Source organism: Megascapheus bottae, chromosome X (genome assembly GCF_031878675.1).
Source record: "Megascapheus bottae isolate mThoBot1 chromosome X, mThoBot2.hap1, whole genome shotgun sequence".
Lineage (NCBI taxonomy): Eukaryota > Metazoa > Chordata > Mammalia > Rodentia > Geomyidae > Megascapheus > Megascapheus bottae.
The window spans coordinates 70,839,910-70,942,433 of NC_143547.1; the positions used below are offsets into that span (position 1 = coordinate 70,839,910).

General features: G+C 40.2%; 2 protein-coding genes across 4 annotated transcripts; one reads left to right on the forward strand and one right to left on the reverse strand.

Annotated features, from left to right (window-relative positions):
* The first annotated feature begins 18,406 nt into the window (after positions 1-18,406).
* On the forward strand, positions 18,407-28,475 carry Cldn2 (claudin 2). Its single transcript, XM_090326324.1, has 2 exons — positions 18,407-18,617; positions 25,738-28,475. Exon 2 carries the CDS (start codon positions 25,920-25,922, stop codon positions 26,610-26,612), a length of 693 nt encoding a protein of 230 aa, XP_090182450.1. The 5' UTR covers positions 18,407-18,617; positions 25,738-25,919; the 3' UTR covers positions 26,613-28,475.
* Positions 28,476-39,140: 10,665 nt separating this feature from the next.
* On the reverse strand, positions 39,141-91,917 carry Morc4 (MORC family CW-type zinc finger 4). 3 transcript variants are annotated; one of them, XM_090327122.1, is made up of 17 exons: positions 91,718-91,917; positions 91,507-91,579; positions 83,693-83,825; positions 77,862-78,080; positions 77,121-77,267; positions 74,664-74,796; positions 74,259-74,387; positions 71,468-71,587; positions 69,165-69,265; positions 61,165-61,263; positions 58,110-58,238; positions 56,436-56,504; positions 55,955-56,006; positions 54,424-54,599; positions 41,174-41,858; positions 40,419-40,664; positions 39,141-40,069 (listed from the first exon to the last, which is right to left on the reverse strand). In XM_090327122.1, the coding sequence occupies exons 1-17, from the start codon at positions 91,817-91,819 to the stop codon at positions 39,989-39,991; spliced, it is 2,694 nt and encodes an 897-aa protein (XP_090183248.1). In that variant the 5' UTR covers positions 91,820-91,917; the 3' UTR covers positions 39,141-39,988. The 3 variants fall into 3 exon arrangements, with proteins under 3 accessions (XP_090183248.1, XP_090183247.1, XP_090183249.1); XM_090327121.1 differs by having other exon boundaries at positions 40,381-40,664; XM_090327123.1 differs by lacking the exon at positions 91,507-91,579 and having other exon boundaries at positions 40,381-40,664; positions 91,718-91,798.
* Between the last annotated feature and the right edge of the window lie 10,607 nt (positions 91,918-102,524).

Sequence of the window (102,524 nt, forward strand, 5' to 3'; positions counted from 1 at the left end):
ATCCCCAATTAACCACCAGAAAACCGGAAGTGGTGCTGTGGTAGAGCACTAGTCTTGAGCTGAAGAGCTCAGGGACAGCTCCCAGGCCCAGAGTTCAAGCCTCACAACTGACAAAAAAATTAATTAATTAATAAAAAATAAATTTCTAGGGGCCTGGTATTTGGCCTAGTGGTAGAGTGCTTGCCTAGCATGAAGGAAAACCCAAGTTCGATTCCTTGGTACCACATACATAGAAAAAAGCTGGAAGTGGTGCTGAGGCTCAAGTGGTAGAGCTCTAGCCTTGAGAAAGTCCAAGGACAGTGCTCAGGCTCTGAGCTCAAGTTCGGGACTAGAAAAAAAATAATAAATTTCTAAAATACTGCTTACAGGGCAATCCCATTTTGGTAAGAAAAAGTGTGGACTATGGAATACCCAGATAAATAAGAATTAGAAGAAAGGATGTCACAATTGTTGATTCTGAGGGTAAGATAATTCTTAACTTCCTTCTTTATGGTTTTTCTGAAATTTCAAAAAAATTGCACTAGGTTGGGGAAGAGAAAGCAATATAGAGGGTTTTTTTGAATAAGATACAATAACTGCACATCTGAAATACCATAATGAAACTCCTTGGTGCAATTAATGCACACTAATACATAAAAGAATGTCAGGAAAGTAAAACAAGCTCAAATAGGAGAGACTGGTCACCAGCACGAGTGGGGACAGCTAATGAAGAGGGTAAATGAGCATGAATACTGTCAATCTACTTATTTGCATATTTGAAACAGAACAATGAAACTTGAGGAATTTTTTAAGTAGGGGGAGAGAGCAGGAGAGAGATAGGTGCTGAGGTTGATTTGTATACATGGTTTACTTGTATGGAAATGTTGCCATGAAACCTGTTCAGAGAACAAATGCTATCCTAATTTGAAAAGGGGGAAAAAGAATGAATAGAAATAACTGCAGATTAAAAAGAAGAAGAAATACAGGGGAACATGAATATCCCTCAAGGAGAGAAAACTCTTAGGAAAATGGCACCCATTTTGAAATATCCAGGATTAGACCATGAGGTGAATACACTTGTTCTGTGTCACTTCAAAGAGCAGGGCTCAGGCCCAAGGAGAGAAGCTCCAGAGAGACACATTTTGGCTCAATCACAGGAAAACTTTCTAACAGCTCAGCCACCACCTAACCCAAGGCCCTGGCACTGTACCTCCCCTCAATAAACAGAAGTTTATTATATGAGATGAAATGAGTGCAGCAGAATGTGCTGCTTTGGGTCAGGGAGAGCAGTGTGTTCCTGAGATATTTTTTAAGTGCAAGCTGGATCCTGAAACTTATGAAGGGGAATCCTGGGGAGGTGAGGAATGCTGGGGAGTCCCAGCTTCTATGAGACTCTAAGAATTCATTGGGGGGGGATGCTATGAGCGGTGAGGCTGAGAAGAAGGGAAGCCTTAGAGAAGATTGAGATAAAACATAACAGCATGTGAGGGAGCGAGAAAATGCTCGGGATAGACTATCACATGATGGAGTCTTTTTGACCACTGCATAGCTTCTGATAATAGGCAGGAGGAGAGGAGGATAATGGTTCCTGCTCAAGCAGAGTCTCACCAGCCATCTTGCCAGCTCCCACCTTGAACTTGTGTTCCATCAGCCACTCTCTTCACTCTCCTCAATCGACAGTAATGTCTCAGGGGTCCCCTTGCATGCCACTCCCAGTCTGCTCTCTCAGAGCCCAGGAAACCTTAGGTCCTATCTTGACAGCTGCTTGTTTTTCCTATACAACTGCTTCTATGTGCGCTTAGGCTCTTTCATCTTGTAGGAGATGAAGGTCTTGGGCTCTCTTGTTGGCCTGTTCCCAGCCTGCAGGATTAAAGGCCTGTTGCTGGGTAAAAACGAGATCCTGGCCATTCTTTTGCTTTTAGCAAGGTAGCCAGCAAGGTAGCAGGAAAAGTGTTGATCAACCAAAATGAAGAATGGAACAATGAATATCTTGCTTCTGTTTTCTCTAACAATCCTTTTGTGCTTCTAGGTATTGTCAGTGATTGCTTTGCCAGACTTTCTGAGAGAACTATGTGTCCCATCTGGGTCACACACTGATGCACATTGTCTAGAGAGGGAATGGACTGGAAAGAAGGAGCTGTGGACCTTGTCTCAGAGTGTTCCCAACCTACAGGGGAAGACAAAACCTGCTAGAAGACAGCCTCAATTAAACTCTGCCAAGCAGATCCCCTCAGTCAACCTCTAACATGTTAGTTAGTCTGTCAAGTCCTCAGGGCCTCTATATTTCCCTGGGATTCGTTCCAAATTTCCTTCAGCTTGCTACCATGTTCCTGCCCCACCCCTCTCTCTGCTTGGAACAACCTCTTCTCCTACTTCCCTGAGAAAACACAGGCCTTCAAGCGTGAATTACCTCAGTGCCCTATTCTCCTACCTCCTCCACCCACAATTGGCCTACCTCTCCAACTTCCTTCCCTGGACAAGGTACCCCTTCCGTTAAAGTCTAATCCCTTCACCTAGACTGGGTCTTGGCCACATCCACCCTTCTTGTCTGAGCCCTTCCTCTAAGATTTCATGCTTCTTCTCCTCAGTAAAGTTTAGCTTTCCCATAACAGTTCTGTGTAGAACGTGTCGGTCTCTGTGCTGCCCAAGCAAGCACAACCCCCATGTTCCTTTGCTCCCTTATCTTGTTCTCTTTTTCTCCTTCCCTCCCTCCATGAGTCTCTCCTTGCTTCTCTTTCTTTTCTTTTCCATTGGTATGAATTTCCTTAAATTCTCCTGCCTCTTTAAAAATGTATCATTAATATAAAGGTGATGTACAGAGGGGTTAGAGTTACATAAGTCAGATAATGAGTACATTTCTTTTTGGGCAATGTCACTCCTTCCCTAGCTCTCTCCCAGAAGCTCCCTCACATCTCTACCCACATATTTTACAGTTCATTTTCAACATAGTGTCCAGTGAGTACAATTGCTTCATTTGTTCTCTCTTTTCTTCCCATCATCCTCAGGTTCATTGAGAGTACAGTCTAAGCTGTACACTGACACTTTCCCCAGCTTCCCATCGACACCTCAGCCAACTGCAAATTGGCTCCAGTTCCATCATTCCCATGAAAAGGGCAATGACAAAGGTCACCAATGCTCTTCTATTTGCCAAATTTCATGACCTCTTTGAACTCTGGGTGACAAAGACATTGTGGGCCAAGTGCTCATTTCTTCTATTGTGTTCCGTGATCCCTCTCTCCTTGTTTTCCTCCATTGTCTCAACCATTTCTGTCTTTTTCCTTCCTCCTACCACTCTCAGGCTGTCTCTGTGGAACTGAATCTCATAGTATCTCTTTTTGTTGTTGTGCTGTAGTATTTATTGCTAGAGATAGGATTATGTTTTGTAGCCCAGGCTGGTTTTTTTTTTAATTCATTACCCTCCGGCCTAACTCTCCCGAGTGCTGAGATCACAGGCAGAAACTATGGTGCCTGGGGCTCACTGTTTCTTTCACTGACTTTTCTTCTGTCCATATCCCCAATCAGTGGTCACCAAGGGCCAGTCTTTTGGTGAGGCTCATACATGTTTTCAATAGTTGCAATAAAAGGAGAAACATGGGGATGGGAGGGAGAAATTGGGAGAGAGTGAGGGAAGGGGGTAACATTATCCAAAAAGAAATGTACTCTTTACCTGACTTATGAAACTGTAACTCCTCTGCACATCACCTTTATAATAATAATAAAAAATAAAAAGGAGAAATACTGCGAAGATAATTTTTTAACAATCAAAATGTACTTCATTATAAACAATTGTTCTTCATTCTGAGAATATGTCCTTTTTTTGATGGTAAAACAATCTTTCCTTTTCAGAATGTAGATGAGAGCGAATGCTAGTTTATTTTCTTAATATTATTCTCATCTCAAAAAATAAAATGTTAGTTTCTCTGTCAGTCTCATACATATTCATCAAATAAATGAAAAAAAGGAGTTGTAACTCTTCTTGTATTTTCAGCCTGAAATTTTCTCAATAGATATCTCAAACTCATTCCAAAGTTGAATAGTTTTTCTTCCTAATAAATCTCTTCTGCACATATTCACTAACCAGTATCAAATCAACCCAGTTACCCTCAGCCTTTGAGCCTTCCTGACTCCTTTTCTGAGACAGGTTGTCTCACTATTCAGCCCAGGCTAGCCAGAGACTCCTAATCCATCTGCCTCTGCCTTCCAAATGCAATACAGAGGTATTGTAGAGCTTCCCTGTTGATTTTTTCATTTTTACTGTTTGAGTTTTTCGAATCTATACTCCTCATTCTCCTAGCTGTTTCATTGATAGCTTTCTCTGCATTGTCCCTATCTCTTCTGGGTGTCTGAAACAGCTTCCTGGTTGCCCTTGACTTAGTTTTGCCAGTCTCTTCTCCTCCTCACACATAGTTGGTGATCTAAAATACAGATGGTCTTCATCTGATTAAAAACTTTCAATGAGTCCTAACTGTCGAACAGAAAAATCCACACTCCTTCTATCTGTGAATATAATGTAACCCTTCTATTAATTACAATAAAAATATATGAAAAAAAGTCACACTCAATGTATGGGAGCCCTCTGCTATCTGAGGCCAGCCAGCCTTTCCAGCCTCTGCCTCCTCAGTCCTCCACACACTGTGAGTAGGCCATTCATCTGTAATCTTTTCAGGGGTTAGGGCCTCTGAACATCTTAATCTTATCCTGAATAAATTTTACCACAGAGGAAGGGAGATGCAAGGTCAAAACCCATGACAGAGCTTAAAACTAATTTACTTGGTTACTACCAGCACTCAGAAAAAATGATAGCAAATAGAAGAGGGGATCATAAGTAGCAAAACAGATATTACTCTGTGAATTCTTTGATTTACTCATGTGACTGTATCTATATAGAAATATACACAAATGTGTCCACTGGGTCATGCTGAGAAATATGGTTTTGTTTTATTTTCTTTTCACCCAGTCTCATTATTAGTCAAAGCTGGCCTTGAACACATTATGTAGTTGAGATAATTCTCTGACTTTAGCCTCCTATGTGCTAGGATTAATGTGCCACTTTGCTCAGCATCATGAAAAAATATTTCTTTGTTTTTATTTTCATTTCTGTTTTCTGGTACTAGGGATCAAATTGAGGACCTTGCACATATTAGACAAGTGTTTTACCAACTCAAGCCAGGCTCTTAGCGCCATAGATTGTCACAGTCAAACTATCTGACAACAGTAAAGGAGTGAGTGCAGATATTATTCTGTGACTCATCGAGTCAGTTCTGGTCACATCATAGCCCTTTGCTGTCACAATGGTTCTGGTTTCACTGGGGAGTAACAGAGATTGAGAGAATGGATAATGCCAGGAAGACTTCATGAGGGAGGGAAAGATCGACCTGACCTGGGTTTAAGGAGGCAGAAAAAAAGGGGGGAAATGTAATCTTGGCATGGAGAACTGGCACAGAGGCTGATATAAGAGTAGAGAACATTTGTTAAACATTTATGTGCCAGGCATTGTTCTAAATCCTTTGCATGGATTGATTTAAGCCTCATAAGCAACCTCATGAGAAAGATACTACCAAAAGCTTTATTTTTGTAGATGAGACTAGAGAATTTTCCCAAGGTCACAGAAATCCAAGTGATAAATGTAAGACTTCAGAGAGTCTCTGTGCTCTGATCACTGCCCACACTTCTGCCACTGGGGGAACAGGGAAAGGAGAAAAAGGAACACATCAAGCCCAGATCAGCAAGAGCTGATTGATGAAGCATGACCCTGAAAGCTGGGCTGCAAGCCCCAGCCACAGGCTTTCTTCTCCTATCCAGAAAGGAGATCTTCCTCATTTCCTCCAGCTTCTGCTCCTTGAGCCAAGGGTCTGGGTGGAGAACAGAAAGCCAATACTGGCCTAGTGAGGATGCCAGGTGGGGGAGGGTCTGTTCAGAGAGAGGAAGAAAGGAGAAGATCCTCTCCCCTGCCTAAGCCTGTCCCCAAAGCAAAACTAGCAAATGGTGCCTGGGACCTCTGTCCTCAAGTCCAAATGTCCCAAATGTGCCATGTCTTGGACCCAGCCCTTCGGGCTCCTGGGACAAGGAGTCCCCTCTGGAGAACAGTTTGTTGCTAGATCAGCTCTCCTCCTGCACCCTGTGCCTCTTGGCCCGCCATTTGAGTCAGGCCCGCGGCCCATGTGGTGCAGGCTTTCTTGGCAGAGCGTCTAGCAGCTCTCCATTTGCTCCTCATTTGCACTGCAGAGGCCTAGAAAAACAACTTTGAGGAGGAGGGCAGGAAGGAGAGGGCTTGGAAAGGTCAATCCCAGCTGGATTCCGTTTCTCCTGAATTCAGCAGTTCAGGTTTGAGACTGGCTTCTCTGACCAGACTCTCCAGGTCCTCTTCTGTGATGCCACCTCCTTTCCTTGCCTAGCATTGGACATTGGGAAGATGAAATGATGCTAAATTCAAAGCAATACAGTCTTATTAGTCTTATTGTCCTGGTGATCCAGGCTAAATCAGCAGCAGATCCTGGTAACCAGTGAATGATACCTTCTTCTGAGATATATCCTGACAAACTAACAATAAAAATGTCAACACAAATCTGGGACCAATGACAAAAGCTTGTCATCTTAGCTGTTTGGGAGGTGGAGATCAGGGGATCAGAGTTTGAGGAGAGCCCAGACATAAAAGTTCAGTAGACTCCATTTCAACCAATGTCTGGGGTAGGAGTACTTGACTGTCATCCTAGAGACAAAGGTAAGGACAAATACAAGGACTGCAGTCCAGGCTGGCTTGGGAACAGAGTAAAACTGTCTTGAAAATAATGCACCTTCTATATGGCAAATATCATGTAACCCTTTTATTAATTACAAAAAATAAATAAAATGTATGTGAAATATCAAAAAAAAAGAAAATAATCAACATGAAAAAGGGCTAGTGGAGTGGCTCAAGTGATAAAGCACCTACTTAACAAGCATAAGGCCCCTAAGTTCAAACTCCAGTACCACCAAGAATGATGACAGTGACAATTCAAATTGCTAATAGTTTTTTGAGTGCTTTCTACGTGTTAGGTACTTTATTGGTTCATTTATTTACCTCAATGTATATACATACATATATTTTATATATAAACATATATAAAACCTCCTATGAGGTTTTATGGCTCCTACTTAAAGATGAGCAGAAAATTGAGGTACAGAATTTGATTTACCATAGATCAGGTAGGTATAGGGTGGCTTGGCTTCCATTCTGCCATTCTGCTTCAAGATCCTTTGTTTTACAAAAACCTGGGCTCTAGAGTTCAACTTGAATAAGTGAACTCATAATTATCTTTACCTCACAGGCTGTCATGAAGATTGCATAATGCATAGATTTATTTTCATTATTATAATTATTCCTTCCCCCCTCATCACTGAATAGATTATGGCTATAGAGAGCACAGACTGGAAAAAGGCCTAGGTTGGAATCTTTCTTCAGTAATTGATCATCCAGATCTCCAATACTCAAATTCCTGGAAATGTACATAACAGAACCCATCTTACAAGGCTAGAGTGAGGATGAAATCAACTACTGTGGGTAAACCGCCATTGGTTCTTTTTTTCTCCTACACTTCCAGGTGTTGTCTACATATTGGGCAGCTTCAGCTCCCTCAGTATAGCGTCTATCCTACTGACTACATGCAGGGGCATATCAAGACTTATGGTAAGAGTTTGGCCTAGTGGTTAAAGTGCTTGCCTAGCATTCACGAAGACCCGGGTTCGATTCCTCGGTACCACATATAGAAAAAAGCCAGAAGTGGTGCTGAGGCTCAAGTGGTAGAGCTCTAGTCTTGAGAAAGTCCAAGGACAGTGCTCAGGCCCTGAGCTCAAGCCCAGGACTGGCAAAATAAATAAATAAATAAATAAAAATAAAAGAGTCTCATGGAAAAAAAAAAAGAAATCAGACACTCACAAATGTCCCCGATACTACTGGCGTCACCTCCAACTCCACACAGCTTTCCTCCTGGCTCTCACTAGGCTGGTTATTACCCAGTCCATGAACATGTCTACAATGCCTTCTCTTTCCCCGAACAGAAATTCTACCTCTCCATGTCTTCTTGAATCTTCTTCCTCCTGGGAGGCTCAAAGCATACTAACATTTGCCTCCTACCACAAGCTTCTCATCAGAGCTCCTCTCCCATGAAGGGGTGCTAGTCTTCTCTTTAATTACCTCCGCAGGTGTGAAGCAAGCCTCTATTGAAGTGATCCGGGAAGGGCTGTAGCTAAGTCATACTTCCTCCATCTCACTAGAAACTGGCACAGGCTAGGTACACAGCAGGTGCTCATTCCCATGAATGGTATTGTGGCTGACATAGGTATTTGGTCTGAGAAGACAAATAGATTTAGTTTAGCAGAGCAATGGAGCTAGAGTGTGGAATGGCAAACAGCCATGACAGGTGTCTGGGTCACTACAGGACTTATAAGACAGAACATCCAAAATCTCAAAATGGATGATTTTAGAGGGTGGCTGCTGATATGGCTATGATAGATAAGGAATAAAACAGATTAGAAATAGGAAGAGAGACAGCACAGGTGAGAAGGAAATGAAATTCTCTTCATCCCTTGCCACCTCCTCTACTGACAGGACATTTCTAAGCAGAACAAAAATCTCACCCAGTTTCAGCTCCACCTTCCCCAACTATCTTCCTACCTCTTGCAGTGTTGGCCTAGATTGAAAAAAACCCTACAAGTGTGGACTAAAGAATTTACAGGCCTCTATGATTCAGGGGGCAGGCTTCAGTCTAGTTTCATGAGAATACTAAAACATCATTGCCTTTTTCTCTAGGTCCTGATTTGAACTAAAAGGGGGCAAAGCAATTGGGGGTGGGGCCCTCACATGGATGAAGGCAGTATTCTTTTTTTTTTTTTTTTTGCCAGTCCTGGGCTTGAGCTCAGGGCCTGAGCACTGTCCTTGGACTTTCTCAAGGCTAGAGCTCTACCACTTGAGCCTCAGCACCACTTCTGGCTTTCTTCTATGTATGTGGTACCGAGGAATCGAACCCGGGTCTTCATGCATGCTAGGCAAGCACTCTACCACTAGGCCAAACTCCCAGCCCTGAAGGCAGTATTCTGTTACCCATTTTATTCTTCATCACCAATGTACCTCCTGCTGAAAGACAAAGCGTCAGTTTTACTTTAAAAATCACTCAATGAAACAATACAAATTATTAATTTTTTCTCATATCAAACTGTTGAATGTGTTTTAATAACGTGCAATAAAATAGAAGAATCACTTCTCCATACTGAAGTATAGATGGTTGTTAGGAAGAAAATCAGTTGTGTTACTGAGTCAGAAGCCAACCCAACTAAGTTGTGTGTGTGTGTGTGTGTGTGTGTGTGTGTGTGTGTGTGTGTGTATGTGTGTGTACACCAGTCCTGGTGCTTGAACTCAGCCCATGGGCCCTGTTCCTGAGCTTTTGTTTTGCTCAAGGCTAGCACTGTACTGCTTGAGATTCCAGTTCTAGCAGTTTGGTGATTAATTGGACTTTCCTCAGTCCCCTAAGTAGCTAAAATTACAGGATGAGCCACCAGCACCCAGCTTTAGCTAACTTTTTATGAAACAGTCTACCTAAAATGGACAAATTATGGTTATTTAAACTTGGGTATTTGGCCAGTATCGGTTGAAAATGAAGAAATGTTTCTGTCACCTCAAAGAAAACAGCCGAGTCTACTAGTTATCGATCATAAATTTTAAGCCTTCCAATAAAAAGCACTATCTTGGAAAAGTTAAGTGACAGTACACCCAACATCCTTAAAGACCTTTTTGATAAGATTAGTGGTGATATTAATGAACATGATTTTATATAGTATAATCATGAAGTGAGTCATCAATCAGAAGATCTGTATAACTGAATGGACTGATTTTTTCCAGATGACTAATATATGATGTTACAAAATCATGCACGGATAATGGATCCATTCAAAGTGCAAGATAATCCAATGGATTTCAGTGTAAGAGTACAAAAGGTTCATTGATATGATTGTGGTTTCAACACCCCAATAAACATTAAGAAATTATTACTTGCGAAGTTTAGATATAGTTATCAGGAAGAAGCCCACACAATTTATTATTTTTCTATTGCTGCCATAATAAATCACTGCACACTTAACAACTTAATGTAAGACTCATTAGCTCACAGTTATCTAGGTTCATCTGTAGTCTTTTCTTTAGGGTCTCACAAGGCTGAATTCAAGTTGTCAGCTAGGCTGGGCTCTTATCTGGAGATGCTAAAGAAAACAAAATCCCCTTCCAAGTTAGCTAGTGGAACTTAGTTCCTTCTGAGTATGTGTCTGAGGCCCTCCACTGCCTTGCTAGCTGTCATCCCCATGGCGCTTCGCTGCTCCAAGCTTCCTTCCTCAGGTGGCCACTACATTCTCAAGCCATCAATGACCCAGCAGGTATTTCTCACATTTGATTCCCACTTTCTTTCCTGCCAGAAGAACATCATCTCTCTTAAAAGGGCTCCTGTGATTATATTAGGTCTACCTTTATACTTTGTTTTCTACATAACATAACCATGAGAATATCTCATTATAAAATATTCTCAAAGAGGATGGAATTTTTATCCAGATGAGTTAGTGGGGTGGGGATGGGGGTTGTTCTTAGAATTCTTTGGAATAGTTATTGAATGCCTGCCTTTCTCCAGGTACTTTTATGAGACATGATTTTCTGTATCTCTCTGTCTCTGTCCCTGTCTCTGTCGCTGCTGTCTCTGTATCTCTGTCTCTCTGTCTCTCTCCCCCCCTCTCTCTTTCTCATTCCGGTACTAGGGCTTGAACTCAGTGCCTGGGTGCTGTCTCTTAGCTTTTTTATTCAAGGCTGGAACTCTGCCGCTTGAGTCATATCTCTACCTCCACCCCCAGCTTATTACTGGTAAATTTGAAATATGAATCTCTTGGAATTGTCTGCATGGGCTGGCTTCAAACCATGATTCTCAAATCTCAGTCTCCTGAGTAGCTAGGATTGCAGGTATAAAGACAATTTTAAATTTTGAGATAAGGTTTTGCTCTATAGCTCAAACTTGCCTTGAATTCTGATTTTCCACCTTGTGTCCAGAGTGCTGAAACAATAGACATATAGCCCCACACTTGGATATCCAAATAATTTTTAAGAGTAGGATTTTTCCTGAGACAAAACTTTTAAGACCCACTGATATAGAATGTTCCCCTCGCAGCACTCTCCTCTCTTTGGCATTCCACAGACCAGTGCAATTTCAAGCATCCTAAAAACGAGAGATGTGAGGTTGCCAAATTTTAATTTCTGTCATTAGAGGCATTAAGTATTACTGTTTGTTATTTTACAAAACAAAACTTGAAATTCAAAGTAGTCAAAGGATAAGCATGGAATTCTGGATATTTCATTAAGTTGAATAAACTTATATAGTGTAAGGATTGACCTTGTTTCATCCCCTGGTGATTGATTTCTTTACCACACTTTCCTTCCTTCTTAAAAGTCCATGCATGAAGCCAGGCACCAGTGGCTACTCAGGAGGCTTGCCGATCATGATTCAAAGCCATTCTAAGCAGGAAAGTCTGTGAGATTCTTATCTTCAGTTAACCACCAAAAAAGCCAAAATTGGAGCTGTGGCTCAAGTGATAGAGTGCTAGCCTCAAGTGAAAAAGCTAAAGGACAATTCTCAGGCCGTATGTTCAAACCCCAATAGTGATATACCAAAAATAAATAAGTCCATGCACTGGGGCTTGGAGACCACTTTCTCCACACCTCCCGTAGATCTTCATATCCTCATCATATCTTCCCATTCTCTATCTTCATGGGCTTCTTGTTCTCCCTGCAGAAAAAATTTTCTTCTGTACCTCCAGCTACCTTTACATTACAGAATTTTTTGCCTCTCCCTCTTTTTTTCCCAGATCTCTCCCTTCCCTGATCCATTCACTATTTTTCTTTTCACCACATTCACATTGTCTTTTCGGTTCAATTCTAAACAACACTTATTATACGCTACTTACTTTATTTGGCTAGAATAAAATGATGAAAATGACAAAAGGAAGTCAAGCCCTTCAAACAGTCACAATCCAGTATGGAACAGAAACAGCAATTAAAACCCAGGAATGGGTCCGGGAATTTGGCCTAGTGGTGGAGTGCTTACCTAGCATGCATAGAAAAAAGCTGGAAGTGGTGCTAAGGCTCAAGTGGTTGAGCTCTAGCTTTGAGAAAGTCCAGGGACAATGCTCAGGCCCTGAACTCAAGCCCAGGACTGGAAAAAAAAAAACAGGCGGGCTTGGTATGGTGGTAAGCACCTGTAATCCCAGCATTCAGAGAATGAGGCATGAGGATCATGAGTTTGAAGCTAGCTTGGTTCTATAAGCAAGACCCTGAATAAAAACAACAACAAAGATATGGGCTGAAAGGCACTGATCCATGCTAGAGGATCTGCCTAGCAAGCATGAGGCCCTGAGTTCAAATCCAAGTACTAAAAAAGAAAATCCTCAGAGGGACAGTGGTCTTCCTGAACAAACATAAGAAGCTTTCGGGGGGGGGGGGGTCGGGAGTTTGGCCTAGTGGTAGAGTGCTTGCCTAGCATGCACAAAGACCCGGGTTCAATTCCTCGGTACCCCACATACATAGCAAAAAGCCGGAAGTGGTGCTGAGGCTCAAGTGGTAGAGCTCTAGCCTTGAGAAAGCCCAAGGACAGTGCACAAGCCCTGAGCCCAAGCCCAGGACTGGCAAAAAAAAGCTTTCGGGGGAAGCACAGAGGAGGGATTTCTATTCAGAGGTAGCAGGAATCAGGGGAACGATGCCTAAGCTGAAACCTGAATGCTAAGGAATTTTCTGAAGATGAGGTTAAGACCCAGAAACTTCCAGGCAAGAGAAAGGAGTCAGAGACACAAAGATATGGAACTGAAGACATGTTTGAGAAGCCCAAAGAAGGCCAGCAGGGAACATATTGAGTGAGGAGGGAAGTAGCACCAAATCAGTTTGTAGAACTCAGTGGAAGCCTGCTCATGCATACGTACTGTGTGAAGACTGGAATGTAAAAAGGAAAGAACAGAATCAGAAAACCAGGAGGCTATGGCAGTGTCCTAGAAAGAGATACTGGAAAGGGGTAGAAACAAGTTGAGAGGCAGAAAAGCTTTGCTTTGGAGTAAAATCACAAGGATTTACTGGTTAGATGAAATGGTATATGAAGAGTCAGAGAAAGAAAAGAGTGAACTTTATGATATGTCAGACTTCTTGTTTCAGCAACTGGCTTGCTCAGAGAAGACTAAAAGAAGATTTCTTTTAGTTCTAATGAGAATAGAAGACACAATTTTGGGCCAGGTATGGCAGCACAGGTCTGTAATCCCCATATGTGACATCATACATAGGAGGATTGCAACATCTAGGTCACCCGGGGGCACACAACGAGACTCTGTCTTAAAAAAGGGATATAATTTTGGATGTGTTGTCTGAACACTTTTTTTGCCAGTCCCGGGGCTTAAACTCAAGGCGTGAGCACTGCCCTTGGACTTTCTCAAGTCTAGGGCTCTACCACTTGAGCCACAGCACCATTTCCAGCTTTTTTCTATGTATGTGGTATAGAGGAATCGAACCCAGGTCTCTGTGCATGCTAGGCAAGCACCCTACCACTAGGCCAAACTCCCGGCCCCTGTCCCAACATTTTTGAATGACTTAAAATAAAAATGCCAGTACATAGATCTGAAACCCAGAGATCAAAGGTGAAAATAGCAGATTATAAATGGTCATTGAAAGCAGAAGGACAAGTGATACTTCTTGGAGTGGGGTACATAATGAACTGGATACAGTTCTGGAAATCTATACATAAAAATTTTGGTTTATGAATTCTTGGGGATATAACTTGGCTTTGCCTATGTTAGGCCAGTATTCTACCACTGAACTATATCTCCAGTCTCTTAAAATATTTAAAAAACTTGTAACTGAAAAATAATTGCACATATTTATGGGGTACTGTGAGATATTTCAAGGCACCTATACAATAAGCAAGGGTCAGGTAAAGGAAATTGCTGTGCCCAACACCTGAACCATTTATTACTTTTTGAATGGGGAACATTCAAAATCCTCTCTTCTACTTACTTTGCAATATTTTGTTAACTGTTAATAATGAGAAATGATTCTGCCTATCCTGCTGAATTCTTGTTCTTGTTAGCCATCTTCATTGCAGTACCCTATCCCACATCCTCCCTAGGCTCTCACAAATACTATTCTACATTATTCTTCCAAGACACACATAGAAGCCAGGAACTGATGGCTCACACCTGTAATTCTGGCTACTCAGGAGGCTGAGAACTGAGGATTGTGGTTCAAGGCTAGCATGAGCAAGAAAGTCCGTGAGACTCTTATCTCCAATTAAACACCAGAAAACTGGAAGTGGTGCTGTGGCTCAAGGGTTAGGTAGGTAGCCTTGAGCTGAAGAGCTCAGGGACAGCACCCAGGCCCAGAGTTCAAGCCACACAACTGACTCTGTTAGAAAAGAAACACACAGAGTAAGGATCTGACAGATGAGGAGCCACTGAAACAGTAGCTAGTAGGAAAACCAGGTGAATGCTGTATCACACAAGCCAGGAGTAGAAAGCATTTCAAGGAAGGGAATTATTGGGGGGATTGAAAACTGCATAGAAGTAAGGGAAATGAGGCCTGAAAAGCTGTCATTGAATTTAGTGCTGAGGACTCATTGGTGACGAGAACTTGTTTGTTTGGTGGTATGGTTAGGATGAAATCTAAGCCTCTTTCTGCCTTAGAACCTAACTCATTCTCCTAGAGTCGTGCATCCTTGCTAACATTTTTCCTCCAATGGATCTTATTTGTCCTTTTAGACTCTTCATAGTACAATATTCACTCTTTCCAAGACATTGCTTTGTATAGACTGCTTAGAGTTCCTTCCTCAATCACCCCGCTCCCACCTTGTTCCCTTAGCCATCACTTTCTGAACCCATTTTTCTTCCTTTGTTCTTATACTACTTTTCCTCTACTAGCTAATGCTTTTCTCGGGTTGTCGTTCTGTCTTCTCTTCTTTCAGACTCCACTCCATCCCCTGCCTAGTTAGGTTCCATGGATCTCAGCAAGGGGTCTTAGCAGAATAATTGAGGTACCACTCAAGCTCAACCCTGAGGAGTTATGCACTTTGGCATGATTCCACCAGGATCTGATAGGACCAACCTGTATGAAACATTGTTAAAACCTTGTCCTTGAGTGCTTGCCAATTTGGTAACCACATCCTGCCAGCACAGTGCCCTCATCCGCCCTGGCACCTGCTCCTAAGATTCTGCCTTTTCCTATCCTCAATTGCTCAGAACCACTGAACTGATAAGGTGTCCCTCCATTTCTACATCTAATATCATTCATTCAACCCACATTTTCTTTTATTCTTCCCTTCCTTCATTTCTTTTATCTGCCTGTTTCCTTCCTTCTTAAATTCTTTTCTTTCTTTCTCCCTCTCCTTCCTCCTCTTTATTTTTCACAGGCCTGTGGATTAAACTCAGGGCTTCACCACTTGAGCCATGTCCTTAGTTTCCAATCAGTATTTTCTGTGTGCCAACATATTTTCATTAGAAACGGATTCATTATGGGGGCTGGGAATGTGTCCTAGTGGTAGAATGCTTGCGTAGCATGCACAAAGATAGCATGCACAAAGCCCTGGGTTCGATTCCTTGGTATCACATACACAGAAAAAGCTGGAAGTGGTGCTTTGGCTCAAGTGTTAGAGCACTAGTCTTGAGGAAGCCCAAGACCAGTGAGTGCTCAGGCCCTGGGTTCAAGGCTCAGGACTGGCCAAAAAAAGAGAAATGGGTTCATTACAAAAACAGCTATTTTGAGAAAGAATATTGCTATCTTCTGAAATGCCATGGTGGAACCCTATGCTGGAATTAACATACAGTAAATCAATGATAAGAAAGTAAAACAGGTTCTATTGATGGACTATACTGTGATGGGGGGAGGGCTGACACAGAGAGTGAATCAGCGTGAATGCAATCATGTAGTTTATTTGCATATATGAAAATAGAACAATGAAACCTGCTGAAATTTAGAAAGGGGAGTGGGATTTGAAACAGTGATAGAGGAAGTAACATTAATGAGGATACATTGCTCATGTGTGTGTAAATGTCACAATGAACCTCCCACCCTTGTACAACTAATGTATCCTAATTACAAAGAAAGAAATGGGGCCAGGAGTTTAGCCTAGTGGTAGAGTGCTTGCCTAGCATGCATATAGACCCAGGTTCGATTCCTCCGTACCACATACATAGAAAAAGCTGGAAGTGGTGAAGTGGCTCAAGTGGCAGAGTGCTAACCTTAAGAAAAGCCCAAGGGCAATGCTCAGGCCCTGAGTTCAAGCCCCATGAAGAAATGGACTCATTAGCCTTGGGAAGTCAGGTGGGTGAAAGTTGGAGAAGGAAGATGAAAAGACTTGCCCAAGGATAATCTTGTATCTATCCTGCTTTTGATAACCTTCATGCTCCTAGACTCCCTGAGTTTAAGCATGGCTGCGCTTTAACAGGTAAAGAGGGACATCTTGGATACAGAGTCATGCTCTAAAGGACTGCTAGGGGAGCAACTGACCATTCATGTCTGCAAGACAGGAATGTGCTACCTTTGGAAGGAGAGTGATTTCTGATCTGCATCACTAAATAAACCCTAGGCAACAAGTATGTTTGCCTTGATATTATTTGAAAAAGGAATCAAGCCTAATGATTCAAAGTCAAACTCCAGATTTTGCTAGGTTTAGTACGCTGGTTAGCCCTGCCCTGAACTAGCTCAGTAAGATAATACATATGAAAAATCTTCAGCACAGTGCCTGGTACAGACAGTTCAATCACGGTCATGAGTTTTATCATATTTATGGGGGATTCCTTGGGAAGGATGGAGTCAGGGTGGTACACTGGAAATTTTTACTAAACTAGACTTCTAGATGCCAAATCTAGATGTGAACCATGAGATGTGTGTAATTCATTCTTGAATCCCAGTGGGCCCAAGTTTTTCTCATAGGTGAACAGTAATAGCTTCTGTACTTGCATAATAGATTGTATTTTCATTTCAAACATATACATTGTTTGATCTAGCAACTGTATGCCAGGAATTTGCCAGGACTGTGTTTGAAGATTTTAATAGTGAAAAACAGGAAATAACTGAAATTTCTGTTGATGGTTAAAGAAATGCAATGCAATAGAGCAATAAGAACAGAATATAGGGTTGGGAGCATGGCCTAGTGGTAGAGTGCTTGCCTAGCATGCATGAAGACCCAGGTTCGATTCTTCAGTACCAAATACATAGAAAAAGCCAGAAGTGGTGCTGTGGCTCAAGTGGTAGAGTGCTAACCTTGAGGAAAAAACCCAAGGACAGTGCTCAGGTCTAGAGTCTAAGCTCCACGACTGGCAAAAAAGAAAGGAAGGAAGGAAGGAAGGAAGGAAGGAAGGAAGGAAGGAAGGAAGGAAGGAAGGAAGAAAGAAAGAAGGAAGAAAAAGAAAGAAAGAAGGAAAGAAAGAAAGAAGCTCTAATTTTTCATTGACACAGGACCAGATCTATGATATATTTTTTTAAGAAAGGAAAGGATTATAGAATTGTAGGGATAGCATGACTCAAATTTATAAAATATATATTAGCAATGAACTCTGTGGCTACTACTCATTATGGTAGACCTTTATTTTCTTCTTTGTACTTTATTCTCTGAATTCTTTTCTATAGCATTTAGAGTTTTTCCCCTTTTTACTTTTTTTTTGCCGTGCCTGGGCTTGAGCTCAGGGCTGAGCACTGTCCTTGGACTTTCTCAAGGCTAGAGCTCTACCCCTTTTGCCTCAGCACCACTTCCAGCTTTTTTTTTTTCTATGTATGTGGTATCAAAGAATCGAACCTGGTTCTTCATGCGTGCTAGGCAAGCACTCAACCACTAGGCCAAACTCCTGGCTCCCCTTTTCACTTTTAAAGTAATATTTTTATAGTTTTTCCCACCTCAAAGAGAAAACCTAATCACTGCAGTACACAATCATTTTGAGAAGCTCAAATGATATTGTAGATGGTACTGCAATGTGTCATTCGAAAGAGGTTGGCTTGCCATTATGGTAGCCATGTTAATACCACCTTGGAGGACTCTATACTTATTTGCCTTTGAGTATCAAAGTTGGCCTTAGGGGTAGGGTAGTGCTGGAGACTAGGGGTGTCTGGAAAGCCAGACTGAGTGGGAGAGTGCCTGGAGCAGACTCTGTTTATGAGACTTACTTCCTGCTGGGCTTCAAGGCCCATAGCCAGGGACATCTAATGGACATTTTTTAAAAAGCCCTCCTCTTTAACCCTCCCCCAAAGTTGGAATGTTCTGAATTTTTCCTTAGGCCAATCTCTCCACCCACCCAAGGCTTCTCCTGTGCTCACAGAGGTCACCACACAAAAGCCCAGCTGGACTTTTGACAGGAAAAACATAAAACCCACCAAACCTTTTTTAAAGTACCTCAAACTTTCTTAGCCCTCAGGGGTTTAATTCTCATCTATAATAAGGCTCAGATTTTCAGATGGATTTTTACAAAGCTGTAGTAACCAATTAGAAATCCTTTATCACCTTAGCCTGTGGCCCCTTGGGCCTGGCTCTCCTATGTCAGGAACCTTTCCACCCTCTCCGGGGACATCTATCTCCTCTTGCAGAGGTGCTGCAAAAGAACTAAACTGCTCTGTAAGTATCTCAGTTTGGATTTGATTGCTGTGCTTTAACTTCACCTAGGCTGGTATTTCTCCTAGCTGCTACCAATTGAGCCCACAGTGGAGGGACGCTGGACTACTTTGGGTTCCTGAGTGGATGGTATGGGGAAAGGGTTCCTATGGCATTTGATGGTATTTGTTTCCCAGAAGCTGTCACAGGGCCAGAGAAACCATTCTTCAAATCTTAACATTTCTGGCTGCAGCTTTTGGGACAAAAGAAACAGGCTAAACCTAGATGGAAAGAGCTCCAAATAACTGTGGGGGGCTAGAGAAGGCTCCATAGCCTTCCCTGGCATGAGGCTTAGGGAGGTGAAGGCATGAAGGGTTCCCTTCAAATCCTTCAATGATTTCTCCCCACCAGCCTGCAAGATGTCATCAGAAATTTGTTGTTTGGACTAGGACATTTATTCTTAAGCCTTCTTGAAACCGGACTTGAAGTCAAAAAATTCACAGCATTTATAGGTGGGGATATTGTTGCTAACTTTTGTTCTCCAAATTCAACCCTTCAGTTTTGTAAGTATTCTAAACGAAGCATGATTTACTTGAATGATCAAGACCAAAACAAGTCAGCTTCTTTCTTTTCTTTTCTGTTTTTTTTTGGCCAGTCCTGGGGCTTGAACTCAGGGCCTGAGCATTGTCCTTGGGCTTTCTCAAAGCTAGCGTTCTACCACTTGAGCCATAGCACCACTTTCAGCTTCTTTTTTTTCTATGTGTGTGGTACTGAGGAATCAAACCTGGGTCTTCGTACATGCTAAGGCAAGCAGTCTACCACTAGGACAAACTTGTGGCCCCCAGTCAGCTTCTCTTTAAAACAATTAGAAAATCTCTCAATCCAATTGCAACTCCCAATCAGATGCAGAAAGAAAGGTGAACTGTTCTAAGAAGTTTCTTCTTAGAAAGTAGAGTCTCAAAGGAATAGCTTTGCCACCCATGAGAGCTGTTATAAGTTCAAGGAGGGTTGTAGAGTGGAGAGCAAGTGTCTCATATTCTTCTAAGGGGATATAACATCTAGGGAGAAATGAGAGGACTGTGATCATTTTCATCAGTTCCAGAAGGACCTTCCTTCAGCCACAGAATCAAAATTGTCTTATCTCACTCTGTCATTGGAAAGTGCTTACAAAGTGCTTGTGCTATGCACAAGCTATGGAGAGAGTATTGGGAAGGTACTCAGGTGAGAAGGAGTTAAGTCACGCACTGCTGTCAGTCTTAACCATTCTAATCCTCTCCTGGGGTTCTAATGCCTTCTCTAAAGAAGATTAGGTACAGATCCTAAGGGAAACTTTTTTTGCCCAGCCTTTGGGCCATGGAGTATGTTGGCCTCATTCCCAGAAGACAAATTCAGCTGGCAAGGCCTACAGCTCTCTGTACCCTAAGCAGCCAAAATTTGGCTTCTAAAATCCCTCAGGAAAAGGGGTTTTTTCCATTATGGGGCTTGAACTCAGGACCTGGGTACTATCCCTGAGCTCTTTTGCTCAAGGCAAGCACTGTTCTACTTTGATCCACAGCACCACATCTGTGTTTCAGGTGATTAATTGGAAATATGTTTCTGGACTTTCCTGCACAGGCTAGCTTTGAACCGTGATCCTCAGATCTCAGCCTTCTGAGTAGCTAGGATTATGGAGGTGAACCATTGGAGATGAACAACTGGCACCCTTTTAAAGAGAGCTGCTTCTAACAACTTTTCAGTCTTCCCTATTTGTGGAAATGACTTTCTGTCACCATTACCTTTTTAGAGATTCAAAACTCTAGAGTTGAGCATAGTAGGTTTTCATGTCTACTTCTCATCAAATACAAGCAAAGTATAGCCTGTCCCACCACCTAATCACTTGCTATTTTGTCTATCTTGCCTTCCTCACCCTTTCTGGAAGATAATCCCCATGGAGTCATTTTGAATGAGCTCTGACAACATCTCAGCTATGCCAAATTATTCTAAAGGTTCCAAGGCTCTGGGAGGACATTTTGTTGTCTCTGTCTTCTCCATGTCTCAACATACTCTCCTACTTATTGGGTCAGGACAGCTTCTTTTAAGTTCTCCTCTTAGGGTATACTATTGTTTCCTATGGGAAACTTGGGATTGGCTTTTCTGTCACCGTTCCAGAAAAAAAAATGGAAGCAAAAAGTGCTGGGAGCTAGGAGGTATTCCCCATAAAAAAAAAAGCTCAAGCAAGGTAAGTGCTGGAGGTTTGGCACAAATGGTAAAGCATTTGTCTAGCAAGTGTGAGCCTCTGGGTTTAATTCTCAGTGTTGCAAATAACAACAGAAATGAGTAAAAGAAAATCCTAAACACTTCAACATAGCTTGTCAAACTTTCACTGAAAGCCCAAATAGCTAGAAAATTCAAATGAAAAAGTATTTAACCCATCCTGAGTAGTAAGTGGAGGGCCCAAAGCCACTTTCAAGTAGATAAATGCTAAAAGATAACAAGCAAGTAGCCAAGGAAGTGTTGGGCGGCAGGGACTTTGAGATAGACATAAAAGCAGATTCAGTGCTCAAGTATGGCTGCATCATGTGTGTGTGCAGGAACAAAAGGCATGGCACTGATGGTTAATGGTGAGAGACAAGGCAGGGAAGAAGACCATAGGTCAAATACGTGACTTTCCTAGTAGATATAATTTTGTCCTGAAAGGAATTAAATGTCTCTGAGATTTATAAGCATAGCAAAGAGTACGTTGATTTCCACTTCAGAAAGACCATTGATAGATGAATTGATTCTAAGAACTGGACTGTAATGAAATTGGAAAGCGTTGGGCAGTGGGGATGGATAAAAGTGAGTGGATTCATAATTCTTTCTGAAGGCAGATCTAATAGGACTTCAACAATCATTATAGATCAACAAAAGGTGAAGAACCATGGGTGACTGGGTTATTGGGTAGTAAATACAGCTGATTATACAAAGAGTGAATTCAAGGGAGGTCTGAACCAGGCATGGCGGTGCACATCTACAACCCACTTACTCAGGAGACTTAGTAAGAGGGGTGTGCGTTCAAGGGCAACATAAGCTTATATAGGAAGGTCTTGTTTCTCAAATAAACAAAACCCCCCAAAAATCTCTAGCAGAGGTGTGGATTTAGCAGTCATTGGCATAGAGTCATTGGCATAGAGTAAATGAGAGAGTAAACTGGGGATGATGTGATGGAAAAGAATATTGGAGGAAGGAAGACATGTTGAAATAACCAAAATATGTGCATTGGATGTTGGGAATAATTAATAACATTGATGAGAACATTCTCAGTGGAGGGGGTGAGTGGAAGCAGCCAGACTACAGAGCACTACGGAGTGCATGGTAGGATAGAGAGGTAGGGAGATCGATATCAAGTGGCTTCTTTAAGGAACTTGGTTACAAAAGTAAATAATCAGGATAAACAGCAATACCTGCCTAGGGAAGAGGCAGGTGAGGGAGTTGAAGAAAAGAGTGGGAAATATTTTGAAGTCACTACTATAAGGGTATGGACCAGGGAGGAGCTGCTTAGACACGCATCACTGAAGGCCTCACTGAGATGTGCAGTGCTGATCAGGAGAGACATAGTGGTGCCCAGGTGAAAAGAAGAAAACCAATAGCAGGAAAGGACATGTTCAGGGTCACAACTGATAAGTGAAAGAGCTCTTCAGATATTTACTGGCTTCTGATCTGGACATCACCATCACCTCTGACACTAATGAATACTGTTGACTATGAGCCATGTTTCCAGTGGTACAGCAACACAGCTGAAGCTTAATGTAGGGTGAGTTTCACCATCCAATGGTTTCTAATTTAACTGAAAAGACAAATTTATTCAATAGATGAATATGTGTCACTTCTCCATATTTTCTACCTTTTCCTCTGATCTTCATCACAATCTTCTTTCCTGTTAGGAACCCTTCTACTACATTTAGAAAGTCTCTATTTTATAATCATCTGAGAGCCCTCCAACCTCTTAACCAGTTTTATTAATTTATTAGTATATATTTGTCTAGGCTCTAGTGGCTCACCTCTATAATCCTAACTATTCAAGAGGCTGAGATCTGAGGATCGAAGTTCAAAGCCAGTCTGAGCAGACAAATCCAAGAGACTCTTATCTTCAATTAACCAGTGAAAATGCCGGAAATGGAGGTGTCACTCAAGTGGTAGAACATCAACCTTGAATGAAAAAGTCAAGGGAGAGCAAAATGCCCTGAGCTCGAGCCCTATTATATATTTGAACAAGTGCTCTGGGTAAAGCACTTGGGTAAGCACATGAGCAACAAAGACAGGTAAGTTCCAAGTTCCTTCCCTTTAGTAACTCACAGACTATCAGAGAAGATTAAAAAGTTACATAGAAAATTGCAGTATAGTGCAAAAAAGTATACCTCTGCCTTCAGTTCCTTATCGATTCTACAACAAAAACAGTATCACAAAAAGTTGTAAGTAAAGGAGTTAACACATGTAAAGAACTTAAGAGAAACAATAAGGGAGACAATGTAGGTAAGAAGTGTAGCTCAAGTACTAGAGTGCCTGCTTAGCAAGTGTGAGGCCCCTGAGTTCAAACTCCAGTACCACTAGGAAAAAACCCACAAAATAGCTGGGTGTGGTGGTATAAGCTTGTAATCCCAGCAGTCAGGAATCTAAGACACAAGGACCAGCCTGGGCTACATAGCAATGCTCTGCTTCAAACAAACAATACCACTGTATACCTGTTGCTATTGTTATTGCAGTACTAGTGGCGATGCTGCTGCTGCTGCTGCTGAAAACAATGATAGAAGTAAATAAATATAAGATACTGTTAGAACAAAGAGGAGCAGCACTTAACCCAGCCTAGAATGAGAGATATCTGAACTGAGCCCCAAAGGATGAGAAAACATTACATGGAAGCAAAAAAAAAAAAAGAATGCAGGTTATTCCTCCTAGAACAGCTTGTGCTCATATTTAGAGGCAAAACACCACATGACATGATTGAAGAGCTGTGTTTAGTTCAGCAAGAGTTTAGGGTATGAGAAGGAGAATGGCAAGAGGTGAAGCTTGAAAGGTCATGGAGCACAAACAAGCCTGGACTTTATTCTTTAGCCAATGGGGAACCATTGGAATGTCTTATTTAGAATAGTGACTTGATGAGATTAATATGTTGAAAGATCATCTTGACCACAGTGTGAAGGATTGGAGGAGGCAAGATTGGAAGTAAGACTGATTAGGAAGCTGTTGCTTCCAGGTGAGAGAATAATTAAACCCTGTATTAGGAAGCAGCAGTGGAGATGGAAAAAACAAGGGGGATGGGGAATCATGGACTTGAGGGATATATATATATATATATATATGATATATATGAGAGAACTGGTGGGGTGTCGTAATTGTAGGATTCAGGGAATAAACAGAAGAAAGGTGGCAGGGGACCTTCCTAGAATTTGGTCTAGTGAAAGGAGCAGATAGATGTATTATCATTTGGTGACTACAGGGATTCTAGGGAAGAACTGTTTGGGGAGCAGTGCATGGGGGAGGGGATATGTTTTCTTTCAGACATGGCAAATCCAAGGTGCCTGTGAGATTTCTAGGTGGATTTTTTTGAATCCATACTGGAATTTCAACTCAGGACCTCTTGCCCTGAGAAGAGACGGGCACTCTACCACTTGAGCCATGCTCTCGGCTCTCTTTCTACATTGGTTATTTTTCAAGGTATAGTTTTGCTTTATGCTCAGATAGGCCTACTTATGCTTTCCTCTGTCACTGGGGATGACAAGCATGAACCCCTGTACCCATACCCAGCAACTGAGGAAGATAGTGTCTTGACAACTTTTTTTGGGGGGGTGGGGAGGGCTGGGCTGACCTCAAATCAAGATACTCCATTCTCTACCTCCTGAGGAGCTAAGACTATAGTTTGCACCATTGTACCTCACTCTAGGTAGAATTTTTGTTGTTGTTCGGTAGCACTGGGGTTTGAACTCAGAGGCTAGTGCTTGCTTGGCTGGTTATTTATGAAAAAAAAGTCTTGTTTTTGCCTGGGAAATTTTAACTAGAAGTTCCTCAGCCAGTCTTGAAGGTCAGGAAATTAAGATGTGGGAGTGTCAGTGGATGGGTAATAGATTAAGCCACGGAGGTGGATGTGTTTGCTCAAGGACAGAGTGTTAATTGACGAAAGAAAAGAATGGACTTCTGAGCAATGCTCGTTTTAAGATGGGAGTAGGGAGAAATTTTGGAGGTGCAAATAGAATCAACAGAGTGTACTGTGTTGAAAAATCAGTAGGATGGGGGGGGGGAATCTTGATTTTTAGTATCCTGTATCTTGGAAAGTGAAGACTCCATAAGCATTTCAAACTCCTGTACATCTTAGGAATTTCAAAGGATTGCCTTGGGTACTTGTCTATTAAAAGCTGTCTATTGAAAAAATAGCTTCCATTGTTCCTTCTATCTACATTACTGACCTAACAGCCCAGGGAACTTCAGGATCCTTTGTGGAGTAAGAAATATATTCGTTAGAGCTCTCCACATCATCTTGAAGGTTGATGATGGAAGCATCTGTTGGGAGATTAAACAAGAAATATCTTGTATTGTAATTTCGAGGGGCTTCACTTGCTAACTTGTAGATAAAGATTTAGGAAAGCTAGGAAGATCCAAGTTATCAGAGTGTGGGTAGAAAGCCTTGTCATGTGTTCCAATCTACTGGGGCACAGATTTTTACCATAGGCAGGATGGTGCAGGGTTAGGCTTGTAATCTCTAGTCCCATATAGATTGAAGAAGTCTCTGACAAGTCCACGGCTACATTCTAGGATCTGTTCCTGCTGATCCAGTCCCCTGGAATTTGGTCTCAGTCCGCAATTGAGGGGCCCTGTGGCTCTGTTGCTTGGCAATATGCTAAACACCAGGCTTTGGTAACTTAACAGTGGTGTTAACATAACCACCACAACCGCCACTGCCATCACAACCTTCTCGGAAAGCAGCCACCTGTCTCGCCCCTGCCTTTGTCTGACTGCCAACCTGAGGCATGTGCCTACGTAGAAGTGATGACATTCTGGCTCTCCTTTGAAAGTTTTTTTTCTTTCTCATGTGTTATTTCTAAAGATAACAAAGGTCAAAAGGCATCCAGCATTTTCTGGTCTCTCATAAGCTTCTGGTCAATATTTAATCTGGTTTATGGATTTTTTTAAGGTTTTCTAGATGCCTTCTTGAGCCTGCTTGTGGCCACCCACAGACACTTGTAAGGAGGAAAGAAGTCAGCCTGGCAGAGACAATCTCAAATGAGGGATTAGAGGCCAGAATCTAAGGCGCAACTGCTGCAGCCAGAAGACAAGGTAACAGCCCCTGAAGATACTTCTACTCAGAGGTCTGCCATGGCCTCTCTTGGCGTACAACTTGTGGGCTACATTCTAGGCCTTCTGGGGCTTTTGGGCACATTGGTTGCCATGCTGCTCCCCAGTTGGCGAATAAGTTCTTACGTTGGTGCTAGCATCGTGACAGCAGTTGGCTTCTCCAAGGGCCTCTGGATGGAATGTGCCACTCACAGCACAGGCATCACCCAGTGTGACATCTACAGTACCCTTCTAGGCCTGCCCGCTGACATCCAGGCTGCCCAGGCCATGATGGTGACTTCCAGTGCATTCTCTTCACTTGCCTGCATGATCTCTGTGGTGGGAATGAGGTGCACAGTGTTCTGCAAGGAATCTAGAGCCAAAGACAGGGTGGCCGTGGTGGGTGGAGTTTTCTTCATCCTTGGAGGCCTCCTAGGCTTCATCCCTGTTGCCTGGAATCTTCATGGAATCCTGCGAGACTTCTACTCACCACTGGTGCCGGACAGCATGAAATACGAGATTGGAGAGGCTCTTTATTTGGGCATTATTTCTTCCCTGTTCTCTCTGGTAGCTGGAATCATCCTCTGCTTTTCCTGCTCAACCAAGGGAAATCGCACCAACTACTATGATGGCTATCAGGCACAGCCTCTTGCCACCAGGAGTTCTCCAAGGCCTGGTCAACAACCCAAAGCCAAGAGTGAGTTCAACTCGTACAGCCTGACAGGGTATGTGTGAAGAACCAGGGGCCAGTACTGGGGGAGGGAGAGGGCTGGGTCTGGGAAAACCAGTGGACAGCACCACCAGGGACACAGGTGAGGGACATTGCCTACTGGATCATGTCAGAAGGTGTTGCTGAGAATAGACTGACTTTGGCCATTGGATCCAGTGAAGGTATGACAGTTTCCAGGTTGAATTGTCAAGGATATTGGCTGAACCAGCCTTTCTGTTTCTCTCACTTTGCCTCCATGCCCTGAGTCTTTAACCTTAACCCCAAGATCTTACCTTCCACCTTTGACCAGGCCACCGAGGTTCCCTCGACTCCTTTTGTGTACCTCAAAACGCACTCACAAACCTACTAGTTGCATCTCATTGACTGAATCTTTCTATGATCAAAGACTTTCCCTCTGGGTGCAGTTGGCTATTAGCTCACTGCTGGAGGACAGGGAGAAGGAAAAGCGGTGGCCTTTATGATCGTGCTTCTAAGCTCTTTGTTGAGCCTCCCTCCAAAGGAATGGATCAGCCACTAATAGGCCCAGGAATCTTCATTTCACTCCTGTTTTGACTACAGTGTGTCCGGTCTGAATTGTTCATGAACTGAAAGAAAACCATCGTATGGTATCCAGGGAACAAAAAACAACTAGGTACAAGAAAGGAGAGAAAGGGTCAGGGATTGAGCCTACAGCTAGAGGAAGGCAAAGGCAAGAAGATATTATGGAAAGCTCAAAGCAGCAGCAGACTTGGACTCCACTGAGGAACTGCCTGAGAAGGTATAGTTCCAACTCACACCAAAGCCTGGAGCTCCTGACTTGGTCTCCTATCTAAACCACAAGGCCAAGGACCCTAGATAATGGTTTTCCTTAGGAATAATCACCCTGTTTTCTAGAACTAACTCTTGGCTGGGGGATGATAACATGGGAACTGTAGAGGACCATATACCCCTTTGACCCTGACCAAAACAATTTGAATTTTGTTAATTTTGTTACCTAAGAAGCTGGTTGGACATGTGTGGTAGCTCCAGTGGGTTTTTCTACTCTTCCAGAGTTCCTTCCCCCTTCCCTTCCCCGCCCCCCGCCCAAGGAGTCTTCAGATCTAATGACAAATCAGCCTGAAAGGCTGGGATCAGACCCTCCCAACAGAGCACTGCAGAGCCTGTGAAAACCTGAAGTACCAGATGGGTCCCTTGTCAATTTTCATATTCCTCTCATCATCCATCAGAAGATATCAGATGGGACTTAAGGGCTCTGATGTGGAACCTCCATGCCCCAGGCATGATCTGAATGATAGTTGGAACTGAAGCCTGGGATTTCAATTGAAGTGGCAAAGTAGAGAACAGCTCCCTGGCAACAGTTGCATCTCAAAGGTCTGTGAATGCTCCATTTCCCCTGGAGTAGGAGTGAGGCCATAAACCAGGAACATTTTTCCTCACCAGCAAAATATGAGCAGCTTCTGAAGATATCCGAATATCCCCCAAAACTCAGCACCAGCAAAAGGGACCCAATTCTGTGGGGCCCCTCTGACATGACTTGCATACTTCTGCCCTTTCATTTTTGTTCAAGCTGTTCTGTAGAAGTTCATTTCCCGTAGTCAAGTCTCCCCCATGCTTGGAGATCTTGTTCAGCATCACCATTTCCTTCTTTGAGCCTTCTCTGACCACTCCATCTCCCTCATCCCTCTCCCTCCAATCTTCAATGTATAAATTACTTCATGTTTATCATTCATAAATTTTGATCATTAGTTCTGTGTATATGTGTGCACCAGATCTCAAATGCCCATTATTAAAACTTGGAGAGTATGTGCTTCATCTTAGAACTATCTGTATACCGCAGAATATCTGTCAGAGTGCTGGGCACACAATAGGTGATCAATAAACACTTGATTGAGTAACTGTTTCTTTAATTGAAAGGGACCCAGACAGCATGTGTCTGAAAAGAAATTGCACTGAATGGAGGGTACCACTTGGCCTTTCTTCCTACAGAGTGACTAAAAATTCCATATTTTACTGGAGACATTTAGAAGCAGAGTTATAAAACTAGGTCAGAAAAGTTATTCATCCTGCCCAGTACTCCTCCTTTTTGGAACAGTTATTTCACTGAGATTATTTACTAAACAGCTATGTGTTTATGAGAAACATAAAGTGTATCTGATTATATTCTTTTGGCAGGTGAGAAAAGTAGATTTTCCCAGGTCCCCATGGTATTTAACCACCTCTTGACTCACCAATTAATATACTGATGATCTAACAATATTCACAATCAATAGGAAGACCATACATGTGGACTCCACACAGCCAAAAGAAAGTAATTTATGGCCATCAAAGTAACAGGGTAGCCTGCAGGTTGCCCATAAGGTGATGGAGAAAAACAATTCAACTTTATGACATGGAGTTGCCTAGCTGTTCTATCAGAGGAATACCAGGTTTACATTCAAATAAGATATAGCATCTCAGTTCTAATTCCCTAACTCTGGACATGTGAGCCTGTGAGGCCAATGATTTTTGCCTCATTAGGAATTAACAAACACTAATTTGTAAAAGTATCTATCAAAATAACAGCAATAATGACAAAGCCCTATGAGATTCACCCTAACCAGCCCCTAAACCTAGCACACAGAAGCCAAGTTATTTCAGACACTATCCTTATACTTCTGGTGCAGGGGCTAGGGCCCAGCAATCAAGCCCATTCAATGGGGAATGGCGGGGGGAATGGGAGGGCTCTCTGGACAGAAGCATAACAAAATAAGTCTTGTCTCTGGTCTGGCACCAAGAACCTCAGAATGATTGTGTGCTGGAGAGGGAGTCAAGTCAGCATTACCTTGTGGATTCTGTTGTGCTGAGTGGGCAGATGTCTGGTATGGGCTCTGAGGATCAATCACCTGGCCTCCAAAGCACCTTAAGATCTCCTGACTTGATTATATCCTCCAAATCCCTCAGAGAAGTAGGTCTTTCCAAGGAGACAAATGCAGGACTAGAATGATTAAGTAAAAGCTCTCAAGTTGGAGTGAGTCTGGACATGAGCTTGGAGACACCATGGCAATGTGGGTTTGAGATTCTCTTCTCAAAAGTATGAGGGCCCATTGCTCTTTAAATGTCCCTTTCCCTGTCTGCCACTGCAATAGTTGAGCTTGTTAGGATGTTAGGGGACAGAGCTTTCCATTTGTCTTAGAATAAAGCTGGTCTGGTGATTTCTTTGTTAATCTGGAAAGTCTCAATGGAAGAAATTAGAAATTCATTCTTGGCTAGGGCAGAAAAAGAATCACTGATCCTTACTCTAGTTTCCTAGAAACCTCCTGAGTCTCAGTCCAAGTTGAACCATTTTCATTTACCTTCATTGCCTTCCATCATAAAGTAATTTAGATTAACTATAGACCTGGGGGATAGTGAAGGCCGTTGTGTTTATGTCCCCACTTCATGGCTCTGACCCTTGCACAAGGAAAGATGTTTCTGCCTTCCTTCATTCCTCTGATAATAGCATGACTCATGTTTTCCCCATTTGGGGCCCTTAGTGTCCACTGCTAAGTGATCATTAATGGAGGTAGGGAGACTGAAACTTGCTTCTCAGTGGCAAGGCAAGCTCCACCACTCTGAGAGATCTTCATCCAGCCATGCAGACACTCATCCAGCCATCTAACTGGCCAGTCAGCCAGATCACACCAATGGAACAGTTACTCTGTGTCAGGTAATGTAAGGTAAGAGCAAATAAGGGTTGTAAGGGTGAACTTGGAAAATCTGTGCACTGGATAAGTTGACAGCTAATCTAGGGGAGACAAGTCACACACCCCAACTGTAGTGCAACATGCAATACAGGCTACCTGTGAAAGATGGAGAAGAAGTAACGTAAGAGGTTTCAGATGCTGACAAAATTATTTACGTAAATTTCCTTAAATCTCAATAAATATGAAATAAGAGCCTAGAACCCCTAGAGATTGGGGAGGGAAGATCAAAGGAAAGTGCTCCTGGCAGCTGAAGGATTATGGCAAATAGATCAACAGAATGAAGAACAGTGCCATGGAGGAAATGGAGATACATGCCACAGCCAAGCCCTTTTAAGTTTGTCTTACAGGATCCCCCCAAGTGGCTTGAAGAGAGGGAGTGACCCTGGGACTCCTTCTCTTGGGCAGTTCTTCAGAAATTACTGGGACAGCTAAAGCTAAAAAGGAAGGTAAATGAGGCCTTGCCGGATCAACTGGTCCTTCCCACTCATTCTGGGTCCATGAACTTTTATTAGAGCTGCCCACTCTAGGACACAAAGGCCCTCAGACCGGGAAGTATATGTGCTCCTCCACATGTGATTGCAGCCCAGTCTTCACCCACCTGCTCACACAGTTTCTGGCTTTGATAGAAATTGTGTTATCTACAGGGGAAAGAACCTTAAACAGGAAGTCCAACAAGTTATTACTTTCCTACCACTGAAGTGGCAGTTCACTATATGCTGTGATGTGATCATTAATGAAAGATTAACAGTCTGTTATCGGACACAATGATACTGAGGCTATATAACCTGACCATTCCTGCCTGTCTGAAGTCCATCATTTCCCTGGGAATTGCACTGAGGAAGCCCTAGTTAACTCTCACCAACAATTCTAGTACTCACCTCATCGGATGATGACCGGAAGTATCTCTGGGCTTGACAAAGCAGGAAGCTACCATACAAAAATGCCCCATTTAGGGGACAGTCACTGATTTCCTGTGAACCCTGAAGTCCTATACTTCCACAATGGCACCCTTGCCACTTTACATGTTACCTCCTAGGAGGGCTTTGAAGAACTTTCTGTCAGCAAACATTCATAAACTTGTAAACATAACACTGCAGTATCTTTAAAATAACAAAAGTAGTGGGGAGCATTTGAGTTGCAGCTCCAGCAGGTCAACAATATTTTCAACCTGGGGATATTTTAAATTCTGTTACAAGGCCAGTCAAAGGTCAAAAGGAAGATGCACACTGAAGTTTCTATGTCTCCATTTGTTACTGGTACTTCCCAGTGGGATACAAGAGGGTGGATCAGGATTGTCTGAAGTTGTAAAGAGATTACACCCCTTTATTTAAAGTAGAGGTAGAGAATGCCCAATCATCCTCAAAATCACTAGGCTATATGACAGGATAGATATGTATGTTTCTTATCTGCTGCCTGCAGCCCATCTGCCTGTATCAATTACTTTATATGGCCCACAATGATATTATAAACATATTATAAACATTTATACAGCTCTTGGCAGAAAAAAGGTTCATCAATCCTGGACTTTAAAGTCACCGAAGGCCTTCATTAAAAAATCAAATTTGCAGTTTTTTTTCTTAGATTAGTTCTAAAGGAGCCAGAAAAGATACATTCAATGGATTTAAAAACTAAAATGGCTGGGCACTGGTTTCTCATACTTGAAATCCTAATTACTCAAGAAGCTGGGGATCTTTGGTTCAAAGCCAGTTTGGGCAGGGAAGTCCGTGAGACTCTGTCTCCAAATAACCAGCAAAAATGCCAGAAATGGAGCTGGGGCTCAAGTGGTAGAACACTGACATCAAGCAAAAAATGTCAGGGATAGTGTGTTGCCTAGGCCCTGAGTTCAAGTTCTAGAAATGGCACATAAGCACAAACACGTGCACGTGTGCGTGGGCATGTGCATGTGCATGCGCATGTACACACACACACACACACACACACACACACAGCTAGAATAGCAATGGAACTTATCTAGGTAACGTATGCACCCTTCAAGCAGATGATTCAAAAGCTTCAATGATGGAAACAAGATAGAAATCAAGAAAAAGGTACATAGGATGAGAAATGGTGTACCACCCTCCCATTGGCAATTCCAGAGGCATTTTGTGTGGTTAATTTTACTCCTGAGTGTGTAATAATAAACCAGTTATGTTCTCAAATGTCACTTTCTCACTCCCCAAGAGACTTGCCCAACTCAGCACTGTCTGGGGAGGAGGATCAAAGGAGCCAGTGAGAACAACCCAGGGCAGAGGACAACAAGTCCAGGACCTCCTGGAGTGTAAGAATAGGATCCCAGTGACTGTTTTCATATCAGGAAAGCTGCCAAGCAACAGCCAGAATGAAAAACCCAGTCAAGAGGAAATGAATTTCCACATTGTTTGGAGGGATATTCATTACATAAGTGAACGATTTCCTGATCATGAGAGCAGTTAAACATTGTGTGGGACTGTAGAAGGATTTTCCTTGGAAATTCCTATTAGTATGGTATTGTGTTAGCATTCTCCTATCAAGAGAAAGAAGGCTAGATTCTGTAAAATGTAGATGGCAAAGAGCTTGGGCTTCTGAGTCAGGAAAACCAGGGTTTGGATTTTGCCTTAGTACTTTGGGAACGCCATTTCTATTCTCTTACATAAAATGGGATACTACCTGCTACTCAGTAATTATCATGTAAATTCTAACAAATACATAACCATTATTATCTAATACACTAGTAACCTAAAGGGCAATGTTATTCACACCATCTTTGGAGCATAGGGGCAGATAAAAAGATGCATTTTCTACCATGGATTGGAATCTAAATTTTGTAAAGGAATTTACTTTCTCTGGATAATGCTTCTCAAGATTTTCTCCTAAAGTCAAAATTCCAAGGTCTGACGACCTTGGAAAGATTTTTACTCAGATTCTATTAGCAAAAAGCTAGGGAGAAAGTAGACCTGAAAAGGTGGAAGAAAAGAGGCTGGCTTTTACCTTCACCTAGATCTTTAAGAATCTGGAATAGGACAAAATAATCATTCACCAGGTCCCAAGAACTATGAGAAAAGTTCAGTCCAAGGGAATTACAGTGGGGTGACTTTCTAAACTTTGGAGCAATGGAAGAAATTTCTACAGCCCCTAGGCTAACTGGCAACCTCCAATAGCTCAACTGTTAAGCAGATTAAGCATAACCTGCCTCTTGCTAGCACTGCTCACTGGTTTATTCTGTACTTTGTGCTCCAGGTAAAAAGCATGGACAGTTCACTCTTTCTCAAGCACTCAAGGGTGTTTTGTATTTACACCTACTCTCTTGGGCTTGTGAGCTTGTTCACACGATTCTCAGTAACTGGAAAAACTCTCTCTTCACACCCCTTCTTGTCCAATTCTTATGTTTCCAGGTATTTCTGGAAGACCAAGTCCTTGGGGAGAGCACGTTCCCCAGCTCTTGCCTGACGTTACCTTGCCTGCCTTTGAGAACCTAATGGAAAGATGCATGTGTGTTTGGCATGTAGGAAAAATCCAAAACATTTTTACCCTTTTATATAAAATTGAATTAGGGACTTCTAATGATTCACGTCTAATCTTAGGGTAACAGGACAAGTTGCTTCTACAGATGTGCTTGTTCATTTGTCTTTGCGAGGGTAAGAGGAGACAAGGAAATGGAGGGACAAAGAGTGAACAGATGCAGCAGTGATAAACAGTAGACACTATGCTGAAAATGAACTATCCAACTTGTGGGTGGGGATGGGAGGGACAAACTGGGAGAGAGTGAGGAAAGGGGTGATACTGTCCAAAAACTTATTTTTTATTCTTTACATAACTTATGTAACTATAACTCCTCTACATCACCTTTGTAATAACAATAAAATTTAGGCTAAAGGTATAGCTTAATGATAGCATGTGAGTTTAGAGGGCACAAAGCCCCGGGTTCAGTCCCCGATACTAAAAAATAGAGAAATGCTTTACATACCTTAATGACTAAAACTTGCAAATGATGAAGACTGAGTCAGTTCTTTTAGTTATGTAGTTTATCATTCAAACATGAGTCTTGACTTTTGGTTCACAAAGTATGATTCCTGATATGAGTTAGGTAAGTCCTTGTCATAAAGTACGTCATCTTTGGGCAAGAAATCACACTTGGCTTTGCCTGAGCTTACACTCAGTAATCCAGAACAGACCTTTATGTGTCACTCCTAATGCAGTTCTACAGAAAGGTTTTATTCACAGAAAGGATTCTGAAAGACAGTTTTATCTGGAAACTGCATTTGGGAATTCAAAATCTGACAATCAGGCCTCTGATTTTTAAACAGAGCAAATAATTTGAAATTACTGACCATGGGAATGGAAACCTACCTGCCCCCTGGTGCCACAAGTACTCTGGGTCTAGTCCTCTTCAGGTGCTACTTGTTTATCTGACAAGGATGTACTGACCTCCATATTTGTGCCAGGAACTTGGTTCTTTGAGCTTTGTTCTGTCCATCCCTTGAAGATCTCTCTTCTTTCCTCAATTGAAACAAAGCAGCATCACTTATGGAAAAGTATCTTTTCCCTCTAGCTTTAGTTGTTATTCTCAAGATCTTGTATCTATACACTTCTCCAGGTTATATTTTGTAGTACTCAGCATTTAAAATTTACATGCTATGGAGGCCTTTTTTTTAAATGTGGAATGACTATGTGAACAACATTCATATTCCTTTGTGTGTTTGACAACTAAATCTTATGTGAAAAATTAGCAAAAGAGAAACCTTGCCACTCACTGACAGTGTCCCACCACTCCCACAACCTGAAGCATTTATGCAGAATTTCATTTTCAGAGTTTAAGGCCCAGGATTGTAAGATACCTCCCTTGTACTGTATTTATCCAACTCTTAACTGATTACTGAGATGGAGAAATGAAACATAATTCCCATCACTAAATCAATCATTAACATATTTTATTGAGCACTTAACTCTATTTCAGGGACAACAAGCAACTATGGTACAATGCAGGGGGAAAAAAGAGGCATGGACCATTCCCTTATGAAACTTACTACATAAGGAGGGCTATGTGAGTTATGGTCCTCACTGAGTATCACACTGCACAGAGTAGGTACCCAATAAATATTTCAGACAGTGAAAGCAAGCAACTTGGTATGTCATAAATTGTGAGAAGTGTCATCAATTGGCAAGGAACAGAAAACAGTGAGAGGTTAATAGGTTTGAGGAAAAAGGGAAGCTCTGTATGAGAAAAGATGGGGACAAGCTAGACACTAAGACTGGAGACCCAGAATTCAAGGAGAATAAGCAGTATGGGTAAGAATATTCTAGAAGACACAGTAAGGCTCCAACATAAGTGAAAGGCTAACATGTTTCTGTAGGAATCCAGGTGATCCAAGAGATAGATGGTAAATAATGAAAAGTTGCTATACAGGAAGTAGGCTGGGGCTTTTGGAAATTAGAAGGGGTTTAGAGCTTACTCTGTATGCAAGAATTCATTTATTGGCTGTAAGCTGGAGAGTCAATTTGGCATGTATTTTTTGAAGGAATCAAATCATTGGTGATAAGACAATCATGGAGAGAACAACAGGGCAGTATTATCTTGAGAGATGATGGATGGCAGCCTAGCTGCAACTAGTAGTGGTAAAAGTAGTCAAGATACTTTAGAAAAAGGAGTGACAAGCCTATTGACAGAATTCATGTGGGGGATAACAGAAGAGAACCATTAAGGATGAGTCTCCATGTTTCTAGCTTAAGCAACTAAGTAGGATGAGGTTCCATTTTCAAAGATAAGAACAACTGTGGAGGAAGAACAGTCCTGGCATATTTTACTGTTTATTTTTTCAACACGATTTACTTGTAAGGCCAGAGAGATGTATTGATGCCAAGTAGACAGTTAAATACCTGTATCTAGAGCATTCTGATAGGGAAGACTGGATCAAGAAGTTTTAATAAAAAGCCTTTTAGATGACATAAAATTCAATTGTTCAAAGAAAACTATTATCCTTAACCTGGGGGAACCAAAGGAATTTGTGGGGAGAGAAGTTGAATTTGAACCAACATTAACATGATGAAGCAATAGGGAATGGGATAGAAAATGTACACTGAGAAACTGAGAGTTCCATTTTATATGAAAATGTTGGAAATGTTGGAAAAATCAATCTATACTGGCTGGTTGAAACAAGATTACAAGTGTTGAGTACCATGCTAAGGAAGTTGTAGTCCATATTTTATTTAGTGAGCAACTGTGAGCACTATGAAGGATGTTTTTTTCATGGGAAGCAGGTCTGGGGTAACTCTGGGCCTCTTGCTGGCTTAGCTGGTACTCCAGCTTTTGAAACATGCCTCCAGCCTTTGGTTTCAGTTGGTCATTTTGAAGATGGACACTAGCAAATTTTTCTGTGAAAGCTGGCCTTGAACCATGATCCTCCAAATTTCAATTCCTGCATAGCTGGGATCTGAGCCACCAGAGGTATCCAGTTACTAACAAAACTTTGGGTTATGATAGGGCCTGTTCAAGTTAAGTCATTTAGTGATATTGAGTATGGTGGACTCAGGTATAGGAATAGTATGTAAAGGAGGCCAGTTAAGAATCTATTTCAGGTAGGCTAGGAATTTGGCCTAGTAGTAGAGTGCTTGCTTAGCATGCACTAAGACCCAGGGTTTGATTCCTCGGTACCACATACATAGAATAAAAACCAGGAGTGGTGCTGAGGCTCAAGTGGTAGAGCTCTCTCCTTGAGAAAGTCCAAGGACAGTGCTCAGGCCCTGAGCTCTAGCCCAGGACTGGCAAAAAAAAAAAAGAATCTATTTTAGGGGCCAAGAGTTTGGCCTTGCCTAGCATGCATGAAGACTTGGGTTCAATTCTTCTGTACCACATCACATACCCAGGAAAAAGCCAGAAAAACTGTGGCTCAAGTGGTAGAGCTCTAACTTTGAAAAAGCCCAATGACTACGCTCAGGCCCTGAGTTCAAGCCTGGGACTGGCAAAAAATCTATTCAGGCTAGATGCTAGAGGGTCACACCTATAATCCTCACAACCCAAGAGGTTGAGATCTGAGGATTGTGTTTCAAAACCAGACTGGGAAGGAAAGTCGGTGAGACTCTTATCTTCAACTGATCACCAGAAAATGGGCAGTGGCACTGTGGCTCAAGGTGGTAGAGTACTACCCTTGTACATAAAAGCTCAGAACAATGTCCAGGACCTGAGTTCATGTCCCAGGACCAATGAGGAAAATAAAGAACCTATTTCAGAGCCAGGTGTACTGATGCACATCTGTAATCCCAACTACTTGCGAGTTAAAGACTGGGGTTAAGGCAACCCTAGGCCAAAACTTAGCAAGACACCACACATCTAAATTACACAAGTCAGGCATGGTAGGTTCATGCCTATAATTCCAGCAATTCAAGAAATATAGGTAGGAGGATTGTGGTCATGGCAAGTGGTAGAGCATTTGATTAGCTAGCAAATAGCTTTGAATTTAAGCCCTAGTGCTACAAAAAAGAACAAGAAAATAATCTATTTTAGCTATAAGGCATGAAGCATAAAAGGATCTAAATATTGTTTAGCATTTATAAGCATTATGATAACATTAAGTGAAAATCCTAGAGGAGGTACCTAAGTTTTCTTCTCAATGTCTTTGCCTCCATACTAAGTTATCTGGAAAGGCTGGGAAACACCTTAGTTTTCCCACGGTGGTATTTAACACATTAAAAAGAACCTCATGGTAGAATGGTTCCACAGTAAATCGGTAACAAAGTGACAGGTCTGGTATTGAGACTCACATAGATCAATGTTGCTGGAAAAAGTAGTGTGGGGTCAAAACCATGGACCATCAGGACAGTGACAGTAGTTTAAATCTGGGTAAAATTTTCCATCCTTTTCCTTGTAAAGTCACACTGCCTGACCCTTCACTCACCGAACACTCACTCACACAAGCTGAACTCTCCGTGTTCTGAACTCTTCCCCTCACCAGACTCCCATTCACAGTATTCACGTGTGTGCAGTTCTCACCCCTCCTAGTTTTCCCCTGGTGAACAAGCATCACCAAACATGGTCCCCTTCCTCCAGTAATAGTTTCATGTAGACAAACAAGGAGCCTGCTCTAAACGGCTAACATGAGGCAATGATGCTTACTTAGGTATCTAGAATGTGAAGGCTGCCTAGCAGCTTCTCCTTAGCTTCTCTGCAGCCACTCTGGAACACCCATGCTAGGCTTCCTTTGAAAGGAGGTAAAAAATCTGTTTGGAAAAATCTGGTGAAGTAAATTGTCAGAGGAAACCAGAATGACTAGGCAAAGTGTTTTCTGTGGACTAGCACTGGTGGTCACCCTCCATTTATTTGGATACTCTCACTTCCTAGTAGTCATGACTGATATGTTTTTTGTGTGTGTACTATTCAATATCCCTGGAGGACTGCCTTATCTCTTCGAAGAACAGGTGCTATATAAACATAATAAAATCATAAACTAAAACATCTTTTACAAGAGTAAGTTTTACTATTTGGAATCCTCAGGAGAGCCTGAAAAGTAAGTATATTCCAAGGGTCGGAAGATAGATCTCCCTGCTCTAAAATACTTTTACCAATATCTGAAATTTCACAATGTAGTGGCATGTCTTTAAAATTTTTAAGTCTTAAATATTGGTTTTTAAGACTTCTCGTTAAATACAGATCCTACAGTGGGTTGGTAGGTAGATCATGAATTAACCTTACTTCTGTTTACATTATTAACCACTCCTCCTTTATAAAACACATTGATCACATTCTGGATTTCTCTGCACTTTTGCTTATGTTATTCTTCTAGAGACAATGCTAAGCTTCACATAAATTATGACATTACTTTATAATTTCACACAGTCTCAATTCAAAGCCAATCCTCCTAGTTCTTTTTAAAAACTTTTATTTTTGCCAACATAAGAAGAATAACAAGTGTGTTATAGAAAATTTGAAAAAGGCAAGAAGACAGGAACAAGAAAAAAACCATCAACCATACTCCTAGCACCTAAAAAACATCCATCATTAACAGCGCGGTATGCTTATTCTTTAAACTTTAGTTTCGGTCCCAAGTCTGGTGTGATGCTTTCCTTGAACTTCCACTTCCTCCTCCAGATCTTCTCTGCCATGTTTCTACAACCCACTTGGGCATCCCATGCAACTCTGTGGATAGTTAACTTGATGCGTCTTGTGTTTCCAACTAGACTTTCAGAACTTTGGCGGGCTGAAACCATGAGTTATACTTCTTAGCTTATTCCAAAAGATCAGGTACATTGAATGCTGTATTGGCTGACTGATTTCACCTAAATGAGCATAAACCATTTTGGAAAGGATATGAAATAGGCCAAGTATCCAGGCCATGAAAATTAAAGCTTTCTGGTCACCTAATTTGGTGACGATTGCCTTTCTATTTCTGGACTCCTGAGAAACTATTTAACTGTCATCTTCCTCCACACAAAAATAAGACTGAAAAGCAGATGAATTAAGAGCCAAGACTTATTCAGAGACTCTCTATATAAGGCGTAAAAGTGAGAGGGAGGACACTAGTGGAAAGAAGGAAAGGAGAGAGGAGGTGGAGAATGGAAGAGTAGGGAGAACAGAATAGTTATAGTAGTATACAGGCTGAAAAGACAAGGCTAGAGGAGGGTGTATATAGTGTGGTGCTCAGTCCAGTATGTGATTTGCCTCCAGCACCGTGTACAGGATCCCATCCACTTGCTCTGAGTCATACCCGATCTCACGAAGCTCCAAGTGAGGGAGGACAGAAGTAAGGAGACAGCTGACGTGGACACGCAGCCGCGTAAGCTTTGCCAAAGCCCTGTATAATGGAGTGAGGAGCAGAAGAGATGACATGAAGTCATTAGTCAACAGAATAAAATGAAGTCCCTTCAAAATGGGCCTAACATTTCTCAACAGTTAAAATGTTTGCACTAGCTAGAAAGAAAGAAGAAAAGTACATTGCTGCCGAGCACAGGGAGAATGACTGGCAGCTTCCCGAGCAGTTATTATTCAATCCTTGGTGGTCTTTGAATTAGGGCTTCTTCCTTTACCTACAACCAGTAACTGGGGGTCCAATGGGAAGCTACCCATGAGCACTTACGAGCTTATAACTAAACCTTAGTAATTAACCTTTCTAGGTCATCTCCCTCTGGGGTCCGGTAGGAGACCTGAGCCTTCTGTAGTACTTCCAAGTGTGTCTCTGTCTCCTTCAGTTTCTCCTTTAATTCTTGCTTTTCCTCTTTGGTTCTTTCCAGCTCAGCTTTCAGAATCTGGAGTTCTGCTTGGCGATAGCCCATGTGTTTCTTGCTCCAATACAAGCCTTCCGTCTCCTGGGTATTATAGTTTACCAGTTCACTTTGAACTTTCTTGTATTCAGAATGCCAGTGATTCTTTTCCTGTTCCAGTGCCTCCACCTTTGGTCCAAGAAACAGAAATTCAATCAGCCTATATATTACTGCAAGTTTGAGACTTCCCCAAAATGTCTCTACTCTATCTACACTGTGGTTCCATCAACCTGAAAATGAGAGGGAAGCCCATTAAAGTTCACTCAGTCTGAGATATACCACAGAATGGTTCAGTATTTTTTTTGTGATAGTTATGGGGCTTGAACTCAGGGCCTAGGCATTATCCTTGAGCTTTTGTGCTCAACGATAACACTCTACCACTAGAGCTACACCCCCACTTCCAGCTTTTTGGTTGGTTAATTAGAGATAAGAATCTAGTGGGGTTTCCTGCCTGGACTGGCTTTGACTTGTAATCCTCAAATCTCAGCCTCTGGAGTGGCTAGGTTTAGCCACTAGTGCCCAGATCAGTGGCATATTTTTGCTTTAAAATTTCAGAGCATAAAATCCTCAGTGCACCAACACCCCAGCCTCTTGGTTACAATGATCTCTTATTTGTAGTATTAAAATGTTGATCATACCTTTTGCTGGAACAAATCCCTTTCAGCCAAAACACGTTCCAGTTTTTCTGTGGTTCTCTTCAATTCTTCAAGCTCTCTCTGGTTCTTTATCTTTGGTACATTTCGCCCTCCACTCTCCTCATAGCTTCTTCCTTTCTCCCTGACAGCTGTGGCAGGGACAGCAGCAGCAGCACAGGGTGCTATATTCCAGGATTCTGCTACTTTTCTTTTCTCAGGCAACTCCCCTCTATTAAAAGGGACAAGCTGAATGGGAGCTCCTGAATCTTGAAGTCCTTTTGCAACACCAACAACAGCTACAAAAGGTCCCTTCTTCACGTCTTCTTTGTTTATGTTCACGCTGCTTCTGTTTGATTCTTCTGCTACCAATCTTGGCATTTGAACCTCTAACTCTTCAGGGATCCCGGACCCTGGCTGTTGGTATTGGGACCCTGGATACCCAACTGAAGCTTCCCTGCTCTGACTGGTATTCTTGTTTACTTCAGGGTATTCTGGGAAAAGGTATGGTGGTGTACTTCTTTCGGAGCTGCATTTCTCATGGCTGTTTTCCCCTTCTGGGTAGCCAGCAGCTGCCTCTGCTCTCCTGTAAGAACCATGCAAAGAATAATCGAGAGGCCATAATGCCATCTCATTTTGGAGCCTTCTTCGTTTCTCCACAGGTTCTTCACCTGGGTTCCATTTGTACTTACTGTAAAAGGAAGAAATGTAATTGTTAGTTGTCATAATACAAGGTGAGTATGTTCTTATGCTATGCAGCTGATTCTCACAATGCTTCACTTTTCAGTACTGACTCTAAATGTTACAGATTAGTTCAGGTTAGGGATGTCATTGCTACGGTTTAGCTGGGGTTGGTCCCCTAAGGGTTCGTGTTTGGAACCTTAACCCTAGTATGGCAATGTTAGTAGTATGGAACCTCTTAGAGATTAACCCTAGTGAGAGGTTGTTAGATCACTGATGGTGCTGTCCTCAAAAGGGATTAAAGCAGTTCTCATGGGATGCTGAGTTCCTGCAAGAACAATATGACATAAAAGGGATGCTGATTCTCATGCTGCACCCTATGCTTCTCACATGGCAATGTGATTTCCTCCCCTCAAACACGTCATTCCTGACTATTATATGTATATTCACCATAAGGCTTTCCTTAGATCAAAACTAATAGTGGTGCTCTACCCTTGAACATCCAGAACCGAGTTAAATAAATCTCATTATAAAATTACCCAGCATCTTGTGTTTTGTTGGAGTAACAAATAGATTAACCTAATAACTTCACCCACTAAGTCTCAACCCTTTTTATTCATACAACTGGCTGAATATGCAATTAGTGTTAGGACAGAGGTAAATTTGAAAGGTCTGAACAGTCAGAAACATCTGAATAAAACAGGAATTGGATGATTTTGGTAAAAAGTCTAGAAATGAACATGGAACCATCCTGACTTAAAAGTTTCCTAAATGCAATAAAAGAAGACAAAGAAAAAAATAGACAAACAAAACCTACAGCAAAGTCATAAAAAGCCTACTAGTGTGTGCAGAGAAGAAAGCCAGCTTGTTAATTTTAAAGTGTGACAAAACCATGTAGTATCAAAGACTTATGTACCTTTTTATATTGCAGTAGAACACCATACAATTCCTTTGCCAGCTAACTGGATTATGGCTATTGCCTATTATTGACTTGTAAAAGTTAATTAAAACACAAGGTCGTAGTCAGAAACAAAGTGAATAGGCCAATTTATTTCCCCATTGGGACAAAGAATTCCCCTAGGTGAGGCACAAAGCTGCACCTACTCTTTTTTTCAGAAGCCCAGGATGAAGACCTCAGTTACCTTCCATTTCTGACTGCTCTATACACTAAGCTTAAAGAAGATACCAGTGAAATCCACAGGCTATTTTATAACATATAGTAATATGGAAATCCAAGTGTTGTCTTTTTAACTATTCTGCCATCTCTCTGGATAAACCAACCAAAACATCTCAAGATCAATACTAACTTTCACACTTTCAATGAGAAATAAATCATACTATTTAGTATCTACTTTATAGTACCTCAAGGTTGCCCATATCTCTTGGCAATTTCTTAAAACACGTATAAGACCACTCAAATCTCAGCTGTTCATGTTCTTCAGATATAAAACTGGCCTGCTACCTCAACAGATTTTGTTGTGTCAGTCTTAGAGGAAAAGCAAACGGATTTATGGATCATATAAGAACAAATGACTGGACACCAGTGGTTCATGGTTGTAATCCTAGCTACTAAGGAGGCTGAGATCTGAGGATCATATCTTCACTCTAACCCAGGCAGGAAAGTTCGGGATACTCTTCCCTCCGATTAATCATCACAGCGCTGGAAGGGGAGCTCAAAATGATAGAGCTAGCCTTGAGTAAAAATGCTCAGGGATTGTGCGCAGGTCCTGAGTTCAAGTCATAGGACCAGTGCACACACACTCACACACCACCAACAAATCTTTAAAATCGTGCAAAGGGCTCTACAGATGGACCATTAATCTGTGCTACTAAGGAAGACAGTTAATCAGTTGGCAGGAATGAAGGAAAGTTGTGTGTGTGTGCGCGCACATGCATGGGCACATAATATAGTAACAACAAAGTTTTATGAAAGGCAATTAAAGTAATTTGGCCTGCCTTATCTTCATTTTCCCAACTCTCAAGGGTTCTGTCCTTAACTGCCTCTTTTCTGGACTATATTTCTTCTTTTTGGTAACCCCAAACAACTTCTTGGCTATTGTCTCTGGCAAAAACATTCTCCTAAGCCCTGACCTCTAGTATTATATTTTCAATGTGCCTATCACACATTTCTGCCTGGACGTCCCAATGTGATCTCAAAACTTAGTATGTATAAAAGTGACTTTTTGTTTGTACCTTCAGTCCTGTTTCTTCTCCTGTGTTTTTAGTCATGTTACCACCAGCACACTGTAATTTTTATAGTTTTATACAGTGATCTATAGACTGTCAACACTAATTCTATCCCTCTGATCTCTACTATCCTCTCTGGATCATCTATGGAAAAATTAATCTTACTAAAGCACAATTGGAGATTACACTATTTCTTATTCGAAACCTTTGTTGTTCACAACATAAAACCTCAGATATATGATTAGTGCTTATTCTCCCAATAACTATTGGTGATCAGAAAGATGGCTAGTAGGCAGCAGAGCTGGGAGGTAATCTGGCCTTAACTTTATCTTCTATTACTCATTTCAGAAATGCCAGCCAAACTGAACTCCCCATGCCTATTTGTGCTGCTCCTCTTAATTAAAATGAATTTCTCTTAACACAGCATGAACTGAACTCCTATATCACATGTAAGAACATTCTTGGGGTGGGGGAAATGGGGACCAAGCCATGAGAAAGGGTATCAATGTTTGTGAAGTAATGCACCTTCTATCTGGTGAATATAATGTAACCCTTCCATTAATTACAATAAAAATATATGAAAAAAATAATAAAAGAAACCACTTACTTGCAAAAAAAGAACATTCTTAGACTACATATCTTTGTCAATCTGTTATGTATATGTTCTCTTCTAATGGGGCTGGGGATAGAACTCAGTGCCTTATATGTGCTAGGCAAGTGTTCTACCACTAAGCCAATTCCTCAGTACCGTGTGTATATTTAGGTATGTGAATCCTAGGTTATCTTACTAAAATATGAAAGTATATGCTCCTTGAGGAGCTTAATTAAGGCAACAAAACTCATTAGTGTCAATCTAAAACCTTTATGTATATGAGAAATAAGTGAATTTTACTCATTGGACCCGTCTCTCTCTCTCTCTCTCTCTCTTTTCCTCTACATACACAGGCGCGCGCGCACATACACACATACACACACACACACATACAAACACACACACACACATACACACATATCTGGCTAGTCTGGTCTTTCCCTCTAGGAGTATACTCTCATATCATACCTGTATTCTTTGATTTAGTAAAGATTAATTTGTTAGGGACTTTTTGTGTGTGTTTATGTGTATGTATGACGGTCTGGGGTTTGAACTCAGGGCCTGGGTGCTGTTCCTGAGCTTTTGTGTGCAAGGCTAATGCTCTACCACTTGAGTCACAGCTCCACTTTTTCCTTTTCTAGGATAGTTAAATATAGATAAGAGTCTCATGGACTTTCCTACTGTGGCTGGCTTTGAACTTCAATCCTCTAACTAGGAACTTGGCTAAAACTACAAAGTTTCTTCTCATTTTCTTCTTTTTTCTTTTTTCGTCTTATTACTTCTATTTCTCCATAGTAACTTTATACGTATTTCTGAGTCATTTTCTAAGTATTTTTTGGCAGTCCCAGGACTTGAACTCAAGGCCTGGGCACTTTCCTTGGGCTTTTTCAAGGCTAGAGCTCTGAGCCACAGTACCACTTCCAGCCTTTTCTTTGTATGTGGTACCAAGGAATCAAACACAGAGCTTCAAGCATGCTAGGCAAGCACTCTACCACTAGCATATTTTTCAGTTTTCAAAGTGCTCTCTGAGGGGTTTATATATCAAATATATAATCATTTAATATCTCACTAACCAGCACAGCGAATACTACAGTCAAACTTAGTATATGCTGTTCATGGATCCATCCATGTTTCCTCCTATGCTTAAGACACTATGATAGGGTCTGGGAATGTGGATTAGTGGTAGAGTGCTTGCCTAGCACGCATGAAACCCTAGGTTTGATTCCTCAATACCATACAAACGGAAAAAGCCAGAAGTGGCACTATGGTTCAGGTGGTAAAGTGCTATATTTGAGCAAAAGAAGCACAAGGACAGTGCACAGAGTCTGAGTTCAAGCCCCAGTACTGGCAAAAAATATACTCTATGATAGGCAAAAGTAAGGACCAAAGCAAAGTTCTTGCCTAGCATGTTCAACTTCTAGGGTTTAATACCGAGTAGGCTCAATGGTTTCCCTCATTCGTCATAATCAGTAGAAACCTTGGGCTCTACTAGCAGAGATCTGCAATAGAGCAAAATCTTGATACATAAGGCCATATACTATAAAGCTAATTGAAAGGACCTCCAGGATATTGAAACAAAAGCCATATAACGAATGATTGTTGTCCTTAATGTACTATGTTGTCTCTCATCTCCTTTGCTGTCCCTTGGTTATCTCATATTGTTACAGTATCTCACTTTGTTACCTGATATATTGAATTTATTTGTATTTGGTTATTTGAAATTTGATAGGGAAGGGGGGAAAACCAAGACAGGTGGGGGGTGTGGCGGGGAGGGTAATGGGTACCAAGACATGTGAAAGGGTATCAATGTATGTGAATTAATGCACCTTCTATCTGGCAAATATCATGTAACCCCTTTACTAATTACAATAAAAAAATTAAGGACCCCACCAAGTAGGGAAAGAGGAAGTAAAACTATCCCTCTTTGCAGATGACATGATTCTTTTTTTTTTAATTTCACAATAGCCTCAAAGAAAATAAAGTACCTAGGAATTAGCTTAACTCAGGAACTCTTTGATGAAAACTTTAAAACGCTAAAAAAGGAAATTAAAGCAGAACTAAGGAAATGGAAAAACCTCCCATGCTCCTGGATTGGAAGAATCAACATTGTGAAAATGACAATCTTACCAAGGGCTATCTACAAATTCAACGCAATACCCATCAATATCCCAATGGCATTCTTTAAAGAAATAGAAGAGGCAATCCAAAATTTCATATGGAATAATAAAAGACCCTGTATAGTAAAAACACTTCTTAGCAGAAAGAACAGGGCTGGAGGAATTTCAATTCCAAACTTTAGACTCTATTACAGGGCTATAATTATCAAAACAGCTTGGTACTGGCACAATAACAGGCCTGAAGACCAATGGAATAGAACTGAAGACCCAGATATTAAACCACTGACCTATGGCCACCTAATCTTTGACAAGGGAGCCAAAAAAATAGAATGGAAGAAAGACAGCCTCTTCAACAAGTTGTGCTGGCAGAACTGGTTAAGCACCTGCAGAAAACTAAAGTTGGATGCTTCTTTGTCACCCTGCACTAGAATTAACTCCAAATGGATCAAAGACCTGGAGGTAACAGCTGACACACTGAAAACTTTACAAGAAGGAATAGGAGATACACTAGGCCTCCTTGGCACAGGTCAAAACTTTCTTAATAAGGACCAAGAATCACAACAAGTAAGAGAAAGGCTGGATAAGTGGGACTGCATTAAGCTGCAGAGCTTTTGTATGGCAAAAGACATAGCTAGTAAATTAAACAGGAAGCCTACAGAGTGGGAGAAGATCTTCACCAACCAAACAACGGACAAAGGCCTCATATCTAAAATATATCAACAACTCAAAAAATTGAATCACTCCAAAACTAATCTCCAAAGTAACAACAATCCCATTAAAAAATGGGCCAAAGACTTAAAGAGAGTCTTCTCTGAAGAAGAAACAAAAATGGCCTATAGACACATGAAGAAATGCTCAACATCTCTGGTCATAAAAGAAATGCAAATCAAAACAACTCTAAGATTCCACCTCACTCCAGTTAGAATGGCCAGGATCAGGAAAACGAATAATAACAGGTGCTGGAGGGGATGTGGCCAGGAGGGATCACTACTACACTGTTGGTGGGAGTGCAAACTCGTTCAACCACTATGGAAAGCAGTGTGGCAGTTCCTCAAAAGGCTAAACATAGAACTCCCCTATGACCCAGCAATTCCACTACTTGGCATTTACCCAATCATCCAGAAACAAGGGCATACTAAATCCACTAGCACAACAATGTTCATTGCAGCACTATTCACCATAGCAGAGATATGGAACCAACCTAGATGTCCCTCAGTTGATGAGTGGATCAACAAGTTGTGGTATTTGTACACAATGGAATTCTATGCTGCGGTCAGAAAGAATGACATCGACCCATTTGTTAGGAAATGGAAAGACTTAGAAAAAATCATATTAAGTGAAGTAAGCCAGACTCAAAGGAACTTAGGCTCAATGGTTTCCCTCATTTGTCATAACCAGTAGAAACCTTGGGCTCTACTAGCAGAGATCTGCAATAGAGCAAAACCTTGATATATAAGGCCATATAGTATGAAGCTAATTGAAAGGACCTCCAGGATACTGAAACAAAAGCCATATAATGAATGATTGTTGTCCTTAAAGTACTATGTTATCTTTCATCTCCTTTGCTGTCTCTTGGATATCTCATATTGTTGCAGTATCTCACTTTGTAATCTGATATATTGAATTTATTGGTATTTGGTTATTTGAAATTTGATAGGGAAGGGGGGAAAACCAAGACGGGGGGTGGGTGGTGGGTGGGGGGGCGGGTGATGGGTACCAAGACATGTGAAAGGGTATCAATGTATGTGAATTAATGCACCTTCTATCTGGCAAATATCATGTAACCCTTTTATTAATTACAATAAAAAATTAAGGACCCCAAACCACAACTCCATTACAGTGCACATGTACTCTCTCTTTCCAGATAACTTATTTCTAAGTATCTTTATTGGGAAGTAAATGTTGTGAATTATCCCATTTAAATATGCAACTCACCAGCTTTAATATACTCAGAGTGAAATAACTATTACCACAATCTAAGCTTAGTAAGATTACATTATCCAAAGATAAACCCTTACCCAATTAGTCACCATACCCCAACCACCTCTAGGCAACTATTAAGACAAGTTTTGCTACCTTGAATATGGAAACCAATTGTAGATATTTTATAAAACAGAATAAAACATGTAGATATTTTAGGGTTCCTGTTGTTTCTGAGATGGGTGTCTTGAACTAATGGGCCCAGGTGATCATGTTCTGGAATAGGTGAGATTACAAACTTGGTATTATTGCTTGTTGTTTGGAACTGGATTTTACTTAACATAATTATTTAAAAGGTTTAGCCATTTTGGAGCATGTATTAGTAATTCCTTGTTGCTATGGTGTTGGTATGGTTTGAGTATGTCCTCAAGGCTTCAGGTATTAACACTTAGTCCCAATTGTGAAATATTAAGAAAGTGGATACTATCGTGTTTGTTATTGGTGGCTGTCTTTGGGAAGTAATTAAAAATAAGGTAAGCTCATCAAGCCAGAGCCTCCATGGTAAAATATTGGTGGCTATATATAAAGAAAGAAGGGACTCAAGGATGAAGGAAGAAAGAAAGGAGAGAAAGAAAGGAGACGGTGCAGAAGAGAGACAGGGAGAGAATAGGATATAAATGTAAACATGTAACAGAAACAGAAACTTGAATGTGCTCACAACTGAAGTTTTAGCTCAGTAATGAATCAAGATATTTATAGTTACTGAACTTTTTTTTTTCTCAAGGCTAGAACTCTACCACTTGAGCCATAGCACCATTCCTGGCTTTTTTCTATGTCTGTGATACCAAGGAATCGAAACCAGGTATTCATGCACTCTACCACTAAGCTAAACTCCTGGCCCCTTCAACTTTTTTTGTTTGTTTTTGGGTGCTAGTACTGGGACTTGAACAAGGCCTGGGTACTGTCCCTTAGCACATTTGCTCAGGGCTGGCACTCTACCACTTAGGATTTAAGAGTCCCTTGGATTAGTTTGTCTGGGCTGTGTTTGAACTCTAATCTTCATATCTCGGCCTTCTTCCCAGCTAGGATTACAGACATGCCTGCCTATTTTCTTCTTCTGTAATCCTAACTTGAAAAACATTAAGACATAATTTTAATAGAAATGGGTCAAATAAGACCTATATACTGAAAACTACAAAATATTGTGAATGAAATGGAAAACAAATAGGAAGATTTTTTTTTGTGGGTCATGGGTCTTGAACTGTGGACCTGGGCTCTGTTCCTGAGCTCTTCAGATCAAGGCTACCACCCTAATCCTTGAGTCACAGCCCCACTTCCAGTTTTCTAGTAGTTAATTGGAGTCTCACGTTCTGAGGTACCCGGGCTAGCTTTGAATCTTGATCCTCAGATCTCAGCCTCCTGAGTAGCTATGATTACAGGCATGAGCAACCGTACCCAGCAGTGGAAAGACATTTCTTATTGGTGGATCAAAAGATTTAAGTTTTTTTTTTAATATGAGCAATTCTTGACTGAACTCAGGGCCATACCCTTGCTAGCTGGCACTCTACTTCCCAAGCCATGGTATCAGCTCTAAAAGAGTTATTATTAAGGCAGTAGCATTCCCAAATTCAAGTATAGATTCAATATCATCTCTTGTAATAAAATATCACCAGATGGTTCTTTTGCATAAATCTAGCACCTCACCCTAAAATTCATCTTGAAATACTCAGAGTATAGAATCATCAAAATGATGTTGCTACTGATATAGGATTTTCAGTGCTAGTAGGCTTTGAATGCTTGTGAAGCAGGTGCTCTACTGCTGAGCCACTGTTCCATCCCAACAGCCTTGAAATAGAAGAAATTTGGGGGAGCCATACTATCTTATGATAACTTACAGTAAAGTATTAGGTTAATTACACACATTTTAAAAAGTTCTTTCCCTTTTTCTTCCTCACTCTCTTATTCCTCCATCCCCCAGAATCCCCTACTCCCCATGTAATGGAATTCAAGAATGTTCAACAGTTCCAGGCAAGGTCACCCCACTCCTCTCCTGACCTTGCTGACCACAGGAATGAAAGAACATTTGGACAGTAAGGAAGGAACACAACTCTGGAGAATAATATCAGAATACCAAGGAATAGGTTGGATCAAGGCTACTATCTCTGCCTGAAGTCATAACCCAGCATGTACATCCAGAAACCTGCTTTTCTGGGCCTTTTGTCCCCTCCGGTGGAACTGGGGTTTTGAACTCAGGGCACTGTTCTTACTAGGCAGGTGCTCTAATATACTAAATCACGCCTACAGTGCTCTCCTGGGCCTTTCTATAAAAGCTATCCTCATCTGCCCCCCAAGGTGCTGAGGCTCAAGTGGTAGAGCTCTAGGCTTGAGAAAAAGAACCCAAGAACAGTGCTCAGGCCCTGAGTCCAAGCCCAGGACTGACAAAAAAAGAAATAAAAAAAATCTAGTGATCACAAATGTAAGGATTTATTTGTTGGCTGTTTCATTGAAGTATATGTATAACTTTATACTGGTAGCACTCTCTTGATAACTATTTCTTTCCTTTCTACTCTCTCCTTCCCCCTTCTTATTCTCCTTCCCCCTCTCTCTTCTTCCCTCCCTCACTCCCCCTCTCATTTTTGCAGTATTGGAGACTGCAAATGAAAATTTGCCTAAAACATTTATGAAAGGCCCAGTGTCAGGTGGATCCCAAAGTGCTATTAGCTCTCCCAAGGAAAGAAAAGAGGCATAAGCTCACTTTCCAGTGCCTATTCAGAACCACAGGGGGTGAAGAGGCTGCCTTCCCCAGGTCAAAAGGTCATCCCCAGAGACCCTAGTAATTGCAGCATCTGGAGACCAAAAGCAATTTTTTTTCTATCAGTCCTGTTAGCCGAGGTATACACATGAAAACTTCCAACTCTTATTCTCATAAAATATGTGCCGCCTATTTGTGCTTCTGTGGGAAGGTCCAGAGCTTGTCTGAGGTTCTTTATGGGTGTCTCTCAGCCTCTCTTTCCCTCCTTCCCTCCCTCTCTTCCTCCTCTCTTCACCCGGGGACTGAACTCTGAACTCAAGGCCACATGCTCTTGCTTGACTTTATCCCCTCAAGACTGGCATTCCACTACTTCAGCCACACCTCTACTTCTGGCTTTTTGGTGTTTAAGTGGAGATAAGAATCACACAGACTTTCCTGCTCAGGCTGGCTTCAAACCTCCATCTGCAAACAATCTCATCCTTCTAAATAGCTAGGAGTATAGGTGTAAGTTACCAGCTTCTGGCTCTTTTCTCTTTTTTATTAATGGACATAAATTGCACAAAGAGGCTTCATTGTGGTATTTCCATTCATATATATAATGTACTCTTTTATCAAAGTTATCCCTTCTGCTACTCTTTCTTTTCCCTCATTTTTAAAAACCATTTTAAAAGATCATTATCTTAGTCTCACAACTGCATATGAAGTCTTTCTTCCTATTTGCCCTCTTAACTCTCATTTTCTTTTGTCCTGGGGATTGAACTCTTGTGCCTGGGCACTGTCCCTAAGCTCTTCAGCTCAAGGCGAGCATGTTACCACTTTGAGCACAGTGCCACTTCCTGTTTTCTGGTGGTTAACAGGAGATGAGTCTCATGGACTTTTCTGACTGGGCTGGCTTTAAACCACAATCCTCAGATCTGGTCTTTTTGGAGTTGGAGTCTCCTGGACTTTTCTCCTCGGGTTAGCTTCAAACTGGGATCCTTTAGATCAGTCTTTTGAATAACTAGGATTACAAGTGTGAGTCTCTGATATCCAAGCTAAAATGACACAAATATCATTGACTGAGTTTTTATAAACAGTATAAGAAGCATCAGGTTATCATGTACCTTTTTCTCTTTAAAGAATATTATTTTCAATAAATTAAAATTACAACCTGGGGATGTAGCACCGTGGTAGTTTGCCCAATGAGCACAATGACATGTGCTCAATCCTTAACACCACGAAAAAGAAACAAGAAATCAGACTTATAAAAAATGGTCAAAGATCTTGACCTGTCCTCTACCAGGCCTAAATCTTACTCTAGATATATTCCTAAAGACTCATACAAACAAGCCAATAAAGATTGATGAAGTATGCCACCCAATGGATACATTATAGTACTGCACTAAAAAAGTGTACAAATAACCATTTGTAATCCCTCTAGGATTACAAATATCATATCACTAAAGAATTAAAGAAGAAATACTCAGGATTCAAATGCAATTACATGGTAAGTGTCCAGAAGACCAAGGTACAGTAGTAACAAAAAGTACTTACTGTATGCCACTGAAACATACAATGGGAGTTTTTTTTTCTTGGGCAATCCTAGAACTTGAACTCAGGGCCTGGGCATTGTCCTTGGACTTTCTCAAAGGTAGAACTCTACCCCTTGAACCACAGCACCATTTCCGGCCATTTCCATGTACGTGGTACCGAGGAATTGAACCTAGGTCTTCGTGCATGCTAGGCAAGCACTCTACCATTATGCCAAACTCCCTGCCTAGGAGTTTTAAAAGTATACCTGAGAAAGGGTAGAGCTAACTAAGCTCAATATACTGAGACTAAGGCTAGACTATAACTTACACTCTCAATACAAATTTCAATTATAAATTTCTCCTTCAAAATGACTCAACTATTACTTATGAATATCTACTACGTTCCAGATGATTTCGATAAGATTATCATTTAACTCTTTAAAAGTTTAATTCTGGCTGTAAGTGTGGCCTAGTGGTAGAGTGCTTGCCTAGCATTCCTGGAAAAAAACAGAAAACAAAACCAAAAAAAAAAACCAGCTCTATTCCTAAAAGATTGCTTCATCTTGAGAGTATACTCTCAAGGTCAGAGGGTCCTGAGGTTTCTCCATTATTTACCTGGCTTAATTATGGAATAATCACTGAACAGAGGACTTTCAAACCTGTAGAATTGTGTACCTAGATAAGCTACAAAGACATTAAGAAGAAACCAAGAGGTAAAGCACCAGTAATACTTACATAAAATTTACCAATATTAATTTACCCTACAATGTAGTATTCAAGAAGACATTCAAACTGAAAAGTTCAGTATATAAAAGCCACACTATTGACAAATACAGTTTCTACTATTGCAGAGCAACTGCCAGAGTGAAGAAGCATAGCAGAGTAGAAAGCAAGGAGTTATGAAATGGAGTTCTGAGCCCATTCTCAAAGCAGTATGAATGCAGTCCTATCTTTCAGAATTTCAGATACTCCTGATATTTAAGAAAATGAATTCTCATGCAGTTTTTTTTCTTACAAGGACCAACACATTAACATGGGTGAGGCACTGAATGAACAAGTATAAAGCCCAATACTACACCTTTCCTAATATACTCTAGAGAAAGAACAATGCATGATAGTATGAATTTTTACTAGTTATTTTTATACATAACCAAGATGTGTTAGGTCTTACGAATTCTCTAAAGACTCAAGGATAGGAACAGTGCTTGGCTATATTACCTTATTTATAAACACTTTAGTTTTTTAAGTGCTATTATATCCATTACTTTACCTTGTAAAATTCCCAACATAACCTAAACACCTAATATGTAAAAGAACCTACAAAATACATACACTTAACACAGCAGCTGTGCCACAGTAAAAAGTGCATGCAACACAATATTCTAGCAACCCCTAACTATGCCTCTCCTTGTGAATGCCATGAAACAGATCAACATAGTCTACAGGAAAACAGACACTGTAACTTCCTACTGACAATGGACAATGTTCTTAGTCACCTGGAGAAATGAAAAACACTTGAATCCAGAGGTTTAAGTTGAAGAGAAGGTAATCTGTTTTCATCTTCAGCAGGTAGAAGCAGGCGAGGGCTTTCCATTCTCTCAAATCCAATTGTCTTGGCATTAAATCCAGCCATATCTTGAACAGGAGGAATCTTTGGTGGATTGCTGAATACCTAGCAAATAAAGAAAGAGTTCATAAAAATCTCAAAATCAAACAAAAAAAATTTAAGGACCAGTCAATCCTTCTGAAGCTAGGAAAGAATGCTTGGCCAAATAAAAGCAAACTGTTCCCTACAGAAACAAACAGTACACAGCAATATACACTGGAACACTGAACTCAGGCACGTTCAGTCATTAACCTTACCAGCTAGACACTTACAGGCCTCCCTCAACTCATGTATTGGCTCCTAGAACTATCCCACCCACAACATAAACCCAGGCCCCCAATTGTTGTGTTTCCCTCTGGTGACCCAGTTTAAGGCTGGGTTTTCATTCTTCTGAGGTTTGTGATGAAAGTAGGGGTGGAGAGAAAAAGCGTTGCAGCAAGTGTCTGTGCTGGTTTTGGAGAAATGCATGCATGCTGGAGACTAATATTTTCATAGTACACTCACTGAGACATGCAGCTGGGATCTTGTGGAAGAGCCAGCTTATAAAGAGAATATGAATGACTCAGGTAAAGGAAAACAGGGGGAAGGTAAACTGAATGAGGACAGGGCAGTAGGAAAGCTCCCAATCTCTCCATCACATATTAAGCCAAGACATTAGTATATGAAACCTAACTGCTCATATGCTTGGGGTTGAGCAGGCCATCAGAAGCATTAGTATCAAACTGCCTCTCTCCTCATCAGTCTGACCTACCCGCACCAAGAGGGCAGAAAGTAAATATAACATGCAACTAGCAGATTTTTGGAAAATAGGGAAAGCATGCAGAAAGGCAAGGTTGGGAGGGAAGATATATGGGTGCTATGGTGGCTGTCAGGAAAGGATTGTCTCTGAAAGGACGGCCAACCTTATTGCACCCTTCAGCGTCCGGAGCTGGGCAATCATGTCCGAGAGACAGTGCTCCTGAAAATTCAAAACAGCAAAGTCTTTACAAAGCCAGCCAGCATGAAAGCAGGGATAGGAGTGAAGACACAAGGACCCAACCCTTCTTCCCAAGAGAAAAAGAGGAAGAAATCATCTCTGAATCCTGAAAGAAAAGAGACAGGAAACCCAGACACTCAAGAGGAGCAGCCTGTATGAGGATGGAACACAGCCTGGACTATTCTGTGATACTGAATGTGACATTCACACTGCCCAGAGTCAGTAATGAATCCAAATCTGAGAACCAAATCATTTGACTCTTCTGTTGTAGGTGATCTGAACATCAGTAACAGCAGGTTAACAGAAAACCAAAAGATTCAATAGAAAAGAAAATACCATGAAGAGAAATCCTTATCATTTCAATGCAGCTTTCAGGACTGCTGCTTGCTTCAACCTTTGTACTCTGTTGGGACAATTTTTATGTAAGAACAGACCTTTCTCTCACCTGTTGGTGCATATTTTCCACAGGCTTCTTCTTCTTCTCAATAGTTTGAGCTCTAGAAGATAAAAATGCTATTTAGATTTCAGAAGTGGCAGCAGGAGGACAGTGAAATTAAAGTCACACTAGCCTACAGAGCAAAAATCTGCACCCCTCCCCCCAAAACACCACATTTTCAAATGGAATATCAAGGATATATTTAGGACAAAATGTTCATTCAAATTAGAAATAATGTGAGCCTTGTTGAGTAACTAAGATTTTCTTCCTAACCTATGCTACTAAAGAGTTTTCAAATTCTATATGGGATAGGGAGAAGGGGAAGGAGACGACTGGAAACATTCAGAATATTAGGAGATGATTAGAAGTAAACAGGAATAAAGAATTGGCAGGACATAAGAGTTGAAGAAGGAAATTGAGAACCTTCTTCTGAAAGAGCCAGGTTCATCTACTCTATATGATGAAGCCCACCGCCTCACATATACTCAACTGTTGCTTAGCCTTGCTCAGGTACAGGTCTTCATCAATGAGTTCTTGTTCTTCTGGAACAGAGCATCTCCTGTAATACAGAGAATAAATCGATCTCTTGAAAGCAGCTTATCTTTTACTTCCCTTAAACTATGATAGGGTAGTTTAACCTAAGATAGGGTAGTTTAATCCTCAGGCACCAAAGAGTTCATGTCCCAGTCACTGAACAAAATTTTGCTGGATATAAAGCATAAAGAAGACAATTGATAATTTTAGGAGTAAAAACTCAATGTATTCAATGCTCAAAAGTGATCATACAAAATAAACAAAAATGAATAACAATCAGAAACTAAGCACATTTTATAAGACAGTAAATGTTACAAGAGACTAAATGTTAGGACTATTGCCTGGAAGAGAATCTCTTGGATTAATTAAGTAGGAACAAATAAAGGATTAAAATGAAACAAGCACTTATTCTCCTAATTCTATTCATACAGTCACCATTCAATTTACATAGAAAGATACCTAGGCATATCTAAAGACTATATGTTATAGACCTAGACTTCACTTACTTTATATGTTCCATTTTAAACATTTTCCCTAAATAGAGAAATATTTCTGTTAGAATAGACCTTTTTTTGTTTTTATGGAACTTGGTTTAAACTCAGGGCCTCATGTTTTCTTGACTGGCATGCATAGCTAGCACTCTGTCACGTAAGCTGCCAGCCCAGCTTTTTGCTACTTAGTTTGGAAATGTAGTCTCACAGACTTTTCCTTTATTTTTAAGTTCCAACACTGGAACTCAAACTCCATACCTTACACTTTCACTCTCTGGCTAGTGCTCTACCAACTGAGCCATGCCTCCAATCCCCAAATGGTTGATTATTTCTTTTCTTTTTTTCCTCACAGAAATTTCTTCTCAGGCTGTCTTTGAGCTGTCACCATCCAGATCTCAGTCTCTAAGTAGCTAGGATTACTGGTATGACCCTTCAGTGCCGGGCACATAAACCTTTTATTCTATCAGTATTTATCCTACAAAAAAAGATTTTTAATTACTCACCTGATTGAAGGACTAATTAAAATTATCATGCTAAGTAAAAAAAAAAAGATTTTTAAAAAGTCACAATTGTGGGCCGGGAGGTTAGCCTAGTGGTAGAGTGCTTGCCTAGCATGCACAAAGACCTGGGTTCGATTCCTCGGTACCATCCACATAGAAAAAAGCTAGAAGTGGTGCTGAGACTCAAGTGGTAGAGCTCTAGCCTTGAGTAAGTCTAAGGACAGTGCTCAGGCCCTGAGCTCAAGCCCAGGACTGGCAAAAATAAGTCACAATTGTATTGAAGCAGTTAATTACTATGAACATTTATGACTGCCGAGTCAGATTTAAAAAACTGTTAAACTGAAGCCAACATCCATAGACAATTTAGATGTTGGACACTACAAAGAACACATGGCATATGAAAGATAAACATATAAATAGTACTGAATGGACACTAGGACCTATTAACACTGATTCCAAATAGGAGGCACATAAAAAGTCATCAACTCAATCTGCAATGTAAAGATCATTTTCACAAATTTGAAATCCCATGAGGAACCAGAGTATATATAGAATTGTTCAGCTGAGGGCTGTAGATTTGAGATGAAGTATGTTAGAATATATAGACAAATGAAAAGTTACTGAGACCTACAACATTACCTGTAGTTTGGATGAGGATTATAGTAACAAAACCATCTTATGGGTAATGTAGAGGGATCAACCTTTCCAGGGAGCTTCCTCCATTTAAGACATTCATCACACTGTACCCATGTCTGATCAGGAATCTTCCTAAATGAGGAAAACAGAAGTATAATGGTGTACATCCTAGCTCTGTGTTTAGTAGTACGTAAGAAATATACATTCACAAAAGAAAAAAAAACAAAGTTTCACATAGAAAATCTGTGAAAATGTCATAGTTGATAGGTAAAATGCTTGTATTTTTAATTTCATAGATAAAACGGTAGAGCAAGCTGGGCACTGGTGGCTCATGCCTATAATCCTAACTACTCAAGAGGCTGAGATCTAAGGATTGCGGTTCAAAGCAAGCACAGGCAGGAAAAATCAGAGACAGAAGGGGAGAGGGAGAGGGAGAGAGAGAAAAGACAAAAAGAAGAGAGAGGAGAAAAGTAAAGAGCAGAGAAGAGAGTAGAGGGAGAGAGGAGACAGAAAAAAGTGAGGAGAAAGAGAGAGGGAGGAAGAGAGAGAGATTCCACCTCCAATTAGCTAGTAAAATTCCAGACTGGAGGCAAGAATCAAATGATAGAGTATAAGCTGTGAGCAAGCTGTATGAGACTGAAGTCATGAATTCAAGCCCCAGAAGGGGCCAAAAATAATGGAACTATACCAGAGATTAAAAAAATACTGAGTACTAATATGGCAGGCTACCATTATTTATGGAGCTCAGTAATACTTGTCCTAAAAACTTTTTTCCTGAAAACTTTTATCCTAAGCAAATAACAGCATGATTATAACTATAATTTATTAACTTGCTAAAAGCACTTGATAGTCAAAATTTTACCCAGTTATTCTTTATATAAAATTTGTTTAAATTTCATAAGTAAAATAATAACTGATTCATAACTAGAAACAGTTAAATCCATATCAATAAGGTTTAATTACAAAATCTTCCACAGTTTAAGACTCTAAAATGTACACCCATTCCCATTTACCCTCAGAAGTATAACCCAGTCACCTACACCTTCTAGTGAATTTTTTTTCTCTGTAAAGGGTAGCCCACATGTGGTAAAAATAGTCAATAGATAGGATGTGAAAGGCAGATTAGATAGAAGAGAGCAAAAGCTAGAAAAAAAGGGAAAGGCTAAGACAGATACTTTGGGCCCATGTCACTACTAGATCTTGTACATATTGCATTTACAATGCTTTTATATAAATCTGTTATGGAATCACTGGAATATACAGAAACATATAAATAAAATAGAATACCAAGACATGTGAAAGGGTATCAATGTATGTGAATTAATGCACCTTCTATCTAGCAAATATCATGTAACCCTTTTACTAATGACAATAAAAAATAAATAAATAAATAAATAAAATAGAAGACATTCATAAATTTACCACTCAAACACAATGTCTTCTTTTTAAAAAGTGCTTTAGCAAAAGGCACGTTACATGATTGCAGAGCTAGACCTTCCTCTTAAGATTTGCAGTCTTTCAGATTTAGGCTCAGGCCTGACCTCTGCTGTCTGTATATTTATTCCCACACAGCCATTGTTTTCTTCAGAGCCAGAGCCTGCAAGCAGCTGCTTCAGCAGTAATAGAGGAGAGAGGAAAGGTCATAGTTTTGGTTCTCAAGCTTATGCAGGAAGCATGTCTTCCAGAAAGCCAACATTATTCCCTCAGGAAAAGGCACAACTCTCCACTTTACATTCTACACATACCACAATAGGTCCTTTCAATACAGGAAAACAAGAGAGGTTCTGAACTAATGCTTGCAGGAAAGATAGGAAAGAAAGAAAAGAAAGAAAGGGAAGGAAAGAAGAAGAAAGGGGAGGGAGGGAAGGAGGTAGGGAGGGAGAGTGTAAGGGAGAAAGGAAAAAAGGAAATGAAGGGGAGGATAAGGGAGCTGTACTATATTTCCCCTCTGTATCCCTCCAGAGGAATGGAGGTTTAGGGGGCAGAATACCTATATTTGAACCTTAGGTATGCCATATTCCAACTGTCTATAGACAAAAAAGTAGTATCTGTGTATCTCAAGATTATTGGGATTATTTAACAAATTATTATACACGAAGAATTTAAAACACTGAGTGGCATATAAGTACTCAAGAATAATTTCTAAAAGTAAAATTGTTACCTCTAACATACATATTCTCTAGCAGTATAAGAACATGTGTGACTGCAATAATCATTGCTAACTTGAAAGGTAAGCAAAAGAACTTGCCTTCATTTCAATTTTTTTGAATAACCAAGGATAGACATGAGCTGAAATCTTTAGAATGAGGTAGAAACACACATATAGTCATCGGGTTGCATTTGAAATTAAAATGTACATCATACATTTGTTATATAGATGCCTCCCCTAAAATAAGTGAAAGCATTGTAAACACTCTCATATTGAAATTTTTGTCTTGATGGTGGTACAGCTAGCTGTGCATGTGTTGTTACTCAATCTACCCTGTGTACTATCTCCTTTCTTATCCCACTATGGCATTTTATCTAGGTCTGGGTTCCATTCCTTCTCCTAGACTCAATTCTACCTTTTCTATAATATGCCATTTCTAAGTTGAAATACTAGTTCAGTATTTTCAGTAGTAGTAAAGAGAAGAAAAGCTTTCTCTTTGTGTCCAAGACCAGGATTCAAACTCATTATCTGATGCTTGTTTTCACTCACTGACTGGAACTCTACCACCTGAGAAAGAAATGTCATTAACATATTTGACAGTTACTCTATGCTGGGCACTGTGCTAAATATGTCATCTAATTCAATGCAACGAGATAGGTGAAGGAACTTACCACTGTCCACCAAAACATTCAGAAACAAATCATACTTTAATTCCAGAGGTTAGTGTTTTCAGCAGCCAGTATCCCATATTACTCTTTCAACTAAACTAACAGTACCTAAATGCTTATATTTATGATTCAAAAACACAAGTATGAAAGCAGAATGAGGAAGTTTACAATGTGATGTAATAAGCAGTTGCACAAAGGGACTTCAATTCAACGTATCAGTTTCATGCATTTTATTGCTTACGGTACTATTCTGGCAATAGGAAAGAACTCCAAATTCCCTTCAGATGTCTTTTCCTTCCAATAAGCATTCAGCTTCTGAGCAAGGGCACTTATTGTTGATCTGAAAGAAAATGCAGGAAGTATGTCAAAGCTCAAAAGCTCAACACTAGTTGGAAAAAAATCTCTAAGAAGCTCCCATTTAACAGAGGCTAATCATTTATAGCATTCGGCATAGTTTTCAACATCTACTCCTCAAGAAACTAAGGTGGGTGTACACTGTCCTGAAAATCTTCATATCATAATCATTTTCCTTGAAAAGTCAGAATTGTCACTAGAACTAGCCTAGAAATCAGGGTTCTGCAAAGTGTCAAACTATGGCATAGTCTATGGCAGAGCACCAAACTGCAGAGCTAGGACAAAGTCAAATACTATTACACTGATAGCGAGTGATTTGTCAGATGACAAAAGGAGAAGACATCAGGATCAAGTTCAAAGCCAGAGAATCAAATACTGTATTCTATTATAAAGCAATAAAGTATTTGTTTTATATATCAATGCAGTTCCTCTGTAAACAAATACTGACTATAGCAGTAATAGTAATGGAAATGGAGAAAAAAATTCCTGCAAATACTTTACTATAAATCTACTATTGAATTCTAGCTTTGCCTAATTAACAATTCCTACTTAATTCTATATTATAGGATTACAACTCAATGTAGAGCTATATATACCTGGAACATTACAAATTTAGAATTAAAAAAATTTGCATTCTGAATTTTCTTCAAAGTTTCTGCAGAACTATTCTCTCTTTAAGAATAACTCTTCCAGGGCCGGGAGCGTAGGCTAGTAGTAGCATGCTTACCTAGCATGCACAGCCCTGCATTCAATTCCCCAGAAACTCATATACAAAAAGCCAGAAGTGGTGCTGTGGCTCATTTGACAGAGTGCTAGCCTTGAGCGAAGTGTCCAAGGACAGTGTCCAGGTCCTGAGTTCAAGACCCAGGACTGGCAAAAACAAATAAAGAATAACTTCCAGATAGGATGTAATGACAAGCGCCTATAAACAAAGTTAATCTTGGATATTTAGGAGGGAGAAACCAGGAGGATTGTGGAATAAGGCTAGCCTGAGCAAAAAGTTAGCAATATCCTATCTTAACCAATAAATCGGACACTGTAGTATGTGCCTATAATTCCAGCTACTGAAGAAAATTGAGAAGAAAGATTGTGGTCCAAGGCCAGCCTAGGGAAAAACATGAAGCCTTATCTGAAAAATAAACTAAAGAAAAACTGGGTTCATCAATCTAGATGTCCCTCAGTTGATGGGTGGATCAACAAGATGTGGTATTTATACACAATGGAATTCTATGCTGCTGTCAGAAAGAACGATATTGCCCCATTTGTTAGGAAATGGAAAGACTTAGAAAAAAATCATACTTAGTGAAGTAAGCCAGACTCAAAGGAACATAGGCTCAATGGTTTCCCTCATTTGTCATAATCAGTAGAAACCTTGGGCTCTCCTAGCAGAGATTCACAATAGATCAAAATCTAGATATATAAGGGCATATTGTATGATGCTAAATGAAAGGACCTCCAGGATATAGAAACAAAAACCATATAATGGGTGACTATTTTCCTTAATGTACTGTTATCTCTCATCTCTTTTACTGTCCCTTGGTTATCTCATATTGTTGCAATATTTCACCTTGTGATCTGATATATTTTATATATGCTTAATTGGTTATTTGAAATAGGAGAGGGAAGGGGGGAAATCAAGTTGTGCAGGGGGAGGGAGGGAGGGAAATGGGGACCATGACATAAAAAGGGTATCAACATGTGTGAAGTAATGTACCTTCTATAATGTAACCCTTCTATTAATTACAATAAAAATATATTTAAAGAATCAAAAAAAGAAAACAAAAAATGGGTTCAAGTGCTAGAATACTTGCTTAGCAAGCATGAATCAGTAAGTTCAAACTCTAGTCCTGCCAAAAACAATAACATCCGTACCTCTACTTTACTTATATTGGATTCTCATATATAGACAAGACTAATAAACTCACCATATATAATCTCTGCTATATACTCTGCTTCTCCAATGTCCCCATGCTCCTACTGTGCTATTAATAAATATCATTTACTAAAGTCACAATATAGTATGATACCTTATTTTCTCTTTAAAATCCACTTAAGGAAGGAAATGAGAAAGGCCAGGAAGATGGCGGAGTAGGAACATCTCTCCTAGCCTAGACAACAACTGCATTAGGACAATCTGCCTGCTGTAAGTACTGTGGAACTCTGAGATGGCAAACTGTGGTTAATTTTGTTCATGGTCACTTAGCAGAGTAACAGCTGCCCATGGTAGGCAAACTGCATGTGTTCCAGGAGCACCTTGTAGGGAAGCAAATGAGATGCTATCCCCCAAACATGGGACCTGTGCTCATCACCCACTGCTATTTCTGTTCACAGTATATAAAAGGCAAGTGGCCAATAAGCACCTCTTCTGTTACTACAAGCTTGTCTTCTTCCAGCTGACAAAGTGCCTAAAGGAGTAAAAGAAATGGTACCTTGCTTAACATTTTTGATTTCTCTCTTTTCTGTTTTGGGAGCAAGATATTAAAAACTAAGATATTCAAAAGCAATCACATATATGTGGAAAATTAGAAAGTCACTGTGAATTCTGAAAGGAAGTGTTAAAACCTAAAGTTTGCACTTTAGTCTGATTCCTGGCACAAAGCTAGTTTAGCTTACAAATAAGCAAACCATGGGAAAATAAGGGAATGTTTTCCAGTGTGGCCATGCTATTAGCTTCAATTGTCCAGCTTTCAACAACAATCACAATGCAAAGAAAACTGTTCCTAAAGATGAACACACCAAAGACATTAAAACAACTATCTTAAAGATGATGTTCAGAGTCAAATGCAAAATGAAGGAAATCAAGAAAATGGTGAGAAGTCTACAGCTGGAAAGCACAAAACCCCTAATGAACAGTTCACTACAGGGATTCAAAGGCAGCTTCAAACATATTAAAAAAAATAAGCCTGAAGAAATCAATTAATTATTGAGACTAAGGAGTAAAAATAAAGTTTAAGAACAGGGACTGAGTCACAGGCATCTTTGGGATACCATTAATGGCATTAACATAGTCATCACAGAGGTACAGAAGGTGAAGAGAGAACAGATATTAAAAATGATCTCTATGTGGTAAACACAGAAAAGCAACAGCTAGTACAAAAATATAGAAAAATACATTAGAGGGGCCAGGAGTGTGGCCTAGTGGTAGAGTGCTTGCCTGGCTTACATGAAGCCCTGGGTTTGATTCCTTGGTAGCACATACATACAAAAGGCTGGAAATGGGGCCAGGAGTTTGGCCTAGTGGTAGAGTGCTTGCTTAGCATGCACAAAGACCCGGGTTCGATTCCTCGGTACCACATACATAGAAAAAAAAAAGCTGGAAGTGGTGCTAAGGCTCAAGTGGTAGAGAGCTCTAGCCTTTAGAAAGTCCAAGGACAGTGCTCAGGCCCTGAGCCCAAGCCCAAGACTGGCAAAAAAAAAGAAAGAAAAGGCTGGAAGTGGAGCTGTGGCTCAGGTGGTAGAGCTCTAGCCTTGAGAAAGCCCAAGATATTGCTCAGTCCCTGAGATCAAGCCACACAACTGACCAAAAAAAAGTTAGCAAGACCTATACCTATCATCTCAGCTAGACAGGAGGTATAAATATAAGAATGTGGTCCAGGCTGTCCTTTGCAAAAATGCAAGATGCAATATAATTAAAGGGCCTGGGAATGTGGCCTAGTGGTAGAGTGCTTGTCTAGCATGCATGAAGCCCTGGGTTTGGATTCCTCAGTACCACATAAACTGAAAAAGCCCAAATCGGTGCTGTGGTGCAAGTAGTGGAGTGTTTGCCTTGTGCAAAAGAAGCTCAGGGACAATGCCTAAGCTCTGAGTTAAAGCCCCAGGGTTAGCAAAATAATTATTATAATTATTATTAAAGCTTTGATGGCAGCCTAATGAGTGTGAGACAGACTTCAAAACTTCAGAACTACAGAAAGGCAGTGGAGAGGAGAGAAAAAAAGAAGAAAAAATATATGAAAACATATATGCAATGGACTTTTACTCAAGTCATAGTAACAGAGAAGTTACTAGTTGGGAAGTGCCAAGGGGAAGAGAAAAGGAGGTAGGAGATAAAAGGGAATAATGGAGTAATGATGTATGACATTGTATGCATGCTTGGGAATACAATGAAACACTGTATTGGGTACAATTAATATAAACCCATTTAAAAAGGAAATAAGGATATCATATCAAAAGGTTTACTGGTGACGACTAAGAATGAAGTGAAAAAACTGGAGAAAATACAAATTTTCTTAGAAAATAATATTTATACAGACTGTTAGTGGAAACATGGTAAAGCATTGCTAATAAAGGCCCAGAAGAAAAATAAACTTATTACAGAAAAATGAGACAAATACTTATTACATAGTGGTAACAAAGCACAATTTGTAAATGATGAAACACAATCTTTAGCTTGAGATCTCCAGGCAATGTGGTCAAAGTGGTGTCTGGGGTTCTCAGGCTGTTGATATAAAATGCAAGAGGTAAGAGATAAACTGTTGAGCTCAAAGGAAACTGAGACTTGATTTGGAAAGTCTCAACCCACCCCAATTGCAAAATGTTTAAAAATTTATGGAGATTCACTGTCAGGAAAATGTACTCTAGAAAAATAGCAGAGAGAGAGAAAAAAAAGAAAAATAGCAGACAGTGAAGTTGAAGAACCTTGTAGTATTATCTCAGTAAGATCAAACGCTCAAAATATTCAGTCACACAAAACGATCTTTGGAAAGATTAGGCATGTGACTCATAGTCATCTCAGCTAAAGCCAAGAATAGAAATGGGATTATCTAGGCAAGATGTCAATAGCTTCTTGTTGAAGGAATGAACATTCATTACATACACAGAGGACCCACAAGGTTCTTGAGGATGGTGCAAGCACAAAAGTTTCCAACTTGGATCAACAGGGTTGGAGAGTATCTTGTTGGATCTTCAAAATTCTATAGTCAGGAAACAGGTTAATAACACTATTCAGATGCAAATATATGCTACCCTTCATCAACAAAGATAATTTCTAGAGTGAACTATAAGAGCAAGAAGTCAAAGCTTCAAGATCAGAAGGTAGAGTTGAAAGCCCCAGAATTTATCCCCAGTCTTTATAATTTTAATGGAATTTGCCTAGCTAGACGGAAAGTGCTTATTAGACGTGACACTTTTTTTTTCCTCTACCAGTTTTAACTGAATCTTGTAATGGAAGAAGAGGAGAGAGTGAAGATACATCCACATATGGAGGGGGATGTACCCCAACATGCAGAGGGTTTCATATGTGGTTTAGATAATGGAATTTAAGAATTTAAACTGATGAGATTTAGTTGAGATTTTAGACTAAGTTAATAATGTAGGGTAGAGATTTTGAGGGTCACTGGAACAAGTTGAACACATTCTAAATGTGAGAAGTGAATCTTAGGGCACCAGAAGACAGACTGTAGCAAAATAAAATAATGGCCATACAAATGTGTCTAATTATAATTTAAATATTTGAGTATGTTTAGTTTATACCAATGGGGGAATTAAGATTATATATGGAATTAAGGCTATTCATGAACTAGTCTAAAAATAAGACTATCCAAAGTTACCCAATTTAAATACAGGGATCTTAAAAATTGAAAAGTGAAGAAGAGACAGAATCAGAGAAGGAAATATGATGGCAAAAAGCAAGGTACTAGAATGATGCAACATGAGAAAGCAACCCATCACTACTGACTTTGAAGTTGGAAAAGAGGGCCTTGAGCCAAGAAATGCTGGCAGCCTCTAGAAGCTGGAAAAGGCAAGGAAATGGATTCTACCCTAGAGCCTTCAGAAAGGAATGCAGTCTGCCAACACCTTGATTTTAGATGCAACAAGATCTACATTAAGATAATAAGATGGTGTTGTTTTAAGCCACTACATTTGTGGTAATTTGTCTCAACAATAGAAGACACTTTTTATTGTTTATAGATAGAAGCTGAATATCACTGTATTTCCCACAAAAATTTAAAATATGGCTCCCCTGTGAGTACACTGTGTAATTTGGCACATAGTTGAGTAACGGTGGTCTAAGATGGTGTTAGCAAACTACAGCCTGAGAGGCAAATTCCACTCACTGCCTGCTTTTGTCAACAAAATTATACTTGGACATATCAATGCTTATCCCATTACTAAGTGTCCATATTTGCTTTCTTTCTATGGCAGAACTGAGTAGCTGTGACAGAGATTAGTTAGCGCACAAAGGCCATACTACTTGTCTTCCGGGCCTTCTCAGAAAATGTTTTACCAATCTCTGCTCTAAGATGTGGCCCTCCCTTGTCCATCTAACTTGGTATCATCTCATTCCAATTACATTTTCTTTATTTCCCTTGGCCATACTGTTTCCATTCTAAGACCCTGTCATAACCTTAGTTCATGCTATAATTCCATGCTGGAATTTCCTTCCCTCTAGTTTCCTTTTGCCACTCCTGGAGCTTGGATCCAGGGCCTCAGCACTGTTCCCGAGCTGCTTTTATTCAAGACTAGCACTCTAATTACAATAAAAATATATGAAAAAAAAGACTAGCACTCTACTACTAGAGCCACAGGACCATTTTCAGCTTTTTTTGTTTATGTAGTACTGAGGAATCAAACCCATGGCTTCATGTATTCTAGCAAGCACTCTACCACAAAGCCACATTCCCAGCATTCCTTCTCTTTTCTTGTATTCTTGTGCCTTAAGACCTATCCTAGGTCATACTTCCTACCTGAATCCTCTTGTCTATTCTACCATGGTATTTTTTGCCAAGTAGAATTTTTACCATACCAGTGAAGATTTTGACTGACCCATTAGCTATTTTAATACTCTCTTAACTTGTTTCCTAAGTGTGTCAACCTATTATCAACATGGTATGGTCCTTAAAGCAACTATGTCTTGCATTTCCCTGATATTAAATACTAAATCTCCTGCATCAAAAACAAAATGGACATTTAATAACCGGATGGAACAAGAACTATGCAAATATATGATCCTCAAAAGACTATTCACCAGTGCATTCTGTTTTTAATAAAATATGTACCATAAATTAACTGCTTAAACCTGAAATCCTGTATGTTTAACAAAATGTAGACTATTTAGCTGGATAGTCCACAATTATCTCAATCAAACTCAAATTCTAATCAATATGCACTAGAATAGCATCCCTCTACTTGCCCACCTTGAAAGCTTCAACCTTTAAGTTCAGCTCAAATAATTTGCTTTGTAAAGCATTCCTTGGTTTTCTTTCAGGAGATTTGCCTTACAAGAGCTATTTTACTTTATATGTATTCAAGCTTCTTAGTTGCATATTTCTACCTTTGTTCAATAAGCATCAAGGACTCTATTTTTTCAGGCTCCTGTCATTTACAACTAAGATCTAGGAAATATTAAACCCCAGGCCTTGTGCATGCCAGGAAGTAGTGTACCACTGCATTAAACCTCTAACTCAAAACCTATTTTAGTCTGGATTCAACAATTCTTATCTCCTAAAACTATCTCTAATGATTCTTACCTCCTGGTTTTCCCTGATAAATCTAGATGGTTCCCTGAAATCATCTTTCTTGCTGACCTAAGAAAATGTCTGTAATGAACTTCAAGTTTTTACCTTACTGTATATGCAATATTTTCAGATCAAGTTGTCTCTTTAAGGTGAGTAACAATGTCCTTGAATTTATCACAAATATATGAGCAAATGACTTGTGAGTTCATTTTAACATTTCTAAACCTAAGATTTAGCTCAACTGACGTCATATTATCGACTTTCAAGCATTAGTTTTTAAAAATGAAATCATTTTATTTCTAATCCTGGAAAATAGACATTAAGTTTCAGTTAATATATCCAGCTGATTTTTAGTGATTGTTTTTGAGGTTTCAGAGTACAGATTCATATCTGAGCAAATTATGAGAAACACACAGAGTTGAAAGTGACTCACCTGTACTCCTTGTTGTACTCAAAGTCTTGTTTGTTGTAGACAGGTTTTAGGAAATTGCACTCAATGACTCCAATTACTCCCACACCTTCTCCATGAGTTGGCTTAGAAGAAAATATTAATTTCAACACTTACATTACAGTTAACTGCCAGAGGCATTTCCTTTTGATTCCACATAATCATAGAAAGGTTACATAATGTTTTGAATATAGAATAGCCATCAAGATCTAGAGAACCAGAATGTTCTTCAAAAGATTACAAGTGCTACATGAAACTAGAAACTAAGAAATTCTAGGACAGAAAATACTCAAATTATGATTCATGGACCCCTAGGATATTTCAGGGACTAATAGCTACCCTCTACTCAAACAACCTCAATTTTTATCTGTTTATTTTTTTTCTGTAGCTTGAACTCAAGCCCTGGGCACTGTCCTTGGACACTTTTTGCTCGAGGCTAGCACTCTGCCACTGGAGCCATACCACCACTCCAGGCTTTTTTGTTAATGTGGTACCGAGGAATGGAACCCAGGGCATCATGCATGCAAGGTGAACATTATCACTTGGCCACACTCCTATCCCTCATCTGTTTGATATTTTAATATTTCTCTAAGATTTCATATTACACTTGTAAAAGTCAAGATTAAATACTACTGCTCTAGAAAACTAAAATAAAATTTTTAGCATTGTTATGTGATCATTATACATATTCATCTGTTAAAATAAGCATACTCTCCATATACACAGTCTACCAATTATTAAAGGAATGAAATTTCAAATGATTAAGGTTTTTTTGTTTTGTTTTGTTTTGTTTTGGTGGGTCATGGGGTTTGAACTCGGCCCGGGCACGGTCCCTGAGCTGAAGCTCAAGGCTACTGCCCTACCCTTGAGCCAAGCCTCACTTTCTGTTTTCTAGAGGTTAATTGGAACAGGAGTCTCAGGTCCTTTTGTGCCCAGGCTGGCTTTGAACCTTAATCCTCAAATCTCAGCATCCTGATTAGCTGGGATTACAGGCGTGAGCCACCGTGCCCAGCAGTTTTAAGGTTTTAAACCTCTATTCCTTAATGGAATGAACTGATTCCAGGTGCTAATTAGACAGGCACACTGAGTTGTTTTCAATTGTTACAATAATAAAGATGTAATAATAATGAGGCATTGGTGGATCACATCTGTAATCCTAGCTACTCAGGAAGATGGGATCTAAGGACCACAGTTCAAAGCCATCCACGCAGGAAAACTTGTGAGACTCTCATCTATAATAAACTAGCAAAAAGCCTGAAATAGAGCTGTAGCTCAAGTGGCAGAATGCTAGCCTTGAGCAAAACAAGCTCAGGGACAGTGGTCAAGATTCAGAGATTAAGCCCCAAGACAGGCACACATACATACATACAAAAGTTTATGTAACAATTAAAAAATAAGGGGCCGGGAGTTTGGCCTAGTGGTAGAGTGCTTGCCTAGCATGCACAAATACCCGGGTTCGATTCCTCGGTACCACATACATAGAAAAAAGCCGGAAGTGGTGCTGCGGCTCAAGTGGTAGAGCTCTGGCCTTGACAAAGTCCAAGGACAGTGCTCAGGCCCTGAGTTCAAGCCCAGGACTGGCAAAAAAATAAAATAAAATACGCTCCAGTTAGTTATCTAACCATACATAGCTGTCCAACAATGGAATATAAAGTAGCCTGTAATTCATTGTGCTTTAGTAACATAATGGTAGAATCTACTACTTTTTTAAACTATTAAAACATTAAATATATGTTGTTTGATATATGAATTAGTTTATATATTTTGGCCCATTTAAATTTCTCAACCATGAAACTATGCGTAGAAAAATCTACTGTTTCCATTTACAGGTTAGGAAACTGAATCTCGCAGAAATAAAATGATTAAAGGATACAGCTCATAATAACAGAATCAAGGACCCAAACCTTTGTCATTGATGACCAAATTTTATGGATTTACAATACACATTTTTGTCCCTCCAAGATAATGTGAAGAACAAGTTTATTAACTGATAAGCTAATACAGGTAGTGAAGTTGTTGGTATTCTAACTTTGCCTCTCATTAACAGATACCTAGACAACGCATTCAGTAAATTCCTTTGGGTGACTAACATCTATGAAGAATAGCAAGCAGTAAGAACTTTTGCAACACAAAATAGCTCAATGGTAACATAGAATTCCTGTATGAGAATTTAACAGCCAGCACTAGCTAGAGATAAAACCATTAATAAAGCTCTCCCTTTTTACAAACTTGAAATTCTCCTTCTAGTCTTTCCAGTCCTCTTTGTCAAAGATATATTAATCACTCACCTTTATCTGGCATCCCACCTTCTCATAGGACTTTATGAGCCGATTGTTATGGTACATCATCACTCCAAACTGGCTACTACTTTTGCAAGAGAATCCGAAAGTGATTCTCACCTGCTTATTCTAAGAAAGTCATTAAGGAAACAAGCACCAGACAAAAAATTGCATTATGTTGCAAAAAAACCTCTAAATGTCAATCCTTCTAGAAGACATTCAAAAATATGTCACAAACGCTTATAAATATACTTAACCTGCCAGCTGCTGGTGGCTCACACATGCAATCCTAGCTACTCAGGAGGCTGAGATCTGGACATTGTGATCTGAAGCCAGCCCAGGCAGGAAAGTGTGTTACTCATATCTCTAATAGCCTACCCAAAAGCAGGAAGTGAAACTGGCTAGCTCTAGCCTTGAATAATGAGTTTTTAATGATTCCTACTTGATTCAAAAACCAAGATAAGAGAATGAGAAAAACATGAAAGAAAGATAGAAGACTTTGTATTTCCATTAAAATACAAACATAAAGTCCCAGCTACTTTGAAGACAGAAATCAAGAAGATTGTGATTTGAGGCTAGACTGGGCAAGAAGTTAGGGATACCCTGCTTGAAACCTATAAATTGGGTGAGGTAGCCAGGTGCCAGTTGCTCACACTGGTAGTCCTAGCTACTCAGGAGGCTGAGATCTGAGAATCATGGTTCAAAGCCAGCCGGGACATGTAAGTCCCTATGACACTTATCTCCAATTTACCACCAGAAAACCCGAAGTGGAACTTTGGCTCAAAGGGGTAGAATGCTAGCCTTGAGCAAAAGAGCTTAGGGACAGCTCCCAGGCCCATAGTTCAAGCCCCCACGATTGACAAAATAAATAAAAATACATACATACATAAAATTTGGTGAGGAGCCATGTATCTATGATATAGAAAATAAATTAAGACCAATGTTTACAACTGCTTAAGAGCTATCAGCTTTCCAAGACATTGCTTTTACTCATAAATCTATCAATAAAAACTAGCCTAATGTATGCAATTTAAACTAAAATTTTCTCTAGTATCTAGAATCCACTCCCACTGCAATGAAGTACAGGAGTGAAAGTGAACACACTTCTAAATGGCCACCAATATGAGGAGTTACAAAAAAAAATCATGTTAAATTTGTTAACACTTCATATCATTACAAAATCCAACACACCTAACTCCATCAAAATCTAAAATAGGACCTATACAGCAATAAAATACACTAGTCAATATTCTATTTGAATCAACTGAATATAACAAAATATAATATGTATCATAGTGAATTATTCCTATGGCTGAGACTCTCAAGCCTGGTTGCTCATTAGAACATGCTGAGGATTTTTAAAAATCATTATTGTAAAGGTAATATATAGAGGGGTTACAGTTACAAGTGAGATAAAGAGTACATTTCTTTTTGGATGATGTCACCCCTTCCCTAGCTCTTTCCCAATTTTTGCCTCCTGTCTCCACCCACAAGTTGTATAGTTCATTTTTAACATAACATCTAGTGAACATCACTGCTACATTTGTTCACCTTTTGTCTCATCATTTCTGTGCCCCCTTAACCCTCCCAAAGACAGATAAACTAGCAAGACAAAAGGAAAAAGAAATGAAAGAAAAGGAAAGCAAGGAAAATAAAAACTTCATGTTTCCAGAAAAAGCCAGAAGTGGTGCTGTGGTTCAAGTGGTAGAGTACTAGCTTTAAGCAAAACGTGACCAAGGACAGATCCCAGGTCCTGAATTCAAGCCCCAGGAATGGCCAAAGAGATCTTCGTGTTTCCAATTCTTGGAGTTCATTTCAATAAATACTACAGCTATTATACCTTAATAATCGTCTTCGTAGAATATCCTCCATTGGTCAAGCCGAGGATTTTTTAAAAAATATTTTTCATCTTAAAATAAAATTCCAAAATTTACTGAACCATAATCTACAAGGTCTCAGGAACATTACCTAAAAATTCCTAAGTGATTTCTGACACAACTGGTGCACAGATTAACAATTAAATGTTTCCTCTTAAGGGCAACAATGTTCTAGAACTAATGCACCCACTACCTGACGAATGTAACTGTAACCTCTCTATACATTACCCCAAGAATAAAATTAAAAATAAACACTTTCTCTTGGGTTGGGAGTGTTGTCTAGTGGTAGAATGCTTGTCTAGCATGCACAAAGCCCTGGATTCAATTCCTCAGCACCACATACATAGAAAAAGCTAGAAGTGTTGCACAAAAAGCTCAAGGACAGTGCCAAGGTCCTAAGTTCAAGCTCCAGGACTGGCAAAAAAGAGAAATGCTTCCTTTTAAATAGAGGTATAGTTCAAGTGGTAGAGCACCAGCCTTGAGTGAAAAAGTTAAGAGACAATTCCCAGGCCCTGAGTTCAAGCCCCTGTAATAGTACAAAAATAGAAGTCCATGCATTGAGGTTCGGAATCCACTTGTTACAACACTCTCCTAGAGGTTTGTATCTTCTTAATGTCCTCCCAAATCATTACTCTTTCCTTCCCAACATCTTCATGGGCTCTTCTCTTATGACCCAAATTGACTCATGTGGTAGAGAGCCAACCTTGATTGGAAAAGCCAAGCAAGAGTGTGAAGCCCTGTATTCAAGCCCTGGTAATAGCAAAAGGCAGAGACAGAAATAGACAAGAGAGAGGTTTCCTTAGATTATCCTATAAGATTTGTATTATTTTTATATTGGAAAAGGCAAGTTTGGGGCTTCTTGTGACAATCCAGAAATTTAACCCTGAAATGACCACGTCAAATACATGCAGGTTTAAGGATACTGTGTAGGTAGGTTTATATATATCATATCCTACATTTGCCAGGCTCTTGGCAATCATCTGGGTAGTCACCTTCTTCTGACGCAGAAAGATTTTCATCCTTGGTTTCATATACAGAATACTACAATATGCCTAAGGAACAGTGAAGGGAAAGTTATTGTGTTTCATTGCCAATCCTACCAAAATTCTCATTAAAATATTGTTAGCCAGCTAAGCCTTTGCTGGGCAAAGATTTGGTTTAGTTGGTATATCTTGCTATCTGATACCAACAACCACACTGAAATGCTACTATCACCTAAACTGCTTTGGTGGAGGCTGTGCAAAGGAATTCTAGCACAGAGCTAAACTTTTACCTTTCATATTATAGGGCATCTTACCTCTTACTGTTGAAGAACCACTGTTACTCACCCGTAAAGAATACTCTGTTTCTGGCAGCTTTGAGGTAAAATCATCAGCCTCTTTTTCTTCAGCATCAAAGTCTGATACCAGGATGTCATATTGATCTGTATCAAAGTCTAACTCAGACTTTCCATCTTTGTTTCTGGGTAAAAAATACAGATACTAATCTAAAAAGATCTAGTTCCAGAGGGGGAAAATTCACATGGAACCCAAGAGAGAAACAACATGAACCAATACTCAGGCACATTTCTTCCCCTGATCACTAGTGCAAAGAAACTATGAATTTAATTCGATACAATATATAAAGGTATTGCCAGTCTAGGAAAATCTACTGTTTCATAGTAGTGGTAATAAGCTTCTAAGGAAAAAGAAATATTAAATGTTTAAATCACATAGATGTCAGCTATCCTCAAATGTGGATCTTAAAATAGATCCCAGATTTCTGAGTATTGCTGGAGAAGTTACTAAACAGCACTTTTATCAACTGAATAAATAGATCAAGCAAAATCATCCCTCCAAACCTAAGCAATAGCATGAAATACCAAGATATTCTCTGATCTATTACTGTGTCTTAGAAGGAAAAAAAAGAGCCAGTCACAGTAGCTGATGCCTATAATGTTAGCTACTTGTGAAATGTAGCTCTATAGGACTGCAGTTCATGGTCAGACATGGAAAAAAGTTTGAGACCCCATCTCAACTACTAAAGCTGAACATGGTGGCATATGCCTTTCATCGCAGCTGGTTGACAAGTATAAAAATTAGGCCCACTGTCCTGATGAAACACCCAAAGCAAAAAGGATCAGGGGGAAATAGCTCAAGGGGCAGAGTGCCTGCCTAGCACATGGGAAGCCCTGAGTTTAACACTCAGTACCACAAAAAAAAAAAGGAAAAATGGTTGCTACAGGAGGAGCAACATATATTTACTAGCTCTCTAGGATATTATTGCTAGAATCATCACTTAAATATAATAGTACTAACATTCCTTTCATAAGGACCTTTCTTACTCTCGTTTGGGGCCACTGGCTTTTGTCCACTCCAAAACCCTGCCACTGCGAGGGGAAAAATGCAAGATTCATCTTTGTTCCTGAAAACTCAAAACAAATTATGGGTTATAGAGAAAAAAGTACATATCAGAAAATATAGTTCCTAACGTGCATTCTGTGGAATCATAGTCCCTAAAAATATTAAGAAAACAAAGATTAGAGAGCAAAAGAAAAAAATGAAAAAATATTGACCAAATAAAATTATGAAACAACTCTTAGAAGCTCTAATGTCACCTCCTTCATACTGTAGGCCACTAAGTGGTAGATCCAAGTTTGATTCCTCAGTACCACATACATAGAAAAAAGCTGGAAGTGGTGCTGAGGCTCAAGTGGCAGAGCTCTAGCCTTGACAGAGATAACTTTTCAGCACAAAACTCTTGAGTTTGGGGGCCTACAGTACATAGGAGGTGACATTAGAACTATATTTGAACCTCAATCCTCAGATTCAGGATTACAGGCCTGAGCCACAGCACCCAGCTGACAAGTCTTTTTAAGATGTGTATAACATTGGAAATATCTCAAGAAAACATTATTGAGGTTTTCCCCATAGGTCAGCAAGGATCTACTTTTATCATCTTATTTTTTTTAATTATAAGTCTTTGTGTTAGCCAGTATTGTTTGAGTATAAGTTTAACCTAAGACTAGAATAATGACTGTATCAGATACTCTGCTCAAACATGTCATCAATGCTTCTATTTTATATTAAAAACGTTTTAGTATTAGGTTTTTATAATCTTAAATGTATATTTGATATGCTGTGATTAAACGATGCATCCTGGAGTTTTTCTTGATTATTTTATTCATCCTTAATACATGACCTTAAGACAGTCTCATTATAGTTGAAACTGACCAACCTCAATACTTTTTGTACCTCTATTCCAGCTGTTCCAAAATACTATCAACATTATTTTTTGAAAGATCACATTTAGTTAATCACTGTTTCTCATATTTCATTTGTCAAACATGTAGAATAACTATCATCTAACAATTTCAAAACTGTCCTATGAATAGGAAATCAATGTTTATAAAGGATTCTGAGGACCTTACATAGAATATACCATTTATCTTTGGCAATAACCTCAGGATATACATGTTTTAAGATCCACTATTTTAATACAACTAAGATAAGATTGTAAAAAAATGTATTCGGTCTACTTCTCTAGATTAAAATCTGCTTCATCATTCTTTTTTTGTTGCTTGATTTTTATCCTGGGACTTGAACTCAGGGCCTGAGTACTGGACCTGACCCTCTTTGTGCTCAAGGCTACTGCTCTAACACTTTGAGCCACAGCTCTACTTCCTGTTTTTGAGTGGTTAATTGGAGTAGCTAGGATTACAGGCATGAGCTATTGGTACCTGGCTTAAACTCTGCTTCATCATTCTACTTTGTCTATCGGTATCTATTATCCTTGGAATAGTATACCTGCGGACATTCCAAATTAGAACACGAGTTCCTTTTTTGCCTGGGATGGCATCAAACTGGGCCAGTAGGTCATTTTCATTGTTGAAAATTGAATAGTTCAAGATGGCTTCTAGACTGGGCAAGGAATCCTCAGTAATAATCATTTTTTGTAAAACCAAATACAGTTAAGGAAAAACTTACACTTGCAGAATACATCTTCAAAGACATAATACAAAAAAAGATGTTATATTAGTGCATATGTCAAAGGCTAAAATTTTAAGCTATTTGGTAGCAGTAGTTCAATCTTATTGCCATATTACTCTTGTTAAACCAATATGATCTCTATAAGAAATAACTTGTCCAGGTACAAGGAAATGAGCAAGTATCAATTCTGCTATCAGGTTAGCTGATACATAGTGATTTTACAAGTATAAGCATAACTATGGCCCACAGGAAAAAAAGGAGGTCCTAAAAATTGTACCAAAGGGTGGTGATTGGGTAAAATAGCCTATATAGATCAAGCTACACAACAATGAAAGTTTCAACAGAGTAAAGGTATTTCTGAACTTCCGTCCATGGTCTTATTTATTTTAAAAATATTTAATAAGGAGAAATTATACTTAAATTTAAGACATTTGAATATATTTCTAAATATTAAAACTTATTTGAAATATGAAATATCAAGAGATAGCTGCAAATGCCCAGAAGAACAAACTAGACTAATTTTTAACCAACACAAAATTTTAACCAACACAAAGGATATTGTTTTGCTGACTGTAAGGAACAATTGGTACAATAACTGCCTGTGCATGGACACATTCCAGATAGGTCTGTGATAGGAGTCCAACAGTGAGAGTACTCCCATTCTTGGTGAAGACAAGAGCATCCTTTCCTAGACGCATGGAACCTGACTTGAAACCATTGCCAAAGACTCCGATGGGACACTGGCTCTTCTTTATTACTTTATCTGTAAAGCCAAAGCTGTAATTACACAAGAAAAAAATCAGAAATGTAAAAATCATCCTAAAATAGAATAATTACTTATACTTGAAGAATACATTTTTACTCCTTTTTGTTTGCAAACTGTAAGTTAAAGCATAGGAAATTACTGGTAATGAGATTTTTTTTCTGAGTTGTCTGTGTGTAAATAGTTCCACAGTGCTAGAACAAATGTAAAGGCATACTTTCATTGGCCAACAGAGAGAGCTGGCAAAGGCCTCTGCAGCTGCTTTCTTCTCTAGATAAAAAAGAAAATTAGGGAAGGTTGAAAAGGGTAGTTGCTTGCAGATTGTAACAAAAGTACCAGATAGTGGCACTGATAAAAGGTAGTAAAGATGCTATCTTTCAAATCTGGTCACATCACACTCTAGAAATCTGAAAGTTGGAGATCATATATCTTGACAATTTCAACTCTCTACCCAAAGGATAACCCTTCCAATTCTTACCCTCTCCTCGGCTAGGACAGTTCACTGGAATATGACCAAGAGATAAAAATAGGTAGTTCTGCCTCTGAATATCTGCAAACAGCTGCAGTATAAAGTCTCTCTTGTTCTATTAAGGGCCTCTCACTGAGTCAGCTCACAAACTCTGTAGCCCCTAATGATTAGCTTGATCTCAGAACCAGAATCATTCCCTTTCTTGCTTGCCATTCAGATACTCACATACAAAAAGAATGGAACCTAAAAAGTTTAAAGAAATGGTATGTAGAATATTATCTTCGCCACAGATAAAACAAATTTTGAAGACTTTTTCTCTAGGTCGATTTATTTTTACAAAGATGTACATTATCATTAAGTTAATATTTATTAAATATACTATGTGCTGTACATTGTGCATAGCACTGGATACACAACAGTGAATTATAAAGACGTAATTTTTATCCTTTTACTATAGTCTAAGGAAAGATTTCATGATTTATAGACTAGATGTTTCTCCAATAAGAATAAAATGAATACTTTATGCCATAATTGGGTGGCAGGGAGGTTTTGAGCAGGGAGAGTGAAGATGCTTGTTCTCCATTTACTGAAGATTATGGTTTTGTTTACTTCAAGAAAGGGGTATTACTATACAGTAATACCATTATATATCTTTGGGGGGCAAAAATTCATTAAGAGTTTTTTGTGCATCCTACAAATAAATCCAATGACAAAGAAAGGTAATGTCCAAGGCAAGTGTCCTTTGAACAACAAAGAACACCGAGATAGTGATGTCTGTGGGCCTCAGTATTTCGGGAATTAAGACTTAGAAATTGGTAGGATTCCAACATTCTCATTTCTCTTGTGAAATAACTGGGTAGGAACCAAACGCTGGTGGCTCATGCCTGTAATCCTAGCTACTTAGGAGGCTGATATCTGAGGATCATGATTCAAAGATAGCCTGGGCAAAAAAGTCCATAAAGACTTTGATCTCCAATTAACCACCAGAAAACCAGAAGCTGCACTGTGGCTCAAATGGAGGAGTGCTAGCCTTGAGCTGAAGAGCTCAGGGACAACACCCAGACCCAGAGTTCAAGCTCAAGACTGGCTAGGAAAGATGGGGTAATTATGAAAATTACATATTGTATGCAAAATATTAAAATGACTGGAGTCATTTTTGAGGAAAGATTGAAGCACAAGTGGTATAGTATTGGCTTTAAACTCAAAGCTCTGAATTCAAATCTCAGTACTACCAAACTAAAAAAAATAAAAATAGAATTCATTGAGATTTATCACATTATTCCCTATCACTATTTCAGATCTAATGCCACATGTAAAACACAGAACTTTTCAAAAATAGGACTTTTTTCTGCCATATGATACGACTCTGTATGCTTATCTAGAGTTATAAAAAAACAGTGAGGCTCTATTTATTCCCTTATTTCCTAGCCATCTTTTACCATGTTCTCTTAGTAAGTTATTATATGCCTTCATTGTGTCACTCAGTTTTGGGAGACCAGATGACTATATAAAGCTGAGAAAATAAGTAACAGGATAGGGCTAAAAGCAGAATCCAAAAGCACAGACATAATGAGAAGAGAATTGCCCGATGGTCTGGATTTGCTGATGATGTTGTTATGTTTCACGGAACTCTTCCCAGATGCTTTTTATCACCTCAGTTCCCAGACTAGGTATTCTATTTAAATGCTAATTTGTAGACATGCCTAGTACCAATCAAACACATAAAATGTTTCACCACACACAATGATAGAATTATAAAGAGTAATTTTATAGTTGAGTATAGCTCAAAAAATTTCCAGATAGACTGGTGGCTCATACTTGCTATATATATAATTCTAGCAACTCAGGAAGTTGAGGTCTGTGGATGGTGATTCGAAGCCAGATGCCCAAGTAGGAAAGTCCATAAGACTTATCTTCAATTTACCATCAAAAAGTAGAATTGTGGCTCAATTAGTAGAGCACTAGTCATGATCAAAAAAGCTAAGAGAATATTATTCAGGCTCTAAGTTCAAGCCCCACTAGGACCACACAAAAAATTACAATGAGCTATCATGACTTAGCTTAGACAGATGGTTTCCCCTCACTGAGTCATTCCTGCTCTAGACTCTCATGTAAGAAACAACATTGTTTATACACCAATGGATTCAGGTACCAGCTTTTTGAATGGAATCCAGGAATACTGTTTACTTCCTCTTGAATACCTTAAGAGATCACAAAATCTAGAGTCCTAGTGAGAAAAATTTAAATTAGGATGTTGACCAATGGAACAAACCTTCCCCAAAATGAAAACACACAAAGACAGGCACTATTGTTGACTGGATATACTGGTGATGTAATAGATGAATTCAAAGTGTTATAAGCATCCTGTTACTCTCTGGCTTCTGTTTTAGAACAGCTCTCCTAGGATATACACTTCTGAGCAGAGGCAGCAAATACCTTCAATCTGTGGCTGTTTTTAACCCTTGACCTTTGAAAGAAATTTTCCATCTTACTAGGAAAAGCAGTTGAGTATAGAGGACACATGGTCCACACAATATTCCCAGAAACTAAAAATACTAACAGTGTGCCTTTAAAAATTTAATGATAAGCATTTTTAATTGGACTTTCAAAGGATTCTGTATTTATAAGAAACTGTCATTGTACTATTTCATCAGCATGAAAGTAGGAAGAGGAACACAGGGCTGGAAAATAGGAAACAGGATAACAAACAAAATTTATGAATGCTTAACAATTTTCAATAGTACTTGCTATTATTTTCCAAATAGAAACATAAGCCATATAATGAATGATTGTTGTTCTTAAGGTACTATGTTATCTCTCATCTCTTTTGCTGTCCCTTGATTATCTCATATTGTTACAGTATCTCACTTTGTTACCTGATATATCAGATATATTTGTATTTGGTTATTTGAAATTGGATAGGGAACGGGGGAAAACAAGATGAGGGGTGGGGGTGGGGGGAGGGAAATGGGGACCAAGACATGTGAAAGGGTATCAATGTATGGGAATTAATGCACCATCTATCTTGCAAATATCATGTAACCCTTCTATTAATTACAATAAAAATATATGAAAAAAATAAAAAAAAGAAAAGTAAACTGCATGTAATTCTCATCCAATAAATAAGGATTGGAGATCAGCAGATTAAAAAAAAACTAGAAAATATACTTAATATTTACAAAGCTCCTTCTGAAGTTTCTTTATAATAATAGCAAATCATATACAAGTATGAAAATGGATTATTTTTACAATGAATATTCAATAATTTAAAAAAAGACCAAAACAAGGAATTGAGTTCAGTGGCATCTTTGGCTTACTGTTAAGACTCAGATTAAGTGATCTCTTGTAAGTAAATAGTATTTTTAGCTAATACAAGTTTGTTTTAGGATTCATATACAAATCCAGTACATAGTGTATTAAACACTCATTAAAATAGTCCTCTAGAATATAGAAACAAAAGCCATATAATGAATGATTATTGTCCTTAATGTACTACGTTATCTCTCATCTTTTTGCTGTCCCTTGGTTATCTCATATTGTTACAGTATCTCACTTTGTTATCTGATATATCGGATATATTTGTATTGGTTATTTGAAATTGGATAGGAAAGGGGGGAAAACAAGATGAGGGGTGGGGGGGAGGGAAATGGGTACCAAGACATGTGAAAGGGTATCAATGTATGGGAATTAATGCACCTTCTATCCGGCAAATATCATGTAACCCTTCTATTAATTACAATAAAAATATAAGAAAAAAATTAAAAAATAAAATAGCCCCCTAGAATTAATTTTGTAAATAAATAAAAACTGCTCAGAGCAAATTACTAGGAAATATATTTAACCTGTAAAGACAGAGACAACCCTAAATCTAAAGAAGTTTCTGCCTGTTTTGTCCCAGGACTGGCAGAAAAAAAAAAGATGTGTTGTAAAGGACTCACTAAGATAAGTAACTTTAAGGGGAATTTGCGACATACAGAATTGGATATATATATATATATATATATATATATATATATGTCTGTATATATATATATATACAGACATACATATATATATACTTTCCATCTCATCTAAATTGTCTTTTTCTTTTCTAAACATTTAATTTCACTTTACTTTCTTGCAGCCTGAGTCTTTACCTAGTGACTGTACTCCATCCCTCTCCACGGCCCCCCAACACCACTTCCCAGCATCTGCAGCCTGCCCACAAGTTACTTCCCTACACCCTGGAGGGGTGGGGCAGTTCTGGTCTGTCAGGGATGGTAGAAGCAAAATCAGGGACATCCAGTGCAAGGGGTTGGATGGGGTGGGGTGGGATGAGATGAGGAGAAATGGCTTTCACTTTTTTTAATGAAAAATAGAGGAAGATTTTTAATTTTTTTCTAAATCTATTAATATATTGAGGAAACTTTGTTGTTATAAATTAAAGAACAGGGTCAACTCATACTTTCATCAATATATTGCCCACGTTTTCACCTTCCTTCTAACGGCATTCCTCAAATATTCTTCTATGGGGATCTGAGACACAAGGCATTTAGACTTGGGTTGTAAAATACAACCAATTGCTCTGACAGACCAAAGGCTTTTTCCTATAAACAGGGATAGTAATTTGGGGGGATAGTAATTTCAAACTGAAACCAAATAAAGTTTTCATTTTTAGGGTACTAAGCCCATTACCTCCTCCTTAGCACCACTTAATTTTTTCTCATGCTTTCACACACTAGTTCAGGAAGCCACATGGAATTATCAACCACATTTGCTAAAAAACTAAGATAAGAAAGGAATCAAGGTAACTCATCTTGTACTCAAGTGTGATAAAGTATAAACATGTACTATCAACCATAGATATTTTAAAGCAATGAAGTGAAACTGAGAGTGACAACAGAAATTTATCATCACTTCAACAGTTTAAAAGAGAGGATTTCCTTACTCTACTGAAAAAAACTTCAAAAAGTATGCATATGCCTGCCTTTTACTTATCTTTTATGGGGCTCAATTACCTTCACGGCATCCCAGATGTCATCTCAATCACAATACTTGTGACTGAAAAGTAAGCTTAGCTTAATTAGGAATTGGAAAAAGGTATTTAAAAAATTACTAAAGTCTTAAGTGGAGTTCAAGTTCATGAAGTCAGTAGGAAAAGAATGAAAACATTTTTACCTGAGCATTCGATGGAGTTTGTGAGGTGTCATCCCACATCCATCATCAGTAAAAGTCAAACAAGATTTAGTCTTGATTTCTTCAACATCTATGAAAACTGTTCTTGCCGATACATCTGGATCTACAGCATTATCTGAAAAAGGTAGAAATCTTTGATATTAGATGCTTTTTCAATATTATCAAATCTCTATTGTTCAGCCAGGTACCAGTGGCCTATAACGCTAGCTAATCAGGACGCTAACTTCTGAAGATTACAGTTTAAAGCCAGCCCAGGTAGGAAAAGTCCATAAGACTCTTTCTTAATCTCCAATTAACCACCAAAAAGCTGGAAGTTGAACTGTGGCTCAAATGATAACAGGCTAGCCTTGAGCAACAAAGCTCAGGGACAGAGTCTAAGTCCCAAGTTCAAGCCTCAGGAACTTACTTCCCCTCCAAAATTTCTACTTCAGTATCCCCATGACATGAATGATCCTTAAAGTACATAGGGAGCATTATAAGTAGCACATGTACACTGAGTTATGGAGAATAGACAGGGTAGCAGAGAAAGTTATGAAGTTGATTTCTAGATTTCATTGAAAAGGTGATTTGTAATCTACATTTCTCCAAGATTAGGATCTATGGTGAAACTATTTTTTAAACATTTTTCTCTGATTCTGGCTTTAACATTTCTTATCTTTTAGCCATTTTACTGCTCACAAATACATATAGTAAAAAAGTTGAACCAGCAATTTTGGCAAAATATTGATATATATTACACACATCACAGTTTATTTATGCTAATTTTATTTTCTACTTTTTAAACCAACTGTTAACACAGACTTTATCATGATCCCTGTTCATTACATAAGAACAACTGAAAGAGTCAGGGGTTAAAATCAAATCATTTTCAGTACCTACCTAAATCCCGGTGATTACCACAAGCATGCTTAAGAGAGAAAGAACAATTCTGCTGTTTTTGTATTAGTCTTAAAGGTGAGGTTGCTTATACTCTCCCCCTTTCTTTTGGGAATATTAAGGTTTGAAGTCAGGACATAATTTTCAATCATTTGAGTCATGCCTCCAATACTGCTCTTTCTTTTTTTTCTTTGTGGGTCGCTTAAACTCCGCCTGGGTGTTGTCCCTGAGCTCTTCAGCTCAACGCTACTGCCTTACCCTTTTGTGCCCTGGCTGGCTTTGAACCTTGCTTCTCAGATCTCAGCTTCCTGAGTAGCTAGGATTACAAGTAAGTCACCATGCCCAGTTCCCAATATCCAATACCATTTTCAGTAGCTATTTTAGAAATAGGGTCGTGTGGACTTTTTGTTAGGGCTGGCCTCTATTGTGATCCCTTTATTCACATCCTTTTGAGTACGCAAGTATGAACCATGGGTGCCTCATTCTGCCCCCTTATGAAATGAAAAGCATTGAATTAAAGTAGAACAAAGTACACAGAAACTCTCATAATCAGTTTTGGAGTTACATCTTCACAGCAGATTATTTACAACTCCAAAGACATCAAATATAATCGTATTTTATAAGGTATTCGGCATGCTCCCCCCAAAGACTAGTATTGTCTGGTGGCTATAACTTTTGCCATAGGCAACATTTTAGACAGTTGTCCATCACTGACATATGCAGCTCAAAAATTTCCTTTAGACTCACTATCTCAGATACAGGTACATTCTGTACCACATGTTAACCAGTGTTATTTATATACTATTTGTACCCTAAAAGATGAGGTAGAAGCATGGTTTCTAGTGGTGCCCAGTTAGTGGAAATTTGCAGGAGTGGAGAACATTTTCCTGCCAAAGGCCATATGGATATGTATTCAATTATATTATTCAAGAGCCATACAAAATCATCAATACAGGCAGATGGGCAATGGAAAGCCAACTAGCATAGCCTTATATGGCCTCCAGGCCACAAGTTCACCATCACTGCTAACTGCAGCCTATGCAAGGTAATTATGTCATAGAGGATGATTCCCTTGGAAGGGACTGATGCTGTTAAGTTTGAAAGGGCAGGATTAGTTCCCGCTAGAGGGGCTTGCTGTAATGTTAAGACTGCTTTGTGAGTTTGGGTCCATTTTGCTTTCTCTGCCACATTGTGATGCCTTGTTTTGAAGCATTCAGGAGGCTCTTGCCAAGGTATCAGAATCATGCTATTTGGACAAACATATCTGTTTACATCTCAAGTACCCAGGCTCAGGTGTAGTGTTAAGTGATACAAAATGAACTAATACAGATACATTTCTTAATTGTTCCTGTTTCTCCTAGCTGTTTAGACCTTCCAACTATTCCCTTGCTCTGACATTTTTAAACTGACACCATGCTGCTGGGCTGAGCCACATAGGAGCCTAATCATATACTCATCCAACTACCCTTGACCAAACCATGTTATTTCCCCAATGGGAACTTCCCTGAAAAATCAAGAAAAGTATTACACATTAAAAATAAACGTGTTTTACAATACAATTAACAGTATCAGTTACACTCACTTGAATGTGTTAAATGGCTACCAAATAAAACAAGACATAGGCTGAATTTGATTCAAGGGCCACTACGGTGTTGCCAGGGCCACTGGTAAAACCTATCAGTAATTGTAACCTCAAAAAAATCTGAACAGTCAACAGGTATTGCCAATAGCCCCAATTGATCTGATAGTCAATTTTCAGGTTAAACTGGGGCCTAAGCACCATATTATGTGCCAACATAATTTGGTTAACTTTGGGCAGGGTTTTGCTTTGGTTTTTGATTTTTTGGTCATGGGGTTTGAACTCTCGGCCTGAGTGCTGTCCCTGAGCTCTTGAGTTCAAGGCTCTACCACTTGAACAACACTGTCACATCCAGTTTTCTGGTTATTAATTGAAGATAAGAGTCTCATAGACTTTCAGCTTTCAGAATTTTTTCTTTTTTTCATATATTTTTATTGTAATTAATAGAAGGGTTACACGATATTTGCCAGATAAAAGGTGCATTAATTCACATACATTGATACCCTTTCACATGTCTTGGTCCCCATTTCCCTCCCCCCGCCCCCTCCCCTCATCTTGTTTTCCCCCATTCCCTATCCAATTTCAAATTTCAGAATTTTGTGCCAGGATGGCTTAGAACCACAATCATCAGATCTCACCCTACTGAGTAGCCAGAGTTACAGGTGTGAGACACTGGCACCCTTGCTGTAATGATAAGTTTATCAGAAAGAAAGCTCTTTACGTCGTAAGATTAACGAATTCTTATTAAAGAATTCTTTTTCTTTTTTTTGTTGGTTGGGGGGCTTGAACTCTGGGCCTAAGCATTGTCCCTGAGGTCTTCAGCTCAAGGCTACTGCCCGACTCCTTGATCCAAGCCCCACTTCCCTTTTTCTAGAGGTTAACTGTAGATAAGAGTCTCAGGTCCTTTGGTGCCCGGGCTGGCTTTAAACCTTGACCCTCAGATCTCAGTCTCCTGAGTAGCTAGGATTACAGGCGTGAGCCACCGTGCCCGGGAATAATTTTTTTTCTCTGACAGGAGGATCCAACACTGTATAGAAGTCTGTACTCTTTCAAGAAATTTTATTTGGCAAGTAGAGCCTTGTATCAGTCATTCCTGTTGATAGATAACTAAAAATATTGAGACTAATGCAATTTTGACAACAAAAAAAAATGAAGAAAGGGCCGGGAGTTTGGCCTAGTGATAGAGTGCTTGCCTCGCGTGCACAAAGATCCGGATTCGATTCTTCGGTACCACATACATAGAAAAATGCCAGAAGTGGTGCTGAGGCTCAAGTGGTAGAGCTCTAGCCTTGAGAAAGTCCAAGAACAGTGCTTAGGCTCTGAGCCCAAGCCCAGTTCTGGCCAAAAAAAAAACGGACACTGAAAAATCTTTTCCAATGCTTTATGAATATTCACAATTTACATGCAACATAATAATTCAAATTACACACTTATACAACAGCTCATTGAATGAATCAGTTTATAGGTCTAGCAAAATTGCTTTTTTTTCCTCCAAAACTTTACCAAGTTCTTTTTTTTTCTGGTCCTGAGGCTTTAAACTCAGTGCTGGGAGGTGTCCCTGAACTTCTTTGTGCTCAAGGTTAGTCCTCTACCACTTGAGCGCAGCACCACTTCTGGCTTTTTCTGAGTAGTTTAGATAAGAGAGTTTCACAGACTTTCCTGCCCAGGCTGGCTTGGAACTGTGATCCTCAGATGTCAGCCTCCTGAGTAGCTAGGATTACAGGAGTGAACCACCTGGCTGGCTCCCAAGTTTTGCTTTTTTTAAAAAAACAAGACTATAACAAAGAGGTACTTAAAGAGTTACACAGTAGTTGCCAGAACAGCTATGTTATCTCCTTGTCTGAAAACTCATGGAGTACAATTAGGAGGGTACAGAGGAGAGGCCAGGGTCAGGTGGATCAGCAGGGAAAATGAAATCAATGGGTGACCACTAGCAAACAACTTTCCACACCTACTTGCTATTTTATATAGCCTTTCATTTTGCCTTAACAAATAATATGATCAGCCTCAACAGATGAATTTATAACAATAAACCTCAAACTGGCAGCTTCTTTCAACTCTTGGCTGTTTAATCCTCTAAAAATTGGTCACCAAATAGCATAGAGTCTCTTCTCCCCTAGCCCTACCTAGAGAGACAATGAGGAACCTTTTACTCTCCCCTTCTCCCTCTACTAGTTGAGAGCTGTACTGTCAGATTCTGCAGTGCCTTTATCTCTAACCTGGTAACACTGTCCCCTGTGCTACTAGACCCCAGGGAGTCTTGGCTTGTCTCCCTTTAGTGGGAGGATCCTATCTCTAACTTCCTTCACCCTTTGGCATGGACATGAGAATCTTTGTCTTCTAAAAAACTTGCAACTGAGGCCTCAAATCTCATGAGAACCTTAGATATAATAAGAAACTATTTGACAATGATAGCCTCCCATGAGAGATATGGTTTGTAGGAGGCTGCTTTGAGACAGTGTTTTCATAAGCTTCTATCTTTTCCTATTCAGATACATAGATACTTGCAAGGTTGCCAGAGTCAGATTGCTGACTTACAGTCGTTCTTTGAGTAACTAAAATTACTCTTGCCTGAAAGTTGCCTCTGCCTGTTTTTTTGCATGTCTACAGACATGCACACACACATACACTGGCACTTGACTTACCAAATTTTGCAATTTGACAAAAGTTTTGGGGACTCAGCGGTAGAGAACTTTCCAAGCATACATGAGGTGAGACCCTGGGTCTGATGTCTAGACAAAAAATATTATTTTGTCCCTCCCTTTGCATGTATTATATATACTTAGACCATGCTATATACTGTCATTCTCTTACAGACTATCTACTCAGGAGGCTGAGATCTGAGGATCCAGGTTCAAAGCCAGCCCAGGCACAAAAGGACCTGAGACTCTTATCTCCCATTAACCTCTAGAAAACACGAAGTGGGGCTTGCTTCAAGGGTATGGTGGTAGCCTTGAGCTGAAGAGCTCAGGGACAGCACGGAGGTGGAGTTCAAGCCCCATGATCAAAAAACAAAAACAAAAACCTGTGTTTGAGTCCTGGATCTCTTACATGTTAGGCATTATTTCCCTGGAAAAATATATTAATTCTGTGAACCTCCATTTCCTCATTGAAAAATAGTAATACTACTTGATACCGCTACTTATAATATTTAATAACTTCAAAAGGCAAATTTAAAGACATTTGTAAAGGTTCTTTGCAGACTTACAGAGGACCTATAGTTTTACTATTTTTGAACTCCAAATCAACAGCTCAGTATTTTCTATGCTTCTTTTCACCCATCCAGTTATTCATCCACTTGTTCCTTTATTAAGTTTTAAAATTGTTTTTATAAAGGTGATGTACATAGGGGTAACATTTTATAAGTCAGGTAATGAGTACTTGTGAAGGGAAACAGATGAACCTAGAACAAATTATATTAAGTGAGGTAAGCCAAGTTCAAAGAGACCAATGGCGCATGTTTTCTCTTGTGTGTGGAAGCCAGTTGTTCCTCTAGACTGTACTGCCCTCCCCCCCACCATATCCACATGTCCCAATCCTTCAAATCTCAGCTCAAAAGTCATCCACTCCACAAAGCCTTTCCTAACCCTCCTCTTCCTGATAAACTGCTTTTTCCTCTCAATTCTGCAATAGTGAGTATATCTTTACTGCTATATTTTTTTCTATTTTTGGCCATATAAAACCAACACCTTCTTTCTATGTTTATCTCCCCTGTTAGAAGAGTGAATATAAATTGCATTCATCTGTGTATTTAGCATACTGCCGTTTTATACAGTGGATGCTCAATATATATCTACTCAATGAATAATTCACTAGAAAATTAATGGATGTATGTAGAGAAAATTGTTGATGGAAAACTGAAAATGAAAAATATGGATAACCTGTTAATACTCTAGTGTTCCTTTTTCCTAGTAATATCACCACAAGTATTTGTGATTTCACTTTAAAATCTGTGTTGGTACATATGTATGCATGTGTGTCTGTCTATAACAACATCCATATTCATAGTATAATTACATCTTAGGCCTGATCTAGGTTTTTTCATACATACCTATGTTTTTATATATTTATAAATTAGAATTACAAAACTCATTAATACTCAGTTAATGCACAACATACACAATTCAACACATGTATTGCAAGATGAAAGAAAAACAAACTGCTCCCAGCACATTTGTTTCTCCTATCTGCCACTACGTTATTAATGTTTTTATGTTACATGTACTATGATCTCATCTTACTCCACAGAGTTTTACTGAGGCACAGTGCTAAGCATAAAATATAGAGGACATTTTTAGAATTGAAAGACATCAATACCACCTTCCAGAATTTTCTAATTCAGTCAATTATACCACAAAACATTTGGTGTCACATAATGAAAATATTTTATCATCAAAATTCTCTATCATCTTCCAACTAACTCTCTTTTTGCTATCAAATTCATGACATGGCCCCAGAGATGGGCTAGGAAAGGACTAAGTGTCCTAAGGCCGCTCATTCCAGCTTTGAAACTGGTTTCAAGATTTGCTGTGTTAAGTCTCCTAAATGTCTCCCTTCAGGCTTCTGAGGCGTTTAAAATGTGCTCTGTGTGCTGCTCTATTTTATGTAGGAGTGCCTTTTTTTCTTTGCTTTCCACACAGTATTCTGCATGGTATCGCAAAAGCTGGTGGACTTGGCTTCCAGGGATCAACCAAAAAAAAAAAAAAAAGCTTTAAAAGCAAACACCGGTAGAGTAAGAGGTTAAGTCCTCAGTGTTCATTCCAGCGGTGTGAGGGCGCTCGTGGACTACGAACCCAGCCCTCGGCAGTTTCAGGGAGCCAAATGCACTCGTGTCATCTCTTAAGAGATGTCCCATCATTCCTAGACTTTCTTGTGTCCAAAATTAAAGAGACCTTCTCTCGATCTTTCCTAATCACCCTACCCAGTTGTCTGCTATTTTCCCTCGCTGGCTTGGCATTCTCAGTGACTTGCTAGCCCTTGTGAAGAAGCACAGCTGCCCGGCTCGAGAATTTTATGCATCTCCTTTGGGTTATTCCAAAGTTGCTGAAATCCCACAAGGCAATGAGAAAAACCACGCTGGACTCAACTGTACATGTATATTACTGTTTTCCTCCATTTTCTCCATGGAGCCTTTGGACAGAAACCCACCCCCCTTTCAGGGCTGCTGGAGGTGGAAATGGTCCTGAAGTCCCCTCACAGCCGCCGAGTCAACCCCAACCCAGAACCCGACTGTGACCCCAGCCCAGGCCCACGCGGCTTTACGCATTACAGTCGCGTTCGCAGCACCACGCTGGCACCACTGCCTCGGCCCAACGCAATCGGGCCCGCCCTCACCACTCACCTAGCAGCTCCGCGATGGCACTGAAGGGTCGCGTGTGGCTGCTGGAGTTGCTCTGTAGATAGCGGGGGCTCATCTGGGGGTGAGAGAAGGTCCCGTCCCGCGTGAGGCCTCGGCCTGCCGAGCCCGCCCCAAGCGCCCCCCGCAACCCCAGGGCCCGCGCTCGAGTCCGCCCCCTCGGGCTATCCCTTCACTCCCAGTTCCTCCGACCTACCGTGCTCAAGCGGATCCCGAAGGCCTGAGGGACATTGCCTAGCCGGGAGAACCCGACGCCAGGCGGCCCAGAGCCCGCCGGGGCCCCTCGACCCAGGAGCATTTTTTTGGCCGCCACGATAGTAGTCTGCTGCCGCCGGACTGCTACCCGGCCGCCCCTGACTAGTCCTCACTCCCACTCGCCCACGCAGCTGGCGGCGGCCGTCCGGGACTGGTCGTCTCCAGATCCAACCCGCAGCTGGCGGAGGCGGAGCGCTCTCCAGCCACCTGTCCCTAGCGGGAGGGGGTGGGTGGGAGGCTGGGCGAGCTGAGAGGAAGCCCCGCCCTGCCAGCACCTCTCCTGACCTACCAAGTACCAGCAGCCACTTCGGGACCGTACAGATATATGGCGGCCTCCTGATGGCCGTTCCCTGATCCCCGCCCCTTATTTATTCTTGGCGTTTGCCATAGGCCAGACCGCCGAGCGGGAAAGCACGAGGGGAGGAGGGGTAGGAGTTCGGAGGCGCGTGGAGCGGGGCGGGGCAGAGTGGGATGGGGCGGGACAGAGCAGGATGGGGCGGGACGAAGCGGGACAGAACGGGGCGGGAACAAGGCAAGCGAATGGACACGGTGTGGGATTTCTGGAATGGAGTCTACTTAGGCTGCGTGACTAACCGACAGGATAAGACACGTCTTTCAGCTTCGAAAGAGTACAGGGTTTTTTCTCCCCCTCTCTCACGTAAACAGAAAACATCCTGATTAGTTATGTCAAATGCCTCTGAAAGCACCCAAACTTTTCTAAATTGCAATTGATAAGCTATCTATAAATCCTGTGACCCTGCAAGGAGACTGTTTATAAAACAAGAAAATGCGTATACTTAAATATTGTACCGCAAACTAGATTAAATTCTACACAACCCATGAATTACAGTAGCATAGGAGACTTGCTCTCTACCACTGAGCTAAATTCTCTTTGTTTTTATGAGGCACACTGTAACAGATCCCACACTGGCCTTGAACTGGTGAGCCATCCCCAGCACTCCTATCACAGAGCAATGGATTCTTATGTTGTCCTACATTAATTTTTTATTTGTAGTGAAAACGTTTGCAGTTGTTTTTTAATCTCCTATGTTTTTATAAAGATATTGAAGCTTAAACTGAGGGTTTGGGCACGTTTTCACTGAAGACTGTCATGGACTTAGACTACCCAACCTTAAAACTGACATTGTCAGATCTTGACCTCCGGAGTTGATAAAATTACAGACATAAGCCATCAACTTTCTAGCTATTGTGAAATACAAAATACCTTATTAACTGAATTTACTCTACTGTCCATTCAAACACCAGAACTTACTCCTCCTAATTTTGTACTAGTTCAGTACTCTGTCCATCTTTCCCACTCCTACCCTTCTCAAGTCTCTAGGAACTGATATTCTACTTTATACTTCTAAAGATCTTACTTCAGATTATGTACATGAGCAACAAAATGCATTGTTTGCCATTCTATGTCTGATTTGTGTCAACACAGTGTCCTCCAAATCCATATATGTCTGAAATAGCAGAATTTCATTATAATGTGGCTTAGTAATATTCCCATTCTTTATCCACTCATCCACTGTCAAATGCTTAGGCTGATTTTAACTCCTGGCTATTGTGATTACTACTGTAATAGAGGAGCACAAATGTCTTTCCAACAGACTGATTTTATTCCTTTTCAATATATGATATATATATCCAGTGGTACAATTGCTTGTTTTCCTTGGTCTTTTTTTTTGTATGGGTTGTGGGGCTTGAACTTGGCCTGAGCACTGTCCCTGACCTCTTCAGCTCAAGGCTACCACTCTACCTATGAGCCAAGCCCCACTTTCCGTTTTTTTTTCTTTTCTTTTTTCCAGTCTTGGGGCTTAAACTCAGGGCCTGAGCATTGTTGTTGCACTTTTTCAAGGCTAGTGCTCTACCACTTGAGCCCAGCACCACTTCTGGCATTTTTTTTCTATGTATGTGGTACCAAGGAATCTATCCCAGCTCATTGTGCATGATGCACTCTACCACAAGGCCAAACTCCCGGCCCACCACTTCCTGTTTCCTAGAGGTTAATTGGAGATAAGAGTCATAGATCCTTTTTGCCTGGGCTGGCTTTGAACCTTGGTCCTCAGATCTCAGCCTGTAGCTAATATTACAGGCGTGAGCCTGTCCTTTGTCCTTTTAATAGTACTCATTCTTGCTTGATTAAAGTAGTATGCCATTATGCTTTTAATTTATCTTTCCCCAATCATTTGTGATGTTTATTTTCACATGTCTATTGGTCGTGTGTGTGTGTGTGTGTGTGTGTGTGTGTGTGTGTGTGTGTGTGTGTTTACAGACAGGGTCTCTCTGTGTAGTCTAGGCTGGCTTCCAATTTGTGATTTTCCTGCCTCAGTCTTCCAAGAACTGGAATTGCCGCCCTACCACCACCACATCTAGCTTTCTGTATCCTCTTTTGAGAATTGTCAATTGAAGATTTTTGACCATTTTTAAAATCAGGTTGTTTTTACACAATTTTAAAATTGGCTTTTGTGTTGTTTAAGTTTCTTTTATATGTTAGATATTAGCCCCAAGATGAATATTTATTGCTGTAAAAATTCACAAGTTTGCCAAGTATACTGGCTAATGCTTTTGTAATCCCAGCTATTCAGTCGAAGGCCAGCCAGGCAAAAAGTTAATTGCAACCATATACACTCATCTTGTCTGTGCATAAGACCATAGGTAGAAGCAAGGATCATGATTTGATTGCAGCCTTGGGTAAAAATGTGAGACACAACATGAAAAATGAACAGTGAGTAAAAGGGGGGGTGTTTTTTTCTGAGTAGTTTATTGGAGTCTTGTGGACTTTTATACCTGAGCTAGTTTCAAATCATGATCCTCAGATTTCAGGCTCTTGAGTAGCTAGGATTACAAAGAACCACTAACACTCAACTGCATGAGTACTGCTTAATAAGAATACTGCACAATAAACTGCATCATGGATTTTCCTCCCTAGGGAACTCAAACTGTGCTACTTGAAATTGGGAAACCCAATAAACTTGGCACTAATATTATTTTCTAGGAGCTAGCTCACTCACTGCCCAGTTGGTAATGCATCATATCATAAGAAATAGGTAGAGGCCACAGAACTCCTACCACAAGGTTGTAGAATAGTATACTGGTAGCAAAGAATGTGTTGTCTGGTATGATATATCCATCAAGTTTTGGAGAAATGCGGAGCAAGTAGTAGCTACCTGAAAATGGAATTTTATAGTACCGAGTTCCAAAATATTGTCTTCCAGGGCTGGGAGTTTGGCCTAGTGGTAGAGTGCTTGCCTACCAGGTTTGATTCCTCAGTACCACATATGTAGAAAAAAAAATCCAGAAGTGGTACTCTGACCCAAGTGGTAAAGCTCTAGCCTTGAGAAAGCCCAAGGACAGTGCTCAGGCTCTAAGTTCAAGTCCCCATACTGGCAAAAAAAAATGGTCTTCCCAATGAAGCAAATTTTTCTATGTGAAAACTAGGATGTTCCTTGGGAAAGAATAGGACTCTAACAAGTGGTTTGTGATATTTTAAAATAAAATGATGCCAGCAAATCTTCAGTCCCCAAATTTCCTTGAGTTTGTAAAACTGGCTCAAACTGCCTCATCCCCTTGGATATACAGCACTTCTTCCCAAGACAAGATGTACACTATTTTCCCTCCTAGCATTAGTCCTATAACAAGAGTTAGCCTTAACTCTTGTTGAGGCATGGATATGGTAGGCCTGTTAGTAGAAAAGAGTTATTAGTTTCCAAAGAGATAGATAGAACAGTTGGCTAGCATGGCTTGACAGGAACTGGAACAGTTCACACAGACTCAGATTCTAGGAGTATTTGATTACACAAGCTAGACTGTAACATTGGACAATGGACAATTTATCACTGTGGGAGTTCTCTCCTGAGATACAGGATTTAGTGCTGACAACATCCACAGGAGATGGTGCAAACAGTACTAGATGATTCCTAGAAGTATAGAACAAATGATCCATCATGTTAAATGAGATCAAAAGACTATGGTTTGCTGTAGTAATGGTGGAATAAGTGACCAGAATATTTAGAAGAGAACAAAACTGTGAAACTCAAAAAGAAAGGCATATAATATGTTATTAGCCAAGACCAAAAGAAATGTGCTGGCTGAAGAAACAATATTGTGGTTATAGGAAAAACAACAGGAGTAAGTGGTGACTCCATTCCCTGTAATGATAGCCACCTTTGCCATATTTTACCATTGGAAAAAAGGAGGGAAGGTCTAAGTAAAATCACCTTGCCCTCAGGAGCCTTCCTGTTACCTTGATCAGAGCTGGGTGGTGGGGGCTTTTCACACAGCTTCAAAGGCATCCTTTGAATTGCAGATGCCAGGCTCAATAGGTAAAGTGAAGAAGGGCTCGGCTTCCTGAAATGAAAAGACACATCCTGTTGGTTAGCTCCAGAGAAACTGCTCCTTGTGTTTATGTTTATGTCCTGGCTTTTGTCTCTAGTCTGTGGTTTTTGTTTTTAAAATCTTGGTTCAGACCTTGTTTGGGGCTGCAGGTCTTAAAGATAGGAATCCTCCCACCGACTCCAGCTTTCTGATTTTAAAAAAAAATGTAGCTTCTATGCTGCTTGCTGACAGGGATACCACAGCAATAGGGACTGAAAAATAATAGAGGCACCATGGTTGAGTTTAACCAAATTAATTTAGTAGTTGTATCATGAGTGACAAGATCGGAAGAACAGCCAGAGAGTCTGAGTACAGTATAATGATAAATAGAATTTGGCCTCTCAAAGAGAAAAACAAACAAGGAAAATACAGGCCTATTACAGAGATGTTTTAACCAAACCCTTCTCTCTGGTTGGAACATTTGCAGAATGACCCACTGACCTTTTTTTACTCCCTGACTACAGTACCAGCATTTGGGAAGCCTTGTTCGCCTCAGCAGCTTAGGCAAAGCCCACTGCCTGCCTTTTTCTGAGACATGCCTGTGTGGTCTTCCTGCCTCACTATCCTCAGGGCATTGGAAACTGCCACATTAAGTACAGGCATGTTTACTACTTGTGGGATTTGGTGTTTAAACAAAAGCCTGTTGCCCTCCCCAGCATTTGGCCTCCTGATTGGCAGCTGGGGTCCAAAAAGCCCTTCTGCCCCCTCCCCAAACCCACGTCAGTCAATCCCTAGGGAATCATAGGAGCTGCCAAGAGTCTAGGGCCTGACCTACTGAGGCCTTGCAGCAGCAATAAAAGCAGCAAATGATTCCATCCAAATCCTACCACTGTGGCTCCACAGGGCAGCAGAAAGGCCCAAACACAAGGTTCACACAGATAGCCACCCAACAGGCCTTCTGGTGCCTCTGGTATTGATGAAAGAATTTCCCAGCAGCAAGGTTTGCCCAATTGTGGGAGCCCAGGTTTTGGTGCCCATGAGTCCAAGTGCTTAAGCAGGGTGTGGCAGACCCCCACCCAAAAAAAAAGAATTCCCACCTTCTTGAGACAGAAATTCACAGACAACCTTCCCCTTGTTTCAGAGTCTAAGATCTGAACCTTTGAACCATCTACAAAACTCTTACTTTTATTTCAGAAGATCCCTTTTCATGGTCCACTCTCTTAGAGAGAATTCACATTCGTGAAGGAATCCTGTACAAACACTAGCTGCCCCAGAGCCTTTGTTTGGTGATGAACTATGTGGAAAGGAGCCTAGAGGCACAGACATTTCCTCCTAGTCAGTAAGCTTTAACAGAGAGCTCTAAGGATTTGACGCATACACATATTACCATGCTCAGCACCAGGTGCAGTGTGTGTGTGTGTGTGTGTGGTGTGTGTGTGTGTGTGTGTGTGTGTGTGTTTGTGTGTATGTCTCTGTTTCCTCTAGTGTATTCTGATGTGTTCTTTAAGGTCATCCAAGTTTCTGTATGGACATGATAAACTCTAGAACATATCAGGGTGACAGGCGAGCCAGGTATACCTTGTAGAAAGGCTGAGAGTTAGAATATGTATCTGAGTCTATTCAATCAGCCTCACCAACTATGATTCAGGAAAGCAGACTGTTCAAGGCTTTGTGGGCAGGAGGAAAGGGAGCACGATTAGAATCAGGGCACTGGGCAATGGAGGGAGTAGAACCACTGTGCAGCCTCAACAAGGCCTCAGCAGACCTCATGGAAGCTCAGAAAGGTTCTGGATCGCAATAATGTGTCAACCATGCTGTGGCCCTGAACAGTCATTCGATGCAGGATGCACCTGGGGAAGGATTATAAATTTGGCGCCTTAGGCTTCCTTCAGGCTAGGCCATCCCCGGATGGGGACTCAGCTGTGCACTGGTGACCACCAGAATTCCCTGTAGCAATCCTGACAAAGGAGTGCTTGCTTGCTAAAGAGGAGAGTCAGGGCCCAGTAGCACCTGTAAGACATGTGTTCCCACCTGTAAGACAGTGCCCAGGAGGAGCTCAGTCTCTCTTCCAGCCCAGGGCTCTAGGATTATACCAGCCTCCCCCATCCCCTTCCCCATTCCTACTATCCACTTCCTGTCAAGCTACATAGCACCTAGCACCTGGCCCCTTCCTTTCTTCGTGCATTGATGGCTGATCTTATATAGTACAGATCCTTAGGGAATCTAAGGCTGTTTCAAGAGCCTTTCCAATGAAACCCATCCAGAGCATCAGCTTCCTTGTTGCTTCCTTACTCTCCTTGGTGAATGTCTTGTTTCTATCCTGTTTCCCCAAGTCACTCTCCTCTCCTTTGTCCTGTCGATAAGGATGGGTAGTTTCATTGATGTACATATATAGGGGGAAGGGCTTTGGAGCCAGACCTAGGGTGGAATCTCAGTTCGGCTATCTTGAGCTGCATGATGGTAGGCAGGTCATTTCAGCTCTCTAAGGCTTTTTCTTTTTTTGGGGAGGGGGTCATGCGGCTTGAACTCCAGGCCTGGGCACTGTCCCTGAGCTCTTCAGCTCAAAGCTACCTCCCTGTCCCTGGGCCTGGGCGTTGTCCCTGAGCATTTCAACTCAAGGTTACCGCCCTACCCCTGAGCCACAGCCCCCCCATCTTTCTAGTGATTAATTGGAGATAAGAATCTCTAGTTCTTTAGTGTCCAGCCTGGCTTTGAACCTCAATCCTCAGACCTCAGCCTCCTGTGTAGCTACAATTACAGGCAGGAGCCACTGCAACTGGCTCTAAGGCCTTTTCTTTATCTTCAGGAAATGAAGTTACTGCCTGATATGGTGGTACAGGTTCATAAATTCAACACTTGGCCAGTAGAGACAGATAGATCAGGAATTTGAGGCAAGCTATATATGAAGAACCTGCCTGAAATGGAAAAAAAATATATAAAAAGGAGGTATTGACATGCTTGCATCACAAACTGCCTACTGCATAACTCAATGTAGCTCAATAAATATTAGCTCTCTTTCTTTCTCCCTTCATGGAAATGCCTGAACCTAAAACAACCTTCAATAATTAGTTTCAAAATACTGTATTTCATTGTTATTTTTAATCAAATTAACTGTTTTCAACATAACATTATTTTTAAATGTTTACAAATAACACCTTTTATTTTCTGAGATAAGGTCTGGGTATGTAGGCCAGGCTGGCCTCAAACTCATTATTTTCTCCAGTGTTGGCAGCCCAACCAGAACATTTGAGATATAATGTAACTAAGTATTTTGGGCTGCAATTTTGTTGTAGCCACTGGTGTGGTGAGCTTTGCAGCTCTGATTTCAATTTCTGTTCTCAGAAAAGAAAAAAATTATGAATGACAGAAGTGGAGGACATATACTCCTTAAATGGCAGATCAGTTACCAATCTAAATTGATCTAGGGGGCTAAATTTCTTATACTATGTTTTAGTACAAGAAGCAGGGGCTGAAACACTAGGTCATGGTCAAGCAAGGAGCACTCCCTAGGGAAGGAAGAGCCTAGGGCCCAACAAGGCTGGCTAAGAACCTGAGGAGGAGATGCTGGGGGCAAAAGGGAACTCTGGGAGAAGGTCTGAGGGCATATCAGGGCTAGGGTCTCAGGCTTGGAATATACAGTGATAAAGTACTAGCTATAGTGATAACTGCATGGCAGGTGGGTAAAAATTTGCTGGGGAGTCAAGAGATGTCCACCCTTACTAACCTACTCTGGGCCTGAAAATCCTAGAGCCATGACAAGAACAAAACGCCCTAAGAATTAGTATTCCCTAAAGGAGAAATAATACACTAGGAATGAATATGCCCCCTTAAATTTTTCTGCCTCTGGGAGCCGGGAGTTTGGCCTAGTGGTAGAGAGCTTGCCTAGCATGCATGAAGACCTGGGTTCGATTTCTCGGTACCACATACATAGAAAAAAGCCAGAAGTGGTGCTGAGGCTCAAATGGTAAAGTTCTAGCCTTGAGAAAATCCAAGGACAGTACTCAGGCCCTGCGCTCAAGCCTAGGACTGGAAAGAAAAAGTTTCAGCCTCTGGTGGTAGAATAAAGGCTTATCTCAGAATTCAAGCCACCCCCTAGCTAAAAATGTATCTATTTCCTGGTTTTTGGTTCATCTTTTCTACAAATTATAACAATGCTATGAGCAAGAGGCCATAGCTGAATTTCTCTTTCCCTGATTTTAGACAAAGCTGTAAACAATCATTTGTATATTTGTAAGTGTGCTTACATACCCACAGAATCACAAAGGTTCAATAGCTATGTGCATATAATCATATAAAATATTAAAATGAACTCTAGGAAATAGAAACAAGTGTGCTTATGTGTGCAAGAATTTTTTTTTCCAGTCGTGGGCCTGAGCTCAGGGCCTGAGCACTGTCCTTGGACTTTCTCAAGGCTAGAACTCTACCACTTGAGCCTCAGCACCACTTCCGACTTTTTCTATATATGTGGTACCAAGGAATCGAACCCAGGTCTTCGTGCATACTAGGCAAGTTGTGTGCAAGAATTTTTATATTACCTATTTTATGTCTCTATATCTACATGTATATAGAGATAATATACATCTATATACACATATGCATATATACATGTATATGTGTATACATGTGCACACACACATATATATGTACACACACACACACACACACACACACACACATACATTTTCTCTTCACATTAAGAAAGTGTTTGGATCCAGAACCAGATCTTATGTCTAGGAACTCTGGTAAAATAATGGACCTCCTCCACTTCCCTAACCAGTGACCTTATCAGGCTTAGATGGGGATCCTTTCCTTTTTCCAGTCTGCAGGAAAGTACAGGAAGGGACAATCTGATCAATGGTGGATACCATACTGCTTTTCTCTAGATTAATGCAAAGCATAATACCTTCCAAAAGAAAGCTACTCTCATGCTTGCATTGTGTTTCTTTTCAATGAATCCGTTTTCTTTCTCTTCCCAGTGTCTTTTTTTCTTTGGGGGAATTATTTTTTTTGCATTTTTATTATCATTATAAAGGCGATAGTACTGAGAGGTTAGTTTCTTAATTCAGATGAACAGTACATTTTTTTAAACAATGTCATCCTTTCCCTCACCCTCTCCTAGTTCTTCCCTGCAGTTCCCACCCACAGGTTATATAGTTGTCAACATAATGTCCAGTATCATTGCTGCATTTTCTCATGCTCTGTCCCATCTCTGTAACACCTTCCTCTACCCTCACAAAAACAGATAAACTAGATGACAAAATAAAAAGTAAACAAAAACAGCAACAAAGAACAAAACCCCACTTGTTTCTATTTCCTTCCTTCTTTTCTTCCTTCCTTTCCTTCTTTCTTTCTTTCTCTCGTTCTTTCTCTCATTCTTCCTTTCTTTCTTTCGTTCTTCCTTTCTTCCTTTCTTCCTTGTCAGTCCTGGGGGCTTAGCTCAGGTCCGAGCACAGTCCTTTGACACTTTTGGCTTAAGGCTAGCACTCTGCCACTTGATCCACAGCACCACTTCTGGCTTTTCCTATATATATGGTACCAAGGAATTGAACCTGGGTCTTGGTGCATGCTAGGCAAGCTCTCTACCAGTAGGCCAAACTCCCAGCCCTCCTAGCTTTCATTTTGATGATTTTTTTTTTACGGGCATATGCACATAGCTATTGAACCTTTGTGATTATCTGCTAAGAATAGCATCCTTTGGTCTCACTCTGTGTGAATGCCTAGAGACTTGTATTATTTACCATGTGCCAGTGTATTTTTTTTCCATCCAGAGTGTTTACTTGTAGATTTATTGGCATCATGTGATTACTACAAATAAGGGAAACCATGCAACTGCTCTTTCTTTGAGTCTGGCTTACTTCACTTAATATAATTTTCTTCCAAGTCCTTTTGTTTTGCCAGTCCTGGGACTTGAACTCAGGGGCTGAGCACTGTCCTTGGGCTTTCTCAAGGCTAGAGCTCTACCACTTGAGCCACAGCACCACTTTCAGCTTTTTTCTATTTATGTGGCAGCGAGGAATTGAACCCGGGTCTTGGTGCATGATAGGAGAACACTCTATCCCTAGGCAAGGTCCCAGCCCTAAGTCCATTTCTTTATGAATGGTACAATATCATTCTTTCTGATGGATGAGTAGAATTCCATTATGTATATGTACTGTATTTTCTTGAGCCATTTGTCCACTGAAGTGCATCTGCATTGATTCTACATCTTGGCTATGGTAAACAGAACTGCATTGAACATGGTTGTGCTGGTATCGTTAGGGTGGTCTTGATTGCGTCTTATTCCAAACTCAACTAACATATCCCAGGATTTGGGCCTTAGCTTGTAGTATGTACATTCAGTTTTTCTTTTCCTCTCAGGACACTTATCCTTGCTCCTATCTGATAAGAATTTCAGAGTGTGTCATAGGGGAAGTGCGGTAGCTCCA

What these genes read in the sequence shown, in the direction of transcription:
- Morc4 (XM_090327121.1), bottom strand. Translation starts at nt 91,819, where the DNA reads ATGCTCCTGGGTCGAGGGGCCCCGGCGGGCTCTGGGCCGCCTGGCGTC. An exon ending in TCGGGATCCGCTTGAGCACG is followed by an intron (nt 91,580 to 91,717) that starts GTAGGTCGGAGG and finishes TCTCACCCCCAG; the next exon opens with ATGAGCCCCCGCTATCTACA. An exon ending in CCTTACAGTCAGCAAAACAA is followed by an intron (nt 77,268 to 77,861) that starts TATCCTTTGTGT and finishes TTTGGTTTTACA; the next exon opens with AAAAATGATTATTACTGAGG.
- Cldn2 (XM_090326324.1), top strand. Translation starts at nt 25,920, where the DNA reads ATGGCCTCTCTTGGCGTACAACTTGTGGGCTACATTCTAGGCCTTCTG.